The sequence below is a fragment of the Lissotriton helveticus genome, chromosome 12 (assembly GCF_964261635.1).
Source record: "Lissotriton helveticus chromosome 12, aLisHel1.1, whole genome shotgun sequence".
Classification (NCBI taxonomy): domain Eukaryota; kingdom Metazoa; phylum Chordata; class Amphibia; order Caudata; family Salamandridae; genus Lissotriton; species Lissotriton helveticus.
This window is the reverse complement of record NC_136073.1, coordinates 765,206,204-765,350,382: the sequence shown is the minus strand read 5'-3', so window position 1 is coordinate 765,350,382 and position 144,179 is coordinate 765,206,204. Positions and strand designations below refer to the sequence as shown.

The 144,179-nt window shown below is 44.3% G+C and overlaps 1 protein-coding gene and 1 long non-coding RNA gene across 2 annotated transcripts in view; both read right to left on the bottom strand.

Moving 5' to 3' along the window:
- Window positions 1–5,094, bottom strand: part of LOC144797786 (uncharacterized) — a 268,599-nt gene extending 263,505 nt beyond the window's left edge. Inside the window, exon 1 of the long non-coding RNA XR_013603464.1 lies at window positions 5,017–5,094. This is a non-coding gene — a long non-coding RNA (uncharacterized LOC144797786). The remainder of the gene's footprint in view (window positions 1–5,016) is intronic.
- Window positions 5,095–68,706: 63,612 nt separating this feature from the next.
- Window positions 68,707–142,252, bottom strand: PEX19 (peroxisomal biogenesis factor 19). Its single transcript, XM_078670128.1, has 8 exons — window positions 142,049–142,252; window positions 124,157–124,257; window positions 116,912–117,077; window positions 115,409–115,494; window positions 114,859–115,020; window positions 97,803–97,979; window positions 96,853–96,897; window positions 68,707–71,356 (listed from the first exon to the last, which is right to left on the bottom strand). The coding sequence occupies exons 1-8, from the start codon at window positions 142,095–142,097 to the stop codon at window positions 71,273–71,275; spliced, it is 870 nt and encodes a 289-aa protein (XP_078526254.1). The 5' UTR covers window positions 142,098–142,252; the 3' UTR covers window positions 68,707–71,272.
- Between the last annotated feature and the right edge of the window lie 1,927 nt (window positions 142,253–144,179).

Below are 144,179 nucleotides of genomic sequence, written 5' to 3'. Positions count from 1 at the left end.
CTCCCTTGGTACGATGGCGGCATTGCACTCCCGGACATCCGTCGCTATTATTGGGCCTCTCAATTAGGGGCCATCAACCACTGCACATATGCTCATTCACTAAACCCGGCCTTTGCAATGGATAAATGGTTACTACCCGGTGGCAATTACAACAGGGCTTTATACGCGAAGTCAGTCGGCGGATCTCTTACGGGTCCCACTAACACAGCGGTGCAGGTGTGGTATCGGGCTACGGCGGCCACGGGATGGGCTGACAGGCTGACCCGTGCTACTCCACTCTATGCTTCGGAAAAACTTGGCTCTCTTTGGCAGTCGAAGGGATTCGATCGGTGGGACATGATTGGGATCAGCAGGGTCGATGATGTGTGGATCAAGGGTAGGGTCAAGACGTTTGAGGAATTGAAAGTTGAGTATGGGCTGAATGACAAAGAATCCTTTAGATATGCGCAAGTCCGGCACGCAATCTTGTCTGTTTTTCCCCTAGGCTCGGACGTGCCGGAAGCATCCCCGCTTGAAGATCGGATACTGGATGGGCATGTCCCTGATAGCACTATCTCGCTCATCTATAAAAAATTGATTAATACCAGGATTGATCTATTGGATGGCCTTCGAGGGTTGTGGACCAATGATGGTCTGGAACTCGATGATGAAGACTGGCAGGCCGCGATCTCTTCCCCGAAAGAGGTGGCTATCCCGGCACGCCTTCGGTTTGTCCAACTCAAAATTCTGCATAGGGTGTATGTAACTGGTCCGCGTCTTGTGCGAATGGGGTTCTCGGCGGATGGATTGTGCAGGCGTGGCTGCGGTATGGTGGCCACATTTCTCCATATTATTTGGGAATGTCCTGCTGTGCTGCGCTATTGGAATCGAGTGCATGATGTAATGAGTGAGGTCACAGGTGTGCGGCTAATGCCTGAAGCGCGAAGGTGTTTGTTGAATGTCTGGGAGCCGAATGACTACAACCTGGCGCAGCTTCGATGGGCGACCTTGGGTAACATGGTTGCCAAGCGTGACATTGCCCAGCTATGGGGCGCTCAGAGGCCTCCGACAGTCCTGGTGTGGAAACAAAACATGGATTGGTGCATGTTTCGAGAAAAAACAGTTTATGTTTCCCGTGGCAGGCCTGGCAAATGGGGGAAAGTTTGGACTCAGTGGAACACGTACCGTGGAGATATATGTGCTCCCCCCATATCGGACTGTAATACTGATTTATCTTCCTCCCAACCTGATGTTTCCTCCGCAGGAATATAGATGTTTTGTGTACTTCTGGTTTCCTTTCCCCCCCTCCCCCCGATTTATTGTTTGCAATGATATCTGATTTAATTCTGTACACCCCCCCCCTTGGGCCGAATGGTGACACGTTTCTATTGTAATGCCTTGACTTGTTTTGTTTCTTTGTTTCCTTGTGTTTAAATTCAATAAAAAGTTTCAACAAAAAAAAGTTTGTTCTCATCTTCCATGACACTGGGCAAAGGCTCCGACACATCACACAGTACGAGGTCTACTTCCTCCAGCAGAGTGGCCACCTTGGGGGTCTTGGTCGTCACCGTTTCTTGTAGTGGAGTAGGGTCCGGTCCAATTTGTACCAACTCAGACAAGCGCACCATCATCGTCTGAATACGCTCTTTGACGTATACGTCAATAGACTCAATGGCTGCCAACACAGTTCGTAGCGACAGGTCACTCTCGGTCCGCTCCTCTACTCTGCAATCGGCGACAGTCATGATCGCTTCCCCCTTCGAACTCGATCTCTCAGGGAGGGAACGGGCGAGTCGGGAATAGTCGACTGCGGAGGGAGACTTATCAATGGTTCCGATGAAATCCCAGGTCCACAACCGCAGGCGGAGACCCCGACCCAGCGAACACCAGCGGGCCCTTTACCGGGTCACCGGGCGGGACCCCCGTCCACAGCCGCGACCGTTGAGCTGTCACCCCTCCTCCGGCTTTCACCAAAGCAGCCAAACGTCATCCATAGCAATCCCAGAAAGTGAAAGAAATGTTTCCACTCCGGTGGACCGGACCCAAGCACACCACCGCAGCCGATGTTGTTTAACTGAAACCCGGATGGGCCAGTACTCGAGACCCCGGCTTCTGGACAGATCTAGGCCGCAAACTTCCACTCGACGTAACTTCGTCAGCCGAACAGGTAAAAAGTTCGGGATAGCTCAATTAAGCTCACGGCAGGTTCATAAACATGGTGGCTGAGCGCAAGAACAGAATAAATGACAGGATATTGCGGCGGGAGTCAGAGGTCGGCGGAGCCGGGAGCCTACATCTTGGTTGCTAGCGTGGCTCCCGTGACGCACCACGTTTTCAACAGAGCAAGCAGCTCCATCGCACCTCACCTGCTCAACGTCATCAATCTCTCCCTTCAGACTGCGACCTTCCCAGAGATCTGGAAACACACTGAGATCAACGCCCTACTCAAAAAACCTAAGGCAGACCCAAGAAACCTCAAGAACTTCTGGCCCATCTCTCTGCTCCCCTTCCCGGCCAAGGTCATCGAGAAAACCGTCAACAGACAGCTAATACAATACCTCGAAGAAAACAGACTCCTGGACCCTTCCCAGTCAGGGTTCTGCAGCAACCACAGCACCGAGACTGCCCTCATCGCCGCCACCGACGACATCAGGACCCTGCTGAACAACGGCGAGACCGCAGCACTCATCCTCCTAGACCTCTCTGCTGCCTTCAACACCATCTGCCACCGCACACTAGCGCACGCCTCCATGCCGCAGGGATCTGAGACAAGGCTCTGGATTGGACCACCTCCTTCCTCTCCGGCAGAACCCAGAGTGTCCGCCTCCCCCATTCCGTTCCAAAGCCTCCGAGATCATCTGCGGCGTACCCCAGGGATCCTCCCTCCCTCAGCCCGACGCTGTTCAACATTTACATGGCCCAGCTCGCACACGTAGCCCGACAGCACGACCTCAACATAATCCCCTACGCCGACGACACTCAGCTGATCCTCTCGCTCACCAAGGACCCCATCACCGCCAAAGCCAACCTCCACGAAGGAATGAAGGCCGTCGCCGGCTGGATGAAGACCAGCCGTCTGAAGCTGAACTCTGACAAGAAGGAGGTCCTCATCCTCGGCTCCAACTCTTCAGCCTGGGACGACCCCTGGTGGCCGACAGCACTGGGGGCAGCCCCGACACCCACCGACCACGCACGAAACCTGGGAATCATCCTCGACTCAATGCTCTCAATGACCAAGCAAGTCAACGCCATCTCCTCCTCCTGCTTCAACACCCTCCGCATGCTCCGCAAGATCTACAGATGGATCCCAACAGATACAAGAAAGACACTCACCCAGGCCCTCGTCAGCATCAGACTCGACTATGGAAACGACCTCTACGCGGGAGCCCCAACCAAGTTCATCAAAAGACTACAATGCATCCAAAACGCCTCGGCACGACTGATCCTCGACATATCACGCCACGGCCACATCACCCCCCCACCTGAGAAACCTGCACTGGCTCCCCGTCAACAAGAAGATATCCTTCAAGTTCCTCACCCATGCACACAAGGCACTCCACAAGACCGGCCAAGCCTACCTCAACAGACGGCTCTCCTTCTACATCCCCAACCGCCAGCTACGCTCCGCCGACCTCTCACTTGCCACCATCCCACGCATCCTTCTCCCACCTCGCCGCCAAGACATGGAACACCCTCCACTGAGCCTACGACAGACCCAAGACCTGCTGACCTTCAGGAGGATACTCAAGACCTGGCTGTTCGATCAGTAGTGCCCCCCCTCCCCCCAGCGCCTTGAGACCCTCGCGGGTATGTAGTGCGCTTAACAAATGATTGATTGATTGATTGAAACGTTGAAGAGGTTGCCATTTAGACTTGCTTTTCATGAGAGTGGTGTACAATTCTTGTGCCTAGTTTTTCAAATCTTAACAGTGTCAAAACTATGCATAAAGAGCTAAAACAACAATATAATCTACAAACTGAATTCAGTGGTATGTATATAATTTTGTAATTATTTAAAACATGTTCATTAGATACGTAGATGTATATGGGGGTTTGATTAAAAGGAGTATCACAGTGATGCGAAACAAATATATGAGATGAACTGTATCTATTAGAGTGTATGTGTTTAAAAGGGTCAGTGATGAATGTTCTGGGAAGTAAGAGAAAAATGAATTAGTGCCCGTTTATTACATTGTGTATTCTATTGAACAATAAAAGTATAGTTTTGTGGAAAGTTGCAATGAAGAACTGAGAAGGTTTTAAATGTCTAAACACCATGGGCAGAATATATACATATCTGTCATTTGAATTCGGGAGTCGTAGTACTTTAAGTAACATTATTAAACAGGAATAATGTAGTGAGAAATAAAAGATGAGAACATGTATCTGAATTAGAAAGAAGTAATACTTGTTAGGTATGTATTGGGAAGTGTTTGTCACTGTGGTTTTTAACTGATGTGACCACTTTGCATATGCTTTGATGGTGAGATATGGTTTTTGTGTTTACACATAGCTATATATACGGTGAGACTTTGAGTTTGCTTAATGATGCAGAGAGGTATATATTTTGGGAAACATGGCTTGAAGGTGTAGATCTATTAAGAAATCACATATATGCTTACATGGTGATCTATGTTCAGTAAGGCTGATGAAAATGTCATGTATATGGTGTGAGTAGTGTTTTTCTTTAAACATGGTTTGTTTAAAATGGAGAAGGATTAATAGTGCAGAATGCCTTGTGCTAGCTTCATTTCAAGTGTAACTTTTGTTTGAGATATGCCGAGTATATGTTTTAGAAGCAGAACAGGTATAAAGAAGTTCGGCTTTGAAACATTTTAACATGTTTTCCGTTTTAGAAACTTACTGCTCAGTAACAAAGCAATGTATGTTTCTTTAGGGCCATGTATGCAATTATATATCAAGTGCAGTGGTGGCTTTTGTGTGAGGGCGCCCTTTACTTTCACCCAAAGGGTCATGAAGCTATTTCAAAAAGGGAAAACAAACATTTAATTTCATATTTTTTAAATGTAAACAAACCTCTTGCTTGGAGCAGGGCCGGGAGCGTAGTTGCTGTGATCAGGAAGACGAGTCTCTCATGTGACACTGGCAGTGATGCCAGGGCACTCCATTTTCTATGGGCAGGCCCTAAGTCTACAGTATTTGCCGGGCTGACGAGTACAAGGCACTGAGGCCTGTGACGTCATCAGCTCAGCAAATACATAGCCTCGAGAACCAGTCTCCACCCCCTGATGATGTGGGTGTAAAGTTATCCCCGGGCAATTCAAGCTGAAGCCCTCTCACTCCTGGTGCTTCACGTCAGTCTGGGAGTGGAGGGTAGGGGAGGGTCGCCCACCCTTTCTCAATTTGTCACAGGGGGTGGGTCCTGCCCTGTGATGAGTTGCGAAAGGGTGGGATAGAGGCTGCAGGCAGACGGGAAGCTGAAAATGTGAGTCTGCGCAGTTTGTCTTCCGCACTTTTAAAGACACGCTGCGCAGACTCGAAGTGTCTGCTTCCCGCATTTCTGTTAATTGCTGAACCGTGTGAAAGCATTCCTTTGCAGCTCCAGCACCTGTGTTTCACTAGTAGCCAGGAACTTAGGAGCAGACAAGGTGGTACGCATTGAAGGGGCATGTACGCATCACCTACAAGCTTCCCTGCCCTGGCTTGATCCGAAGTTGACATCTGCAAAGAGGAATCCATCATCTGCGTCAGCTCTCCATGGGTCCTCAGAAACTTGACCGGTGTTATCACAGTAGTAACTGTGTACTTGTCTTCATTTAGAGGTACAATGCTGCTGTTACTCCATTCTCTCTTTACCTATTCTATCAAGCTTGGGGAATTTACAAGTAAGAGGGGGCCCTTTGTACGAGGCAGCAGTGATATGTTCCAACCCTGCATGTATCTTTGTTATGATTCGTCTGGCACTCCAAAATTATTCCCTTTTATCATAAGTTCACAAGTTCATTTGTGCTACTCACTCCTTTTAAGTGCTTTGTCTAAGAGCACTATTCTTGAATGAATCAAAATGGAGAAAGTGGAAATACCACTTGCAGGTGGAGTTGTGCACAGTATTATCATGACCATGATGGTCTCATACTCATTCTTTCATCATTTGTGTAAAAAAAACGTATTCACTCTCTGTCGGAAATTTCACATCATTTCTTTTTATTTTCGTCGTTTTCCAAAGTCAATACGACGAAAATAAAAAGAAATGATGTGAAATTTCCGACAGAGAGTGAATAAGTTTTTTTTACACAAATGATGAAAGAATGAGTATGAGACCATCATGGTCATGATAATACTGTGCACAACTCCACCTCCAACCCTGCATGTACTCACATTTGCATACAAATGTTTGTAGGAAACAAATCTATGTAGCGACCTTTTAGTCATGACTGCTGAACGGGAGAAATGTTCACAACTAATGTACCGGGTTAAATGAAAAAAACAACAATTGATGGACAGAATGCAGAACAATGTCATACATTCACCCCAGTACAGAGATCTGGGCCTAAATCCATCGTTTTTTTGCACTCCACACCACCCCAGGTCAGACACGGCCATATGCAAATCAGCCTTGACCCTGTGCCTCATGGGAACAGTCCAGCCCGAACTGCCAAGCCATGTCTTTCCTGGACCGGAATCAAGCATCCAAGGACCAGTTTCTGGCTATCAGCCTTCATCAGCCTGGATAGCTTGACTCCAGTGGTGTGGAGAGCATGGGACTCACGTCTGAGCATACCCGTCCCACTCGGGGTGACAAATGCAAAAAACAACAATTGATGGACAGAATGCAGAACAAGGTCATACATTCACCCCAGTACAGAGATCTGGGCCTAAATCCATCGTTTTTTTGCACTCCACACCACCCCAGGTCAGACATGGCCGGGTTAAATGAAAGCATGGCATAAAGTCCTAAAAAGGGAGCAGCAGTAGGAACCTCAGCATCTAGAATGCTCCTTGATTGACACCTGCTGGGGAAAATTCGTATTTAACTCAGTTCCATGGTGCTTTAAATAAAATAAAAAATACACTTCCACAACATGTAAGGGGATACCAATGTGCGCCTAGATATTATAAAATACTCAAGATGATGGATCGAATGTTGCACAATGGCAAAACATTCACCCCCAGTCACAGATCTGGGTTTAATCCATCATAACCGGTCCTAGGATGCTTGATTCAGGTCCAGGGAAGACATGGCTTGGCAGTTCGGGCTGGACTGTTCCCATGAGGCACATGGTCAAGGCTGGTTTGCATATGGCCATGTCTGAACTGGGGTGGCTTGGGGAGCAAATTAACGATGGATTAAACCCAGATCTGTGACTGGGGGTGAATGTTTTGCCATTGTGCAACATTCCATCCATCATCTTGTGTGTTTCGCATAGATATTATCACAGCAACACACCAAACTCTTTTTTTCTGCATATATTGTAGCTCTGCTGTATAATATTACACTAGTCTTTACCAGGTCGGGCATGCGGCACCTCAGTGAAGTGGAAGCATTTCCCTAACAGGTAAGTTTGTGCCTTCATTGGTAGATAGTTACATAATTAAACAAGCATGTCCCCATCAAACTTTGTGAATGGAAGACCAGTCTGTGAGTCAGCTTGTGGACTGATATGAAAAGCGGAACCATGTGAACAGCAGATGCAGGAACCGGCTCAAAGGGGCCATTTAAAAACATATATGTAAGTGGGAAGGGTGGGCAAAGCAGATGGCCTATGTCTTCTCTGTAGTCAAAGTACTTGAGTGATGAATGTGAGAGGTCTCATGGAATGAGATGGCTGTGCCTCATTACATGAACCCTGAAAGGTTAGCAGAGTGTCCTCAGTATACAAAAAATGGATACAAATTATTTTCGGTGCTGTTTTCCTACTTTGAGCCTACAGCGAGGTGGGCGCAAAAGCACAAGGAGACAAAAAGTGAGTGAAAACCAGCCACAATAAAAGGTGCACAAATAATTTGCGTGCAGGCTCCTGGTGGAGCAGAGACTGCCATGTGTCTTTGCTCAGGGAATAGGTGGCCTTAGATGTCCGATTAGAGAGGATGAGAAACAATATTAGCTAAGACATGCTTTCATGTTTTTCCTCTGCTTTGGATTTAAAGTGAAAGAAATTTAAGAATACAAAAAAGTTGTGACCTGAAACAAAGTGAAATTGAATTGCTCTGCACAATTCTATATTCCATATACTTGCTTCCAGACATCGACGAGCGAGTCTAAACATTTTTTTTTTTTAAACCTTGACATTAACCTCTTTCTATTATTTTTTTTGTCACCATAGGTGAAACAGGACATTTATGGGCCTCCAGTTTAGCTATGGCAACTTTTAAAGACAGGAGGCAATATGGCTAGTGTTGGGGTTTTATAAATTTATCAAACCTCATGATGTCTCAGTGAGATGAGTCAATAGAGGAAGGTTACGTGACAACGGAGCTGTGGTTATGGTTTACGTTCTTATATAGGAACACATTCCCAGGTTATCAAAGTCTAAGAGATAATGAATAAGTAGAGCTTGGGAGTGGTTTGGAAGATTAAAGAGAGTGACTCTGTACATATACTATGCATTATGAGCAGCACATGTATATTATTCTGGACCACATACCCAGTTCAGGCAGGAACTCCTCATTTTTTAAGCGAAATGGGACCAGCATGAAGTGATGAATGAGTTTCCATATTATAAGCAAAATAACATATAGCCACTTGTGCATATTTCAGTTTGAGGGCAATGGAGGTTGCAACTGTGGAGAAGTGTGGCTCAATGGTTAGAGCGGCAGACCCTGATGCAGAGGTCTAGCCCGGGACCAGGGTTCAATTCCCCCGCCTCGGCGGGTCTTGGGCTCAAAAATTCCACGGACCTGATAATTCTCGCCTCGGTGCCTATTCCAATCATGGAGTCCCACTCTGCAACTCTGGGCAATAGCTTGCTTAATCTCCACAACGGCCCCCACAACGCTAAGGATGCAATCAGTCAGGCAAAAAATATGTGGTCATTGAAGTATGCAGGCACTACATATACAGTCATCTAATCACCTAGGTACTATATGTTAAGTTATGCAATTAACAAGGGTGTAACTATGCAATCATTATAACATTTGCAGAGAACCTATGCAACATCTAAACACCAACTTACATCCCATGCAGTCATTGAAATACTGAGGCACACGTGCACTGATGAAACACTCATACTCTACTCATTCACTCATGTAATTACGTAGAGTACCATTGTAGTAAACCTATCGCCCATTCAGTACCTATGCAGTCATTAAATTACTGAGCCAATAGTCTTGCACTAATACATTCACCCCAGCAGTATACGTATTTTCATCCAATCTCTCAAGCTTTAACAATGGAATCATGCATGCAGTCATACACTAGTCATGCACTCAACTAATTAGGTAGGAACTACTGATGAACTTATTCAATTCTACGGGCACTACCATGTAGTTAAGTAAGTATCCAGGCACTACCTGTTCAGTCAATCAAAAAGACATGGGCAGTATCCAATTGCTGAAACACTATTCATCCACTCATTCAATAGGCTAGGTGCTATGCATGGGCTTAAACCAGAGGTCTCTTTTGTAAGTTGAGCCCCCCCAGCTCAATTGTTTTAGCTGTTGGGCCCCCCAACACCTGAAAGGAATTTCTGGAATCTGGTACACAACATAATAAGAGTGTTTAGTTAGGTGCATGTTTGTGAGTGGGTGTGCTGAAATGACAGATTATTATATAGCTCAAACCACAATTTTCCTAGATAAATTGTGCGCAAATTGTTTTTACTAGGATGGTTTGTTTTACACATGACATTGATTGATAACACCACCAACATAAATGTGACGGGTGTGCCTGTTTTTCGCCACTGACGGTCAATCTGTGGATGGATTTTTGCTACTGCCATCCATATCCAGGGGCAGATTTACAAGGAAGTGCCGCGGTGTGGCACTGCAAGCCCTTTGGCTGCGCCACGCTGCAGCACTTCCGAAGCACAGGGATGCAACATATTTACAAGAATATGACGCATCTCTGTGCTTCCCCCTGTGCTGGCGCACAAACTGCAGCCATGCGCTGGCGTAGGCATCCTTGCACCATGGTGCAAGGATGCCTGCGTCATAGAGAGATTGTTTTTTTGTGCAGGAAGGGGCCGAACTTCGGGTGGGGGTTAACACTCCCAGCCAGGGCTGGCCCAAGCACTTGTTGCACACAGTGCAACAGTCTTTTTTTGGTACCCCATCCCACATTTCCTCCTTCTTCATGAATTCCCTCACTACCACTCACCAACGATGCACCTCATCTCTCTTTATTTTGTGATAGCGCTACTCATTGTTTACTCACACTCAGTTCTATGATCTGCATGGTACACATTCTGTGGAGCAGGCACATTAACCCTCTGTGATGTGTGGGTGGCAGGAGTGCTCATGTGAGTGCACAGTGAGCCATGCGACAGTTTGCGAGTAGGGTAAGAGGAGGGACTGCAGGGTGAGCGAGGTGACCATATGAATTTGGGTGCAGCTATAAGTGCAGAGTGGGACGAATGAATGTATGGTTAGAGGTGGGCTTATTTGAGTGAGATTGCAGATTGAGACGTGAGGGGGACAGGTGAGTGAAGTGTCACATGAGTGCAGGGCAAGTAGGCTGCTCCTGTGACTGCAGGGTGAGGTACAGGGTGAACAGTGCAAGTGCATTGTGAGTGCAGAGTTATCACTGTGAGTGCAGGGTAAGTGCTTGACTGGTGTGAATGCATGGGGATCAGTGTGAGTGCAGGGTGAGCATGAAAGTGAAGGGCGAGAATGAGAAGCGAGTTGTTACTTGAAGTAACTCAGAATGTTATTGAGGGCAGCGTAGGGTTTCAAATGTGTTAAACTATTGCTAATATGGCAGTAACCAGGGATCAGGGTGTAGGAAATAAATAATGTGGTGATCCTGCAACAAACTCCCAGTCTTGTGATCAGGATTGCCAGCTCATTATTTTGATGTCCCAGGTGGTACAAAAATAAGCAATCACCTAAAGCTGTTTTGTTAGTACTTGACCATGCATACTTTGAACAGCAAGTATAAGTTGAAATAACTTTTACTTGTGTTCTAGGGCTGCCAGAATAATCTATGGCTGATAATAAAAGGGAACATGCTTCTTTATTTATAGACAAGCAATTTGCAGTCTGTTTAAATGAACACATGGCTGGCTGGCTGGCTGGCTGGCTGGCATTTTGCACGCCTGCCTGTGTAGTTTTTTTCCCACCCAGGAGGGGGTTAATTCATAGAGCTGAAATGCTTCAGCTGCAGTGAGAGGCAGGATGTCTCCACTGCTTAAACTGCAAGCAAACGAACAGACATGCATTTGGCTAGGAGTCTCCTTCAAGGCAGGCTTTAACACTGGTGGCGCCCTGTGCGACAATGTTTGTTGGCGCAACAATCACCACCTCTGCCACAGATTCCCTCACTAGCACCCTTTAACAGTGCCCCTCAAGTTTCCATAACCTTCTCTCAAATTCATATAGCACCACTCATACCAGTGTAAAGTGTCAGAGCACTTTACATCACAAACACATTGCATGAAGACAATCATAGATGTGTAAATCAGTGTATAGGAAATGTTACATCAGACAGGACTACAAGGTGTAGTGTGGGAATGACATGTCCACGATACTGGTAGGCGATATAGTGCGAGTCTTTTTTCTGGAAAAGCCCAATTCAGGATATAAAACATAACACCATTGTCAGAAGTTCTTTCTTCAATAATAATTGTTTTCTACCTAAATGAACCCTTTATGGCGAGATTAGAATAGTGGGCCTCAATTCAGGCTCATCAACAACACTCTCCTTCTGGTAAAGTGTTTGCCTATGTCTTTTTTTTTTTTTTTTAAAGATTTTTATTTGCATCTCATGGGACAAGTACATAATCATTTGATCAGAGAGAACATAATAAATTCACTAATTCCATCAAAGGAGAGAGCAAAGCAATCATAATCAGTTTTTCCGTAAAGTAAAACGTATCTCCGAGAAGAAGGCATAACAATAACAAAAAGGCATAAAAAGAAACAGAGAAAAAGGGAAGTATCATGACATTATCAATCCCCAAATCCTTTCCACTTTCAACTTAGCCTGAATACCCCGTGTAGTAGCTAAAGCAGATTCCATATGATAAATTTCCTTAGCTAGGCTCCACCATTCCATAACTGTCGGCGGGTTGTGTTGTATCCAAGCCCTTGCTATTACTAATCTCGCGCATGCGAGTACGATATTAAGTAAGTCAATGTTAGTTTTATCCCCCCCCGGAATAACCGACAAGCACATCTACAGGTGTCAAATCAATAGAGCAAGCTAATTTCGTAGATATAACTTCAGTCACATCATTCCAATATTCACCTAATTGTGGCCAGGAAAAAAAACATGTGAGTTATGTCCGCTGCACTCGTATTGCACTTTGGGCATTTTGTGCGCTCGTTAAAATGATTATTGTTTGCCCATCTAAGAATCCTATCTGGTGTGTAATATAATTGACATATAGTTTTGAATAATTGTAGTTTTAAATTGGAGGAGTGTATAGATCGGTGGAGGCTGTTTAGAGAAGAAGTAATTAGGTTAGGAGCCACAGCAATTCCCAGTTTCCTAGTATATTTTTCAGCAAGTTTTACAGAGTCATCATTTCTATGGCTAATAAAGATTTTATAGCCTAAACTAATCCATGCAATATCATTTTCTTTATATATACAGTCCCACAAATCCGAATCCTGAATTTTCAATAGTCCTAGTTTCCGTACCAGATAGTCTCTTATTTGAAAATATTTAAAACGGGCTTCCTCCGATATGTTATAGCAAGCTTTCAGCTGTTCAAAAGAGCAAAATCCGTTGTGATCAAACAGATCTCCCAAGCTTTTAATACCCACTTCTGACCATCTAAGGGCCCATAGATCATGGAATATTTCAGGTAAGCCTGGGTTAAACCACAGTGGGGTTTTATGATGAAGGTTAGAAGTCTTGCATTTGACCAAAATGGAACGCCAAATGTTAACCAGATCTCGTATAATCTTAAATTAAATTTAACGCGTTTAAAGTAATTGGGGTCGTTTGTTTTGTAGAGGAACATATTTACATCCTCCCCTAGCACAAATTTGTGGAAATGCATACTTTTATCTGGAATTATTAGACTTTGGAAGCGGGTCAAGAAAGCAGCCAAATAGTAAGCTTTTATATCCGGTAGGCCTAGTCCTCCTTGGATAAATGGAAGTTTAAGGAGTGAGACAGCGCGGCGGGCTTTCTTATACCCCCAGATGAAACTGCTGATAATTCCGTCCAATCTATTAAAATAAGAAATATTTATACGTAAAGGAATTGAGCGAAAAAGATATAGATACTTAGGTAGTATTTTCATTTTTACTAAATTAATTCGGCCTATAGTACTTAATGGTAGTTTATGCCATTTCTTGAATAATATACCTGTTTCCTTTAATAGAGGCTCGTAGTTTAACGCCAATATTAAATTAACATCTGATGAAATCTTTACCCCCAGGTATGTAGCCAGATCACATACCCCTTGTAGTGGATTTGATGATCTATAGTTCATAACAATTTGAGTCTTAGTACTATTTAATCTATATCCAGATACTGAGCCGAAATCCCCCGCTTCTATTATAATACCCTTTAACGCTTCTTCGACATCATTGGAGTATATCGCTATATCCTCCGCGTATACAGTTATCTTGAGTAATTCTGCTCCATTAACAAAAGGGGAAATCTGATCCCTACCTTGTAGTGCGATCAAAAATGGTTCCAATATAAGGGCAAATAGTAAAGGGAATAGAGGACACCCTTGTCTGGTCCCCCGTTCAATCGGAAAGGTAGAAGAGTATTTGCCCATATAACAAACTTTACCAGTGGGTTTATCATACAGTGCCTGAATCCAGTTCAAGAATTGACCCTTTATACCAAAAGCAAGTAATGTGGCCCATAGAAAGTCCCACCCCACTCGGTCAAATGCCTTTTCTGCATCTAATAATATCATACCGAATGGGGTTGACTTAATCTGCGCCACATCGAAAGCCATAATAGCCATATTAATATGAGCCGTTGTGTCCCTTTTAGGGATGAAACCGTGTTGTTGAGGTGATACCATTTGTGCCATTAATGGTGCTAGCCTAGTAGACAGTATTTTTGCGAATATTTTAGCGTCGCTGTTTATGAGGGATATAGGTCTATAGGACCCTCTTTCAACAGCTGGTTTGCCTTTTTTTAGGAAAAAGATAATTTGTGTTAAGTTCCATGACCTGGGTGCTTGCTCCCCTTTCCCAATAGCCTGAATCACTATAAACAGGAGTGGTATTAATTCCTCCGCGCATGTTTTAAATAGCTCTATAGGAATCGAGTCTTCCCCTGTGGCTTTCCCTGATGCAAGAGAGTAGATGGCTGTTCTAATTTCTGTCGGTGTAATGTCCCCATCTAATTGATCAGATTGCTCCGGGTCAATAGGTAAGACTTTATTTAAGTTTAGATAGTTCTTAATTTGTCATTATCCACCTCGTTCTCCGGGGTATATAGCTCCTGGTAGTATTGTGCAAATTGGTTTAAAATAGCCTTTGTGTCTTGAAAGATTTGATTATTGTCCCCCTTAATTTCTTTAACGGCCGTCTGTGCTCGATTCTCGGCCACTCTATATGCTAATATTTTCCCTATCTGTTCCCCACCTTCATATTGGCTTAGTTGGTATTTCTTGATTTTAATTATGCTTTTTTCCCTAAGAACCTTTTTTAAAGCTGATTTTAGATCAACTAGTTTAATGCCTTCTCGTCATCTCCTTTTATAAGCGCTTCAGACAATAAGTTTTCCATATTAAGTATATCCGTTGTCATTTTCTCATCTTGTTTCCTACGTTCCTTATTTTGTTGCCATATATACTGCTGGGAAAACCCAAGGATGCTGGCTTTACATGTATCCCATACTATCCTTGGTGCTGCAGAGTGGATATTGAATTCTACAAACTCCTTTATATGTTCTTTTAATTGGCCTAAAAAGATGGTATCTGAAAACAGATATCTAGGGAAAGAGAACACACGGGGAGCTTGTCTTTCCGTTGTTATCTCAAATGTCAGCATAATAGGGTTATGATCGGAAGTGACTTTAGGGAAGATTGCCATAGTGCCATTTTCAAGGATAAAATCGGAGACCCAAACCATATCTATGCGTGAGCATAGGTTGTGTGCGGCAGAGTAGTACGTGTAGCCTGCTACATTGGGATATAGATATCTCCAAGCATCCTTGATTAGATGAGTTGCTGCTAGATCTAAAATTGCAGCCCTAGTCTACCGCATCCTTTGAAAAGATCCCCTACTGGTTGTATCTAGGTTGTAGTCCATAATGCAGTTAAAGTCTCCGAGCATAATGAGTTCCCCTTCCCACCCAAACAGTTCCAAATTATTTTGATCAATAATCCGGGGTTTGTCCACATTAGAAGCATAAACACCACAAATAGTATATTTAAAGCCTTCAATTATTACTTGTGCCAATGCCCATCTCCCAGCTTTATCAGTCAGTGACCTATTTACCTCTACTCTAAGTTGTTTATGTCATAGAATTGCAACGCCCCGGGTAGAAGCATTAAAGTTCGTAGATACTAGGACCACATAGCCAAGCTGTTCAAGTAGTTTCCTATCTTTGTATGCTATGTGAGTCTCAGTTAGTACTATAATTTGAGGGTTATACATTTTGAGCTCTTCAAACACAAGGTTCCGTTGAATTTTACTATTTAAACCAGACACGTTACACGTTAAACATTTTAATTGAAACATTTAAAATAATAGATTTTACTATCCTTGATTACAAAGTATTCTAGTGTTTTCTCTTTACTACCCCCTTCACTTATCTCACCTGAATTTGTAATATACCAAATGTATCCAAAAATATCATCTTTGCTTATCTTCCAGACGAATACTTTTATCAGTTTACTTGCCCTCGAGATGCTTTTTTTCCCCTGAGCGACAACCCCCCACCACCCCTTACTAACCCCACCCCCTCCCCTTCTGTTTCTTCCTGCAGGCCCCCCCTTTCTCCTTGCTGCCGTTGTAATGGCAGCTTGCGCAGAGTCGCAGCACAGAGGATCCGGTACTATGACCAAGTTAAGTAACCTGTACTATCCCGCAGTCATTAAGGAGAGATAAAAAAGAAAAAAAAAGCATAGGCAATATTAAATCAATGAGCAATCAATAAGCAATATTGAATCAACCTAAGCTGCAAATTAAGTAAGAAGACAAATAGGTGAATTCAAAAAGTTCAGTGATTCAATAATTCATTGCGATATAACCAAAAACTTCAGTGGCAGTGGACTATGCAATTTCAGCTACAGTATCAATATCAATGTTTAGGTCCATGTCCACTTTTCTCCACTTTCCATTTGCCTACAATGTGCTCCACCTCTTTTGCTTCAGAAAAATAATATGTTCGACCATTCTTTAGAACCTTTAATTTAGCCGGTTCTTGCAGAAATGCCTGACCGCCCAATTCTTTTATCGGGTCGATAAATTGTCGTAACTGCCAGCGCCGATCCATAGTTAGCTTACTTAGATCAGATCTAACAAAAAAAGTAATTGAATCCGTGGTCACTGGAGTATTTGGTCTTGCCTTTAATGAGATCGCTTGTCGTAGTAAAAAGTTAACGATGTAGATCAGAATAGGTCGTGGGTATTGATTATTTTTGTTCCTTTGAACCAATGTGAGTCGGTGGGCCCGTTGTATTTGCGAGTCCCAGTCCCAATCTGAGAGTTCAGGAAACGCCTTCTGAAATAAATGCACTATGTAGGCCCTAGCGTCCGCCCCTTCCGCTACCTCTCCTATGCCAAAAACACGGAGGTTCTGCCTCCGCTGTCTATTTTCTAAGTCTTCAAGTTTGATCTGCATATGAGAGAGTTGAGTCTCATGTCTATTCAAGACTGTTTCAGAATGAGCTCCTTTTTCCTCCGTTGATACAAACCTCTGCTGTAGTTCTTCCATATCCTGAGACATAGTCCCAAGTTTGCCAGACATCTCGAGAAGTGAAGATTGAGTTTTGCTGCTATCTTCTCGCATCTGTTGAAAGTGATATTGAGCTTCTTGTTTTTGCTCATTGAGCAACTGCAAATTCATCTGAAAAGATGAAGAGACTTCCCCCGGCAAAGTCCAGTCCGCAAGTGTAGCACTTTGAGTGAGAGTGTTATCGGTATGATCAGGCCTTATATGGTTTGACATATTACCCTTTACTGGTTCAACCATTAGGGATGAGCATGAAAATGAGGATGCAAAAGCAGATATTGCGACTTGCACAGGGGTAGTCAGAGATGGTGTTAATATTGATGTTAATAGGGGGGTTGCCCCTGTTACCCCTGAGCCCCCCATATGTGTGTCAGAGGAGGACCCCCTGCCATTCCTGTCGCTTCTTTAGGTGCATCGGATCCAGTAACAGCATCCTCCAGTGTATCCACTGCCGCTGTCCCTACCGAGATTGCCCCCCTTGGTGTAGTGCCAGTTTCATTCGGGCTGTTCCCGGACAATCTCAAGGCCATTGTTTTAACACCTCCTTTTGCCTGTACCCACTTCCTTATAGGACTGTTTTCAGCAATCATTTTCACCGTTGTTAGATTTGGTTTGCTCGTCATTTTTTTAAGTTTATTTTTCACTTTTCCTTTCCCTTTCCTTATACCGCTGGCGTTTCCTTTGGCTGAGTGCAATGGCGTGGAGTTACCCTGATCTGGACAATCACTATAATTCTCATCCGTGTCCGACCCATCTAATTGCTCAGCCGGTTTAATCTGATCATCTTGCTTTGCCGCCCCTGTTGCCTCCAATCCATTCCCTTGTAGTTGGTCAGCCGCTATTATCGATTTTTCACCTTCAGTTAGGGCACAATCCGATATATCTTCTATGACCTCTATTGGTAGGGAGGTAGAAAGGTTAGATGACGGCGTTTATATCTTTTAAAGTTTTAGTGTTGAGCTGTGACCTGGTGTCATCATCGGTAGCAGACAGGGTGGCTGAGTGAGTCTGTGTATCAGTACCATCAGTAGAGGCAACAGGAGCACTTAGAGCAGTATCGGAATTAGTGTCGGTAACAGTGCCAGTGTCAATAATATTATGCTCCCCCCCTGTTAAGTTAGCTTTGCCTTTCGGTTGAGTTAAAGGGTCAATAGTAGCAAGACTTGGTATGCAATTGTCAAGTGCCACATTAGGGATCAGGTTAGAGTTCACATTCAAATTTTGCGTGCGGGGAAGCGTCTTACCAGCACTCAGGCCAGATTTCTCCTGTTTGCTCCCTTTCTTGCCACCGTCTGGAATTAAATCTGCTGCCGCTACTACTACTGCCACTGTCGCTTCCTCGGGTTCCACAGTGTTTACTCCCGTCTGCTCTGTGGTTCTGGTGCTCCTTACAGGGTTCTTAGGCGCCATCATGGGCAGAGTTGTTGTGACAGTTGCTGTAGGACCAGACCAGTCAAAACCTATCTTCCAATGAACCAGAAAGCCGGGTAAGTACCGTCCACCCCTGTGAGGTCTTCAAGGTCAGCCGCGGGAGATTAATTGTCCGGAAAATCTCTCTGACCCGGTACTCGAGGGATCGCAGTCATAGCATCCGCCACGAGCGTTGCTCCCACACCGCTTGTTCCACAAAGCAATTTCCTCACCAGGCGTCTCGCAGGCAAACCGTCTCCTTGGTCACGCTGAGCCTCCGTCGCTCCGTCGCTCAGTTCCGTGTGTTTGCCGCTGCTCCAGATCCACATCCAATGTGCCGTGAATGCCGTGAATGCGGTCCGTTCCAGCGCTCCGCTCCGGTGCTCAGAGATTGCAGGTTTCACCTCCCTCCGCTTCTACCTTGCTCCGCCTCCACCTCCTCGCTCCGCGGCTCCCTGCTCCCAGCGCGGCTCCAGCACCGGCTCCGTTAAGAAGCTGCTGTGTAGCCAGTACGCTAGCGGGTAAGTCGTTTAATCCTGAGCTCCCGAGCTCCCCAGTGTCTTCTCTGCTCAGTGGCAGTGGACTATGCAATTTCAGCTACAGTATCAATATCAATGTTTAGGTCCATGTCCACTTTTCTCCACTTTCCATTTGCCTACAATGTGCTCCACCTCTTTTGCTTCAGAAAAATAATATGTTCGACCATTCTTTAGAACCTTTAATTTAGCCGGTTCTTGCAGAAATGCCTGACCGCCCAATTCTTTTATCGGGTCGATAAATTGTCGTAACTGCCAGCGCCGATCCATAGTTAGCTTACTTAGATCAGATCTAACAAAAAAAGTAATTGAATCCGTGGTCACTGGAGTATTTGGTCTTGCCTTTAATGAGATCGCTTGTCGTAGTAAAAAGTTAACGATGTAGATCAGAATAGGTCGTGGGTATTGATTTTTTTTGTTCCTTTGAACCAATGGGAGTCGGTGGGCCCGTTGTATTTGCGAGTCCCAGTCCCAATCTGAGAGTTCAGGAAACGCCTTCTGAAATAAATGCACTATGTAGGCCCTAGCGTCCGCCCCTTCCGGTCCCTCTCCTATGCCAAAAACACGGAGGTTCTGCCTCCGCTGTCTATTTTCTAAGTCTTCAAGTTTGATCTGCATATGAGAGAGTTGAGTCGCATGTCTATTCAAGACTGTTTCAGAATGAGCTCCTTTTTCCTCCGTTGATACAACCCTCTGCTGTAGTTCTTCCATATCCTGAGACATAGTCCCAAGTTTGCCAGACATCTCGAGAAGTGAAGATTGAGTTTTGCTGCTATCTTCTCGCATCTGTTGAAAGTGATATTGAGCTTCTTGTTTTTGCTCATTGAGCAACTGCAAATTCATCTGAAAAGATGAAGAGACTTCCGCCGGCAAAGTCCAGTCCGCAAGTGTAGCAATTTGAGTGAGAGTGTTATCGGTATGATCAGGCCTTATATGGTTTGACATATTGCCCTTTACTGGTTCAACCATTAGGGATGAGCATGAAAATGAGGATGCAAAAGCAGATATTGCGACTTGCACAGGGGTAGTCAGAGATGGTGTTAATATTGATGTTAATAGGGGGGTTGCCCCTGTTACCCCTGAGCCCCCCATATGTGTGTCAGAGGAGGACCCCCTGCCATTCCTGTCGCTTCTTTAGGTGCATCGGATCCAGTAACAGCATCCTCCAGTGTATCCACTGCCGCTGTCCCTACCGAGATTGCCCCCCTTGGTGTAGTGCCAGTTTCATTCGGGCTGTTCCCGGACAATCTCAAGGCCATTGTTTTAACACCTCCTTTTGCCTGTATCCACTTCCTTATAGGACTGTTTTCAGCAATCATTTTCACCGTTGTTAGATTTGGTTTGCTTGTCATTTTTTTAAGTTCATTTTTCACTTTTCCTTTCCCTTTCCTTATACCGCTGGCGTTTCCTTTGGCTGAGTGCAATGGCGTGGAGTTACCCTGATCTGGACAATCACTATAATTCTCATCCGTGTCCGACCCATCTAATTGCTCAGCCGGTTTAATCTGATCATCTTGCTTTGCCGCCCCTGTTGCCTCCAATCCATTCCCTTGTAGTTGGTCAGCCGCTATTATCGATTTTTCACCTTCAGTTAGGGCACAATCCAATATATCTTCTATGACCTCTATTGGTAGGGAGGTAGAAAGGTTAGATGACGGCGTTTATATTTTTTAAAGTTTTAGTGTAGAGCTGTGACCTGGTGTCATCATCGGTAGCAGACAGGGTGGCTGAGTGAGTCTGTGTATCAGTACCATCAGTAGAGGCAACAGGAGCACTTAGAGCAGTATCGGAATAAGTGTCGGTAACAGTGCCAGTGTCAATAATATTATGCTCCCCCCCCTGTTAAGTTAGCTTTGCCTTTCGGTTGAGTTAAAGGGTCAATAGTAGCAAGACTTGGTATGCAATTGTCAAGTGCCACATTAGGGATCAGGTTAGAGTTCACATTCAAATTTTGCGGGCGGGGAAGCGTCTTACCAGCACTCAGGCCAGATTTCTCCTGTTTGCTCCCTTTCTTGCCACCGTCTGGAATTAAATCTGCTGCCGCTACTACTACTGCCACTGTCGCTTCCTCGGGTTCCACAGTGTTTACTCCCGTCTGCTTTGTGGTTCTTGTGCTCCTTACAGGGTTCTTAGGCGCCATCATGGGCAGAGTTGTTGTGACAGTTGCTGTAGGACCAGACCAGTCAAAACCTATCTTCCAATGAACCAGAAAGCCGGGTAAGTACCGTCCACCCCTGTGAGGTCTTCAAGGTCAGCCGCGGGAGATTAATTGTCCGGAAAATCTCTCTGACCCGGTACTCGAGGGATCGCAGTCGTAGCATCTGCCACGAGCGTTGCTCCCACACCGCTTGTTCCACAAAGCAATTTCCTCACCAGGCGTCTCGCAGGCAAACCGTCTCCTTGGTCACGCTGAGCCTCCGTCGCTCCGTCGCTCAGTTCCGTGTGTTTGCCGCTGCTCCAGATCCACATCCAATGTGCCGTGAATGCGGTCCGTTCCAGCGCTCCGCTCCGGTGCTCAGAGATTGCAGGTTTCACCTCCCTCCGCTTCTACCTTGCTCCGCCTCCACCTCCTCGCTCGGCGGCTCCCTGCTCCCAGCGCGGCTCCAGCACCGGCTCCGTTAAGAAGCTGCTGTGTAGCCAGTACGCTAGCGGGTAAGTCGTTTAATCCTGAGCTCCCGAGCTCCCCAGTGTCTTCTCTGCTCAGCCCCGGCCTCGACCGCAGGGTACAAAAGTCGAGAAGAGTCAGCTAGTGGCCGTAGCACTGCCGGACCTCCGCAGCTACTCTCTGCTCTGGCGGCATCAGTCCGCCATCTTGCCTATGTAACACCAAAAAGGGGAACTCGGAAAGAAGATACCAGAGTCTCTACGTGATATTTGGTAAGGATCAGCCTATGACAGAATCTGAGTAACCACCGACTCTGCACGGTGATCAATATTATCATTTGGTCAGCCAGTTCAAGGGATGGTGAGTCTCTTGATCATAGAGCGCACCACGCCGATATAAAAAGGCTGGATCTCGCCCAAATTCACTCTAGGAAAGTAAAGTGAGTAATGCTATAGTTACCCACTAGAAAAAACAGGAAGGGAAAGCAGTGCAAGAAATAGTGAGTGGTGAATTAAAATAAGGTGGTGTGCCCCAATATAGAACTTTTATTCAGAATGCGGACAACGACCCCCCTAATTAAAAAACAGAACAGTGCAAGCTGCAGTTTAAACAAATAACTGCCAAAAAAGGGCCAACGTGTTTCAGCCAAGTGGGCCACTAGTCCCCAGGCTTTCTTCAGGGCCTCTGCTCTTTTACAATTGCTAGTGCATTAGTGAAAATAAGCACATCTAAGTTCTAGAATACTTGCTGTGATTAAGTGAAAACCCAAAAAATCAGATCCTCCACATCAAAGGATGCAAATGGCATCTGTAATAAATCAAAATAAACAATTATACGTCTCTAGTTCCTTCTTGGAGTCCCTTTGGTAAATAAACATGCCACATGTAATGATTTGAAATTCGCTCACCCAGCTTGACCGGGGACTGGACCTCACCTCACCTGGACCATGCTCAGAGCGTTAATCACAGCAAAGGCTCCTGGTCACTTGCTTAGGGCAAATGGAGAAGTAGATAAGAACAAAGGTTGCACTGCCAGGGGCACTCGAGCGACTGGGTGCAGGGTGCTTTTTGAGCCGTCGGGCGCTCAATGTTATTCAATGGAGATCTTGAAATGGAACAAAGGCTGCAGGCTCGGGGATGGAGGATCTTCTGGTGCGACCAACACTTCGAGGGGTAAGTTGGGATCTTGGAGGATAGGCAGGCACCCAGGAGTTGGGCACAGGGTGCCATGGGGCGCCGGGGTGTCTTTTGAGGTCGAGAAATCTTACCCCCTGATGGTTGCGGTTGGAGGGGTCCCTTGTCCTGAGGCTGCAGGCGCCGTCAGGGTCGTCGAGGAGAGTCCTTGGGCACTGGATTCCAAGTCAGAATTGCCGGGGGGAAGTCCTCAGGGTCTTGATTCACTCCAGCACAGGCCAGGCTTGGCGGGTGCAGAGTTCACGGTTCCAGGCTGATGCCAGGGCTTGTTACTTGCTTTGAGCAGTACCACTGCTCGTGGGAGACTGAGGTAGTCAGAGTCACAAGGCAGTCAGGTCCTCCGGGGTTTCTGAGGTTGCTGACCACTGGAGACACCAGGGTTTAGCAGGAGCAAGTTTGTGGGTCGACAGGCCGGTAGGTCTTCTTGTTCCTTGTTCTTCTTTCTTGTTTCGTAATCTGGATCTAAGGAAGAAGGTTTAGGGTTCCCCTAAATATTAAATTTTGGGGCGTTACAGGTAGGGCAAGGGGTCCAATGGGTCCCTGTCCTGGGGTGGGTACACCCCCTAGCCTGCTCCTCTCCTGTGGGAGGAGGGCAGGAGAATAGCTGTGATTGAGCAGGGCTCCCCATCTTCAAGATGGCCGGAGCACGGGGTCGTGCATCACCTTGCCTCTCCCACCTGAAGGGTGGAGTTGGCACAGGCTGGCACACCCCAGTTTCTGACGTAGGGTTTCCCGCCAGGGTGGGGGTCAGAACTGGTGGGGGCCAGTTGCTGAGTACAGCAAGTAGTCTGGAGAAGCTTACAAAGGCGGAATGCCTTTGAAGCTTCCCCTGCCCATCCTGGGGGATGAGGCTTGGCACATCGTCCTAGGATGTGCATTGTTGCAGGCCCAGGAGAGCGGGGGCTCTCCACCCAGGGGTTCAGCAACATGTCTGCTGAGTGGCAGCCTAGGCAGCCTCTCAGACAAGATGTGGATTGTAGGTTAGGTTTCAGGGGGCATCTCTAAGATACCCTCTGTAGTGCACTTCACATTAAATCCCACACTGGCATCAGTGTAGGTTTAATGTGTTGAGAAGTTAGATATCAAACTTGTCAGCCTTCAGTGTAGCCATTATGGTGCTGTGGAGTTCGTAATGACAACCTCCCAGCACCATACACTCTTAATGGCATCACTGCACTTACAGTGCCCAGGAATGGGGCTGCCATGAGGGCTTGCCCCTCTGGGCCCTGGATTGCCCCCTTGATGCCTTAAGGACTTTTTGGAACACTTTTACTATTCTGGCTTTCTATTCCAGCACCCTACCAAGACTTTGTCCGCACTTTTGCGCCCTGGGATCGCTGTGCTTTGTTTCTTTGATTTTCCCCAGGAGAGGGAGAGCCTGGGGGCTGCACAGTCCTGAGCTGCAGCCCCCCTTTGGGAGGGAACCCCCACCATGGGGATTCCCTCGTGATGGCTGCAGCGGCGGGTGCCCACCCCACATTTATTGTTGTTTCGCGGGTGCCTGCTTTTGTGCCGCTGATGCTTTCACTTTGATGCGGGTGCCCACCCCGCTTATTTTTATATTTTCCTCATGGGTGCCCATCCCACATGGTCGCTTGTTATTTTAAATACGGGTGCCCACCCCGCTGATGTTTGATATTTGGATAGGGTGCCCACCCCACATGGCGCCTTATGCTTATCTTTGATACGGGTGCCCACCCCGCGTTCTACTGCCGAGAAATGGTCACTGTCGCAGGCCCGATCGACACCGGAAGTCAGGCACGTTGCCTAGGACATGGGCAGAGCAAGGAGAGGAAGTCCCTGCCCCGCCGCCAGAGATCCATCCGGAGCCTCGCAGACTCCGCGAGGAAGTCAAACACCAAGCTACCAAGGGGGTGAGCAGGGGTTATCTTTTGCGTGTAACTCCCTTGCCCTGACTAGAGTGGTGGTCTCTGCTTGGCTTTGGCGCAAACCTTAGCCAACCAGAGATCCCGTTTCTAATACCACTCAACAATGCAAACTTTAGGGAGGAGGCTGTATTATGTGAAAACTCCTGCTTCATGTTTAGGAGAAATATGTAGAGCACTTTCGATGGTAGTGTGGCAAATGTAGAAAAGGTTTCAAGTTCAAGTTCAAGAATTTCTGTAGCGCACTACTCACCCAGAGGGTCTCAAGGCGCTTGGGGAGAGGGTTGATTATTTATCGAATAGCCAGGTTTTAAGTTCTTTTCTGAAGGATATATGGTTCTGTGTAAGGCGGAGGTGAGTGGGAAGTGAGTTCCAGGTCTTGGTCGCCAAGTAGGAGAAGGATCTCCCTCCCATGGTGGATCTTTGGATACGCGGCACTGCGGCGAGGGCTTGATTGGAGGATCTTAGTAGGCGGGAGGGTGTGTAGGAGGACAGTCGAGTGTTGAAGCATTCGAGTCCTAGTTTGTAGAGGGCCTTGTGTGCGTTGGTGAGGAGACGGAATGTTATTCTCTTGTTGACGGGGAGCCAGTGGAGGTCTTTCAGGTGGCCGGTAATGTGGTCTTGGCGAGGGATGTCCAAGATGAGTCTTGCTGATGCGTTTTGGATGCGTTGGAGTTTTTTCTGTAATTTGGCTGTGATTCCGGCGTAGAGGGTGTTTCCGTAGTCTAGTCGACTCGTGACCAGTGCGTGGGTGACAGTCTTTCTTGTTTCGGAGGGGATCCAGCGGAATGTTTTTTTGAGCATACGAAGTACGTTGAAGCAGGAGGATGAGACGGCGTTGACTTGTCTGGTCATCGAGAGTGAGGAGTCCAGGATGAAGCCAAGGTTACGTGCGTGGTCTGTGGGTATGGGTGCTGTGCCCAGAGCCGAAGGCCACCATGAGTCGTCCCAGGCAGAGGGGGATGATCCTAGGATGAGCACCTCCGTTTTGTCTGAGTTAAGTTTTAGGCGGCTGTTTTTCATCCATTCGGCTACTTCTTTCATGCCTTCGTGAAGATTGGTTTTGGCGGTGTTAGGGTCTTTGGTGAGGGAAAGGATCAGCTGGGTGTCGTCAGCGTATGAGATGATGTTAAGGTTGTGTTGACGCGCGATGGATGCGAGTGGACTCATGTAAACGTTGAAGAGGGTGGGACTGAGTGATGATCCTTGTGGTACACCACAGATGACTTCGGTGGCCTCTGATTTGAATGGGGGAAGTCGGACTCTCTGAGTTCTCCCAGTTAGGAACGAGATGATCCAGTCCAAGGCTTTCCCTTGTATGCCGATGTTGCTGAGGCGTTGTATGAGGGTGCTATGACAGACTGTGTCGAAGGCGGCAGAGAGGTCGAGTAGGATGAGGGCCACTGTTTCTCCGTTGTCCAGTAGTGTTCGGATATCGTCTGTAGCTGCGATGACGGCTGTTTCGGTGCTGTGTTTGGCTCGAAAGCCGGATTGAGAGGGATCGAGGGAGTTGTTGGATTCAAGGAAGGCAGCGAGCTGGCTATTGACGGCCTTCTCAATGACTTTGGCAGGGAAAGGGAGGAGGGATATGGGGCGGTAGTTTTTAAGTTCAGAAGGGTCTGCTGTGGGTTTTTTCAGGAGGGCGCTGACTTCGGCGTGTTTCCAGCTTTCTGGGAAGGTGGCAGAGTTGAAGGAGCAGTTGATGACATCACGGAGATGGGGTGCGATGATGGGGTCTGCTTTGTTGAAGATGTGGTGGGGACAGGGGTCGGTTGGCGAGCCAGAGTGGATGGAGTTCATTAGGCGGATGGTGTCTTCAGTGGTGATTGGGTTCCAGGCGTTGAGGTTGTTGGAGGGCGGTTTAGGTTCTGAGGGGGGTGGAGAGGATTGTTCGTTGGGACTGTTTCCGAAGCTGTTATGAATGTCGGCAATTTTGTTGTAGAAGAAGGAGGATAACGAATTGCAGAGGTCTTGGGAGGGAGTGATGTCGTTTGAGGCTGCGGTGGGGTTGGTGAATTCTTTGACGATGTTGAATAGTTCCTTGCTGTTGTGGGCGTTGTTGTCGAGTAGATTCTTGAATGCTGATTTCTTGGTGGATCGAATCTGCTGGTGGTGTTTGCGGGTGGCTGCCTTGAAGGTGGTCATATTGTCGGTGGTTGGGTTTTTTCTCCATGTTTTCTCGAGAGTGCGGCATAGCTTCTTGGATTTCTTAAGGTCATCGTTGAACCAAGGGGCCTTTTTGCTGCCTTGTGTGGTGTGATGGTTTTTCAAGGGTGCTAATTCGTCAGCGCTGTGCGTGATCCATTGTTTGAATTTGATGGCCGCTTCGTTTGGGTCCGATGAGGGGGCGGGTGGGTTAAGGTTGAGCGATGTGAGGAGTTGTTCAGTGGTTATTTTGTTCCATTTTCTTCCGGGAATAGGTTGTGGGGGGTTGTGGTGGAGGTGGTTTTGTAGCTGAAGTGAACGCAACTGTGGTCTGTCCAGTGGAGAGCTGTGGTGTGATCGAAGGAGATGTGCTTACTGGAGGTGAAGATAGGGTCGAGCGTGTGTCCGGCTATATGGGTGGGGGTGTCAACAAGTTGTTTGAGACCAAGATTGGCTAGGTTGTCCAGAAGGGTGGTGGTGTTGCAGTCGTTTTTCTTTTCCAGGTGGAAGTTGAGGTCTCCTAGTAGAATATAGTTTTCGGAGGTGAGGGCATGTGGGCTGATGAAGTCGGTGATGTCTTCGTTAAATTGTGTGCGGGTTCCTGGTGGTCTGTAGATGAGGGTGCCTCTAAGTGTGGTCTTAGGGTCGGTGTGGATCTGGAAATGGAGGTGTTCGGCGGTTGTGAGGTGAACGTCGGAGCTGGTCGTGATTTTGATGGTGTTCTTATGGACGATGGCGATGCCTCCTCCTGTTTGGATGGTGCGGTCTTTTCGGATAACCTTGTAGTTGTCCGGGATGGCTATGGCGATGTCGGGTGATGATGATGCGTTCATCCATGTTTCAGTGAGGAAGGCGACGTCCGGTGATGTAGTGTCGAGTAGATCCCAGATTTCGGTGGCGTTCTCTGTGGACTGAGCGGGCGTTCAGCAGGATGCACTTCAGGTGGTTAGGGTCGGAGCTGTGTTTGGGGTTAGTGGATGTGGTATGGGTCTTGATGCTGGTAAATTTGCAGGAGTGGCAGGCGAAGGGACCATGGGTGTGACCTGGGGCAGCTACGCAGCATTGAGGTGTGCATCCGGGGTTAAGGGCTAGGAGGGTGGCGGCGTCATACGTTATGCTGGAGGGGTGCGCTTTGCGGGAACCAGGGGGTCTGGCACTGGGCGCGGTCCAGGCGCGGACGGGCGTAGACGGGCTTACCTTTGGCGCACCTTCGGCGCGACCGCTGCGCGTGACCGCTGCGCGCATGGGCATCAGTCATATGTGGATAGTGGAAGGGGAGGGGCGAGGGAGGGTCAGCTGGGAGGCGGGAGCGGGGCAGAGCTACGGGCCTGAAGGCACAGTCAACAAAATGTCCGCAAAAACAAACGTGGGAGCGGGGCGAGTCTGTCTGTGTAAGCAGGAAAGGATATTCACAGCATACAAAGCGTACTTTTGCTCAAGCGCTATAGTGATATGTCAGCAAAGCAACAACAATGATACAGGCACGAATTCTAATGTGCGCTACATATGCAACAGGCGCTGCGTTAAAAAGAGGCACAGAGCGCTGATAGAGGGAAATGCGCTTAAAATGCAACAGGCGCTACGTTTACAATGAGGCACAGAGCGCTGATAGATGAAGATGGCAGATGGAAGCAAAGCAGCTAAGCGCTACGATACCAGATGGCCAGGGGAGCCTGTAGTGTGGCAAATGTAGAAAAGGTTTGTGGTGGTGTGCAGTTTAGTTTCTTTGGTCCTGAGCAGGATTCTAGGGAAAATGAAGAGTTGTTAAGAGGAGGAGTTGCAGACTAAGACACATACATTACAGTTGATAGTTTTAAAAAGAGATTTCAAAATTTAACACAGTATTCTGAAGAAAAAAAAACAGACTGTGTGTATGTGTAGTTAATGCACTTACTAGAAGATTTAAACACAGACTGCAGGGATATGGAATTCCTATAGCCCGAAGCCCGGGACATATTGTTTGGGGTCAAGGGCAACAAGTTTTCACGTGTATTTTGTCCTTGGGACAAGTAGGACCAACCCCCTACAGCACACAGCCTTTGACTGCCAGTTTACAGTAACACATTATGGATGAGGGAAAGGCATTGCCTGCAATTAAGGTAATATTTGTGCCCATGTGTCAATGCTGTTCAAACTTGCATTTATGGTTCATTAATGCAAATTCATTATTATTAGGGTGAGCGCTCTAAATAAATGTTGTAAGCTCAGACTGCACTACTGACAGTGGTTCCAGTATAAAAATGCAAATATTTGCAGAAGCTAGAAAGCAAGATTGATGATTCTTTGCTTTTAAAATAAAATGTTCACAAAAAATGCAAAAACATTTCGGAAAACTACTGTAAAATCCTAGGTACTATTTCTTTGCATCATCATTTAGTAAAATGTGTTGATGGAGCAAGGATTCGCACGTAAAGCGACTTGCTTGTAATCATGAACCTCGTGGAGAGAGAGCAAGATGGCGTGAGGGAGAGCAAGATGGCGTCTGGCTAGGCGGCTAGGGAAGAACGCTCCGATGCCGACCTATTGGGAATAAAGAATACGGAGGAAATTTGGTGACAAAAATACACTCCGATATCCCAAAAGCTCTACTCAGCATATGGCTATACTCCAACGGTACCTGAATGAGAATTGAAGGGATCTTAGGGCTGATCTCCACGGCGGTGGCGGCAGCTGAGGTGCAGCGGTGTCTGCAATCCAGCAGAGCAGGCGAAGTTTGCGGAGGGGGCTGGGCGGAGTGCAGAGCTCACGGATTCCACAGCACCCAACGGCGCAGGAGATACGGCGGAGGTCAGAGGAGCAGATTATCGGCGGGAACGCCGCAACGGCAGCTGAAGCAAGGACAACGGAGGTTGTGGAAGCAGTGGGGCACGTCGCTGCGGTGCGATCTTTACGGAGAGGATCTGGGAGGACCCCTGACCACAGCGCATAAGAACTGCAAAATCAACCATGGCATCAGGGGTAAAGCAGAGGCAGCACGCTGGGTCGGAGGCGCAGTGAGGGAGATTCTGGCATTGACAATTTTGACTGGTAGGGCTTTGGAAGTAGCATGCTTCATAAGTAACTGTATACAACACCAGAGTCGGGGTCTGCCTAGCTTAGAACGGTTGAGAGACTCCCAGCAAAACCGTAATTTGGTAAAAGTGGCAGAGTCGACCGGAAGGGTCGAAATGGCACCAAAATTTGCTCGAGGGGGGAGAGTGAAAGCGCCCGAGGGGGGAGAGTGAAAGCGCCCGAGGAGGGCGAGAACTCTGGGAAACAACCTCCTGGGCAGAAGGAGATTAATAAAAACAAAGGTGCAGATAAGGACCTGCATGCCCCGAACGCTTTGAACGAAGAAGGCGCAGCGGCTTGGAGCAAAACAAGAGCTAGAAAGCAGGCTGCAATGAACGCTGCACAGCTAACTGGGCAATCAAAAAACATCACTGGATATTTTGCCCCCTCCAACACAGCCAACACGGCTAAAATAGATGCCGCTGCTAGTACATCTGAGCCGCCCAGTACTCCCTCAACAGAGACTCAGTGGAGTGATATTATGGACATCAACAACATAGTGGATACCGCAGAGGAAGATATACGCCCCGCTGAATTTATAGTAACGGCGTCAAATATGGATATAATCGCAGGCGGAACCCCTGAGATAGCAATCACTACAGTGCAACAAACTGGACTACTGGTGCAGAAAATAGTAGCAAATAGTGGACCGAGTGAGCTGGAGGATAATGCAGATCCATTAGATAATTTCTACTCAGTAACAGACGGGTCAGATGCATCCAAGGACACACATTCTGACGTGGAGGAGAATGGTGGGACACACACAGATTCAAGTCTGGCCATAAACTCTGAAGGCGAAAGCGGATCTACATCAAAGGGAAAAGGTCCAGAGCCAAGGAAAAAAAGATGGTCCAGGCGACAGAGAAGTACGCAGTCACAAGAGAAAGCCGAAAAGCAGCCGCAGGCGAATCAGCGTAGCAAGCACCGAAACCGAAGCTGGCTTAAACTGGGATTACTCAGCTACACAGCTTACCTATAACGAGAACGAGGATTCGATGGCTGGGGGGGCACAGGGATCGACACCATCAACAGAACCCACGCTTCAGCTAATTCTAAACTCAATTAAGCAATTGCAGGATGCGACAAAAGCGGAGGGGAAAAAAAAACGCCTAGCAACCAAGCATCTACAAGGCGCTATAAAGAAGGTGGCTAAGATTTGCACAGCCACAAACATGAGGATGACTCACCTGGAAGATCGAACGGTGATGATGGAAGACCAACAAGCTAAAGACTCGGCTAGGCTGATAGGATATGAAAAGCAGATGGTGGATGCCCAGTGGAAGCTAGAGGACTTAGAGAACCGCCAGAGATGAAACAACCTTAGAATCCTGGGCATAGAGGAAGGGGCAGAAGGTGGGGATATTAGGGCGTATGCCCTGAAAATGTTTAAAGGAGCTTTCCCGGAACTGAGCCATTGGGATTGGGACAGGGAAATACAAAGAGTGCATAGATTCCCAATGACCATAAAAAAGAAAGGGCAATGGAAAGGACACGGGTGAATTGGGTGAAGGGGATATCAAAGTGAAAGTAACTTAATCAGGCAATTTAATGTAAGTATAAAGGTCGGCAGAGGGGAGTCGATAGCCAGACTCCATCACAGAGGCCAGCGGCCTGCTTGCTCGAACACATGGGGGGGGGGGGGAGGGGGAAGGAGGGAAAAAATAAGAAAATCATCACATCAAGATAAGACAAGACAAGGGGAAGATCAGAAACACCAAAATTTGAAAGATGAGAGAGTTGAAGAAAGGCAGAATGAGGATTTGAGGATAAAACAAGAATATCAATGCGGATAGGTACATTGAATATTTGTGGATTGAATGATGGGAGGATACGAAGGGAGTATTTAAAGACAATTCATGTTGACTTGCTATGTTTGCAGGAACCCATATAGAGGTTGCTCAAAAGGGATTATTGGGGCAGCTAGGCTATCAACTATTTGTTTGTACGACACAAGGGACGAGTACGCGAGGGGTGGCTGTATTAGCGCGGCAGGGCTGGGTGGTTGTTAAAAGACAAAAAGCAGATGCACATGGGCGTTGGGTGCTGATGGAATGCCAGGCGCAGGGATTTAGCTTTACTCTATGCTCATTATATGCACCGACAGTTGATGACCCTGAAGTTATTAATGCTATGAATGTACAACTAACTAATTGGCCCCAGCCCTTGGTGGTATGTGGGGATCTGAATATCAATGGCTTGAATGGTTTATGGAAGAATGATCCTAAAAAATTTGTGGGGAGAAAAAAGAGAAGCCATATGGCTTTGATAAGGCTAATGGAAGACAATGGCTTAGTAGATATATGGGAGCAGCAACATAATGTTGGTGGGGGCAGCACATATTTTTCTGCACCCCACAAAGCTTTAGCAAGGCTGGATTATTTTTTGGTTTCCCCTACAATAGCAGCTATAGGTAAAGTGAGCCGGCTCCCACGGGTCATGTCGGATCATAACCCGCTGATCTTAGATATTACAATTCCTGCGCAACACAAACAGACCTCAAACTGGACTTTTGAGAGAGCCCTGCTACAAGATGCTAAGTACATTGATCATATTAAAGAATGGATGAAAGGGTTTTTTGAGATAAATAAAGGTACAGCTTCCCCCGCCATAGTCTGGGATACAATGAAAGCAGGCATGAGGGGAGAGACAATTAGCTTCTCAGCTAGACGAAACAAGGCCGAAAGGGAGGAGGTGGCAGGGAGAATAGGGATGGTGGCTAATATTGAAGAAGAAATTGGTGTCGCTATTAGGTCCAAACAAGATATTACTGTAATATTGCAGAGACTAACACTCGCAAAAGCAGCAGTGGGGGAGATATTTGCATCTAAGGCAGCAGGGAAATACCTGGCATGGAGGAAAGAACAATATGAACACAGTGAGCAGATTGGCCGCATACTAGCTATTCGAACACGGCAGGCGGCCACAAGGGGGGATATTGCGGAGATCATGCTTCATGATGGTGGCATAGTCACAGCACCTAGGGACATATGCGCAAGGTTTCAGGAGTTTTATCAACTACTATACAGCCCTGATCAAGGGGTTGAGATAAGGGATATTGAGGAGTTTCTTGAAGGAGCAAATCTGGAAAAATTGGAAGCGGAGGATAAGGGGGCTCTGGAAACAACGTTCAATCGGGGGGAAATGCATAGAGCAATCCTGGATCTTCCAGCAGGGAAAGCGGTAGGCCCGGATTCTATCCCATTAGAATTCTATAAAACCTTTATGCCTGAAATAGAGGAGCATTTTTTTAGTTTAATAACTAATATTCAAAATGGCGCACCCCCCCAGAGTCTTGGTGTGAGGCAGTTATGATTGTGTTTATTAAAAAAAAAAAACTCCAACTAATCCTGGGTCATACAGACCTATTGGCTTAATGAACAGTGATGTAAAAATATACTCGAAAATCCTGGCAAATAGACTAGGGAGTATAATAGGAAAGATCGTATCCCCCAGACAACATGGGTTCATCTCTGGGAGAGGCACCGCAGAGCATGTCAGGAGAGTATTAACCCTGTTTGATGGAACAGCAGCCTCACGAGATCCTATGTCATTAATACTACTAGATGCAGAAAAAGCATTCGATAGGGTCTCGTGGGGATTCCTCTGGGCAGTGTTAGAGAAGGTAAACCTTGGGAACATGTTCTTAAAGGCTGTAAGAGCATTATATCTTAACCCAAGAATTAGACTCAGAATCATGGGAGAAATGCATGATATAATAACGATTGGGCGGGGAACCAGACAGGGGTGTCCTTGCTCCCCGCTCCTCTTTGCCTTGTATATAGATGCATTCATACGAAGAATAGAGCAGAATAGAGATATCCGGCCAATAGTTTTGAATGGATGCGAAACAAAAATTCTGGGATACGCGGATGATTTGGCGGTCACATCAAGCGATCCTGAATCGGCATTACGGGAGATAGAAGAAGAGGCAGCGATATACGGAAAGTCATCAGGATATAAGCTAAATGCAGACAAAACGCAGATTGTAATAAATCAAAAAATAACGATGGTAGATCAAATAATTACTGGAACAGCGGTATATTTAGGGGTTTTAATTACCTCAGACATTTCGACAGTTGTGGCAAAAAACATAGACCCGATAATAAGAAAGGCCAAGCTTGATTTTAATAGAATGAGCAATCTACATTTGACTACAATCGGCCAGTGTAATTTGATAAAAATGTCATTCTTACCTAAGGTGCTTTATCTTTTTAGGACTATCCCCCTTTTATTTGATAATAAGTGGTTTAGGGAGCTGGAAGGGGTAACAAATAGATTCATTTGGGCTGGAGGAAAAACACGCCGTAGTAAAAAACTTTTGTCGCTACCCCGAGAACGTGGCAGGCTGATGCTTCCCGACTTCAAAGCCTATTATTGGGCTACAGTTTTGCAGTATATAAGAGGGATGTTGGGGGGGGGATATAACGGATAAATGGAGAGGGAGGAATGGGATTCCAGACGTGTATGAACTCTTGGTTAAAGACTCGGACAGATGGCTTCTTAAATATGATGAGAGAAGCTACTATAAGAAGGTACGATTTAAGACCCTGTGGGCCACAATAACAGTATGGTCCATCATTAAGAAGAAGATAAAATTGGGGAGAATGAATTACTAAAAAAAGAAGAAAAAAAAAGTAATCAGGAACCTTGAATAACCTTAATGAACTAAATCAACCTGTTTGTCTTATTAATTTCCCCTTTATTCTTACATTTTGGTGTCCCAGAGACGCTTGCCTATGTGTTTACTAAACCTAATACGCTTGCTATTAAAATGGCTGCTGCTACGCGGGAATTTCTTCTGCGCATGCGTTGGTCATACCCATGTGACCTGACGTACTCGCAGTTCTGGTGGGAAACCTTTGCACTTGCGCAGTAGCAATAAGATGGCTGCTTTGTGTTCTCACATGCCCGAAGCTTGCCCTGCAGCTTTTGCTATGCTGTTCGTTTTGCAGTAATCCTAATGCTATAGTTACTATAAAGTAATGGGAATTATATAGGGATTCCTGGTATACAGTGAAATCATAATCTTTTGGGCCTGGGAGGTGCTTACTACTCCATCTTAGAAGTACCTTCTGCGCAAGTCACCATGGCAGAGGGAAGAAAACCTTGTAGCAGTGGAACCCAGCCAGCCAGCTGGCAGCCACAGCCAAGATGCTCCTGGGAACCGACCTGTGACCCAGCAAGATGAAGCTGAACTGTACTGCATTTGTAACAATTGTATATGAATATTGTATTCTTCATTGTTATGTGTAAAGCACATGTCATGGGAACCCCAAATTCAATGGGCGGTCCCAGAGGATGTAAATTAGGGGCTTGAGAAAGTCAAATCCTAGTTGGTGTGATGACCTGTCCTTTCTTTTGACCAATCGAAATTGGGGATTCGTACACTTGCAACATTTGGGGGGTGGTACACTGACCCGAAAACAGTATAACTAGCCTAGGTTTAGCTAGAGAATTTGTCCGACTTGTCCGAATAGGTGACCTGTCACTGACCCAACGCACTCAATAGCTGATCGAGAAACAGAGGTGCTGCGGAGTACTCTGTCAGACAGACTCACAGACCCATTCGGGGTTTTGGGAACCTTAAGTGCTGGCGAAGCACTTTGCTGCGGAATTCGAGAACCCAATCGGGGTTTTGACTGATAGCTGCAGAGAAGGTGTAGCGCAGGCGTTGCAACTGAACTGCGGGTGCTGGTCTCAACTTTGGTGGTCCTGTCCTGATTCTAATCTGGTTTTCCTGTCCTGGGTTTCCATTCTGCACCTGCTGGCCTGCTGGCCTACTGGCGACTGCATTCCTTGGGGTTCCTTCTGTCCTTAACTGACCCGTGGCCAGGGTTGGTCTCCATACCGTGCTAGGTAAATATAAATCTGTGAGGGAAACACATTTGCGTCCTTTCTCCTTTATCCTTTCTGAAATCTTGCTAAATCGTAATTGCATATGTTCCTTTTCTTACCCTTCCCTTTCTGACAATTTCTGAAATCGTGAAAGTGCCTTTTAATTAGCATGTTCCATTTTTCCCCTACCTTATAGGTTGAATATTAAAGTACTGTCTCTGAAATAATAGATGTTCTTTCTCTTAGATGGGTGACCTGCGCGCTCTATCAGTAATTTTCTGGTAGCAGAGCTATGGTTAGGGACTAGTTAAAGGAAGGTAGGACTAGTTAAGATAGGTAGATAGGTAAACTGCTGCTAACTGTGAAAATGTTGCTGCTAAAAGTATTGATCGATCAAATGTAAAATTGTTGTTTTAAATTACTTTGAAATGTTAAAAAAATTTCTCTGATATGCTGCTCTATTGATTTAAATGTTCTAACAAAACTCGTTAGTGATTGTTATATGTTTGTCTGGAATCCCCGGGGGCAGAATAGCGGGTGGTGAGGAGAATCCACCTCGCAGTGAGATCAGTTGCGCGAGGAAAATTGGTGCAGGTTAGGCAGAACTGGAAGCACTAATTAGGGTTTTTCTGTATAAATGTATGAATAAATGATAGCAAAGAGTTCGCTGGCAAAACTTCTATTGTGATATCACCTAGTAAGGGTCACACAGAAGGAGTAGCAGGTTCGTCTAAGCTTGATTGATAGCAAAGGGGTTCGCTGGTGAAACTTTTGGCTTAGTATATATCCCAGAGTGGATGAGTCGAAGGAGTAGCAGGTTCTCTAATGCTTGTGTGAAGGATAGGCAGAAGGGTTCTATCCGCAGTATTTGAAAAGTAAACGGAAGAGATTTACTTGCAATGAAACAAATCTTTTCTTTCCAGACACTCGAGTACAGTGGCGAATGTGTTTGCGTTGTGAATTAAACAGAGCACTTGCACTTTAAAGGGTAGAAGTCGAAGTTTTCCTTACCTTGTGAAGGAGGGAGTCAGTTGCGGAGCTGCGCTGATATCACTCTGTGCCATGCTGGTATTGGTCGAGACAACGGGCGTGTAGCTGAGACAGCATTGTAAGGGAGGGGTGAGCACAGGAGCGTGGGACCTCGTTTACGAGAAACGCCGCGCACCCATTGGTTGAAACTATTTGAAATCGCGCATTTGATTGGTTGCCGAGAAATAGAAGACGAATTGGTATTGGAAGTGATTTTGTAAACAAATTAAATTGCGGAAAAGTATATGTGGCATTCGACTAACCCAGAGACTAGACCTGATCCAAGATATCTAGGGTTTGGGAAGGATCAGTGGAAAAGCCGTAGATATAACATTATGTACGAAAACAAGAGAAAAATGACATTAGTAGACAAAGTAAAGAATTATTTCAAGAAAGACAAGCCTATCAAAACTAGAGAAGGAGTCATCATTCCACCACCTAATACTCCCGCATCATTTATGATGTTCGACAGAGGCTCCCATGCTTGTGTATGGTTGGAAAATTGGGTGGAATATACTAAAGATGGCGGAATTTTGGCATTTCCGTTAGAAGGTACATTTAATAGCAGGATTCTGTTCAATTTGACCTAGAATGGACAAAGGGTTAACTAAATTTTATCCGAAGGTACAGAAAGAAACCCGAGAAAAAAGAATGGAGACAGACTATGATGGTAGAAGGACTGTACCCTGTAATAACAGTGGAGGAGCCCATGGGAGGGAAAAGGACAGAGAAGACAAAGCATTTAATGACCAGTGGGGATTCAGACGAAGATTATCTGGAGGAGTTGTTAATGAAGAATCCGCCACCCTATAATGAAGGTCCAAGATCCTTAAGTGCGAGAGACACATGTTTAAGGCCTCCTTATCAGGAGGAGTCGAGACCCTTAAGTACGGGAAATCCCTTCCAAAACCTAATTATGGTGAGGGACCGAGTATGACACACCCAACTGCCCCGAGTTTTAGTCCTCCATTAGTTCCGCAGATAGTACATGAAACCACCATGGAAAAAGTACTGCAGGATAGAGAACGAGAGGCTTTAGTTAAACAAAGAACAGAATTAATTCAGAAAATCTCCCAACTGAATACCAGTCCTGAAGCTCTGACAATTCCAGTAACTATTGGACCAGTTGTTCCTTTGTACGGGGATAAGCAGGGGAGTCCAAAGGCTCCAATCATAAATCCATCTGTAGTACAGCCGAGAAAAGAGCCCTTAATAGTAGATGATCAGGCAAGTGAATGTGAATCTGTGATTTCCTTGCTGGATTTACCGATAAGGGAGCCAGAAGGGAGCTCACAGAGAAAGAACACTCCTTTTAGTTCAAGAGAGGTTCAAATTGAGTCATCGTCAGGTACTAGAAGTGCCACGGTAGTGCCTCCTGAAGAAATTGAAAGGTGGTCCAGAGAATTAGAGAAACCGAATCCTCAGCCAAAACCATTAGATATATACAAACTAAGAATAGAATTGGAGGAACTAATGCCTGGGAATGTGGGTTTGGACAGACTGAACACCCTTAGTGAAGAGGAATTGTTATTCATTTGCAAAAGTATCACCCGTAATACCCGAGTGTTCCATGAGAAATTAATGGACACTGCGGCTAGTATGGGAATAGATATTGGTAAATCTAAAGTGTTGCAAAAACCCTACAGAGCAGAGTTCTCAGACAAAGATTTGGAAAACATGAATGTGTCAGGGAAAAAGGTACAGATCAGAGAATTGTTAAACCTGTTACAAAAATGGGGAGAATTAGAAAAATGGAAAGCCAGGTGGGCAAAGAAAAAAGAGGAAATTAGATCCAAACAGATGGCTTCTGAGTATGTCTTAAAAGAAGCAGACAAGGCAGAAAATGTATATCCTATGCGAGAAGTGCCAGGTGGAGGATATGTACATGTTCCATGGCCCGACAGGATATTGTGTCCTTTACAAATGACTTCCCAAAATTACGAGAAAAACCTGTAGACTGGTACAGGCAGGTCGAGAGATTTGTGAAAGTGCAAAAATGTCTCCTGAAAGATCTAGATGGTTTCTTTGACATTGTAGTTCCTGTAGATTTGTGGACAGAATGTAAAATTGCTGTTGATTGGCCTAGTGAGGAATTCCCGAGGGGCCCGAAGACAGGGGCTCCTTCAGGGGATGTCATGAAAAAGTACAACCAGGTAATGTTGTATCTGAAAGGAAAAGTGCCTGCAAAAGAAACTGATTGGACCAGAATAGATAGAACTACCCAGAATCGAGATGAAACTGTGCACTCTTACTATGAACGACTGTTACAGGTGTTCAAGACGTACAGTGGACTGGATAACATTGAGATGAAAGACATGACCCACTTAATTTACAGATTTGTGCTAGGGTTAAGGCCTGAGATTTCACAGTGGATCAAAGACAATAAAATCTGCTGGCAGTCAAAGCCAATTGATGAAGTCCTAAAGTATGCTAATGTGACGGGGCGGGACACCCCCCTGCCGGCCCCAGGGATGAACATGATGGCAGTGACTGGTGGTCCGCTGTTCCCTTGACCCCCCTTTCTCTCTCTGACAAACAGCCCTGGCCTGGGGAATGGACCCGTGCAGACTCGGAGGTATGGTGGAGAGACGACGGCGATAATGATCACGGCCCCTTTAACGACACCGCCGTGAGAGATGAGACTCCGCCCTCTTGGGACGTCATTGAGCCAAAAGGAGGTGGATCCCGGAAGACGATGGACGGCGTTTCCCTAGGAGCAGAAAGCGTGAGAGAGAGAGGGAGAGCGGAATCGGAGTGCGGCGAAGAGGAGTCTTGGAGGAGCCCAGCGGAGGACGACAAGCCAGGAGGCCAACGGTCGGGTGCTTCGCACCGCCACGCTCCCGCGGGAGGAGCGTGGCTTACAAAGGTACGGGGCAAGGTGGCGGGCTGGGTGGCTCGTAGTCAGCTACCGAACGAGTGATCATCTAGTGTAAAATAGTGTACAGTCTCTTTCTCCCTTTCCTTCACGAGCACTACAGGCACTGGCTCGACGGTTAGACCGCACTATATTCACTTGGTGTCCCTCACTTACCCGGTCCCTAAAAACGTTCTACGAGGAACGTCAGAGTGACTCCTTGCTTTCTCTCTGTTCTTTTTACATGCCCGACCGGAGTTGAGGACCTCGGCCCCGACGACCACCCCTGAACCACCGGTCTGGAGGGATACCATCCACGGCGTGGAAGAAACACCCTGGAACTCCCCATCTTCCCTAAGGGCGTAAGGACGGAGCCCGACGAGTTTGCTCGCATAAGACTGTCCAGTAGAAGAAGAAAAGCATACCTAAAAATAAAACCCTCATTGAAATCACTACTCTCAGTGTCCGAGTCGCTCCCTCCCACCTCTCCTGTGACCGAGTCCTTACAGCTAAATATTGCGAAGATGAGCTGGCAGATAAACGGAAAGAGCTAAAGGAAAAAGGTCATGTGGGCACAGGTAAAACTAGCAGAGCACCAAGAACAACAGTTAAATAAAATGACTAGTAATCAGAGTCAGGGCCCTGGGGGTGGAGGAAAGCCCAGAGTAAAAATGAGCCGAGAAGAGGCACGAAAAAAGTTCCCCTGTCACAGGTGCGGAAAGATAGGTCATTGGAGAGACGAGTGTAAGGCTGTGCAGAATGGTAATGTGCAAATTAATGATTTAAATTCACAGACGCAGAATGAAACACCTCGGAAGACCCAGCAGCAGGTAAAACAGAATCAATTGCCTCGTGCACCTAGAACAAATTATAGGAGCAAAGCACAACAGAGTGAAAACACTGATGGTTGGGAAGGAAGGGAGGATAGAAATGCAGCAACTTCACAATTTCTGTTAAATGATACATTTCTCTGTGACGACACTTACTGACGGTGCCTGAGGGGGGAGGACGAGGAGTGCGTGCTTGGCGCCTCCTTGCCGGTGGACCAGTCAGGGCCATACATTGAAGGAAAGGTTGAAGGAAATGACGTCACCTTACTGTTGGACACTAGTGCTACCCGTTCTACTGTGAGAACAGCAGACGTTCCAAACCTACCTCTCTCGGGAGAAGCAATCCAAGTAGTGGGCGTTTCTAATCAGCTAATTAGTACCCCGGTTACAGAACCTATAGAGATTAAAATTGGGAATTTTAAAGAAATGTATAGATTTGTTGTGTGTGATTCCAGTCCTGTAAACCTTCTAGGACGAGATTTGTTGTGTAAGAAGATACAGTCTACCCAAATACTAAACAGTACAAAATGAGTGCAGAAGTGAAATCAGGAGTTGCTATTGAAATCAAACGATTATTAGAAGCAGGCATATTGCAAGAGGTATTGAGCAGTCCTTGCAACTCACCGATAATTGGCATAAAGAAACCTAGTGGTAAGTACAGGGTCGTACAGGACCTGCGCAAGGTTAATAACATTGTTGTTCCTTGCTGTCCTGTTGTGCCAAACCCTGCAGTGATTCTATACCAAATACCGTGGAATGCTGGATGGTTTACAGTCATTGATCTATGTCATGCATTCTTTTCAATTCCATTACATCCAGACAGCAAATTTATTTTCTCATTTGAATTCGACAGTCATGTCTACGTCTGGAATCGTGTTCCTCAGGGGTACACGGAAAGCCCTTCAAATTTTAATCAGATTCTGAAAAAGTGCCTTGAAACACTGGTATTGCCCGGAAAATCAGTCTTGGTGCAATACATAGACGACCTCTTGGTGGCGTCTAAAAGTCGAAAAGACTGTGTGACTGACACAATTGCCTTGCTGAACCATTTAGGTGAGGGAGGACATAAAGTATAACCAGAAAAACTGCAATTCTGTACCACATCAGTAAAATATCTGGGGCACCAGATAGAGAGAGGTATCAGGAAAGTCACCACAGAAAGAATTGGAATAATTCGTAACATGGAATTACCCAATACCCAGAAAGAAATCAGAATGTTCCTTGGAGTTGTAGGATACTGTAGGCAGTGGATTGTGGGATTTGCAGTCCTAGCAAGACCATTGATAAAGATGACAAAGAAAGGAGCAAAAGATCCAGTGGAATGGGATGACGAAAGCATGACTACTTTTGTAAAACTGCGAGAGTGTCTGTGTACAGCTCCTGCATTAGGAATGCATGACTATTCAAAAGATTTTCCACTTTTCTGTGACACACGAGATAATTGTGCACTTTAAGTCCTGACCCAAATTCATGGTTTGACTCGACGTCCAGTGGCATATTTTTCTTCCACATTGGACCCAGTCGCAGCTGGATTACCTGGATGTTTGAAAGCTGTAGCTGCAACTTGCACGAGTCTTGAACAGAGTGAGTCCATTGTTATGGGACATCCAGTAACTGTATATTTTCCACATTCTGTTGTAATTTTGCTGACGAGAACCAAAACTCAGTAACTCACACCTAGTCGGCTGACAAAGTATGAGAGGATCCTTGTAGGTGAAGGAAACGTGACCATTGCTAGATGCAATATTCTGAATCCAGCTACCTTACTGCCTAGCTCATTCGCAGCAGAAGTGAGGGAGGAAATTGAACATGACTGCATTGATTTGACTGAGTTTAGCACAAAACCACGCCCCAACATAAAAGAAAACCCTCTGATTAATGAAGATTATGAGCTGTTTGTAGATGGTTCCTGCATGAGACATGAGGAAGGAGGCCTAAGCGCCGCCTACTCAGTGTGTACATTAGGAGGTCCAGTGGAAGCATCCTATTTACATGGAGTCAAGTCTGCACACATAGCTGAATTGGTTGCATTGACAAAATCCTGTAAATTTGGGAAGAACTCAAAAATAACCATATATACTGATAGCCGATATGGGGTTGTGCATGACTTTGGCCAACTATGGATGCAAAGGGAGTTCCTGACTTCTTCAGGCACCCCTATCAGAAATGGAAAATACGTACAGGATTTACTGGAATCAATCCACTTACCAAAAGAATTGGCTGTGGTCAAGTGTGCTGCTCACAAATCTGGCGATGACAAAGTGACAGCAGGTAATCGGTATGCTGACCAGTTAGCCCAACATTGTGCAAGATACCGAATAGCAATCAATATAAAGGTTGGGAGAAACGGAAACAGCTGCCAACTTATGATACTAGAAGGAGTGAATACATGGGAGGAAGTGAGACACTTACAGGACACAGCAGAGCCACAAGAAAAACAAAGGTGGAGAAACTTTGGTTGTCAGAGAAGGACAGAAGATGGTGTCATTGTTTACTTAGATGGTATGCCTGTGTTGCCAGACCGTCTGCTTGCTCCTATGGCTAGGCTGATACATGGAGACACACATTTAGGCAGGGACGCCATGATTCGTATGTTTCGCCAGACCTGGTTCAATTCGAAATTCAGAAACGTAGCAGAAGCACTTTGCCAGAAGTGCTTGGTTTGTCAGCAATTTAACCCAGGAAAGAAAACTGTAGTGTTGCCAGGAAAGATTGGAAAGGCAGAAGGCCCTTTTATTAGACTACAACTTGACTTTATTCAGTTGCCCCCTTGTCGAGGAATGAAATACCTACTTGACATTGTCTGCCTATTTTCAAAATGGGTGGAAGCTTACCCTGCACGTAGAAATGACAGCATTACGGTAGCAAAATTATTGCTTAGGGAACTAATACCTAGGTACGAATTCCCAGTCACGATTGAATCAGACAGAGGAGGGCATTTTCAGAGTGAAATAATAAAACAAATCTGCGAAGCATTCAAAATCACGCAAAAACTGCACTGTGCATATCGACCAGAGGCTTCTGGAGTGGTAGAACAGATAAATGGCACAATCAAATCAAGATTGGGAAATTTGTGTGAATAAACTCAATTGGAATGGCCTGATGCGTTGCCACTTGTGTTGATGGGACTCAGAAGTATTCCAGACCGGAACACGGGCTTGAGTCCCACGAAATACTGATGGGAAGAGCAATGCGGCATGCATGGGTACCAGGATACAAACTGATAAGCATATTTGATGATTTGGTACTAGAGTACTGTAAAGAACTGGCTGACCAAGTGCGTTCTATCTCTCACCAGGTTGGGGGAGACGCTGTCGCCAGGCCAACGACTCCAGCACATGACCTGAATCCAGGTGACTGGGTCGTAATAAAGAAATATACTCTGAAAAGTTGCCTTGCACCAAGGTGGGGAAAGCCACGACAGGTGATCCTGGTTACCACCACATCTGTAAAGTGTGCAGGAGTACCACGTTGGATCCATGCCAGCCATACGAAGAAAGTGACTGAACCTGAAGAAACTGAAGCAGAAGGTTGTGCAGCTGAGGGGTCCCAATATATCGGTCCTGAAGTAGCTGAAGAAGAACAACCGAGCTCCAGTCAGGAGGATTGGGTCCCAATAATCGACCTGACTATCGACCCTATACGAACCAGAAGACAAATCTATTTAGATAGACAGTGGGATAGTTAGGACGAGACAGGTGAAGAAGAAGGTACTCAGATAATCGAAATCCAAGTCAAATCTGATTCTGAGGAGGACCAGATAGGTAGAGAACAGGTAATTGACACTCCACCAAGAACTCCTGAGCCAGAAGAGGGACAGATAGAAATTAGGGTGGAGGTTCAAGCAGAAGAAAATCAAGGGTTTGAAGTGCTTGAACAGGATCAGATAGAACTAGACAATTGTGTTCAGGAAGAAGAATTAGAAACAGATCAAAGCCAAAATCAGCATATACCTGAACAAGGCCAGTTTAGTAACCAGCGGTACAAAAGGGGTGGTAATGGACGGAGCATATGAACCAATCAAACACTCACACCCAGTCAAAAGATCTGGGTTTAATCCATCACCGTTCTTTAGCCCACTCTGCCACCCCAGTTCAGACATGGCTATATGCAAATCAGTCTGACCCTGTGCCTCATGGGAACAGTCCAGCCCGAACTGCCAAGCCATGCCTTCCCTGGACCGGAAACAAGCTTCCGAGGACCGGTTTCTGGCATTACAGCCGTCTTCAGCCCGGCTTGCTTGAATCCAGTGGCAAAGTAAGCAAGGGACTCACGTCTGAGCATACCCTGCCACACTTATGGCGGCCAAAAGCGGTACAAAAGGGGGTGGTAATGGACGGAGCATCTGAACCAATCAAACATTCACACCCAGTCAAAAGATCTGGGTTTAATCCATCACCGTTCTTTAGCCCACTCTGCCACCCCAGTTCAGACATGGCTATATGCAAATCAGTCTGACCCTGTGCCTCATGGGAACAGTCCAGCCCGAACTGCCAAGCCATGCATTCCCTGGACCGGAAACACTGGATTCAAGCAAGCCGGGCTGAAGACGGCTGGAATGCCAGAAACCGGTCCTCGGAAGCTTGTTTCCAGTCCAGGGAAGGCATGGCTTGGCAGTTCGGGCTGGACTGTTCCCATGAGGCACAGGGTCAGACTGATTTGCATATAGCCATGTCTGAACTGGGGTGGCAGAGTGGGCTAAAGAACGGTGATGGATCAAACCCAGATCTTTTGACAGGGTGGGAGTGTTTGATTGGTTCAGATGCTCCGTCCATCACCACCCCCTTTTGTACCGCTTTGGCCGCCATAAGTGTGGCAGGGTATGCTCAGACGTGAGTCCCTTGCTCACTTTGCCACTGGATTCAAGCAAGCCGGGCTGAAGACGGCTGGAATGCCAGAAACCGGTTCTCGGAAGCTTGTTTCTGGTCCAGGGAAGGCATGCCTTGGCAGTTCGGGCTGGACTGTTCCCATGAGGCACAGGGTCAGACTGATTTGCATATAGCCATGTCTGAACTGGGGTGGCAGAGTGGGCTAAAGAACGGTGATGGATCAAACCCAGATCTTTTGACTGGGTGTGAGTGTTTGATTGGTTCAGATGCTCCGTCCATCACCACCCCCTTTTTGTATCACTTTAGTAACCAGGCAGAAGAAACTGATGAAAGACCTGGACCTAGTCAGTTAGGGAGAAATACAGAAGACAAACTTGATCCAAATGTGCCACAACTGAACGAAAATAAAAGAGTGTTTGAAGAAAATCAAGATACAGTGCCAGTTAAAAGACTCAGAAAAGGTGACTCAGTACCTAGATTTGTGAAAAGACTGAGATTGCGACTAAAGACAATAAACGAAGAATCTGAACAGGTGAATGAGGTCTCAAGCCAAACTGACCCAGTGGTGACAAAGCCAAAGAGAAGAAGTGCTTGTATCAAGAAACTAAACAACAAATACCCGAGTCCTGAGTGGACTTACTTTGTGTTGGAAGAATTTGAGAATTTGGAAATAAGCGACGAAAGTGATGAAGAATTGATTTCTGATCAGACCAGTGAAGAAGCGAAACCAACCTGAAAGTTACCTTGAGTAAGCAAGCTGTGCAAAGTTACAAAGAGGGGTTGAAGCTTCTTTTGTGTCAAAATGTCTGATTCTTCTGTGAATGGAAGACCGAGACGAGGTTGTTTTAAAACATGCTGCCAAGTATGTTTACGTAGTGTAGCAATAGTACTGATACTTTGGATAGGACTAACAATAGCTATTCCTTCTATGATGAGTAAAAATACAAGTCTGTACCCAAATAATAACCTAACAGACAATACTGTAGAATCACACACTAGAAATACACCACAAAGAGTAGAAACACTAGACAGACCACTTAGCCTTAAGCAAACAAAGTTAGATTTAGAAGCACCAGATGAGGAAGGATTACATTTCAATAAAATCAAGAACAAAACTCATTTAAATGTTTTCACAAACCTGTTAGTACATTATGTAGAAACTATGGAAATAGATGATTGTTATGTCTGCATGAAGCTGCCCACTTCAGTAGCTGATGGTGTGACTTACCACCACTTGCCCTTAACCTATGGAATTTCCATTAGTATTTTAACTAGTTTATTTTTATAGAAGAGGACCTTTACAGTATTACTATTCAAACTGTGATGTGACGTTTTCTGAACTTCCTGTCCGAAGAAACCTGAACCCTGTACATACAACTAGAGATGTAGCAAAATACATGAGTGATTATTTTCTAACTGTAGGTAAAATAAATATAGATGACGCTCACAAAAATAACTTGACCTGTTCATTACACGAAAAAGAAAAGGAGTTTCTAAATATGGTAGAGAAAAGAAGAGAAAGTTTCCAAAAGAAAGCAAAAGACAAAAATCTGAAACCCCCTCAATGGGCTGAAAGCATAGGGAGCACCTCAAAGGGTGGAGCTAACGCTGCCATGTTGCTGGATTTCGAAAAGAAAGAGAAACTTTGTCTTCATAGAGAAATGACCAGTTATTATAATAACATATCCATTGGTTCCAGTGAATGGGAACATAATTACAAGGTAATTGGGGGTTGGGGTTTCAAAGATGGGTCAACGCCTGTGTTTCCTGGAATATATTTTATATGTGGGAACACGGCTTATTTCAAATTGCCCGACCATTGGTACGGAAGCTGTATTGTCTTCCCAAAGATATACCATGTGGGGAAAATCACTGGAAGCACTGAAAGAACTAATGAATTAGTACGCAGTAAACGAGAAAGTGTTGGTGAAATAGTAGGTGATACATTTAGTGCATTGATACCTGCAGTGGGAGTGACTCTGAATACACACAGAATTTGCAAATTGTCAACAGTAGTGGGTCGGTTATCTACTGACACTGCTGGAGGTTTCCTGATGGTCAATACCGAAGTGGTTGCGATCAGATCTATGGTTTTACAAATTCGACTTGCTCTGGACACCCTATTGGCAAAAGAGGGCGGAGTCTGCCGAATGTTGAATGTGCAACATTGTTACACTTACATACCTGACAAAAGTGTGGAGATCAAAGGGTATGTGAGAAACATTACAAATTTGGAAAAGGAGCTCAAACCACTAATGGTTTACAGTGCTTGGAAGAGACTTACTGATGGTCTCTCTGCTGTAGGCCATTGGTTTTCTAACTTGGGTAAAAGTCTTTTGAGTAAAGTACTGATGCCAATTGCGGGAATAGGTTTAGCAGTATTTATCATAATAATCTGCTGCAAATGTCGAAAACACCAAAAGAAATACACTGTGAACAAGAGAGGAGTGAAACGAAATGTGGATGAACTTGAATTCGAAGAACTAAATAATCAGATTCATAAAAGGGTGAAACATTCTCACCCTAATAAAGAGACTGAGAAAAAGCTGAATAGAATGTTTGAAGAGATTGAATTGGGGAAAATGTGAAAAGTTGGCATCTGGTTCCTTTAATTGTGATGATATAAAATATCATCAAAGAGGGGATTGATGGAGCAAGGATTCGCACGTAAAGCGACTTGCTTGTAATCATGAACCTCGAATAACCTTAATGAACTAAATCAACCTGTTTGTCTTAATAATTTCCCCTTTATTCTTACATTTGGGTGTCCCAGAGACGCTTGCCTATGTGTTTACTAAACCTAATACGCTTGCTATTAAAATGGCTGCTGCTTAGCGGGAATTTCTTCTGCGCATGCGTTGGTCATACCCATGTGACCTGACGTACTCGCAGTTCTGGTGGGAAACCTTTGCACTTGCGCAGTAGCAATAAGATGGCTGCTTTGTGTTCTCACATGCCCGAAGCTTGCCCTGCAGCTTTTGCTATGCTGTTCGTTTTGCAGTTATCCTAATGCTATAGTTACTATAAAGTAAAGGGAGTTATATAGGGATTCCTGGTACACAGTGAAATCATTTATTTCTGTGTTCTAAATTGTTTTCCTTTACTTTTCATGTATCAAATCTTTTGGGCCTGGGAGGTGCTTACTACTCCATCTTAGAAGTCCCTACTGCGCAAGTCACCATGGCAGAGGGAAGAAAACCTTGTAGCAGTGGAAGCTGTGGAGAAGTGTGGCTCACTGGTTAGAGCAGGCAGACCCTGGAGCAGAGGTCAGACCCGGGACCAGGGTTCAATTCCCGACGCGGCAGGGTCTTGAGCTCAAATGTCCACAGACTCGATAATTCTCGCTCCGGTGCCTGCCCTAATCATGGGTTCTCACTCTGCAACTCTGGGCATTAAGCTTGCTTAATCTCCACAACGGCCCCCCCGCGGCGGGATGCCTGGCTTTCACCTTGGGGATGCCCTGTAGGGGCTATCTCACAGGGAAAAGCCAGGACGGTTTCCCAAGGCAAGCACCGAGATGCCTCCCCGGTGATTCGAGCGCTATATAAGAACATACAAAAAAAAAAAAAAAACCAGCCTGCTGGCAGCCACAGCCAAGATGCTCCTGGGAACGGACCTGTGACCCAGCAAGACGAAGCTGAACTGTACTGCATTTGTAACAATTGTATATGAATATTGTATTCTTCATTGTTATGTGTAACGCACATGTCATGGGAACCCCAAATTCAATGGGCGGTCCCAGAGGATGTAAATTAGGGGCTTGAGAAAGTCAAATCCTAGTTGGTGTGATGACCTGTCCTTTCTTTTGACCAATCGAAATTGGGGATTCGTACACTTGCAACATTTGGGGGTGGTACACTGACCCGAAAACAGTATAACTAGCCTAAGTTTAGCTAGAGAATTTGTCCGACTTGTCCGAATAGCTGAACTGTCACTGACCCAACGCACTCAATAGCTGATCGAGAAACAGAGGTGCTGCGGAGCACTCTGTCAGACAGACTCACAGACCCATTTGGGGTTTTGAGAACCTTAAGTGCTGGCGAAGCACTTTGCTGGGGAATTTGAGAACCCAATCAGGGTTTTGACTGATAGCTGCAGAGAAGGTGTAGCGCAGGCGTTGCAACTGAACTGCGGGTGCTGGTCTCAACTTTGCTGGTCCTGTCCTGATCCTAATCTGGTTTTCCTGTCCTGGGTTTCCATTCTGCACCTGCTGGCCTACTGGCGACTGCATTCCTTGGGGTTCCTTCTGTCCTTAACTGACCCGTGGCCAGGGTTGGTCTCCACACCGTGCTAGGTAAATATAAATCTGTGAGGGAAACACATTTGCGTCCTTTTTCCTTTCTGAAATCTTGCTAAATCGTAATTGCATATGTTCCTTTTCTTACCCTTCCCTTTCTGACAATTTCTGAAATCGTGAAAGTGCCTTTTAATTAGCATGTTACATTTTTCCCCTACCTTATACTTTGAATATTAAAGTACTGTCTCTGAAATAATAGATGTTCTTTCTCTTTACCTTCCCTTTCCTGACCCCGAAAAGTCATTCCAGAATTATTAGCGTGTTCCTTTTTCTTACCCATCCTGTAGGAAACAATAAACTGTGACAATTTAGTATGCTCCTTATGTTCCCGTCCTTTAGAACCACTTCCTAAATAAAGATTCTATGAGTTTATTATAGAGTGTTCCCTGTTCTTACCTTTCCTTTAGGCTTTTAAATGGTTGGCCGTATTTTATTCCTGCATGGCTACACGATTTTCATGATCTTGGTTATTGATAGTTTAATTGCTGTAAATCTTTTACTTTCACATATTGAAGAGAACTAGATAAAGGTTTTCAAAACTTCCTGAGTCTGTGGTTATTATAAAGAGTGCAAATATTAAATGTTATAGTATTTTGGTGAACTACTTATCTTTTACAGCTAGCTCCCTGATCTATTTCTGATCATAGGTACCCGTGACGCGGATTGGTAAGTCGGGTACATTGGAAATAAATAGGAATGAGCTGGGTTACTGGTAGTAGAGTGTAGGTTACCCGATTAATAAGGAATATGCTACTTACCAGTATGCATCTGTTCTTGGCATGTAGGGCTGCTGACATTCACATCTTGTGCATAGATCGCCGCCTAGTGTGAGTCTTCGAAGTATCACGAGATAGGTGGCTCCTCCCCCGGACTACAGTGCGCATGGGCATCCTCTCCATCCTCAGATTGTTTTTCGCCATTGTGGCAGGGATGGAGTATGATACAGTAAGTGATGTCCATGCTAGAGATTAAGTCTGAGTGCTACAGCTGCGACAGGCACCGGGCGAGGGAGGGCGATGTGAATGTCAGCAGCCCTACATGCCAAGAACAGATGCATACTGGTAAGTAGCATATTCCGTTCGAGGCATGTGGGCTGCTGAATTCACATCTTGTGCATAGAATGTATAGCAGTCTCCTACTAGTGGCGGTTGGCTGTGCTAGCTGCAGCAGTCTGAAAAGGAGTTTTGAGTACAGCTTGCCCTACAGCTGCTTGCTGTTTTGAGTGTACAGCTACGCAGTAGTGTTTGGTAAATGTATGTATGGTAGTCCATGTGGCTGCCTTACATATGTCTTCTAGAGGAATGTTTCCTAGGAAAGCCATGGATGCCCCTAACTTGCGTGTTAAATGCACTCTTGGGGGAACTGTTAATGTGCGTTTAGCTTTTTGATAACAGATTTGTATGCACTTAAAAATCTATCTGGCTATACCTGATTTGGAAATGGGGTTGCCTTTGTGCTGTGGTGAAAAGGCAACAAATAGTTGCTTAGTCTTCCTGAAAAGTTTTGTTCTGTCTATATAGTACAGGAGAGCTCTTTTAACGTCTAGGGTATGTAGAGCTCTTTCTGCCATGGAATCTGGATTAGTGACGAATACTGGCAGTTCTATAGCTTGATTGATGTGAAACTGGGACACCACCTTTGGCATAAACTTAGGGTTAGTTCGCAGCACTACCCTATTTGCGTGAATTTGTATGAATGGCTCCTGAATAGTTAGGGCTTGCAGCTCACTAACTCTTCTGAGTGATGTAATGGCCACTAGAAAAGCCACTTTCCACGTTAGGAATTGTATCTCACAGTAGTGTAGAGGTTCAAAAGGTGGTCCCATTAGTCTGGTTAGAACCACGTTGAGGTTCCAGACAGGTGAAGGTGGGTGTCTTGGAGGAATGAGTCGTTTGAGTCCCTCTAGGAAATTTTTAATAGCAGGTACCCTGAAGAGTGAAAGGTGCAGCCTGTTCTGAAGATAAGCTGCCACCGCAGCTAAATGTATACGTATGGAACTGTAAGCCAGATTGCATCTGTGTAAATATAAGAGGTAACATATGATGTTTTGAGTAGATGCATCTAGCGGATTTATGTCATTATTGTTACAATAGATGACAAATAGCTTCCACTTCGCCGCATAGCATGCTCTAGTTGTAGGTCTCCTTGCCTCCTTGATAATATTCATACAGTCGGGAGGCAAGTTTAAGTAACCAAACTATGACCTCAGGAGCCAGATGGCAAGGTTCAACTGTTGCGGATCTGGGTGCTGAATGTCGCCATGGCTCTGCGTTAGACTGGGTGTTAATCACAGCCTTTGATGAGGAACCACGGAAAGTTCTAGGAATGTGGTGTACCATGGTTGCCGCGCCCATGTTGGAGCAACTAGGATCAGTGTCAGTGAGTGTTGTCGCAGTTTGCGTGCCACTAGTGGTATGAGTGGGGCTGGGGAAAAGCGTACGCAAACTTGCCTGACCAGTTCATCCATATCTCATTGCCCTGAGACTGCGGATGTGGAAACCTGGCGGCGAAGCTTTGGCATTTTGCGTTTTCCCTTGTGGCGAACAGGTCTATTTCTGGGTGACCCCACCTCTGGAAGTACAGTTGCAGCACTGAGGGATGTATCTCCCACTCGTGCATCTGGTGGCTGTGTCTGCTGAGCAGGTCCGCCATCTGGTTGTCCCTGCCTGGGAGGTGTTCGCCATGAGGAAGATGTTTCTCTGAATGGCCCACTTCCACATGCTTTGCGTTAGATGGGACAACTGTGGAGAGTGTGTCCCCCCCTGCTTCTGTATGTAGTACATAGCGTCATGTTGTCCGTCCGGATTAACACGACTTTGTTGCACAAGTGTACCTTGAAAGCTTTCAGTGCCATAAAGATTGCCATCAGTTCCAGCAGGTTGATGTGCATCCTCTTTTGCTGTGTTGTCCATAGTCCCTGCACTGTGTAATGGAGGACATGAGCTCCCCATCCTAGGAGAGGTGCGTCCGTCGTCAGCACTATTTGTGGTACAGGTTCTTGGAACGGTCGTCCCTTGCAAAGGTTTTGTGGGTTCCACCAATGCAGAGAGCTGTATGCACGACCGGTCACCAACACTAGGTCTTTCAATTGTCCCTGAGCCTGGTTCCACTGATGTGCTAAGCACTCCTGAGCGTGAGGGACTATGAAGATGCAGGAGGCCATCATGCCTATCAACTGCATAAACACCCTTGCTGTGAGCGAGTGTTGGGGTCTGAATTTCTGAATGAGTAACAGAATGCTGATGATTCTAGCTGAGTTAGGCTGCGCCTTTGCCGCCAGAGTGTCTATTGTGGCTCCCAGGTACTGCTGTACGTGGGCGGGCTGAAGATGAGACTTTGGGTAGTTTAATGAGAATCCGAGGCTGTGTAGGAGGTGAATAGTGCGGGCCACGTGATTGGCACATTGCTGGGCTGACTTTGCTTGGATGAGCCAGTCGTCCAGATAGAGGTAGACGTGAATATGGTTTCTCCGTAGGTGTGCAGCCACTGTCGCTAGGCACTTGGTAAACACCCTGGGGGCTGTAGTCACCCCGAAAGGCAGTACCTTGAACTGGTAGTGCTGATTTTGGATGGTAAACCGGAGATACTTCCTGTGTGCTGGATGTATTGGTATGTGGAAATTCGCATCCTTTAGGTCTAGTGTTGCGAGGAAGTCTCCCTGACTGAGTAATGGTAGAACTTGCTGTAAAGTGAGCATGTGAAAGTGTTCTGACAAGATGTATTGGTTTAGGGGCCTGAGGTCCAGTATTGGCCTGAGAGACCCGTCCTTTTTGGGGATTAAGAAGTACAGAGTATACCCCTGTACCCTGTTCCTGTATAGGGACGAGTTCTATGGCCCCTTTTTGCAGCATGCTGATAACTTCCTGCTGCAATAAGTCTATGTGCTCTGTGGACATAGGACGGTGTCTTGGGGGTATGTTGGGTGGAGTGGGTTAGCTCTAGACAATAGCCGTACTGAATAAGTTGTCTCACCCACCTGTCTGTGGTAATGCTTTCCCAGACTGGCAGGAACTGTTGTAATCTGCCCCCGACCGGTGTTATATGGTCCGGAGGCAGTGACAAGGCATCACTGTTTAGTATTGGCGGAGGATCTGGTGTTGTTATTTCCTCGTCCTCTGCCTTTACTGCTGTTGCCACGGTATCCACCTCTGCTTGTTTCATTATAGGTGGTTTGAGTGTTCCCTTTATTGTATTGAGTCTGCTGGGACGCCTGGCCTCTTGTAGCTCCTCTGTTATTGGAGCGACAAAAGGAACCTCCTCTGAATTGTTGGGACTGCAAGGCCCCCATAGATTTGGCTGTCTCTCTGTCTTTTTTAATCTTTTCTAAGATTGTGTCCACATCAGGGCCAAATAAAAAATCAGGGTTTACAGGCTGATTTAATAATGTTGTTTGAATCTCTGGTTTGAACCCTGAGATGCGCAACCAAGCATGCCTTCTGAGCATGACACTAGTGTTGATGGCTCTGGCTGCAGTGTCTGCTACGTCCAGCGCACATTTAATGGATGCGTTGGATATCAGTTTCCCTTCTTGTATGAGTGTTTCTGCTCCTTCCTTGTAGGCATCAGGCAAATGTTGTAGCAGTTGCTCTAATGTGTCATAATGTGCCCTATCGTATCTGGCTAATAGGGCCTGTGTGTTGGAAATTCTCCAGATGTTAGCTGCTTGAGCAGCCACCCTTTTCCCAGGGGCTTCTAATACTTCAGACTCCTTGTCTGGAGGAGAAGCATCGCCAGTAGTTTGCGAGTTGGCACGTTTACGAGCATTGGAGACCACCAAAGAGTCCAACGGCAGCCGTCCCTTAATGTATTTAGGGTCCACAGGTGCCGGTCTGTATTTTCTTTCAATTCTGGGGTTAACAACCCTTGCTCTTGTGGTTTCTTTGAAAATGGCTCCTGCGTGTTTCAGGACACCCTTTAACATTGGCAATGTTTTAACCGATTTCTCTGAAGTGGAGAAAGTGTCAAACAAGAAATCCTCCTCAATTGGGTCAGCATGCATGTCTACATCATGATTATGTGCTGCCCTCTCTATTAATGCGTTAAACGCTGCTGTATCCTCTGTTGGCGACGTGTTTACAGGGTAAGAAGGAGTATCAGGAATAGTTTGTGACTCCCCCTGGTCAATAGGGTCTGTCCAGGCTTGAGTCTGGTCATTTTGATCATTGTCCGCGGGGTAATTATATTGTTCATCATAGTCATACCCCATATCCTCATTAGAGCGTGTGGGTGAGTAAGCAGCAGTGTCCTGGCCATGGTACCTTACAGTTTCAAAATGGACAGGCGATGTTGAAGAATCTTTTTTCTTTTTTAGTGGAATTTGATATGATTCCAGTGGATTTTCCGACCTGATCTTTCTTTGATAAATAGTAAGTCTGCCGGTTTCGGCGTCGATATGGAGTTTCGACTGATCATCATAGGAGGGCTCCTGGTACATAACGTCCTCTTCTAGAGGATGACTCCTTTTTCCAACTGACACAGTTTTGGGTGGTTCGACCCCCGTTTTCGGATCGATCGCCTTAGGCCGAGCTGTCGGGGGCAGTCCGAATTTTATAGGCGGCTTTGCTGCCGTCGTCGATATCGGACCGACTGACTTCGCCTTGCCGTCGTGCGTCTGGCCTTGCGTTGACTTCGGTGCTTGTTGCGTCGGAGGCGCGCTCCTCTTCCTCGATTCGACTTGCTCCTTCGGGGCGCTTTTGGGTTTCGGCTCGAGGGCTTTGACGAGCTGCGTTTTTTCGACTCGGTGCCTCGGTTCGAGAGCCTTCCGAGACTCAAGTTCCTTGTTTGTGTCGCTGACCGTCGACGCCAACCTCGCCGGTTCGACGTACTTGGCTTTAGCGATAGACTTCAGCGCACCAATCTGCGGCTCGACACCTTTTGTGGTTGACCGCGCAGGGGCGTCGACACTTTTTTCGACGTCGAATCCGATGTGTTCGAAGACTTCGATCTGAGGACTGTCTTCAGCAGTTTCGGTTTCGTTTTTGACTCGATAGTTTTCGGTTTCGCTTTCTGTAGTGCGACCGAAGGCTCGTGTGATATATTCTTAGATGGGCCGAGACGCGGGGCTATAGAAATTTTGTCATGGTCTTGGCTAAGGCCTTTTGGCGATGCCTCGACCTGAGCCTTTGAAGGTTTTTGAGTGTCTTTTTTGGGCCCAGTACCCACTGCTGGGCCTGGTTCATCACTCGAGTCGTCATCGACGGCTCCGATGGGGGACACGTCGTCCCTTACCTCATCGACGTTTTCATCTTCATCGACGTGTTCATCGTCGTCTTCATAGTAGTTGGAGTCGTGCTCCGAACCTGGATCCGACAGCTGTTCTGGATCCTCAGTCTCGACGACTTCATCGTCGTCTTCATCGAAGATATTCACCGGGTCAGGCGCTGGCTTCGTCATTGTTTGTCTCGCTGCACGTCGGAGCCTAAGCGTCTTCTTAGACCGGAACCGAGCACAAGCTAGACAGTTGTCCTCGTTGTGGTCTGGTGATAAGCACTTGTTGCACACCGGGTGTACATCGATGTGCGGGTATTTAGAGTTACAAAGGGGGCATCGTTTGAACGGGCTCCGATCCATCGACGATCGGGCCTCCGGTGTCAAAAAAGCCACGCGGCTTTCTTCGACGTCCTGTTTCGAAATGAACTGGAACAAGAACTCTTCAGAAAAGGGGGTGGTGATGAACAGAGTGTCTGAATTAAGCAGACCACTCTTACCCAGTCCAAAGATCAGGACTTGATCCATCACCGTTATTTAGCTCACTGCCCCATCCCAGCTCAGAACCTGGCTATATGCAAATTAGTCTGTCCCTGGCCCAGTGCATCATGGGAACAGGGCAGACCAAACTACCAAGCCAATTCTTCACCAGAAAGGAGACAAGCTTCAATGGAACAAGAACTCGGCACCGATTGAGAGAACAATACCGACGACCCCGAAGGCCTTTTGGCCTTGTAGAAGTTTCCGAACTTGAGTAAAGAAAAAGTACATCCGAACCCAATGGCGGAAAAAAACAATCTGAGGATGGAGGATGCCCATGCGCACTGTAGTCCGGGGGAGGAGCCACCTATCTCGTGATACTTCGAAGACTCGCACTAGGCGGCTATCTATGCACAAGATGTGAATTCAGCAGCCCACATGCCTCGAACATATGGTGAATTGAATTTATGGGCCCAAATGTGTACTTGGTAAAATTATTATAGTCGGGTGACCTGCGCGCTCTATCACTAGCATTTCCCAAAAATATTCCCAATGGAAAATCAGCGTAACCAGAGAGGGAGGGAGGGAGGTAGGGAGGGAAGGAGGGAGGGAGAGAGAGAGAGAGAGAGGGGGGGAGGGAGGGAGGGAGGGAGGAAGGGAGAGAGGGAGGAAGGGAGAGAGGGAGCAAGGGAGAGAGGGAGCAAGGGAGAGAGGGAGCAAGGGAGAGAGGGAGCAAGGGAGAGGGAGAGGGATATATAATAAACACATATGGTCATAGTGAACGCCAGAACTAACTAGGGGCCCGATTATTAAATAAATTCTCAAAAGTGCACCCATGTCCTCACATTGAGTGCGGATAGACGACTTTTGTGAATTTACAAGACTTTACGGAAGTAGGCCAAGAAATAGTACTCCTAGAAAATAAATATTTGTGAACTGCATTTTAGCATGAGCAAATGTGCAGGTGTGGATTTGCTCATGAAAAAATCTGAGTGTTTGCAAGTTCACTTTCCCTCCAACCACTTCTTTCCCAACTCTGGAAGATGTTTTATGTCTGCCATCGTCAGGAGTAAATTTCCAACCTTTCTCAGTATGAAAAAAGATTAGAGATGAGTTGGTGAAAACCCTTAAAACATGCACGTTAGTAGGTTTGCACAGACTCAATAGGGTATTCCAACCATGGAACTGTTGCTTACCATTACCTTCAGCCCTAGTATGTAGATCTGTGGAAACGTGGCAACATAAGGCAATTGCTAGTTTTCAAACCCTACTATGGAAAGAGCCCTGGCATAATCAGAGAGACTATTTTAAAGTTCTTATATATATATGTAGATTGCCGCCATAATTTGTCGCCACATTACATGGCACAAAAGGGACATGTGGATTTTGTTACAGGACAAGTAGATATTTGATTAAATTCCACAACGCTGAGACTGTTGACTTGTATTTAAAAAGTGAAAAAGTTAATTGTGATAACTGGCAAAAGTTAAATTTTTATTTATTTGTAGAGGGATGGTTTGACGTGTCTATGCGGTAAGTTATGTGCAAGTAGGGTTACAATAAATTGGAAGATGATACAACGAACAGCACATAGGTATTAGATTATATATATTAACAACCATTTTGTAAGATAATAAAATGCCTGCTAATGCAGATAAATCATGAAGGTAAAAAAAATATATAGTATTCTTTTCAGCATTTCAAAGGGCCGTTCTGGACTGCTCTCCAGCACCACTACAACTCCACAATCTATGCAGCATGACGCCATCGGGGAAAACTGTGTAACGAAATCTTGCAGTTGAGCTTGGACTTTTGAATGGACTCTCTGCTTTGGTGTTGGGTGCTGCTATTGAAGATGAGGGTCCTTCAACTTAGCGTTGCCTTCTTACTGCTCACTATGACCCATTATAAAATGTGCAAAAAATATAAAAGGGGGGCAAAAATACCATGTATGATTTTTGCCAGCATCATGTATAGCTATAACACACTGCTCACCAGATGTTATAACAATACTACAGTCCATGCAATAAGTGGCCATTGTTGAGAACTGTGTAGCCATATCGTTGTAGAAGTCTGTAACTCTGAAGGGACTTTCTGGCCGGATATTGTTGCTGCAGGAACTGATGTAGATGGTCATCCAGCTTACCTCTTGTATATCACCAGTTGGAGATGTTTTCTATCATAGGTTTTTAAGATAATATGAGATGGGCGTCGTCCCACATGAATATTTTTGTTTGTCCCTCTAGAGAGGGTCTTGTCACACATTGTGCACTGCACTCGTTTTGTAGCAGTTTTGATTCCCCATATGTTTGGGTGACAATGGATAGTTTGATGTTTGTTTGGAAGTTATGTCGTGTTCGTGTTCAGATGTTGAAAGTTGTTTTTTGAAACAGTTTTATTTACCAGTATGTTGTTAAAATAAAGTTAAACCAATATGTTACTGAACAGCTAGACTCAAAGTTTGTGTAAAATATGTTTGTATATCTGTTTTACACTTTTTTTATTTGTATTCGTGACTACTGATATCATTGCAACCCTCAATGTTGGTGTGAAGGAAAATGCATTTTTGATGTAATCATTTCAACAAATGAACACAAAGGGGAAAGTTATATTATCTTACTAAATAGCAACACAAACTGTATGTCAAATATGTCAATTTATGTGTTTTACACTTTGTCAAAAACACCCAGTATTTGCAGTCTGTCCTTGGCAATGGTACTCATAGTATCATACAGACACTACCTGTGCAATCATCAAGGATGTTCTTTTTGCATCACTCTGCAAACATGACTTTTGCCATAGTACTAATTGGGTAATGAAGTCCCCTTGGCTATTGAGGGTATTTTCGGGCCAAGTATCCTTCTTGTTGCCTCCAGCAAGTTCCACAGTCAGTTTGGAGAGGTGTTCTATGGCTACACCCCCTTTCTGCACCACTCTGCAAACACATTTCCTGGCACACTACTGGTTGTGGAATAAAGTTGTCTTGGATGCTAAAACACCTTGGTGACCAAGAAGCCCTACTGGTGCGTTCTAGAAGTCCTACTCAGCTGGGTTTCTGAGAGCTGGTTAGAGGCCTGCCCACTTCCCACACCATTCTGCAAAGACCACTGCTACTTAAAACAAGCATTTGCAATGCAATAGGTCTCGCATTTATGGGAGTTTGAGCTATTGGCACTGTAAATGACAATGCCAATAGCTTAAACTCTCGCAAATGGGAGACCTATTGCATTGCAAATGCAATTTTTGGAAAGCGCCCCATGCCGTGCTTTCACGTTAGTTTCGGCCACGCCCCTTTCTTTAAACAAGCCGCGTCTAAAGAAAGGGCTGCAGACGCCATTAAAGTGAAAGCGCTGCATGGGGCTCTTTTACAAAACAAAGCATCTGTTTGTCAAGTTGGCCTGTGGTGTAATTTCGAAGAGACTCATTGTAGGGCTTTCATAATCTCATCATTTCTGACCCAAAGCATTTGAAATATTATACATATGCTACTTTTTTATCTTACGCAACTAACAACCATTGACAAAGCCAATAGTCCTGGCCTGTTGTTGGTGTAATGTTACTAGTATCATGTATATGGATGCAATGACATAAGAAGCACAATACCAGTAAGGCGGCACACTATCTAAGCATAGATTGATAGCTTGCGTGTTTTAAGCCACGCCCTTAATTACATTTGCCTCGCCCCTTTGGAGCGACCCCTCCCCCCTGTTTTTTCATCCCACGTAAAGCCCTGCATATGCTCCCGATTCAATGAGAAACGTTCTAAAACTGCACATTCCGGGACCAGGTGGTTAGCAAGAAGTACGTCTCAATATGTGAAGATAGTTTCAGATATACGATGTTGGAAGGAATCCGAACACTATATGTCACATATGACGCAGAGCCAGCACCCGCTGTGCTGTCTGTGGCCCGCATTGTAACCAACAGAGCTCCCAGATACCTTACTTATTGGGCCGTGGCTACGCTACCGGATTGAAATAACATAGCATCAGCTTCCACTGTGCTATTTGTGGCCTGCATCGTTATAGACATGTCTCCCAGCCACATAGTTTATAATACCCTGGTAACCAACGCCGCAGATCACACGGTTGAAGAAAACCTGCTGTGTACTTAGGTCAGTACCGGGCAATGACACAGCTAGAGAGACGGTGACAAGGGGATACCAAATATTACACAACGCCGGGGCAGCTGAACATTTACCCTGTATAAATCCACAACAAGCAGCTTATGGGGAGAAGTCTAAATAGCGGGGATACGGGGTGCGTGCATGATTCATGTAGAGAATGTCCGTCTGTAGTGTAAAGAAGGGACTCCCTGGCCATTTGAAATACAACTGGTAAAGAAAAGCGCTTTGTTACCGTCAGTCGAGCTTGTTTACCTTCGGTCGAGTTCATACTAAACAAACACATGCACTACAACAGAAAAAAAAGCCTTCACAGAAGCGTCTCGGATATGTGGTGTCGCTAGATAATTAGTTCCAAGGCGGAGTAAGAATGTAGCAAGCAACGAACTGCTGGAGCTGCACTGGAGACATTTGCCCATCGCCAGGCTCCTGACAGAGCCTTAGGAAGTTTGAGGAAGCAGATGGAAAGACTTACAGACAACAAGTGTGCCAACGCGGGACCAGCACCTGGCTCCTTCCCCCTCCTCCCAGCAAAACCAGCTCCGACAGCGAAACCGAAACCTTCCATGGGGCGGGACTTCCGTCTTCGGAAGCCCGCGCACGCGCCCACGGAGAGAAGCAGTGCTGGTGACGCGGGGCTCCCATGCCCGAGGGAGAGCCCCGCGGAGGCTGCAAGAGTTTAGAATGGCGGTAAGTGGGGCTTGGGGGGGCGCTTGTATGTATGCGGTGGTGGCGGCGGCCGGGGGGGTGCGCTTGTATGTATGCGGTTGCGGTGGCGGCGGCGGCGGGGGGGTGGGGGGGGTCTCTGTGTGTGTGCGTGCGTGTGTGTAGGTGTGATCCTGTGTGTGTGCGGCGGGGGGGGTGCTGGTGAGTGGGGGGAAGTAGGGGGGGTGCGCGCGTGTGTGTGTGTGTGTGTGCCTTCCTGCCTGTGTGTGCATGTGTGTGTTCAGGGAATCTGTGGCAGGGGACGTGCACGGCGCCGGGCTGGGCATGCGCGCCCACGAGGTCAAATCTCTGCCAGAAAAAGCACGTGGCAGTCTGCTGTCCACATTCCCCCAAAAGTGACAACATAAGTTGTCTCGCACTAGACAGACAGCAAAAGCTTTGCTTTTGCTTTCGTCTATGCGAGACCTAAAAACATGGACATTCAATGAAAAAACCAAGGGTTAAATGTAAGTTACAGTTAGGAATTAGCATTTAAAAAACCTTAGAAAAAAACAAAGGTTACAGGGCTGTTATAGTTAGGAAATATATATATATATATATTTTAAACTTACAAATTCACTGAAAAAAACAAAGGTTACAGGAAAGTTATAGTTATGCTCAAGTTTCACTCGTACAAAACCAGAGAAATTTAGCAGTTATAGTTAGCTGAGCTAACTATAACTTGTGCCCCTGCAATGCACTGCTTATGACCTCACATAGTACATCACTCATGACATCTCAAATGACATCACTGATGGCATCATCTTGTGACTGAGTGTTTCTAAAACGTTTGACTGTTAAATATATCTATATATTTCTATATCTATATATATTAAACACACCAGATTTAGCGTGCTTAAGCCACTCGTTGCGGCGGGCTCCCGGCGGGATCGCCACCCCCTCAAAATGTACCGCTCCTGGTATCACACAATGCTCGTTCCATAAGAACCAGAACCGGGGCCCAAATGGTGCTCTATGCGGTATTTATTAGGCACACGAAAAACAAACCCTACGCGTTTCGAAGTACAAACTTCTTGCTCACGGGTGAATTTACTTTGGCGGCCATTCTATTTAAAGTGCTAGATTTTCAAAACAACGTGCATGTGATCAAACGACATAGAGAAGTTACCATGTTTGCATTGTTAGTCCGATTTTCAAATAAAGTTCCACTTGATAAATGTGAACATAAGTTTTTGTAAGCATGAAGATAACAAATTACAATTTCTTCGAGGTGATGTAGACCACGTTTTGATAAATAGAAATTGTCAGAAAGCAACTTTGTATTGCCCAAGTGGGCTTATTCATAATAATGAACAGTGTTAGATACATTATGTTCAGCTATTAGAAAGTACAAAATAATCAAAACATTTGATCACAAATAAAGTCACATGGGCTAAGTCATATAAACATATTTAAATCAACTTTGCCAATATTCATGCTTCACGGTGTGTCGCCCAAGTGGGCTATTATGATCCAACTGCGGAACACATCTTCAAAATAATCTGTAAATTAAGGGGACAATATGCACAATTTTTACTATTACAAGTCAATAGATCACAGTGATATTAAAAACATTAAAACTCACAGAATGGAATTAATTAGAAAGACAGCTTATGACTTATTTTTAAATTTGTAAATGGACTGCTAACTCTTCCCCCACATTGTGACCTGCGGGGTATGTAGTATTGTAACGTATGATGTACCGGGATTCTAATTTACGCAGTTCCAACAACCTGTTACCACCTGTTGTTGGAACTGCGTAAATTATCCATTGGATACAAAGAGACACGAAGGATTTCCTTGATTCTCCGGACCTAACGCCAGGATCAGAGCGAGTCGGAGGACCGCGACGCTTTGGAACGTGGGTGAGGATAGAACGGGAACGTGTTTAAAGAACTGAGTTTTGCAGAATTGTTTTCTTGTACTAAGCGGCGTCAAGTTCAGTGCATTCAACGAAGCGCGAGTGCGCACGTTGACAAGTATTTTGATGGCTAGAAATAGTAGGAGGAAGGAGGCAGCTCCTAAACTGTTTATGGATAATAGAACTGAGAATGGCGATAATACTCTGCCTTCTGACTCGAAGGTCGATGATGTGAAAAAAATGTGGGACGCATTATGGAAAGTTCTTAAAAGAAAACAGTCAAAGTGGTGGGAGGCGGCTGCCCTCACCAAATATGTAGAATGCAGTCGGATTCCACGGGGCCTCCGAATTTTCATTATTCCAACTTTTCAAAAACCTGAGCCCCGAACTAATCAATGAATGGATGACGAATAACCATGCTTGTTCGATGAACATGCTGCATATCCTCATTAAGTATGCGGAGAATGAATGTGTTAAATTGAATGCAGAGAGTGAAGCTCTCATAGCAAAACAAAGAAAAATACAGTGAAATTATTTTTCCGTGGAGATGAGTAAGATGGAAAAGAGCTTGGAGAAAATTGAAGAGGAAATAAAAGCTAAAAAACAAAGAAAATTTTACAGAGATGAGGTGGATTATAAAAAAGGCCAGATCCTTACTTTTGCGAAAAAGTTCGAAGCATTACGTGATTCTACTAGGACACCCAAGAAACCCAAAACAACCAGTAATAAAACGGTCGTACAAGACGAGACCGGGATTGAGGGCGTAATTCCCTTGGTGCAATCAGATGAAGAAAGCTCTGAAAGTGACGTATCTGAATTATTAGAACCACAAAACGCAAAAGATCGAATTTTAAACGAAGTTGTCCTGTTGGCCCGAGGTCGTCAAACCAGCACCCCACCAAGAGGTCGTGGAAGAGGCGGCAAAGGAGCAAAAGGAGGATCAATAACTACAACCGGTTCAGCAAGCCCAGTGGGAGTTTTGACAAGGGGCAAGAAAGCGCAAAAATGAATGGAAAAGACAACAAAACTGTGGTAAATCTTTCTAATCATATTTTATCATCTGAACAACTTGATGTATTGTCACGTGGTCTGTCCTTTTGTCCGACAGCCAAATTTAATTTTACAAATGCACGAATTGACTTATTTCGTTTTACAAGAAAACTAAAATTGAGGAAATGGTTTGCCACTAAACCACGCCTAAAGAAAGACTTTGATAAAGTTAAGGCAAGCACCCTATCCATTAATGATGCTGAGACATTACAGGTGGTGCATGAATTAGCGGGCTGTGAGGATGTTTTGGATGATCCTCTCCTCAATCTCTTGAACACTGATATTGATATTGGGGCAAGTAGTGCCAGCAGGTTCAGGCCAAAATCTATTTTTGTGCCACAGATTAACAAGAGCAATATTGAAAGTTTTGAGTCAGGCATGATTAATGAAATGAAGAAAATCGAGAAGCGTAAACCTAAGCTGAATTTAAACCTAAATAAAAAACAGTATTTGGCTTTACAGGAAATTCAGGAATGGACAGATGTTGTAATCAAGAACTCCGACAAAGGAGGAAATGTTGTAATATGGCCATTGGATATGTATTTAAAAGAGGGCCTAATGCAACTAAGTAATTGTGACAATTACAGAATTTCGAACATGCAGGAATACAATGAGTCTAAACATATGTATTTTGGGAAATCGATGGATTGGAGAGATAAAGGGGTCATTGAAGATGACGAGTACAATTATCTCCTTTGTAGACATCCACAGATTCCAGCGCTTTATTTACTTCCCAAAGTGCATAAAAATCTGGAGGTGCCTCCTGGCAGACCAATTGTTTCATCTAATGGTAGTCTGTTGGAAAATACCTCGATATATATTGCTCATTTCTTGCAACCTCTAGTTCAAGCACTTCCATCTGATATCAGAGATACATCTGATTTTTTGAGGATTATTAATGAATTGGCATGGAAAACAGGGTATTGGCTCATCAGCTTTGATGTAACCAGTCTGTACACAAGTATACCGCAGGACTTGGGCATTGACGCATGCAAGCATTTCTTGAGAGAGAGATCCATTTCCCATTTACTCCACACACACATGTTATTGGACATGATTGGTATTTGTTTGAAGAATAATTTCTTCATTTTTAACAAACAAAAGTACCAGCAGACCCAGGAAACTTCAATGGGCAGTTGCTTTGCCCCCAGTTTCGCGGGTTTATACCTGGGCTGGTGGGAGGAGCAAGTGGTGAATAACATCTCCCACTTCACTGACCACGTAGTTCTCTGGGTCCGTTACATTGACGACATCTTTTGTGTGTGGAAAGGTACATTTGAAGAAGCAAAAGAGTTTGAGGTTATTCTCAATGACAATTCGTTGAATTTACAGTTCACCAGTCACATGAACATGCAACAATTGGAATTTCTGGATGTTAATCTGGAAGTAATTGTTAAGGTGTGGACTAGTTCTCTTTTTCGTGAGCCTACTGTGGGCAATTGCATACTACATGCAGGGAGCTGCCATCCACCCAATTTGATACGTAGTATCCCTTCAGGGGAACTGATTAGGGCTAAACGTAATTGTAGCTCACAGGCAGGCTATGAAGCAGAGAGAAATATCATGTGCAAAAGGTTCAGTGAGAGGGGATACAGTGGCATGGTAATTAAACAAGCTGAAACTAAAGTAGAACAAATGCATAGGAAGGATCTTCTCGTTCCTAAAACACGTGTGAATTCTGAGCAAATCAGTTTCATCACTAATTGTGACAGTCAATCTTGGGAATTGAGAAGGAGCCTGAGTAAATATTGGGGTATTCTCAAACTTGACAATGACCTGAATGAGGCAATAAGTGAGAATCCTTCGGTAAATTTTAGAAAGGCTAAATCTCTGAAGGACACGTTGAGCAATGCCTTAATACAAGAACGATCTAAAATCCATCAAATTGATGGATTTTTTCCATGTAGAAAATGCAAGGCTTGCAAAAACAGCCACAAATGCAAGAGTTTAAAAATCTCCAAAGATCAAGCGGAGCATAGAATCACTAAACAACTTAGATGTAATACCGAGTATGCAGTGTATGCATTACAATGCTCATGTGATAAATTCTACATTGGCATGACCACGAAAAAAGGCAAGTTAAGAGTATTGGAGCACTTGAGGGCCATCAAGAATGTCAACCCACAATACCCAGTGGCGAGGCATTTTGCTGCAGCACACGACCAGAATCCCAACTTATTTAAATTCTTTGTGATTGATTGTGTTGGCAATAAAGAGAGGGGTGGTAACAGGTTGTTGGAACTGCGTAAATTAGAATCCCGGTACATCATACGTTACAATACTACATACCCCGCAGGTCACAATGTGGGGGAAGAGTTAGCAGTCCATTAACAAATTTAAAAATAAGTCATAAGCTGTCTTTCTAATTAATTCCATTCTGTGAGTTTTAATGTTTTTAATATCACTGTGATCTATTGACTTGTAATAGTAAAAATTGTGCATATTGTCCCCTTAATTTACAGATTATTTTGAAGATGTGTTCCGCAGTTGGATCATAATAGCCCACTTGGGCGACACACCGTGAAGCATGAATATTGGCAAAGTAGATTTAAATATGTTTATATGATTTAGCCCACGTGACTTTATTTGTGATCAAATGTTTTGATTATTTTGTACTTTCTAATAGCTGAACATAATGTATCTAACACTGTTCATTATTATGAATAAGCCAACTGCAATACAAAGTTGCTTTCTGACAATTTCTATTTATCAAAACATGGTCTACATCACCTCGAAGAAATTGTAATTTGTTATCTTCATGCTTACAAAAACTTGTGTTCACATTTTTCAAGTGGAACTTTATTTGAAAATCGGACTCACAATGCAACATAGTAACTTGCCTATGTCGTTTGATCACGTGCACGTTGTTTTGAAAATCTAGCACTTTAAATAGAATGGCCGCCAAAGTAAATTCACCCGAGAGCAAGAAGTTTGTACTTCGAAACGCGTAGGGTTTGTTTTTCGTGTGCCTAATAAATACCGCATTGAGCACCATTTTGGCCCCGGTTCTGGTTCTTATGGAACGAGCATTGTGTGATACCAGGAGCGATATATAGACACACACACACACACACACTCACACTCACACACCAAGGTGTATTGATGAAACAGTGGGTCAATGAGTGCCTGTATGGATAATTCAGTAGGGTGTGTGACTGATTGTACAAGTGAGGGATTAGGTATCTCAGTGAATGTATAGGTCACTGACTAGGTTGTCTGAATGTCTGTATAAGTGTCAGTTGGTGTCAAAGTGGCTGTATGGGTAGTTGAGTGTGTACGTGTGTACATGTGTCAGAGTATGGGTGATTGGGCGGTTGTCTGAGTACCTGTATGGGTGTCTGTGTTTTGTTGAGAGGGTTTGTGACTGCCTGCATGGATGAGTGACTGTGTGAGTCAGTGGGTGTATGGGATAGTGAGTGCAAGAGAAGGGTTGTATAAATTCTGTGTGTGTCTATGGCTGTGTTGGTGAGTGAATTGATATGTCAGTGGTATATTGGCGAGTAAGTGGATATGTGAAAGGCAGTATACGTGAAGTGTTGGGAGTATATCAGTGAATGTGTGAGTGAGGGATTGTGATAGCTGTACAGGTGCGTGCATGTGTGAGAGTCTGCATAGGTCAGTGATTATGTTACCATCTGTATGAATAAGTGAGGGGGTGTGTTTATAACTTTATAGGTATGTAAATGTCTGTCTGACTATAGGTAAGTGAGTAGGTGTGGGAGTATCTCTATGAGTGACTGACAGTGTGTGAGTGGCTGTATAAAGGGGTGTGGGTGAGCATGTGTGTGTCAATGGTTTTGAGAATGGTAGTGTGGAATTTGGAGTAGGTGTTTGAATGGTTAAATGGGGGTGTGAGTGGCTATGTCAGATTCTGTGGTTGGTGTCATCAGTGATGTCACTGACCATGTCACGAGTGATGTAATATGTGAGGTCATAAGCAGTGCATTGCGGGGGCGCAAGTTATAGTTAGCTCAGCTAAATACAACTGCTGAACTTCTCTGGTTTTGTACGAGTGAAACTTGAGCCTAACTATAACATTCCAGTAACGTACGTGCGTGCGTGCGTGCGTGTGTGCGTGCGTGCGTGTGTGTGTGTGTATATATATATATATATATATATATATATATATATATATATACACTTCTGCTGTTGCGAAGTGCATAATTAATTATTTATATATAAATATAAATAATTATGCACTTCGCAACAGCACCAGCCTATTTGATTGCGCTCACCTCAATGTCTGCTTTTCCAGCTGAACATTTAAGCGAAGGATAAGGTCAGTACCATTCACGCCAAGCTAGAACAGTGACGCCTTTTGCCAAAATGTAACCTGTTTGTATATTCTAATCTGTGCTTTTTATTCTTACAGAGTTGTAATCCCCAAACTATTCTTCTTGTGGATTAGCACCAATTCACACTTCCACCTTTATTGAGGATAGTCTTCAACAGTAATTTTCCATTTTGATCCATTTTCCTGTGTCCCTTTAGAACTGTAAAACAGTCATACCGTTATGATCCTCATCCCTACCTCCAATGTCTAGTATATCTAGAACAGTGAGCATTAGCACACACATTTTAGCCTAACATTGATAAATAATGGATCAGATTGGACGGAATAGGGAATATAAGCACAGCCCGCTGGCAATATACGATGAACACAGCAGATGTTTTCACCTTATTGGCTAAAGAACAGTCTCTTGAGTTGCATAACAAAATTACAAATTTGTTTCACTTGATCTAGCACAAACCTGTAGAAATTGTTGTTTCCGAAGAAAGAAAGAAAAAGACTATTGGAGACAAGCAACCGGAGCACAGTTTTATGATCATCTAAATGAATGCCGTTAATAGGGTTACAGATAGCAGATTGACAACTTATTCACATAAAAACTGAAACACCTTTGAAACAACCTTAAAAGAACTAGTATGTCACCAAAACCCCACTGTTGGCTCTAAACTATCTGTGGTGCGCAATTGTGGTCATCAACAATGCTGAAGCACTAAATGTGAGCCCACAAGGGCATATGTATTAAAAACATATTGTCCTCAAATACATTTAAGCTTCCAACCATATTAACGACCAATAATAAGCACCAGCTTCACTATGTTTTAGCCAGATGTTCATGTTCAAAATGGTGACTGATGCAACAAAGTTGTGCTGTAAAAGATTGTACTGGTATGGATGCTACCATTCAATTCGGTCAAATATCAAAATACAACCTCTACCTGCCATTGCTGGCGCCAACACCTTCAACAAGGCAAACAGCACAAGCTCTATCAAGACCATATATGAACAGACTTAAGTTTACCCTACAAACGGTCTAACTTCATGGACTATTATAACTTGTGTTTCACAGTAAAGGTTCACATCATGGCAGTGTCAACAATGATATCTTGTACAGCAGTTGATAGCTCTGAAGTTTACATTCAGATTTCCAAAAATTGCACTCCACTTCCAACTAACAGCACCCAGCAGAAGATTTTTATTTTTTATTTAGCTTGTCTGGCATTAGGAGGTCATTTTGAGTAGGAAATGCTGATTTGCGAGCATGCCCAAAACTGTAGGATGTTAAGGCACTTCCATAAAATAAAGTTCCTAATGGGTGAATATACACTTCAGGATCCAGAAGTAAACTGTAGTCTACTTAATGCTATCCCTCAGGAAGGAAGACCAGAAGAGGCACAAATATGGACAAAAAAGGAACAATGTTTCAATAATGCCATTTCCATATCCTATACTACTGGCAAACCACGACTATGCACAACTATCATTGTTAATATAGCTCCACTTCAAACTTTGTAGTTTCTCTCGACAAAAAAAGCCACCAACCCCTACTTTAATGTTTGGATTAAGTACCTGTACTTTTACAATGTATACAAGTCTGCAAACTAGGTGGAGCATGTCTTTACAATGGAAAGAGTGGGTCTTGTATAGTGACTAAGGAAGTATTACAACATGAGAGGGCTGATTTATGTAATATTGACATTACAATCATCTAGTCATGCATTTTTTTCAGGATCATCTTTCTTCATCCCTATAAATGTTGTTGGTAAAACAGAAAGGAAGGCCATAAGTATGAACAAACCTACTGCTTATACATAACCTCAAGCTTGAATACACCGGATGTTAAAGCTGGCAGGCCTACTCATTTTTATTTTTATTACGTGAAACTATTGCAAGCTACACAACCAAGCAATTTTCCCCTCAGTGTTCATAATGACTATATCTGAACAGTGGGCAACACTGAGGGCATGTATTTGTGGTATGCAAGATATGGGATAGTTTATTAGAAAGAGAAAAAAATAAGTGATTTGCCTTGTTCAGAGCAACATCTTGACAACATTTCCTTCAGTGCCACAGTCAGACCAAATGATACAACTCATCAATTGGTCACACTGTGCTACTGAAGGAAATTTCCATACCCAGTCAGGGTGAACGCAAGATAAAGTGCATTTTAATAAAGGTTTTATGTGGATGGCTGCCCATGGCTCTAAAACTGAATCATCAGCACTTCAAAAAACCCCGGCAACGTCCCAACCAACAGGGTCAACACTGGTCTCTATAATGTTCTTTTTCTTCAATTCTCATGACCTAGCGTTGGCAATCACTGTTGAAGTGATCAGAATTGCTGAGCATTAGGACACAAACGGGCAAGTAGCGGAAGTCACGCAACGCACATAAGCTCCTCTCTTGGAGTTTGCCTATTTTCTCCCCACTTACTGTGGAACCTTTGATACACTTTCCTAGGAAATAGGTCACTCTGCACCTCATTGTTAGATATGTTTTTCCGATATCACTTGTGTTTTCAGGGAGGATATGTTACTAGTGTATGCCTTTGCCAGTACCACAGGGTCCTAAAGAAAATATGAAGTCATTGTAAAACATGTTAGCATTTCAAAAATGCAGGCAAAGACATATCAAGGAAAGTAAAACCATCAAAGGGCAGCAAATGGAGAGAACACGGTAAATGGAGAGAACACGGTCAAGGATTTGGTGGGTGAAAACAGTGGACATGCACAGATTGTAAATCAAATGTCTATCAAGTCCTCCAAAACTTACAAACACAGTCAAGCCCATCACACTTTGCTGGTAGAAGTTATTGCAGGATATAAATGAGGGAACAAAACCCCAAATGGAGGATTAACAGCTGTATCAATAAAGGTGATGGCGCTATTCAGCAGTCCATTTTTCTAAGTATCCCAGTGTCACAGTTTGAAATGGAAAATCCTCCATACACTTGTATGGCCTTGAAGGACTGAACTGTGCATGCAGTAAAACATCCATCGCTCCTCCGCGCAGCCTGCATTTTGCTGGGCGAGACCTCAACACCTCAGGAAGAACCGTCATTTTCAGGATCTTCAGCAGGTGAGTCACATGACCAGACACTGTTCACTAGCAGCACTTGGTGATTCCGACAGGTTTAATCCATCAAGGTCAAAGTTCAGACCCGGTGGCTAGAAGGGGAAAAGAAAAGTGCACAAGATGTATCATCTGCCGCAAAATGAGGAAATCGCGATAAAATATTGCTGCAAAAGAGAATCAATGACCGCAGATGTCCCTGAAGGCTTTCATGTTTGCCAGAGCAATTTTAAGCAAACCAGTTTTTAATTGGTATGAAATACGTACAGCTTACTACCATTATCCACCCCCATCACCCAAAAAAGGTAAATAAAAAAAGCATTAACAAAGCCAATAAGTCTCACCTATGCTAGAGCTATTGGCTTTGGCAGTGTGTGTTTAAGACATGTTGTACACCAGTGTGGCTGCTGTTTGGCATGGCTAAACGTTAGTGGCATGAGGCAGAGTGGAATGGGGTACACTGGAGTAGCATGTAGTGGGGAAGACTGTGGTAGCGTGGGGTAGTTTGGTTTAGATTAGCGTGGAGTGGGGTAGATTGGTTTAGAAAGGAGTGAGGCAGATTGTATTGGACTGGGGTAGATTGGAGTGGGATAGGGTGGGGTAGATTGGAGTGGAGAAGGGTGGGGTGGGGTAGATCGGAGTCGGGTAAATTCGGGTGGATTGCAGTAGACAGGGAGTGGAGTGAGGGGTAGAGTGAACATGGGTAGGTTGGAGTGGAAATGGGTAGGTTGGAGTGGAGATGGGTAGGTTGGAATGGAGATGGGTAGGATGGAATGGAGTGGGGTAGGATGGAATGGAGTGGGGTAGGATGGAATGGAGTGGGGTAGGATGGAATGGAGTGGGGTAGGATGGAATGGAGTGGGGTAGGATGGAATGGAGTGGGGTAGGATGGAATGGAGTGGGATAAGTTCGAATGGAGTGGGATAAGTTCGAATGGAGTGGGATAAGTTCGAATGGAGTGGGATAAGTTCGAATGGAGTGGGATAAGTTCGAATGGAGTGGGATAAGTTCGAATGGAGTGGGATAAGTTCGAATGGAGTGGGATAAGTTCGAATGGAGTGGGATAGGTTCGAATGGAGTGGGATAGGTTCGAATGGAGTGGGATAGGTTCGAATGGAGTGGGATAGGTTGGAGCGGAGCGAGTGAGTGGAGTGAGGTAGACTGGAGGGATTAGAGTAGGGCAGATTGGAATGAAGTGGGGTAGCTTGGAATGGGGTAGTTTGAAGTGAGTGTAGTAGGGTATGTTGGAGTGGGATGGATAACAGTGGAGTGCAGTAGACTCAAGTGAAGTAGATTGTAGTGGAGTAGATAGGGATGGGGTGGGCTGGATGGGGTGGGCTGGATGGGGTGGGCAGGATGGGGTGGGCTAGATTGGGGTGGAGTGGACTAGATTGGAGTGGAGTATGGTAGATTAGAGTTGGATATTGAAGTGGGGTGGAGTGGGGTAGATTAGAGTGGAGTAAAGAGGGGTAGATTGGAGTCGGTTAGAGTGAAGTAGAGTGGGGTATATTGGAGTGGTGTGTGGTACAATGGAGTGGAATAGATTGGGTGGATTAGAGTATGGTTGATTGGAATGGTAGATTGTAGTGGAGTGCATTATATACTGGAGTGAGGTTTACCGGAGTGGGGTAGAGTGGGGTAGAGTAGAGTGGGGTGGGGTAGGGTAGGGGAGGGTAGGGTAGGGTAGGGTGGGGTGGGGTGTAGTGGGGTGGGGTGGGGTGGGAGGGGCATAGAGTGGAGGAGCATGGAGTGGTGGGGCGTGGAGTGAAGAGGAGTGGGTGGAGGGGAGTGGGGGGGTGGAGGGGGGTGGAGTGGAGGGGGTGGAGTGGAGGGGTGTAGAGTGGAGTGGAGGGGTGGGGAGTGGAGTGGAGGGGTGGGGAGTGGAGTGGAGTGACGTGAAGTGGAGGGGCGTGGGGTGGGGAGTGCAGTGGAGGGGAGAGGAGTGGAGGGGAGAGTCTTATAGTGGAATGTTGTGGCGTGGAGTGACAGGGCATACAGTGCAGCAAAGTGTTGTAGAATGAAGTGTTGTAGAATGAAGTGTTGTAGAATGAAGTGTTGTAGAATGAAGCAGTGGAGTATGCATGCTGTGATAGCACAATGCCATTACAGAAAACACATTTCCCATCAAAAATGGCCATTACATTTGCACAGACGTACAGTTTTAGTGCACACAAATGATATTGTGTAGAAATGTCACCACCAAGTATATTGATTTGTTTTGATCATATTACCACACTTTTGAATTACAAAAGAAAATGTGCTTGCTTTCTACTGTTCTCATTTGAAATATCTGCACAGTTTATTTTTGTTGTATGCTAGAAAAGATCATATAATATTCTACAACCGGTCCTCTCACATGGGTACTCAGCAGGATGGGATTGTCGCATAAATTTGTTCTCTTTGAAGTCAGAAAAATAAACGTAAACACCAAGTACCCTGGGAATACAAAGGCTCACATCTGACCTCTGTCTTTGAATGCACAGCAAATGAGAAGATTTTGAAATGTTGTTCTTATATTTTTAGAGATCACGGGAGAGACGAAGACAAACTGGACAGCCTAAAACAACATGCAAATGACAAAGCCAGCTAGGAAAGATGCACTCTGTAAAGCAGCTCAACAAAAAAGAAAAATAATAGGTTCCAAAAATGCGAGCAGTACAAGGACACAACTACTTGGGCACTGTTCAATGGGAGGGTCACATGCAAGAAGAGAGAAGTGCTGACCACAGAACTGACCAGCAAGAAGCAAGCAATTGAGAGTGGCTTTGAAGCCCACCAATGGTAAGTAATGGGAGGGCTCCAAGCCCACGAACAGTAAACAAAATTTCTCTAATAGACAGCTCATAAACTGTCTGTGTGACCTACAATCAACACTTGCTGAGTCTTTTAAATCTGGTTGTACCGCTAAAATGGATGCCCAGTTTAGCATTAGCACCACCTTCGGAAACGAGAAGAAATTGCACCCCCTTGCTCCTACCACCAGTTTTCAATGGGAATACATGCAAGCATAAAAAGTAGAGCAAATGTGGAAATAACATTCGAAAAATGAACGCAAATAACATATGTACAAGTTATTACTCATTTTCCCCATTCCAGCAAAACATTAAACAACTCAAACCAGTTCAGGTTACATCTTACAGACTAAATGTTGCTGACCATCTCCCTCCCACTATTTTTAGTGTTTCTGTCCAAATGTGCCTCTTTCAGAGTTATTGCAGCTAGACTGAATATCCCTTTAGTTACAGGTGCTGTACCAAATGTTGATGGATCCTTAATTTATGGTTTCTGTTTTAATGTACCTGCTACACTCTGGATATAATATTTCTTTTGGAACAACTTATTTCCTTGGTTGTCTGTAAAGCGCCCTGATGCTCGTGTGGCTAGGTTTGAGCTCTAGCAGTACCAAAAGGAAGAATACATTTTCTGAGCACACGTAAAAATAAGGAGCCTGAAAGTCAAAACACCCAAAACTAATGCAAATTGCGTACCTACAAATAGCGTTTATACAAAGATTTAAATCGCAATGTCACAATGGGTATCAAAAAAGTCACGGTGCCACACCAAGACCTACTCGTACCATTAACTATCCTGAATACTTACTATAATAATAATGCCAAACCCACAACACTTCTAAATTATTTTATTTAGACAGTATGTTGAAAACCTCTGTGGCAGTTCCAACAACTATTTAGTTGGAAGGGTATTACAACTAAATAGTGAATATAGGGCGGGTAGAAATGGATAAAAAATTTAAATGTTAGAGGTCAAAGGAAAGAGCCTGTACACGATCATTTGTGTTGTTTACCAGAGCAGTGGGAGCTAAATATGCAAGGGAACTAATACAACACTAACAACTCTTCAATAACATCTATGCACAATGAACCCCCATAGATTCGCACTTACATTTTAAGCATACTGTAAATGCCCTCAGCAACACATAACGACAATTTTCATTTCTATTTATTAATTGTAGAGCACATAGTGACTCAAAGGCATCCCAGCACTGAAACAAGAGGTAGCACCACCCTGAAGCACAAAGAACGCTTAAAAAGTCAGGTTTTAATCACTTTTTGGAAATGTAGCTAATTTTCTATAGTTTGAATGGTCAGGGGATGAGAGTTCCAGAACTTTGCAACATTAAAGCTGAAGGACCGACCACCCCTTCTAGCTCTTGTGGAAGCCAGGTGGAAATTCGACGACCGAAGTGATCTATTGGAGTTGTAAGGGATGACCAGCAGACATAAAATGGACGTTCCCCTGCCTTGTAAAGCACAGTGGACAATGCACAACGATTTATATCCACTTTTTGCGCAATTGGGAGCCAGTGGAGTTTTCCATGTCCCTGTCTGACTGTGATCTGGGAGTTCCAAGCAATTAACGTGCAGCCGCATTTTGCGCAACCTTAAATTTCCAGGTAACTCCTTTGGGAGACCCCAAATACAAAGACTTACCATAGTCCAGACAAGAGAGGACAAGTGCCTGAACCACCACTCGTCGAGAGGTCTGGAGAAGCGAGGGCAGAATCTTGCGCAGAATTCTCAGTATTCCAAAACAACTGGCAGTGGTTTTTGTGGCCTGGACGTCCATAGTTAGGGTATCCTCCAGCCACATTCCCAAGCTTTTAATACTGGACTCAGGGATCGGGAGGGGAGCTGTGCTATTCAGAAAATAACTGTACCCACAGAAACCCTGTAGTACATCTATGCACTGCATAGCAAAGACAGCTGCAGGGCAAGAGGACTTTTGCAAAGGATGCAGTTACCACCTTAAATCCGGTTATTCCCGCTTTGCAGTCCTCAGTTCACCGTGGTTAATGTGACTGTCCAGCCGGCTACCACCACAAACCATCTCAATTAAAGAAGAGTTTTAGGTCTTACAGTCCAGATTTAGGAAATGGTCAACACACCCAAATGGGAGGCATGTGAAAAACGCTAGTAGGAGAGAAAGAAGTCTTAAGCAAGAAGAGGTAGCCAAAATAAGAGCAGGTAATGCCCCTATGTACATGTGTGAGATGCTGTATAAATGGAAGGGGTGTTGGGAACACAGATTATAGTAGTTACTTTTTATGTCTATAGACATGAGGCTTATTGTAACTAAGTTTGGTTTTGTTGAACAAGGGATGCTTCTTCTGGAGTCCCTCAGACGTCTACTGCATCAGTTCAGACATTTTCAGGAGTTCAATCATTCAAACCTATTTCAAAGAAGATGCAGCTCTCTTGCAACGAGTAGCAGGACATCATAGCATTAAAAAAAAGCATTATTTGCCATCTGTCAAACACTGGATGAAATATTTTTGATAAAGTGCCTTTCACATCAAACTCCTGTTGTATTGGTACCATCACGTATCTCCATCTCTCAGTTATTTGTGACGGGTCTGGAAAGGTGTCTGGGGTTAGTTCGCATCTTCAGTTTCACCCTGCTCCCAACTAGCTCTGGCACACAGTCTTTAAAACATTGGCATGGGATTAGAGAGGGGCCAGCAACATTTTGCTAATGTTGTGCTAGGCCATTTTAGACAGAAGCCTAACGTTAGACCTCCTATAAGCTCTGCCAGATGGGTTTCCAGATCCTCTGCTTCACAATCCAATCAGAACTCCCATTAACTAGAGCAGGCTGTTAACTAGCCTAGAGCAGCAGCTCTACCAAAATCTATACTGGGCATAGGTCAAAAGTCAGCAAGTCACATTCAAAGGCAATGTGAAGTGTTTTCATGCCACTAAATACTTTTGTTCCAGTAAAGATTATTCAGTAAAAAACATAACCATCAACCATGACAGCAGAAGTTAAAGTGACCTAAAGTACAAATCAACATTCAAAAGGATTATCTAGTAATTGTAGAATAAGAAAAGCTGGTCTACAGCTAGTGAAGCCATGTGATCCCAACAATGGAAAGGACTAACTCATACACATCGATTTGTAAAATCTACAAAACAAATATAAAGTGCATTGGTGTTTAAAAAAGATAAATGATCACTGGCAAAGATTGTAATCATCAAATTGTATCCATCCTATACGGATTGACAAAAGAATATGTAAAGAGCCCAACTTTATCTAGTTAATAACCATCAATCATGGGAGCAGAAACAAAAGACAAGTAAGTCTCCAAACCAGGTCTAATTTATAACAACAGATGTGACCTAACAGAAGATTTAATGCATTTATCGCAAAACAAAATGTGGCCAGGTCTTTACGGATGTGTAAACATTTTGAGTCTTCCCAGATCAAAGCAAAGTTTTCTTACATATTTATAAAATAGTATTTTGGAAAAACCATCAAGCGTTAAACAGTTCTTAACAATGTTATGGTTTAATTCAGTTTCCGGCTTACATCAGAGTGAAATCCAGAGTAGTAAAGGAGTTCACTGTGAATTATCTTCCAAATATGTAATACCCAACTCTCAATGTGACAAACAAAAGTTGTAGTATTCTGTGCATGCCCCAATAACTTGTATCAGAAGTTGTTTTCAAGTTGGCTGATACTTAAGATGCACTTCCTAACATGGATGTGGCTATTGATGGTTTGGTGAGTACAGCTCCTCCATGCATGGCTCTCCCTCCTCAAACAGCCACTGGCGTTGAACTGCCATTGGCCAGTGTGGTCTTCCCAAACCCTTTGATACAACTGAAGACGCTGAAACTTCTATCCTGGAATGTGGCGGGTCTTTCGCACAATTTAAACTGCGTAGAGTGGGGATCCTTGGCGGACCAACATGATGTTTGCCTTTTTCAAGAGACCTGGGCCAGGGATGAACACTCTAGAGCGGGATTCGCCACATTCCATGTACCTGCTAGGTGGGGAGGGAAAGGTCGACCGTCAGGCGGCCTTGCTGCCTGGGTAGCTACTCATTTGGGTTGCACGGCAGAGACTATGGCCACTCACTCTGAAGACATCCAGTGTATACTCCTGAAGTGGCCAAACTCCTTTAACCTAGCCATAGCGAACGTTTATACACACCCTGTAAGTCCGGCATCCGAATCGGTCACTATTGATGACCTATCCCTTTTTTTGAGCATACTGCTGAATGATGTTTTTCTTTTGGGAGCAGGAGATGTAAATTGTCACTTTGAGCCCCTTTTAGGAACGAGTGAGGGTGCTCTTATGGGCGAGGATGACTATTGAGCCATTCCACCATGCCAATCCCCATGCCCAAAGTCCTGGTCCCCCCAGGCGATTCAGATCATGGCCCTTATTTTAAATAATTCCTTGAGGGCCTGCAATGGGCGCACACCCTCTGACACTCCATCGATGTGCACCTATAACAAGAGGGGCCATGAATCTCGCCTTGACTACATCATGGTGGAAACAAGGATGTGGTCTAGGGTTATTGACTTTAGAGTAATCCCCAGGGTCGATAGTGACCACAATGCCCTCTGCCTGGAGATGGTTTTCCCAGGACTGAAGGAAATTTCGAACTCAGGAATGGCTGACCCAGGTGAAGGGCTGATACTTTCATATAACAGACGCAGGGTAAAGTGGGGTAAAATAGCAGATTCCCAGGATGAACTAGCTAAACTGTACAATTTGGTTCTCCATCGACTCCTGCAGGTAGATAACTTAATTACCCAGCCAATATCCCCAGATTTTAATATGGATCTGCGGCACGTCCACTTGGATTTAGTTTCCTGCCTACAAGAGGTTTTTAATCCCCAGGGTCCAACCAGGAAAAAGAGAACACTAGTTTCATCCTGGTACAACCCAGCCTGCAGAAAGCTCAAGTCCGAGCTGATTGAGGCAGTCAAGTCTGGGACAAATGAAACTAGAATTCGTGAACTCAGACTGCATTATAAAAAAGTAATGGCTCATGCAAGGAGCGAGTGGGATTTGGATAGGTGGTCTAACTTAACCACTGCTCTGGAAACTAGGGGCGCCCGCAGATTCTGGTCACTAGTAAATATAGGCTCGGGGGAACCAAAATCAGCAATAGAGCCCAACATTGATGCCTCAGTCTGGAAATCTCATTTTAAACCTTATACTCAATTGAACCTGCAGAGGATAATACAGCAGCACCTCTACTTTTAAATATTGAGCATGAGGTTTTAGAGTTCACATTGGGGGAGTTGTCCCACGCAATAGGAAAACTTGCAGTGGGTAAGGCCCCGGGACTTGATAAACTCCCTGGGGACCTATTTAGGCACCAACCAGGGATCTGGACCCCCTATCTGCTTATCGTTTTTAATGCAATCTTGAGGGGTATGGAGGTTCCTTCCACTTGGCTGGGAGCAGAGATAGTGCCAATTTATAAGAAGGGTTCACCTCTGCTCTCAGCCAACTACAGGCCTATTAGTCTTATCGACGTCCCCCCCCCCAAAAATGTGTGCGGCTTGTCCTCGACCATCTACTGGCATGGATGGAGGACCATGAAGTACTAAGTCCGCTTCAGGCAGGGTTCCGGAGGAACACATCCACCGTGGATCAGATCTTTCGCCTGATTCTCCTGTATTGGAAAACGGAAAAGATTGAGGGTGGCAGCCTCTACATGGTGTTTGTGGACCTCCGGTCCGCTTTCGATCTAGTGCCACGGGGAAAATTGTGGGGGGTCCTCCAGGATTTGGGCGTTCCGCCCGGAATTCTGGATGTACTGATGAGATTGCATGAGGGTAACTTTGCCCAGGTCAGATGCGGGAGGAATGGGGCATTGTCATCAAGGTTTCCGGTCGAGAGAGGGGTGAGTCAGGGCTGTGTTTTGGCCCCGACCCTGTTTTGCCTCTATGTAAATGGGGTAATCTCCCATCTGGATAATGTCCCCAACAACGACGCACCAAGGTTGGCTGGCAGGAGGGTTCCGGCGATTATGTTCGCCGATGATACCCTCCTGCTTTCCAAATCCCCAATGGGGATCCAACGAATTTTGAACGGTTTTGGGGACTTCTGTGGAAGCCGCGGTCTTGAGATAAATGCCGATAAAACAAAATTCATGATATTTAATCCTTCAGCATCTACACATTCTAATCCGACTCTGGGCAGTGTGAGGTTGGAAAGGGTCACTATATTTCAATATCTTGGGGTCACACTCCATGAAAATCTTTCCTGGGGACCTCAACAAGTAAAATCCCAACTTAAACTATCACAGTTGGTGGGTGTCATCTCCAAAATTTCAAACACATCAACTCTTAAGCCAGTGAGCCCTGCCCTAGAGATCTACAAGACCCAAGCAAGGGCTGCATCTCTCAATGGCGGAGAGCTGTGGGGACACTCTCACGGGGCAGAGATTGCCAAGATTGAATCAAAATTTATTAGACGTTTGCTGACTCTCCCCCAAAGTACCCCGCTTCTTCCCCTCAGGCTAGACTTGGGACTGACTTCTATTGAAGATGAGTTAGCTCTGAAACCGCTAAGGTTTTGGCGCCGGATATGGGTAACAACAGATCTGCTCCATTACAGGCAAGAGCTGAAGCAGATCCTAACTCTCAATGGTGCAGCCAAAATTCCCTGGCTGGCGTTTATAAAGCGGGAATTTTTAAGCTTAGGCCTGCCTGAAATGTGGGATAATCCGGAAAGGGGCTGTCTTGAGGTATCTACAAGGAAAAGAAACTGAACTTTTATCTCTGCACCCCTAATGTTGGCTCTCTGACCGATTCTTTTTTAGCTTTCAAAAATTCTTATTTGTTCGAGGATTTTATGGATGTCGTTTTTCCAATTTTAGAGAGGAAACTTTTTATTCAATGGCGATATGGCACCTTACCAATCAAAGCTTTCACAAGCAAATGGTCCAATGCTACCAACAAGTCTTGTCCGGGTTGCAGTAGTGATGTAGAGGACGAACTCCATGGCCTCCTCTTCTGCCCCGCTTATACTAAGTCCAGGAAGTATTGGCTTGTACCACTTTGCAGAAAATTAGGTGTTAGAATTTGTTCACATGCTTTTAGAATTCTAAAGACAGATACTTAAAGTCTTATCGTATTTGCACTTTCCAAGTATTTATTAGCTATGTGGATAAAGAGGCGTCAACTAGAAGATATTGAATGTTAAGCATAAAACACCTTGATCCTTTTTATACTGTAAAAACGTTTTCTATGCATGTAATGAATTCTATGGTGTCTATGCAATGAATTTTATAATTATTTCCTCTGTATTATGTATTTATTACTGCTCTTTTATGGCCTCAAATGGCCGAAATAAAGAATTTTTGAATTGAAGATATCAATTAGACAATTCAACAGTTTATCATCCGTTTTTGAAGCAAAATTATTGATTGCAGCTTGGGTCTGCAAAAACTGAAGTTTTCTCATTTGCAACAACTAAATTGTTAAAGGTAAGCTCAAGATAGCTAAACGCCGTAATCTTGCCTATTGTATGATTTTGAGCAATACAAGCCTCTGGATTTTAAAGATCTTCTGGAGCGCAGCCTAAGGAGATGGGTCTTAGCAGAATTAGTTTATAGATGTAAATAAACGGGACGCTGCCCATCAAATGTTTCTGAGGACCAACTGATGTCCTTGACACAAGTACATCATCATCTGCTTAGAACAGCAACTGGATATCTTGGTTACTAATTTTTGGGGCATACGGATTTAAACTGGTCGGATGCTGCTCCAGGCCACTGGTATGGAGTAAGAAGAGGAGTGAGGCAGGAAACAACCTTGTTGAACCCCTCTGGCTCATTTAAAACAGCCAGAGTATTCCCCATTGATTTCATATCATACTCCAGCAGAAAAATCCAGGTAGAGATGCTGTAAAAAAAAAAATCTATGTCGTCTTTATCAATATCCATTAACACCAAGATGAACCAAAGCTTAGCACCTGGACACAGTCAATGGCCAAGCTTAGGTTCATGACGGCTAAATGTGAAAATCTTTTTAGTGACGGATTTATTTAGATATATAATTTTTTAATAACCAAATGTTATTGTTTTTCAGAGATGTCTACGAGGTAAACACATCAGATGAGGTATACCCGGATCATCCATCCAACCCATGATGTTCCCACCACATGGCCCAGATCTTGTCATGCTTCTGTGCGCATTCTTGTGGGGGAGGGAGGGGGTTGGGAGGGCACCTGAGACTTCCAGTTACGTGCAATGTCTCATTTGACCACCAACAGGGTCACTCCAATAAAGGACCATTCCATCCTCCTTCTCCCAACCTCCTACAGTACACCCAGCAATGCAATTAAGATATATAATTTAAGACACTGCTCAGTTATTCTAAGCCCTTCGCTAAAACCATACTGGGGCTAAAATGTTTTTCTTCTTCACCCAAGTGACTAGTCTGTCCATGAGGACGCTGTTGGATAAATTATACAATAGTGCCAATCAAGGAAAGCGGGAGGTTGCATTTGGGTGCTTCTCGACCCCTTTTTAAACCTCAGGACAATTATTGACTCAGGACAGGTTTTAGGCCAAAGAATTAATTAACAGCTGCATTCAGTACATTGGTGATAGTAGGGCCAGAAAGTGCAGTATTGTTCTTAAAGAGATCCGCAGGAAACCTCTTGGGGTCCAGCACCTTGCTGCTAAGGCTCCCATCTATGGCTTTTATAATCTGGACACCAAATAACATTCTCTCCCCCACCCCTTTCAATGATTATTAGCACTTTTGGTACTAAGTTGGAACAATAGAGCTCACTGAAATGGTCAACCCAACTACTGACAGTAATGAGAAAGTTAAGTCTAGTGGCACAAACAGGATCAAAAAAGGGGCACTGATCACTTTCCAGAAATATTAATCATTACACATACTTGCAGTACATACATCACTCCAAGATATCCCCCCAAATTTCTCCCATTATCACTTTATTGCCATTGTTTAACAACTTCCACATCATGCAACTTCCTCTGTGCTACAAGAAGTGAGTTTTAAAGCTGAATGCAAGTCAGAGGTGTCTAGAACAGGTGCCATCAAACCACGTGTGTGTTTTCCCAGGAATTGGACTCCTGCTCTTCACTCTTAAATCATTAACAACATCCACAAATCATAAGAAAAGCTTCCAAGAAGCAATTATGTTTACTTTCTTCCAGTATGCAGGTTTTCCACATCATTGTGTTGGAGCCTAAATAAATCACTTATAAGGTCTTCAGGGTTGATTAAATCCCGTTTCAATCTTTTTCCATTTTCAATAGCAATACCCTGGGCATTATGATGTCCTATTAAGCCATTAATCTGAGCCAAAAAAAGGGGATTATAATCACTTAAAAGTGAGTAACCAGTACCGAACAATGTATATAATAAATTCATTCATATTGGCGATGACAAAGGTATAATCAATAACACTTTCGACATCACAGATTTAAAAGCTGGAATACAATTTGAGATTAAACAAATTATTGCACTTATTAAACTTGGCCAAAAGCTCAAGTAAGGCTTCCCTTTGTGTAGATATTGAGTAATTTGTGACTTCAAAAGTTCTTCTCACCTAGGAACGAGAGTAGAAGTAATATGTCCCAATTTAATATTAAAGTTCCCCACCAAAATACCAGACGGCCCCTGATCAGAACAAGGCATTTTAATAGACAGACTACTTGTGATAGCTTTCAAGAGCTCAGAAATACTGTGGCAATTTGAGTGGTTAGAATTATCAATATAAAAATTAGAGTAAAACATCGAACCATGATTAACAAAAATAACAACAGCTTTAACGTTAGACAATCCAGCAGCTTACAACCTCACAATTCAGGAATGACGATGACCACATTGAAATTCAGACCAGTGGCCTTGCCCAAAGAGGATGAAAGGTTTAGAATGGCACAGGTGGAATAGCCATCAATATATGGGAAATTGGGAGCTCAAGTTTCTTTAACTAGAACATGAAAAGCTGTAATAAACGTTAAGCCATTCTCTGTTTTTCATTTTAGCTTAATACCAGCCACTTTTCAAGAAAATAATCTTGCATGGTTATCAAATGTGGCTTATACATGATCCATTTGGGAATTGAGTAGAGGATATAAAACTACATTTGGATGACTCCTAAGTAACTTTGTCATATCATTGATCAAACTTATAAACAAAGTTAGATGAGCGTTAGTCATTACTGTCCACAGCAGTTAAAGGCAGAAATCTATTGAAGGATGAAATGGAGTTTTCAATCCATTATTATTTTTAAGAGTTGCAACATGTCAATTGGAACATATGTGGTTTATAGAAAGGAACGCAACTGCTTGATCCTAATGACCCAACCAAAGCATACTAGAGAACAGCCTGCATAAGAGTTTGATTTTTAAAATTAATAATGATGCAATCACCTTCACACTTTTTTGGTGATTAACCAATCCAAGACCCATCTAGTCAAAACAATATCATCAAACATAACAAGAGGGACCCGAAATAGGGTTTTTTCGTAGAAACAGGGGCAGAACTAACATAAAGAATGATATTATTCTCACTGTGAACAAATGCCTCCAACACAAAGACGTCCTTGGGTAGGTTGATGACAATAGGGTTATTAATAGTTGTACATAAGCGACGTCCGCAATAACAATATCTTCATTAATGGCCCCGAATGTCTTTAGTCAATAAGGCATCCAATAGCAAGGAATCTTTTTTCCTTAATACATCCCAGCACTGAAGAGAGCACAGGAGCCTTTCTTTTCACAGTACCTAAAAGAATGCAGAATAAACCAGATGAAAAACAGGAGGGCCAGCTTCTTTCGGTCATGGACAGGCTGCCCTGGGCATGGATGCAGCCCGCAGATGTCCTGCGCTTAAGGGGAAGTTGAAACTATTAATAATGCTATGTTCATTGAAGTGGCCTACTTCCTATTCCGCTGATAAGGGACTTTGGTCAGTGAAGTGCCAAACACGCATGAGTAAGTCTCCAAACAAGCACACATTCTGCGCTGCGGGAAAGGTAGGCAATATTGATGGCACTCTGTTCAGATGGAGTGGCCTCCTCCCTCCACAACCACCGCCAAGTGACTCCAGTAAGTGAAGTTCCAAACACAAATGAGTAATTCCACAATCAATCAAGTGTCACAAATGTTACAATCCCAGGTTACATCCCACCTAGAGTGCGGACATATTAAGTTTCAAACAGGAAGTGCCTGTAGTTAATAGCAAAAAGGTCCAAGCTCAAATAAAGAGGGAAAATATCACCTTTACCAATGTTCCCAAAACAAGATTATGAAACCATACAGACCTGACAACAAGCCTATCGTGGCTTAAAGTAAAAGCAGAACCAGGAATAATTTTGTTTGCCCATTTGAAATGATTGAGGGGAATACAGAACAGAGGTTCTGAAACAAAATTGTGGTATTATTGGCTTAATAGAAGACATTTTGAAATAAGCTATCAGGCATAGTACGGAACTGGGACATAAATGTTTAAGTAAAGAAACTGTTTTCTGAACCCTACTTTCCTTAACCCCACTAAATAGTCACTAGACTCAAACTTCTCTTCCATAAATCATTTCATAACTTTGCCAACTGTGTATTCTTCAACAATCACTTTTAAAGGTGTTGCAGCCAGCTTTCCCCATTTACAAGTATCCATTTTATTTTAGTATTCTTACTGTTCATTGCCCACGTTAGTTTCTCGTCATTTCTGGAAGTCTCCTCTCTAAACATCAAAAAAATATTATCCTCGATTTAACATCATTTCACACAGTTTCGTGGATTGTCCATGATTTCATCGTTTGTAAATTCTCTATTTTGAAAGTAGTCATATGAGCCAACAGCTCAAAAACCTGTCTTACAATGGCTATTTTGTTCCAAGACCACTGAAATCTTTGGTGCCATTCAATGTGGCTGTTTAAACTGCACATTACATTTATTTGCTACAGATAGGAAAATGCTAAGGGGTGTCAGCTGATAGTGGGGTACTCAAAAAAATAAGAAATAAAGCAAGCAAGAGGAAACAAGTCATAATGATAGGCCTACCTAACTGGTAATTCTCGTAATAGAGGGTCATACTCTTCCTCAAAACACTCCTGGATTCCTTCTCAAGTTTAGCCCGTTGCAAATATCGCAGAACAAAGAGTGCGGCTAAAATGGGTGCAAGTGTGTTATATGTGTAGGTTAAGCATGGGCGGATTTTGCGAATTGGCAATCCGCGAACTTGCGTATTTACGGATTCGCAATCCGCAAAATTCGCGAATTCTCGCGGATTTTTTATTTTTTTTGTGTTCGCAAGGATTTCTGCCAGTTCGCGAGGGTTCTGTACCAGTTCGCAATTGCGAACTTACTTGTCGGCTCGCAACGGCCGCGACTATGTTGTTTCTACATCTGGTTCATCATCACAGGTTCACAGCACCCTCTGTTTCATCACTGCCACCCTCTGGTTGGTTTATCACTGTAGATTATGGGGGTGAAAAAAAGCAAGCACACCTGCCCTGCTTCAACTGACATGAATTAATTTGGGGTTGATTAATGTGTCACTGAATTTAAACTTCCAGTCTGGCTGGCACCTGCTTCCTTATCTGTAATTTGCTTTCTGTTGCAGTGCAATTTTTTTTTCACAGGACCTTTGTGGCCTATAGTTGCAAGTAGGCAACTGAACTCTGAAGGGGCCCCTCAGGAAGCACTACAGGGAATGGTTACTAATGATAAGATTGAACTTTTGCACCTGCTGAGTGCTTTCAGTTTTGCAAAAATCCAAATATCCAGCAGCATCCACAAAAAGTAATCCTTCCAGGTCAAGATCCAAATCAAAGTGACCAGCACATGAAGAATGCACTGGGAGGAGCCTGGTGGACAGGAACAGGAAGTTGGAGACTGCGGGGTACTTCCTTCCTCCCACCCCCACCCCCCAAAATGGACTCCTTGCAAAGAAAAAGTGCAGGCAAATGTCAACCTGAGGAGTTATTCTGATAAAAATCATAATTTTCAAGGTTTATGCTGCCTGCTGGTGGATTTCTTGTGCGAAATTGCAAATTTTGCAATCTCGCAATTGCGAGATTGTCGCTGCCCGCCGCATCTACGTGTTCGCAAGTGTTTACTCCCGCGAAATTGTATAGTATTCTAGTTGGCAAGTGCGACCAAGCAAAAAATCCGCTTCGCACGGATTTTACTAATTTTCGGCAAGTTCGCGAGAGTTCGCGGATTGCGAATTTACCGAAAATCCGCAAAATCCGCGAGCGGAACGGATTTTACGCCCATGCTTAGTGTAGGTCTACTGTAGGTGCCAGTTTCCCAGATATGGATGGACCCATAAAAGGAAGGACTCTAACAATCAAGAGGTGGAGAGTTTGTAACATTATTACGAGAATTGAAAGTAAAGACTATTTTCCAGCAAGCGAACCAAGACTTGTATTTGTTTAACAGTACATTGTACAGCAGATTTTGGCACGTTTTCCTTTACATTTAAGGAACGGCCAACACAGTTGCATGACATTTAGGACATGTCAGAGGCTTTAAAAACAGCACTGGCATAGACTGTAAAATCTTGATGAAGAGATCTATTGATGCACTCATTAGTTTATGCTGGATGAACCTGTGTGGTGGCTTCTGAATGGGAAGCTTACCTTACCAGCATTTAAAAATATTGGCCAAGCCATATTCCTGGCTACAAGGGTAGAAATGGATAGCTTCTATGGTTACTAAAGCGGTTCAAGAGCCAAGTTCTTTACAAGTTTTCTAAAGCAGTAAAACTATTATCCTTATAAGGTCCCATTTACTCACACGTTGGTGCCTTCTCCCCCTCCTACATATGCATTTTAATTAAAATCACAATCTTTCATGTTTGATCAACATTTCCCTTTGAGCACGGTTTGGGATTGTAGGGGCTAGTGGTGGACAGAGAATGAGACCAGAGTACTGTTTAGACACAAAAAAGGTTTGTTTATTGTTATTGGTTCGTAAGTGGGGCTTTGACCACACAGTCCTTCCTGAAACAAGGGGGGGTTGTTGCTGGTTGCTGGGTATGTCAGGGTTGGTCCGTCTTCCCGGTTCTTGTGGCCTCAGGGAGAAAGAAAAAGAAACGGGTTTCACTGATCTGTTCTCAGTTTTAGACTGTAGTGCTACCGTCACCGTTTACCAAAAGGAGGGGGGGTGAGTGCAAGGGTCACCACAGGGCCTCCCGCCTCCCCAAACCTGCTACCTCCCGCCTCCCCAAACACCCCACCAGAATGCCCCTTTTAGCAACACTTGCCTTGGGCTGTGGCCCGACTCCCTGACCACAGCAGCTGGACCCGTGGCGTCTTCTCCCCTCAGCCCACCGGGTATGGTAGCAGTTTCGGGAACGTTGCTCAGCAGCACGCGCTGGGTCCGCTCTGCCTTTCGGGTCTCCTCCGCCACCGCTCTCTCGCTCTCCTCTCTTCTACTCTCCGCCTCCGCTCTCTCGCTCTCCGCTCTTCCTCTCTCCTCCGCCTCCGCTCTCTCGCTCTCCGCTCTTCCTTTCTCCTCCGCCTCCGCTCTCTCGCTCTCCGCTCTTCCTCTCTCCTCCGCCTCCGCTCTCTCGCTCTCCGCTCTTCCTCTCTCCTCCGCCTCCGAGTGCTCCGCTGCCTCCTCTCCGACCTCGCACACCGTCCGTTCTAGTCCTCTCCTTCTTATCCTTCCGGGTTCCGGCGGCTGACCAGGCTCCTCCTCCTTCCGCAGTGCAACAACTAGACCGCGGCCGTTGACTTCCTGGTTCTGTGTTTTCGGCAACCAGGAAGTGGTGTTTTCCTCGTCTGGGTCAGTCTCTGTGTGCTCCGACCGCTCCTCATCCCCACAGGGATTCAAAAGCCCTATTTAATTATTTATTATTGTGGGGAAATAATTATACAGTGCAGAACTTGGGGCAGCAGAGAGCAGTATATAGCAACAAGGAATATAATGCAGGGTGGGGGGGGGGGGGGAGGCATTTTCTTTATACGCTTGCAATGAGGCTGCGGGCCAATAGCCCTTCTCTCTTTATAACATATGGGAGGGATACGGTGGGGGACAGTAAGTAGGTTGCGCAGAGGTGAATTTTGAGACTTTTTCTGAAACAGTACAGGGAAGGAGCATGTCTGAGGAGCAAAGGGAGATCACACCACTGTTTTGTTCTATATGTATTTTTTGGGAGTCATTTCGATTTCTAGCCAGCCAAGCGAATCCTAGTTGTGACCATATAAACCAGTGAAAGTAGTTTAGAGTTAGGTTTTCTCAAGTAGAGTGCTTTATAGATCATATAACAGCCTTTGAAGTGGAGTCTTCCAGGGGAGGGAATCCATGCAATTCTTTGAAGGTACAAAAGATACGTTCAAACTTTCTTTAGCTGAGGTGCTGTATAAAGAACTGCTTTGATTAGTGTCAAAGAAAGCTCTGGGAGCCAGGGAGGAGAACATTGTCTTGGTCGATATGTGACAACTTTTACAATAGTTTTTTTTTTTTTGTTCAGGCAAATCGAGACAGTAAAAAGTATACACAACTTGTAGCTCACTTCGATGACAAGTGGTTCCACGCTGATAAAAAACCCCAGTAAGCATATGACTACTCGAGGAAGCGATGCTTGGGTGGCGTGGCTTGGTAACTCAATTTCACGGTATGCAAATGAATCTCGCTATTACAGAAATTCTGACAGCAGCCATCTTAGAGTAGCTAGATTGCGGGGTCAGTCAATATTAGCTGACAACTAAAATGAAGATCTCTGAAAACCACCAGCACTTTGCCACCACCGTGTATGTCAAGAAATGGTACTACATATTGAAGACCAGAGAGTTGTATATTTAGTGACCTTAATGCATACAGGTTCGTCTTGAATCTGAAATGGCTTATGGGCAGAAGTGCCTCATTGGGGGTCAGTGGACAGAAGTTATGCAGCTGAAAGCTGAAACCCAGAGGGAAATAAGTGATGTGGTTTAAATTTCAAATATGTCCCACTGCACACAACCTAGCTATCTATAGTTGACAGAAACACACCCTACATATTGGTGGGCCGAACTCGCACCTTTGCTGAATTTCTGGGGCTAACAGTTTGATAAATTTCTTTAGCAGTTATTCTCTAAACTATACTAGTATTATACAGTGTGGTAGACTATTTAATTCTGATTGATCGGCGTTTGCATCCAAAGTATAACAATTGTATTAATATTTCAAAAGCATACATAATAGGAGTTAAGAATGGAAAGTGAAGAAGCTGTTAATATTCTCAGTATAAGGACAAAGTTAAATATGGGAAATTTAAAATCGGGCTTGAAGAAAACAAAAAGGGGCATGCAAAAGTGATACACTGACAATAATAATTTGTTCATTAGTCATCGCCCTACCAAATACTTCTGCTACAGTAAGCAGAGCTATTTACTTCCTTTTAAACTGTATGTTCTAAGTAGCAGACCTCACCACAGAGGGCAGCGGAATGCTTTACAAGCAATTAAATAACACAATGACAATATAACCTCGAGATCACATGCAGGTTTTATTTTGTGGGTTACAGGTGGAATCAGAGGAAGATGTTCGGAAGGCTTGGAGATTTGGTGAGGTTCTTCTGGTAGTTTTACTAGGCCCTGGCACTGAGTCTTAAGAATAGAGAGTCATGCAATAGAGATTCTTAGATTCTTTAGATTATTGTAATTGAAGTCTTTCTTCTTGTATTACCTAATCCGCTAGCCATGGATTGTTCATCTTTGGGTAAGTTAACAACCAAGGTATAGAATGTGTTAGGTTGTGGAGCACACAGTAAAGGTAATCCTTGCATTTAAGGCTGATTAGTGAAGATTGAAGAGTAAAGATTAAATGATGTGATTTCCTTGAGATAGTTACAAGAATTCTAATATGTTCCTGAAGAGTTGGAAAAGCTCTCCAGATATCTTAAAATCAGTTAGCTTAGGAGGTTGACACATCATCTGCCAAAATCTGTGTGCTGCCTTTAAAAGGCTGATAAATGGACTATTACTGAATTAATAAACAGTAAAAATGAAAATACACAGTTTTGCATAGCTATGTCCAGGTCCAGAGAAAAACGATCATAATCACAGCATAAAGAAGAAGTCTTAATTTTGTTACAGGACAATCAAGAAACGAAGTGCTTTTGATATTTAGAATGGTTAGATCAGTGGGGCCTTAGGCAGGTGAACAAAAGCCACAATTTGCAGCACACTTTTAGGATACAATGATTATGGTAATTATGATCACTAAGACTTAAAGTAGGATATTTTTCAAATTAACTTTGTTTCTGTGATTGTTAAACGTGTGGGGTATTTCGCAAATAAACAACTCTGACTGGTCTTTAACCTCTTCCTCTGTCACATTTTCAGCCTGGACCTCCTTGAACACCGAATGATTGAGGACAATAGAATGGGAAGATTTTCTAAAGTGATAATCCAAATATTAGCTGCATGCATATTTTTAATGGATGCTTCTAACCGCAGATTCCTTACCTTTAGCAGTTTTGGAACAGGAACAAAGTTCATCCGAACCCTTAATTCCATTTAATGAAGCCCTGAATGAGACCCTTATGGGCACCTGGTCTAATTCCTGTTCCTGTCCTCCAGGGAACGGAAAGGGTGGTCAGGCCGGTGACAGGGAGCCCTGATTTCTTTGATGCAGCACCCTACACCAGTGAGTTTGGTGGTTCAAGCTTTCACCAGTAGGGTGAACCCCCACAACTCTTCCTGTCAGAAAACGCAGACAATCCCAAAGCGGATGTTTCCTTGGCCAACCTAGCCTTGCGGTCAGTCAGAGCTTGCTTCTTGTGAGGACATATATCCATGCTTTATAGGTCATAACTGGCGAGATTTTGCTGGCAGTTCCCAAGGAATTTTAAGGCAATTTTGTTCAATCTATCTAGGGTTGTCAGGACGCTGCAAAGTAAACCATCTGCTTTTAACTGGACACTACTGACTGCTTGGGCTGGGTAAAGCAGCTGACACTAGCATGGAGATTCGGCAGCCTGCTTCAATGAGATCCGCGGGTATCTCAGAGGATGTGTAATCCTCTTTATTGGACATACTGTTTGATGGGTCTCGCCTATTTGGTGAGATGGTAGATTCGGCATTGGAACTCTTTAACGTAAGCTGGGCCACTGTGGGCTCGCTAGGCCTTTCTAACTCTGTGAGATAATATAGTTAACAGTTTCATCCCTTTTGAGGTTGCCCAGAAAGTTGGTGAACCACCCACACAAAGGTCAACTGGCCATGCAAGAGGTACTCCAGTCCTTTCGGAGTCTGAGGCAGGGGCTGGATAAAGCAGACAAACCCAAGTCCTCCGATCCTCTGCCATTCGCCATCAAGCAGCTTAAGTTTGCCATAGTGGTACACAACCACCCGGAAGGAGGCAGGATCAGACATTTCTTCCAAGGCTGGCAAAATATTAACTCCAACAAGTGGGTCCTCCAGATTGTCCAATGAGGCTGTGCCCCACCTTTCATTTTTGACCCGTCACACCTTCCACACATCAGAAAATCTCTGAGGAGCACTTGTCCACCTTGCTTCAAGAGGTGCAGCCTCTTTGGTCCAATGAAACTATAGAGAGGATCTTGGCCCAGGAAATAGGGGACTGACTGTGACTCCCTATTTCCTCATGCTGAAAGTGGTGCGCCTTCGTCCTATTCCAGATCTTTACCCTCTGAATACCTTTTAGTGGAAGGACAAATTTAGGATGCTCTCACTGACTCAGGGTATTTCGCCTGGGCCAAGGCGACAGATGGTGGTTTTGTACCCGCAGGAAGCTTACTTTCATGTCCCTGTTTTGCAGTTCCACAGATGCTACTTGAAGTTCATGGTTCTCAGTTCTCCTGCCCCACCATGCTCCTTTTCAGCCTCACGGTGTCCCTTGGGTATTCACAAAAGCGATGGTGGTGGTAGCCGGAAACATTCAGGGCTGGGAAACCCAGTTTTCCACAACCAGGCTGTTGAAGGTGGGGTTGCCAGAGTTAGTTGTAGACCACTTTCAGATGACGGTGAATCTCCTTACATTGCTGCAGGTCTTGATCAACAACCGAAAACCACACCGATTCCTTTGCGGAGACCCTTTCATTGGAGCCATTAGGGATACAGTGGGGTTTCTGGCCTCCCCACCCCACCACAGCGAGTTTGCAACAGTTGACAATGATCCTGATGTTTCTGCCTCAGTCCTGGATATTGGTGAGAGTGACTCTGAAGCTTCTGGGCCTCTTAACGACCTGATCGTCGACTATGCCAGGTGACATATGCAACGTCTGCAGTGCAATCTGAAGTCTCAATGGGCCCACTACAAGGGGAACCTATCAGTTTCGATCCAGTTTCATGACGAGACTGTAAAAGGTGGAAGACCCTTCTTTCAACCCTACCCAGAGTGGACGGTGGTGACAGATGTGTCACAACTAGGATGAGGAGGTCATCTGGAAGAAGTGGAGATCAGAGGAGAGGACTTTGTTCCCTGGCAGAGACCAGTGTCCACATCAACCTGCTGAAGTTGTGGGCTATCTGCCAGGCATTGAAGGCCTTCCTATCATCCATCAATGGGAGGCTGGTTCAGGTGCTCAAGGACAACACAACTGCCATATGGTACTGCAAACACAGGGTGGTTGGGGTGCTTTGTCTCTGGAGCTGGTTGGAGGGACAGGTAATTTCCCTGCTTGTGAACAACCTGGGGAATCTTTGAGCACCAGGGCAGACAAGCTCAGCTGCTGGTGCCTGGAGGATCATTAATGGCCATTACACTCAGAGGCATATTCCAGCAATGGGGAGAACCTTGGCTTGACCTTTTCATCACCACTGAGAATGGACAATGCCAATATGTTTGTGCGCTGGAGTTTTCAAGACGGCTCTCTCTCAGATACTCATTCTGGATAGAGAGAAGATGGGACTCTTGTACACCTTTCTGTTACGGTCTCTACTGCCTAGAATTCTAAAGCAGACCACTAATGACCGGGCCCAAGTTATCCTTGGGCAAGGAGAATGGGGTGCCTGAACTCATTTGTTTCCTCCCAACCCCTTTGTGATGACTCAGTGGGACCTTAATTTGGTCCTCCCTTTCCTCATGTGCGCGCCATTTGCATGCATCCAGAGTTGATCACTACGTCTCCTGACTTGAAGACTGACACTGGTCACAGTGATTTTGGCTCATCAGTGAGTAAACTCGATGTTCTATTGGTGCAGTAAACTTATGCCACCTACTTCCAAGACAGAGTGATACTTTGGACCACAACAGCCTTTTTACCTAAAGTAGTTATTTATTTTCACAAGGGACAATCCATCACTCATCCAAAGCTTTTTGCTACACCCCCCCCCCCCTCAAAAGAGGAGGATATAATCCATCAGTTAGGCTTCACATCAATCTCAACAAGGACTATTTGGTGGACTATCAGCTCTTTGTGGGGTGCTCTAGGGCAAAGAAAGGCAAGGCAGAAAAAGACTGTCAAAATGAATAATCCTTTGTATCAAGATCTGCCACACACTAGCCAAGCGGCAGCCGCTGGAGGGGTTGAGGTCCCATTCCACCAGAGCGAAGGCTGCTACCACTGCACTGGCAAATGAATGCCTGTACTCGACATCCGTCAGGCTGCAATGTGGGAGTCAGCACACACATTCACAACGCAGTGCTGCCTGGACAGTCGGCTCCGACTAGAAAGGCATTTCAATTGTTTGGTCCTAGAGGACTTTTTGATCTGAGCCATTCCAAAGATCCACTGTTTTTGAAGGTACTGCTTTGGTATCTATTCTAAAGGTAAGGAAGCTGCAGGTAGTAGTATTCATCCGAAAAACAGGTTAGTTTCCGTTGGTAATGTTCTTGCTGGTGGATACTGTATCGGATGCATCACTGCACACCCTATTCTGTGGAATGGTCTTGCTTTCAATCTGAAAAGGTCCGAATCTAGGAATCTGCACACTGGAATGGCGGATTATTGGTGGGTTCTGTTCCAAGAAAGAAACGGACGTCAAAATGCAGGGGTGGCACTTATACACGGGTCCATTAGTCACTTCCAGGGCAGAACAAACACATCACAGAGCTGCATAATGCCACTTTTATAACATACATGGCATTAAACAAATACTCCTAAATATCTTTGTCAGAAACTGATCACCTCTAGGGATTCTTGCATAGGTAGAAACAAATGTAACTTTTGTCCACGGATCCTACAATTTTAGAAATAAAGTTCCATTGTCTGATCCACCGTAGGCTATATACCTCAACCATCGAGATCCCCCTTTTCACCACTTTGAAATTCTTGTGTCACTTTCAGGACCATTTACCCTTAAAACTATAAAACTCTTTAATTTGAAGGCCACAAATGCTCTGATTGGTACTTTGATCTATTGCTGGTTGACTGATATGCACACATTGTTTAAATGAGCTGTAAATGTTATATAATGTGTTGTGAAATTTACTGTAAGGCCCTTGTACACTCAGAGGCCTCGTTCAAGCCAATAAAAACTTAAAAAATGTTGTTTCATAAAACTGTTGTTTAAAAATGTTTGACGCCACTCCCTCTCTCAAATTAAAATAGGTTACTCTAAATTTTAGGATTTTATTATAGTACCGCTTGCAATACCAATGGAGAAAGATGTGACAGACAAACACATTATCGACTATCATCTTCTCTGTCACAATCCATCACATTTTTATTTGATTGCAGCAAATAGATGAAGACAGACTGAACATTGGTCGTCTATTTGAATGTGATAGGTAGAAAAGCTAAAGAGTTGAAATTTATCGATTGAAAAAAACAATAGCTTAAAAAAAGCAGGCCAGTTAGAAAAAAAACTTTAAAAATGCTATGGGTTTCAGAAGTGGGATAGTGAAGGTTAGGGTAAACTGAAGCAATCAGCAATCCACAAGATACCACCTAATGTCCCTTACAGAAAACCCTCCTTTTCGGGCATTGCAAGTATTCATTTTAGGGGTGGTGTTGCAATTCTGTCTCAGGAATATGGTTTAGCCATAATTTCTGCACGTCATTTCAACCAGCTTCTTGGAAATGTGTGATATAAATACACAATTAACCAGCAGAAAGAATTGCCCAAGTCTCATTGTAGAGCTGTGAATACAGAAATGCAATGCATCCCAGTCAATATTACATTTGTCCAGGTTTATGGATAGCGTAAGGGAGAGGGTGAGGTTCTGGGTTAAGGTAAGAGAGCATGGGTTTGGGTATATAACAGCATAGAGAATTTGTTCGGGTTTAGGCACAGTGTGGGGTTAACATTTAACCAAAATTTACGATGTGACAAATTGAAAATATTTCTAACATTTGGCATAAAGCATAACTGCCAAGTCAATTTGTACCTTAATTTTGCTGTTGGTTTTTAACTTTTGCCTTTTCTAACACTAAATTTCAATTTGTGTTCCTCCAGAACTACAAAATCTGGTAAAATATGGTGGTCTCAGAAAGTTGTTCTGCCATTCAGAGACTTCTTTAACCATAGAGAGAAACTCAAGGGGAGAGTGGTGCAAAATGACATCCCAAGTGTTATCACCCAAACTGTCCGCAGTATGCTTGAAAAGCAACACATCTTCACTAAACGCAAGATACAATCCCTAAGGATCAAATAAGAAATGAAAGGGGCCCACCTCAGGCAGACCAAAAGTAACACAAAGGCAGACACCTAGGGCATGGCAAGAAAGACATCTAGAGGTTCTTTATGGGGAACAGTGTTGACTGTGGACTTTAAAAAAACAGAAAATCTCACCTGTAGGACATCAAAAAATGAAGAACACTTGGATTTCTGGGCAAGTGTTTTTCCTCCAATAGCAATTCCTTTTTAGCGGATAAAGCCATTTGGTTCAACAGTAAAGTGCTCTGAGCCCTACCATAATAGCATCAAAGGGAAGCAGACTTACCGTTTCACCAGCTAACTCCTTTGGAGGATGCCCCAAGTCTTGAAGCTGAAAGCAGACAGATCATTATGGGAGGGTATATTTCAATAAGCAAAACAAAACTAAATGTAATACACCTCTGTGTGCAGATTACACTAGTACACAACATAGAGCAGACATTCACTCAAGGAAACTGCTTAAGTGGCTGTTAACCGTGACTTTAGGTACCGTCACAGGGCTTGAGGTAAAGGGAAACTGGAACAGGCAGTTGCATCAAATGGATTCTCATTCTGAATTAAAGGCTGGTCAGATTCAAGACTGCTAAAGATAGGCACAAAAGAGATACAATGTCCCATTTATCAGATAAAAATGCTATTAAAAAACAACAGTGCCTCAATCAGGTTCATTGTTTATTCTTACATTGCACCTGCCTTTTACTGTCATCTTCGGCCAACAACTATGTGAATCGTTTGGTTTTAATCTTCCATTATTCCGGCTCTGAGGCCAAACCATATGAATGGTACAAGGGCTAATCCAATTTACAGCAGAATGTTCCGCCTCTTGTCAAAGGGCCAAGAAATGCTGCTCTGGCTAGCTTTGCAACCTTCTACTTAGTCATTCATCTTTTCATTGCCTCAAGTACTTGCATATCCCCACCCCCTTTCAGAACCTTTACAAAGACTAGTGAGGATTCATTTTGAATATCTGTTCATGTAATAACGTTTTCAGTTAACAATTATATATGCTACATATGTGATGCCTTCCCAGGTGGGAGAATGAAACAATCTCTCAACAAGAACTGGAGTGGGCGCATCTGTATCCTAGTAGTTATGACAAATCCTTTAAAGGTTTGGCGACAAACACTTAGTCCTAGAGTTTCCTTCGCTCATTTCTTTAGAAGGTTTTAACATGGCAGATCGAAGGTCCATACGGAGACGTGCTCCATCACTCACGTAGAGTGCCACAATATTTACCTTTTGCATTAGATCCAGCACCAGCTCAAACCGAGCCTTTTGGGCAACTTCGCTGTCACTGGGCTGCTCCGATTCAAACTGTTCGCAGATTTTGCCCATGATGCTGTGCTGCTCCTGGTATTTAGTGAATTGCTCCTCGGGCAGGGATTCTCGGTGGGTTTGAAGCCACTCTGGATACTAAGACATGAGAGGTTATTAATGCAAAGTTGGAGCCTCAATTTGGAAGACACTCAAACTTGTGAAAATCATAACAATGCCTTAAACAAGGAGAAAACCATTTTGGAGGTTAGCTATTCCTCTAACAAAAGCTCCGCCATAAATACAAATCACAGATTCATTATCAAGAAGGTAGCAGGTCTTCCTGGTATGGGTCCCCAGGATCTGTAACAACAAAACATTCACAGAGATGTAGACAATCGTCATCAATTTTGGATGGGTTGTCAAAACTGGATAACATACTCATTAACAAGACACCACTTCATTTTGGGCTAGCAAATACTCTCATTCATTTTATTGAGGTCTACAGGTCTGGACTAATGAAGAAGTAGGACAAGCACCACCTTGACCAACACTGGCATCAACCGACCTCACGATATAGCGATGCACTAACTAAATGAAAAGTAAAATTGTCAAAATAATGGTGAACTGTAACTGCCAGACGGCACTAGAGCCACACAACTACACCACAAAAGGACAGTCATACATTTCGGAGTCAAAGTTAGACAAACTAACATCTCGGTTCTTTACATGCCTCAAAATAGCTTGGGTTTTATGCCATGGACAAAGCTACAAATATAAAGGCAGTGAGTCCTACCAGGATAAAGAGTTTTTGTTTGTGGGTGTCTGCAAATGTGTCTGTGGTGTGTGATGTTTCATATGGTGTTGGGTGGGTCAGCTGTGCAGTATCTGAATTTGTGGATGGAAGTCCATGGATTTATGGAGTGTGTGTGTGTTTGTGGGGCTGAATGTGTGTGCGGTGTGCCTCAGTGGGTATATGTGGTCTATGCCTGTGGCAGTGTGAAGTGGTGTGTGTATGAGTATATATATATATATATATATATATATATATATATATATATATATATATTACCTACTGGTGGTCGCCAGTAGGTAGTTATAGTTACAACCTTGTTTCCATAGGAAAAGCATTTTTTGATTTGCTTATAACTTTGGCGTCGTTTAACGAATCTTTATGAAATTTTCCAAAAAGTTGCACTAATATATATACACGTGTGCGTGGTAGTGTGTGTGTGGTAGCATATCTGCTGCCTATAACGGTGAAGTGCATCCAGGGTTCCTCCTGCACAATTCATCTCACATCAATAAATGGGTTTCTTGCAGCACCTCAATATCAGCCCCAATATTATGCAACTGTGAAAGCATTGTTGGTCTTCGGTTGGGTAAACTGAAGCTTAGATTTTAATTCAACTACCACCTTAACCCAAGAGTTGCTGTATATACAGATCTTTCCGAGCTAACCCGTCATCACCCCCTCCCTTGTAACAGTACAATCAGACATGCCAGAGAGGCCTGTCTAATTACTCACTAACTTTTGAACAATTTTATTAGGCGGACACCTCATAAATCCCTTTGTAACTGAAAAATTATGAGGTCTGCAGAACTTTGTAATGTCTTGGGATGAGGCAGGGTCAATTACTTGATTGCTGATTTAAGTAAATACATTGCTAATACCAATACTTCAAACCACAATTCCAAAACCCCTTATTCATTATTAAAATACTCGAATACGGTTTACACTCTTTCATTTACCCCTCATTTAGATCTGCTAGCCTTTGTTGTTCCAATCCCAGGCAGGAGTAATGTTAAAGCCATGCATGAGAGTAGTGGAGGGGGGGGGGGAGCGTGGCCAAGATGGTGACCGGAACGGACGTGGAGTAAGGGTGCTCCGTGTCACAAGCACCATCCTGATGGCGCCCGCCCTGCACCGTGGGCAACCACAGATCACCAAGGACCCACCTGGACTGGCTCCACCTGTAGCAATGTCGGACTGTGCGTTTTTCCGGAACCTCCTCGCTGAGCAAGGAGGAGGACATATCACAACTGCATGCAAGCTCGTTTCAGACAGGCAACTAACACACTGCTCATTATTGCAAAGAACCCCCACCCGATTTTAAATGGAACAAACTATGACCAATTCAATCAATCAGGATTTATAGAGCGTGGCTGCTTTACCCATGAGGGTCTTGAGGCGCTGTGGGGTACTGCCGCGGGATTCCGCTGCCCGTTCCTATTGGTTGAACATCCAGGTCTTGAGGTCCTTCCTGAACTGTTGGAGCAACGGTGTTGCTCTGAGGTGTAGGGGGAGGTGTTTCATGTCTCAGCTGTCAGGTCGGAGATGGAGCGCCCTCCACTCTTCGCCTGACACATGTGAGGGTAGATGCTAGAGAGAGGGATCTGGAACGGAGTTCTCTGGTAGGTTGGTGGAAGTTCACTAATTTCTTTAGGTACACCGGTCCTTCATTGTGCAGTGCCTTGAAAGCGTGGGTGAGCAGCTTGAAGTGGCATCTCTTCGCGACTGGTAGCCAATAGACTTTCATGAGGTGAGGGGTGATGTGCGTCTCTCTGGGGAGGTGGAGGATGGGTCTGGCTGCTGTGTTCCAGATGGTCTGGAGTTTCCTCAAGAGTTGCTTGGTGATTCCCATGTAGAAGAAGTTGCTGTAGTCGAGTCTGCTAGTGAAGAGGGTTTGTGTGACAGTTGGCCTGGTGTTGGGAGGGAGCCAACTGAAGACCTTACGGAGCGTTCGTAGGTTGAGGAAGCAGGCAGGCAGAGGAGACCGTGCTGACCTCCTTCTTAATGTTATATAGTGTATGGTTGCAGAATAATTACTGTCCCAACCAGGGATAGGGAATATCAGTTTTGAGTTTGCACACCAAGGAGCGACAGCATCATAACAATGAAACAATATGAGGGGGGCGGGATCTCTGACGACTATGGGATTTGGGTAGTGGGGAGAATGTGGGTTGGAACACAGACATAACATGACAGCATGCCTAACTGAATGAGTACCCACATACAATATCTCCTGGAATATCCATGGAATGGCCACCCCTAGGCGTCGCCATATGATAAATTCGTACCTGAGACATAGGTGGACATATCTCCTTCTTACAAGAAACACATGACCACCATGGTACCTTTTAAACTACAACAGAGATGGAGAGGTCAGATCAGTGGCACCTCCTACTCCGCATACTCCCAAGGGGGCCTTCATTTAGGTGGCTCCAACGGTCCCTATGACAAAAAGTGATTGATACAGACAGTGGTGGTGGGTGTGAGCGGTGGTGGGGATGGTAGATGTGGGACCAATTGCCCTACTGGTGCTTTTTGCACTTAACAGTAACCAGCAACAGCTCTTAACACAACAGCCTACCACGATGATACAGAACCTGAAAGCACCATGAATATGGTGAGGGAACTTCAATAATATACACAACATATCCCTAGACAAGTTGTCCCCCCCCCCCCCTGCAGGGGCCAACGGTGATTAGACTGCCTGTGCCTTCAGGATATGGCACACACAAAGACAACTACATGACATTTGGAAGTCCATGCACCCCATCAACAGAAAATATATTTTTTTCTCCCCAGTATTCCAATTACATACTAGAACAGATGTACTATTGGGTAACTCCCCCACTGCATCTCGGGTTCTATCTACCGAATACCTGGGCCGCACACTGCCCGACCACAACCCCCTTAAATTGATGGTGCAATGGGCTGAAAGCGAGCTGGAACCTGTACACACCAACACTACAAGACAGAGTATTACGCTACACCATAGGCACACGTTATTAATTATTTCAAGGAAAATGAGGGAACGGCCTCAAGCACGTGGGCGATGGATAAAAACCTCCTGTGGGGTAAGACAAGCTGCAGATTCAACTCCTTGACCTAGAGTGTGCCATACTGGCAGCGGAGGACGGGTGGAGACAAAAGCGGGAAACAAAGAGGAGGTCCCTCCCTTCAGGAGGGTAAACAGTGAGGTAGAGGCCAGACTTGGGGAAAACTAAATTACGCTTAGAAAACATATGGTGGGGGATTGGGAGGGGCCAGTATTTGTATGGCTCCTAAAGACTGCAGTCCCTAGGTCCCACATAAATGCTATTAGATCCCCAACTGGGTACGTTTCGAACACGCAGTCTGACAACAAATCAGGACTTTTTAAAAAAAAATTAAAAGTAATACACCTCCTTCCATTGTCGACATCAATGTCCAGAAAACCTTCCTGTCCTTTCAGGAACTTGCTGAACAGTATGACCTGGAAGAGGAACAGTTTCTGATATATAACGCATGGACAGCCGTGTAAGGCTTGCTGTGAGGTTGGGAGCGACTGGAGTCCGACCCCGCCCCACCTTGCAAACCCTGCCCATGCATGGTAGTAACAAGTGAGCGATTGCATCACTTTACAGAGAGCTGTTAGAGACCTGTGTAACACACTTCCCTACTAACACAAGGGCAAGTAGGCTACCTCAATGGGTCTAGAGCCTAAAGATAGACAGTGGGCTACTGTACTCGAGCAATTGTAGAGTATCCATGAACCCCCACCTAAAATGCACCAAATGTAGTTATTTGCATCAGACATGTCTTACCCTTGTGCATATTCATCAAATGTTCCCGACAGTTACGCCCCCTCCCCTCCCCCCAGGTTCCCCGGATGCCCCTGCCAGGAGGATTTCCATCAAATGGTATGGGCCTGCCCAACTATTGGGCGATTCTGGGAAGAGGTGTCACCAAAACGAATACACATTACTGGCCAGGCACTACTGTTCGACTCCCTATGGTTCCTCCTGGGAATCACAACGTGCACACACAAGAACAAATATGCCATAAAATTAATTGACTTAGCATATGTACTTGTAAAAAGGCATATAGCCATGGCATGGAAATCCCCAGAAGGCCCCTGAAGGCGGCTTTGGCTACAAGACCTGCTCAAATGGGCAATGTAGAGTTCACCACCTAGCACACACTGATAACGCACTGGAGGAATGCACCACAACATGATGCTTGTGATACAGATCTAGAAAACCTAGCAGCTAAATCCCCCTGCTGCAAGCTAATACTACCATGCCCTACCTTCAGAGAGAAGGGGACTTTGAGCCTGGTATGCAAGGAGGAACAAAAAAAAATGCTAATCCAATAGTTATCGCTTTTGAAACATATTGGCTTTGCCAGTGTCCTCTGGCGATGCTCCACAACATTGAACTTTTTCGGCAGGCTATGAGGCACTGTATGGAGGTCGTATCATTCCACTGCTTTGTGCATTTGTATGCCTGCCAACCTATCAACACAGGACTGTTTGTTTTTTATTTTCTGTTCCAGAATGGCGGAAACCACTAGGATTAATTTAAATAAATTAAGATTCATTTAGCGTGAAAGCACAAAGAAGGTCTCTGGGTTGGGGAGTTTTCAGAGAAGTGAATGGGGGTGAGCGGATGGGGTATGGACGGGAAAAAGACTGTACCAAGGAGAAAGGCAGGCATGGGGAGAACCACACATGCAGGCAAAACCAAAGATCTCAGTGGAGAGGCAAAAATAGCATTAGGGAGAATCATGTGAAAGTGACAGCAATACAGGGAGACGCACACAAAGGCAAGAACAATGAGCATAAGGGGTTGGGAGGAGAAGTACATGCAAGAGATATACAAATCGCGGCTGTAGGTATTTGGATGAAGCACACAAGGAAGAGAAAGAGAGGGCTGGAAAAAGCATGCATCTTCATGGAGTGCCTAACAAAAAAGAAGAAACATTTCCCTAAAAGTGAGCAGAGGAAGCACAAAAGCCAGCCAATCAGAAAGACAGTAAAGAGACTTTGCTCCAGGGAGAGATAAATATAAGAGGGACACACCGAGACAAGAAAAGCCCCTGAATATGAAGTAAACAAATGAGTATTAGAAAAAAAAAATTTAGTGGTAAGCAGTGGGAAACCCCTGTTAATTTCTTGGTAAACCCACAAATAGTTATTTTGCTCCAGACACCTTGCGCTGCCTGGTAGGGAAATCCGAAAAAGGAGTAAGGTTGAAACAACAAGCTATGCTGTCCTTTAATTTCTTAGCACCATTAAAGCAAAGACAGGATCTTGTGCTATCCATTCCACAAACCTGTATTGTCAAAAAAAGGAAGAAAAGAGCACACAATCACAAATGTACACTGGAGATAACTGCTAATAATTGAGGCGTATCTGAAAATATTTAGAAACAAGCTCAAGCTGCTTAATTGGGGATAGGGGACCGTTGCAGGAAACTGGGCTTTTGTTGCAGTTATCCCCCCACTTTTTGCCCACCATTTTAGCTACTAGATGCCGATTTTCGACTAACAGTGCACTGAGACCTGCTAAGCACACCTCAGTCCCAGTGCTCCTTCCCCAAAACGAGGTGTTGTCAAATTGTGCTACAATTGGCTAAGAACTTTAGAACCCCTGTAAGTCCCTAGTAAATGGTACCCCTGGAACCTACGGCATGAGTGCTAAAGAGGGCCCCAAAGGGCTGCAGCATATATTATGCCACCCTTAGGGACCCACACACAGCTTTCACACAGACTGCTATTGCACGGTGCGTGACATGGTGCATACAATGATTGAAAACAGGACATTGCACGCTCCTCTGTGTCATGCCAAACACACTGAATCTAATATAAGTAAGTCACCCCTATAGCAAGCCTTTGAACCCTAAAGCAGAGTGCATTATGTTTTATGTGAGGACATATCTGCATGAAAAGATATGCCCCTGTGAAGTCTAGTTCTATTACTGGATATTAGATCAAACACCTCGTATTAATAAACCCATACTGATTCCAGTGATAGATTCATTACATGCACCCAGCGGGTACCATAGCGGTACCCCCTAAAACCTACCACCCCACCGCACTGACCAGTGCACTGACTGGTCTAATCCAACCTGCCACCACAGATGATTTTCTGACACAGTGGACCCACCGACGCCACCTCCAGTCTCTCTTGTGCAGGCCCGCTCTACCACTTCTTCGGTGACGAGAACCTGATGCCTCAGAACACCTTGCACCCAGCCACCCTGGCTTAGAAAGGGAAAAAGGTGTCCCCATGGGCCCGAGCATCATGAGACCGGAGACCCCTTTTTGGTTCAGCCTGATTAGTCTCCCAGTCCCAGCTTGCAGCCTGTTTGCAACCGGACCGTGCTCCATCAAAGTGAACGGGACAACCGATTTTTATAAATTGGCGTTGGATTTGTTTACGGAGTGTTGGCCTCACTCACTGTCTTTGTGTGAGCAATAATTGCTCAGCACTACCCTCTGAAATGCCTAACTACTCACCTACATTACCACAAAAGAGAGAATTTGGGGTGTCATTTGTGCCTTTGTAATTCCTTTGGAGTTTGCCTGGACTCTTTACTCAGTGTACCTCTTTTTGGTCCTTTATATAAAGAGCCAGCATCCTACAAACTCCCAACCCCCTCCTCTTTTCATTTTTTTTATTTTTTAATATGGGAAACCATCTGGGCAGGCCGAAACGTTATGCTGGCGGCGAAAAAACTAAATAAATAATTTTTCACCTTCAAGCTTGAGTCGGCTCTCCTTTCCTTCTCTGGTGGAGTCCTGTTACATGGAGGATTATTAGAGTTATTGGTTCGAGTTGTTTTTGCATTTGTAAGGCCGGTGTTGCTTCTCCGGCTTTGGAGCTGACCCCTCCTTCCTTGTGGGCTGCGCGGCAGGAAGCTAATCCTTTCGGTTACCCGGAAGATCAAAGAAGCACTCCGGTGTGGAGTAGCTGCGCGAGCCCCGGACTGCATCATTTGCTTCACCACGGCTGAAAACGAGTCCGGTGCTGAGTGACGAACGTCCAGGTGCCATTTGTGGTGCTCGCTGCCGCAGTGGTGTCAGTCTACGTGGATTGTCCGGTGGATGAGTTTACTTTGGACGACGAACGGGACCATTGAGTAAGCTGTTCGTCTTTCCGGGTGAGAGAGCACTTTTGGCAATTTATTGTACGCCATGTTGGCAGACGCGTTAAAGGGCAGAGAGGAGGCTGCACTTGACCTCTTTGACGACTCCCCGGCTGGTGAGTCGATTAGAGTTGTTGGCACTGAATCTGTACAGGAGGGAGGCACAAGCCTCCGTGATAACTATAAAAAAAACTGGAGAAGCTCATGAAGAGAGCAGGCCAAATGGTGGGAGCATCACTCAGCAGATACCTTGAGGTGGGGCGAATCCCTCGGGGATTGCGAATTATGTTAGCACCTAGCTACGAGCAACCAGATCCTAATATGCTCAATGAATGGGCAGAATGCAACCTAGATTCTTCCCGCAAATTGGTTACAATTTTGGTGAAATATGCGGAGAGTGACCGCATATTGTTACAGCAGCAGATTGATAAATTGAATGTAGAAATCGGCTCTATGGAAAAAGGATTTGAAGCCGATTCCACTTAATTTAGGGGTGACATGATGGCCAGGTTACGCAAAGAAGAAGATATTATTAAGAAGCGCAAAGCGTTTAGATTTCAACGCGATGAGGTTGATTATCAACAAGGACGCATCTTTACATTCGCCAAGAAGTTTGACGCTATTAAGGCTTCTAAAAGCAACAGTAGTTCTTCTGCGACATCGGCCAACTTGGGTAATTTGCCAGTTTCAGGTCTGCTGTCTTCTGCATCTGATATAAGTTCAGTGCCTGATAGTGGGTCAGACACTGAAGCAGTTAGACTACACCCGCGGTTGGGGTTTATAAAGCTCTTGTTCGCGCAGGAAGTCGATTGCCTGCGACAAGATCGTCGAGAGACTCTACGACCCAGGAAACCCAGTCAGACCGCAACAAAAGGCACAACAGAAAACGGCAACAACGAAGGAAGGCAGACCATCCCAGAAAAACCCAAAAGGAAGTTTTACCCCAAAAAGAAATGGAATCAAAAGAACTGAAACCAGCATATGATAACAGCTTTGCAGTGGCAGGTGATTCATCTGTCATCAATCGGACTACTGCTGCTCTCACCAAACATGATGTCAACGTTTTGTCACTTGGACTCATATATAGCCCAGCGAGCAACTTCAATTATGCCAAGACCAGAATAGATGTGTACAAATACACACGCAAATTGAAGTTAAAGAAATATTTTTTGAGCAATAAACACCAGTCGAGAACACAGGAAGCCCCCTTAGACCAAACAACATCGGGGTTGGTTGCCAGAGACTTGGGTCTATTTCAAGATTTGGTAGCATTACGCAATGAAGTTGCACCTACAGGATAATCGGAGGAACAATTGGTTTTGGATTTACCAGGGTATACAAACTTTAAACCCAAATCAACTATTACACCGCTCATGTTATATGACAACATTGACATTTTTCACGAATTAACAACGGCAGGGATCAAAAAACTCCATATTACAACACTAAAGGAGAAACAGAGATATGGGGCTCACAATAACCATTATAACAACTTGGTTAGGAAATTGCAGGCAGACAATACGATCATCGTTCGCCAGGCCGACAAAGGAGGAAATGTCATGCTCTGGCCACGCTCTTTATATTTGGAGGAAGCTTACCTCCAATTAAATGATGTATTGTGCTACAAACGCTGTGATGTGGTTACCGTCAGACGAGTTCAGATTGAGTTCCACACATTGCTGACGGGCTGGAAGAGTGCAGGTTTGTTAAGCCTAGACTAATTCAAATTTCTTAAAAAGGATTTTCCTGTGATGCCTGTTTTTTACTTGATCCCTAAGATTCATAAGAACTCTGTAAATCCCCCCCGGCAGACCAATTATATCGGCCAGGGGTGGACAGTTGGAAAATGTTACCATGTACATTGACTTCTTTCTTCAGGATTTTGTGAAAATTTTACCATCGTATGTACAAGATTCTGGTGATTTTTTAAGAAAGTTGGAAAGTGTACATTGGGATGCTGATTGTTGTTTGTTTACACTAGATGTTTCAACTCTATATACCAGCATTCAACACATGGACGGATTGAGAGCTATACAGTTTTATTTGGGTAACAGACCAATCCAATTGTCTGAACATAACAAAATGTTAAAGATGATTTCCTTTTGCCTCCACAATTTTTTTTTTATGTTCAACAACCAATATTTCCAGCAGATCAGGGGTGTGGCCATGGGGGCCTGCTTCTCTCCCAGTTATACCTGTTTGCATATGGGCTACTGGGAGGAGCAGGTCCTCTTTGGCACATTCCATGAGGTGGTAGTGGAGCATGTGGTACATTGGTACCGCTATATTGATGACATTTTTCTTATATGGCAGGGTATCAAGCAGGAGGCTGTTGATTTCATTGACAAGCTAAATCAGAATACTTTTAATCTTGCTTTCACCTATAACATGAGCTAGGAAAGAATTTGCTTTTTGGATGTAGAGGTTTTGGTGAACAATAACAAATTGGAGACTGTGCTGTACAGAAAGCCTACAGCTGGCAACACAGTGCTGCTCGCCAAGAGTCACCATCCGGCGCATCTGATCCGTAGTATCCCCTATGGGGAGATGCTGCGGATCAGACGCATTTGCAGCACTGAGGCTCAATGTAGGTTAGCACAGGAGGAGAGCAAAGCACAGTTTTTGGCCAGAGGCTATCTAGGACTGCAATGGACATGGCTATTCGGAAGGTCAATTCTATTCCGCGGAAAGAGGCTCTCCTACATAAAAAATCCAGCAAGCAGAACCCATTAGTGCCAAACAACCGGTCAGACGCGTACTGACGTACAACCGACAGCACCAAGCTCTACGCAATATAGTTACCAAAAATTGGAACTTGGTCTGTAACGATTCAGTGATTGGCAATCTAATGTCATCTAAACCTGAAATTTCCTTCAGAAAAGCACGCTCAATGAGTGATGCGTTGGTCAAGTCCAGCCCGGAGGTGTTAATTAACACCTCTTGGCTTCAGGCCAGTAAGGGTTTCAGAAAATGCTCTACGTGCAAGGCTTGCAAACACGGGGTGAGTAGAACAGAATAGATTACACCTTTCTCTGATGTCCCACGTGTGATCCAAAAACAGCTTACATGCAAGACTGAGTTCGCGGTGTATGTGATGGAGTGTCCATATGGCTTGCAGTATGTGGGTAGCACCAAGCTACAGGCTCACAAACGGATACTCCACCACATTAGGGCCATCAACACCGGTGACACTGCTTACCCAGTCGCACGTCATTTCAAAGACTATCATGGAAACCAAAGTCAGCTGTTAAGGTACTTTGTCATTGATGCAGTTCCAACCCTTAGGAGGGGAGGGAACCGAGAGGCGATTTTAAGAGCCCTTGAGACTAGGTACATTGTAGATCTCTATTGCAAGTCTCCCTCAGGCCTTAATGTCAGTGAAGACTTTTATACCGGTCTATAGCCTCCTCTGTATTGACCCACTGAATTTCCTCCTTTGTTCAACCCCCAGGTTCCATCATTGATCTCCTCATTGTTGTAAGAAATGTGTGAAAAACTTTTCAATGAGGGGACAAATAGAGGTGCCTGCGCCTCTCTCTATGTACAGTTCAGTAGTTCTTCCAATCATTTCATTTGTTTTTAACATTTTTGATATAAGAGAATCTGATGTTTTATATGCAGTGTTTGCAGAGATTTTTGCACATTCTTCTTCATTAATGTTACATTGCATTTTGCACTTTATTTCCAGCATGGCTATGAATATGTACGTTATATGAATTCTAAGTATGACATTGACATAACCCACTTGGGTCATAATATCCTAGGGCTTTTGCTTTGATCAAATAACTAAATATATAATAATGGTTGATTAAAAGTAAAGCATCAGGTTTCAAATAATTTTTTGATCAATTTGTACATATGTTTTTAACAATACTGTGTTTTATAAAGCTTGCTTCGTTTTGCGGCTTTTTTTTTATAGAAACATATGTTAAATCTGGCAAATTGAATCATTGAATATGGAAAGAAAGGTTTGTTGATTAATGCAACCTGAAACCTATATCAAGTATTTTTTCCATATCCAGCCATGCTGTCTTGTGTGACAACCAATCATGCAACAGAATGACGCGCACTTGCACTTTTAAAAATGAACTGCTCCTTTTTAGCGTTATGTGATCAAGGCCTCTGGGCAGGCCGAAGTGTTATGCTGGCGGCGAAAAAACGAAATAAATAATTTTTCACCTTCAAGCTTGGGTCGGCTCTCGTTTCCTTCTCTGATGGAGTCCTATTACATGGAAGATTACTGGAGTTATTGGTCAGAGTTGTTTTTGTATATATATACATATGTGATCAAGGGCCCACGAGCCCGAAACGAGTCTTGCTGCTGCTGTTTTACCTGTGCCATTAAAGAACAACTGAGGCCAGATCCTGTGGTCCGTCTCCTTTCTATGCCTCGCCGATCGTAGGGATTGGAGGTTGCTTGGGGAGTATCTGTGAATGTGTGTATATATATATATATTACTATTATAAAGTGAGAACTGGGAACCTTTGAGGCGGGTAAACTCAGGAACCACAGCGCCAATCCAAACACCCAATACATCATTGGAATTGTCAGGGTAAGCAGATGGACATAGGCCATATATGTCCAAAAAATATATGGTATAAGGGCAAAGTAACTTTTTTGGAAAAGTAGTCCCTTTGAAGTAGCGCCAGCTAACGACGTGCGTGCTGACATCACGGGTCGGCGGCCAGGAGCGCGGAAGCCTGAAGCAACACCCTGCGAGGGCCGGAGCGATCACGCCATGCTCAGCGGGGCCCGTCGAGAGTTGGTAGAAATGTACAAAAAAAGTAAGAATCTCTTCACATGGAAAAGAATGTTGCGCACATAGCAATGCAGCCCCATAGAGGAACAGGAAGCGCGCTGCCTTTCCTTCTTCTGTCTTGGTGGGTGTCTGTTGATTGGCCTCTGTTATTCCCTATCGCCATGCGTGTCTGTGGGCGCGGAATGACTCTTCCAATAACTGCACAGTGAGGCCTGCCATGATGCGATCGATGTTGCCCCGAGGCGAGCTGGAGGCGGTGTTCCAGCGTGCCCACAACACATGGGCAAAGGAGGTGAAAGCAGGAAGTGAGCCGGCCACTGACTTCTTTAAATAGAAGGGAAAACCGCACCGCCATGCCCAGGGGAGCGCGATGCTGGTGAGCACCTTTCGCCGAGCAAAGCCTACCCGGACAACGTCGGGACGGGATATAGATATAGATATAGATATGCTTCTCACCCCCCGCACAGCGGCCGCTGTGCGAATGCACTTCCACTCCAACCTTTTCACAAGAATCAACGAAGAAAGCGCGTGTACTTAAATTCAGCTTTTATTCATTTCTCTTCCAGCATGTTTGTCAAACGGAAATCATGGAGCAACAACCCAACGCGTTTCGGCGACCAACACTCGCCTTGCTCACGGGTAACTCATGTATCGGAAATGAAGTATTAAATAAAGTTATCCCCATTCAAAGTGCACATGTGATTTCAGTGAAAAAACATAAACAAAGGACACGGAACCTGTTGACATTGGCAGCCATCTTATAACGGTGTTGTTCACAGGCTAAATCAATTCTAATTCCATCTATCTTTTGCTCACCGATGACTCGTTGTGTATTATTAATTTATAGTTTGATCTATTTTTACCTTTCCAAGTGGAAAAACCACCCCATCGTGCAATATTTACTTTACGGAATGTCTATTTTCTCAATATATATATATATATATATATATATATATATATATATATATATATATATATATATATATACACACACACACACACACACACACACACACACACACAAAAATATCGAAATTACTTCTTTACATAACAAAAACATTAAATAATAATACAAGATTTAACAGTGCTAGAAAAAAGAACTTCAAGTTAAGGTTAATTTTGAAACAAACCTCCACAGTTTGATTTATTTCCAACATATTTTGAAACATCCTTGGGAGAAAAGTAAATAGTGCAAAGGAACATTCCAAGTCGATAAATCTTGTATTGCAACACCCTCTTTGATTTCATTAAATTGAATTCCTCTGATGACGCATGTAATCGCATTTAACGAAATTCTAGATTTAACTGGAAATATTATATTCTGTACACTATCTACAATCTCCAAACCCATAATCTATACAAAGCAGAGTACTTCTGTGAATTACGTATTAGTCTACAATACCCTGCAGTGTAGCCAACTCGAAATTGCAGTGTCTAACTCTCCACTTCTTTTTAACAGTCACATGCTGCTTTTAGCTCTAGCTAATGTTGACTCTTAACTCTACGAAAAGCGTCCTGTTTACCCCTGGAGCTAAGTCTATGCTATATAAATATTGAAAATAAAATTAAAGTTGGGGGAGGGAGTGCTTTGCCTGAATTGAAGGGACACATGTTCTTTTAACCATAAACATGAATGTGAGACCTAGTGGTGTACAAGATCCCCCTTAGATCACAGAGTTTAGAGCTGCAGCAAAGTAATCAACCTGAGCTTGGAAAGACGAATGGAGGTGTAAAGAAAAGATTTATTAGGGTATGGGGAGAAGATATAAGTCACCTGGGCAAGCATTTACTGCAAACCAGAAGAACACTCAAATTTGTGCTTAAGAATTTGGGCTGGATGAGGAAGATCAGGGCACCCAGGGCCATATTGTCCTTAGATGCAGAAAAATAGTTTGACTTCAAGACTGGCGCTACCTTGATCTTAACCTGAAGCGGTTTGGCTTCGGGACCAAATTCCACAAATGGCTGGCACTGCTGTATAAGGACCCATGGCGGCAGTGAAAGTGAACGGCATGATATATGCAACCTTTATATTGGGAAGGGGCACAAGACAGGGCTGTTGCCTATTACCCCTGTTGGTTGCCCTTAAGCCTAGAGCCACTGGCATGCTGGGTATGGAGAAGAACAGATGTAGTTAGGGCCTGGCGTCAACGAGAGAGCCGAAAAAGATTTCACTGTACAGCAGGGGTCTCCAACCTTTTCCGTAGTGAGAGCTACTTCTGATCAGTGAAAATCATTGTGACCTACCAAAGGCAGAGCAACTCGCGAATTGTTCCCAAAGTTCCCCCACGCCCAGCTTAATTGACTAAAGGGCCTCTACAGATTAAGAGCTACCCATTTAGTGTATGCAATGCACAACATGAAACCACTGTACAGTGTACAGGGACGAAGTGCTAATATAGCTATCAAGCTCAAAGAACTCGATCCCAGCAGAACTGTCTTTTGCAACTTTGAAGCATACTCTGGATATGGCATAAATTGGGACAAGTCCACAGTCTACCAGATGGGAGATTGTTAAGACCTACATTTACAGTTGGAAGCCATTAAAAACGCAGACTGGCTTCAAATATTTAGGAACACAGATAACAGGTCAAGAATGTATCCTGGGACGGAACCTAGATGGAGTAATGGTCAAACCCAGAAGACGCCACCCACGCACCAAACAGATCGTGGAGGTGCGTGGGTGGCACCTTCTTCCAGCCCAGTGCCTTTGTTGCATCGTACCATGCTTTTAGGGTCGTTCAGGCCGGGGTGGGCAGGTGTGCCCGGGAGAAACAAAGGGCACACCTTCCCACCCCGGCCTGAACGACCCTAAAAGCATGGTACGATGCAACAAAGGCACTGGGCTGGAAGAAGAGATCAACCCTAGCCACTGGCCACACCGTTGTGGAAAGGAACGACAATTAAAGAAATAGGCTAGCTGACAATCTTCCGACAGTGGAAGAGGATTTGGATAGAAATGCTTGGAGACGTAATGGATTGAGAAAAGATAAAATCAATTTAGGACATGCAGAGAGAAAATGATCTTGAACCTTCTCAAAAGTTCAAATATCTTCAGTTGGCCCACGAATTCAGGGGTGAGGGTTTTATGGACATGGAGAATCCACTTGAACTTGGGGTGCCGGGAGGAAAGATAACTAACACATCGATATCCGAGCTACAGTGGCTTGTAATTAACAATACCTCCGACGGGTTGAGAGGTCTCCAAGACAGATGGGAGGCACACTTAGGGGTCATGGAAGACATTGACTGGGAGCCAGCATTGATGAACCTTAGGGAGGTGGCCATCCAGATTAGATTGAGACTGATCCGTTCAACATCCTGCATCGGACATACTATCATAGGATAGAGTTGTTCAAAATGGGGAGAGCACATAACAAAAAATACCTCAGATATTTCACAGAGAGGGGTGGTTTACAAGGAGGGGGCTTATAGTGCTGCACACATTCTGAACCTCCCCCAGAGTACAGGCAAGATAGAATAGGAGAACTGGAAGCAGTGATGGGAGTGGATAGCCCTAGGATCCCCCATATGGTCATTCTGGGTATCACAAACAATATAGACGTCCCCAGGAAACAAATGTTATTTTGTATGTTGGGATTTATGTTATCAAAAAGAGAGGTGACAAGGAGGTGGGGTCCAGCGCCACCCCACAACTAACCATATGTGGGAAGAGCGTATGAGGAGATGCATGGAAGCGGAAAGGGTGATGTATGGGGGCCAAAGCTACCCACAAGAAATTTGAAATGGCGGCCCATTACGGATTCAATGAAGACATGGAAGAGTCAGCAGGTGAGGCCACACCAGAGAGTACACAGGATGTGCCCCCTCAGGGGGAAGCCTGAGCCACCTCATCTCAGTGCATGGGTAAGGAAGTGACAGGGACAGGGGTTAGGCAGTTTTACAGGATATCACATTCATACGCCTGTGAAAATGCTGTGTGCTTTGTTTGATGCCAAAAAAAGCACTTAAAAGAGGGGTTTTAAAAAATGGGTCTGGTACTGCACAGGAGACTACATACAGTCGGTTAAAACAGCATTAACAGCAGGAAAGATGTCTCAAAAACTCTTAAGTCTTAAGAGCAGAAGTATAAGCATACGGTAACACAGACGCCATAGTGCTTTAATCAAGTGAGTGGCAATTACATTTTCCAGTTCAGTCACACATTACTTTTAAATATGTACTTTTTCACAACTAGGCACGACTTGTACACCACTGTTCCACATCGCTGAATCGGTTCATGGAGTAGACTTCCTACCATGCTACACTTTAGCACGAAATAGCTTGGAGACAAATAATTTTACTCAGGAAACATGCCATTTCTCACTTGCTATTTAACAATAATGTAAAATTGCTCTTACTTTTTCAGTGATCTCTTTGAGGGATGGGTAGAGTACGTCTTTGGAGAGAAGGTTCTGCATAATGTTTTGCATAATGGGAAGGATGTTGCCCTCACCTTCTCCTTCATCCAACCCGAGGCCTTCCATCGCCTTTGCTACTTCTTCCTCAGACAAGCTTGAGTTCTTTACAGATCAGGGAGTAAAGAAAGACAACACATGCATGACATTTCAAAGACAATTCCATACAGTGGAAAACAGTGTCATCTGAGCATCATCAAAGTTAATGTCCACTCAAGTGATTACAACAAATAATCTTTTTCATCTAAGCTTTCAGCTCCTAAAGTGTGCTTTGTACATGGTAAGTAAAATGTGATTTAGTCTTCAATGTGGATGGTCAGACTTACCAAGTGTCTGAGACTGGACAACAACAATTATTAAAGCAAAGATGCCTGGAGTTTAAATCAATGTTCAATCAACCATTAGAAACCAGCAGCACAGCGGGCTCAATAAACGTCTGCTGTAAGAAAAGGCGATTTCTGCAATTAATAAACATTTGAAGGCAGAGGCTTACCTGCAAATCGGTGGCATTTTTGGCCAATCCTGTGAGTGTGTCTTTCAAGCAGGAGGAAAACTCCTGCTGCGACGATGGATCCCCACCTGTTGGGTAAAAGGTGGATATGGTCAAGGGAAATAACTGCACATAGCAACATTCAAAGGCTTAAATAGTCCATCAACCACAAAAATGCAACATTCATTAATTTGAACAAAGGTTGAAAAGTTCTGGGAGGCAATTATTTTAACAAAGCATTAGGTGGCAAGACAGTCCATGAAGGTGCTCTATATTGATAGGCCTCTTCTATCTTCCTAGTACAGAGAATGTGAACAGCAACTAGACTGATGCCTGACAATCTCCTAGTGAGAGACCTGAAATGCTGTAAGCCGTTTTAGCCTTTTTTCACCTCATATTGCTACAGTAATAGAAAACAGAGAAGAGGAGTTTAGGTTTCTAATTACAAAGTCAGTGATATCTGAACCTCCATGAACACAATGTGATTCCCTCCTTCAACTCCTCTTTGTTTGATAAACATGTAAGAGGTCGGTTAGTGCAAGTATATGGAACACTTAGAAAAGTGGGGATACAATCACTGCTCCCACACCTGCTAACCACAGTCGACAGACAATTCAAGCTGTAGTGGAGTCAACTTCATAAGTTATGACAGTGGACTCTGAACTGATTTAATTGGGCTGCAAGCCTTACTGGATTAGAGGAGGTTACTCTGCCATCTTAGAAAATTAACCCTTAGAGGCTCAGAAACCTGTCTGTGTGAGGAATGTTCAGCCATTGGTAGGCTATTATGATGACATAATTGTGGTTGAATACCACAACAGTTTCAGGGTTCATTGATTGTGATGTCATCTGTCAGTTTTTTTTAAATAATTTGCAGGCGTAGGTACATAGGAAACTTCAGTTATTTCATCTATGCATCTACAGTTGGTAAAAATGTTCCACTTTCCCCAAAGCCTTTTTAGGTACGAATCATTTCTGTAGGCGTTTGGAGCACACTTTGACTGTGGAACTTATACTGGTCTTGGGTCTCCTCTTAAAATCAGCTACCCCCTTAAATTACTACAGCCTATTCCGTTTCATTCACGCAGAGTGAGCAGCTTTACGGTGTGGGAAAAGTGTTCATCTTGGCATCTTTTTGCAGTCTTTAACGTCTCAGTCTTGTCAAAAATGCATCCAGTCTACAGTTTTCCCTATTCACATGTTGCGGGATACTAACATGTCCAATAGGTCCCTTTAAAAGTCGCTTTCCTGAACTGATGTTCCTCAAATGCCATCACCTGTGCGCCATCCTGTTTATAAGTGTTTGCAACTTTGGGCGACATCATCAGAAAACTTGACCCTTGTATTAGAATAAATCACTAGCAGGACAAGCTTGAATAACCTCTGTTTGTGCCACGCTGTAGCCTACAGCAAATACATATAGGTCCTCCATTTTAATGCTTTCATTTGAGCATGTCTATCACATAGAAACAATGCATAAAATAAAACCGTTGTGTGTCCACTCACCAACTTTGCTTGCAGCCTCCGATAGCTTTTGGAACTGCTCCACCAGATGTGGTTCCTCTTGCGCCAGTTCTTTCATCGCTTTCTCAAACTCCACTTTGGCTTGAGCGGCCATCTCGCTATCAAACAACTCATGAAAGAATTTTTCCTGGGATGCAAATATGGCACCCTGACAAAGAATCAGCATTCAAAAGGGAAAGAGTGCCTCATGATTATGGAAAATACACATACAGAACATAAACCAGCTTAGTTGTAGTCACAAGAATTTTCTGAACATCTAATGGCGAAACAATTGATGCCAACGTTTCTTGCATATTTCTGCAGTATGATTCAGAAAGTCACAATGCATCAATATAATACTCCATTCTACAGAATTTAGGAGGTATTAGCATTTTTAGAAGTTGAGGGTTTATGGGCAGGACCAGATTTTAAAAAAACATTCCTCAGTTAGCTACTCTCTGGGATGTCTATAGAGGAGACTGGCCATTTGAAACTAATAGAGCAGGAAGCATAATGATGCATTGCAGGATTTTTATTAGCACATTATTACACGACAGCCAGAATGTGATTGGTAGTTACTGAAAACAGAGGTTTAAAACATATACAGGCACATGCATCAAAGGAAATACCGGTCGCAAACTGGCAGATTCTCAGAATCTGCCCCTTTGCGACCGGTATTTTTGCATTTGGGATGCATCATCCCAAATGCAAAAATCACAATTTAAGGAATCTCTAAATTGCGATTCCTTAAATTGCCATTACATTTAAGGAATCACAAATTGAGATTCCTTAAATGCAATGCATGAAAGTTAAAAAATTAGCGATTTCGCTATTAGGAGTAGCAAATTACCATGAAGTTGAACTTCATGGTAATTTGCAAAAACTTTGAAAAATGCACTTTTGTGCATTTTTCAAAGTTTCATGTTGCGCACACGCATGGCATGCCCTTAGGTCATGTGTGTGTGCAACATATGTGCACAGATCAATTTCAGGGGTGCAACAGGGTGTCATTTTGACACCCTTGAAATTGCATGAGCAATTTGCGAGTACCTACTGGTACTCGCAAATTGCTCATGCAATCTCCAATTCATTCCTATGGGCCTGGAGGCTTATAGGAATGAATGGGACAGCATTCCTTAATTGCGACTAGCAATTTGTGAGTAACAATCAAGGAATGTTTAGGAATCGCTATTTTTATAGTGATTCCCACATGCATAGGCTTTTGCGATTCCTAAATAGCGATTCCTTAAAAATCGCTATTTAGGAATCGCAAAAGCCTACGTTGATGCATGTGCCAGAAGGTTAAGTACTTGAAAGAAAGGACCAAATAAAGGCTCTTGAAAGTATTATTGCAATATGACATTGCCTATTGAATATGCACCTCGGATACCTAGGTCCTGGTGCCATGGTATTATATTTAAGATATATTCATTCTGGCACAGGGTTTGAAAGTGCACCAGTAAGATACTAGATCTAGCTATGCTTCATGGATGGAGGAATACATTACTGTGGCCCTGGGTAACTGCTGATATTTCTCACTACAGCAAGCTGAAAATGTATGTAAGTATTCTGTTTATTGCTTGTGCTCTACAAGACGTTCCAACATATTAGTGTACAGCCTCGAAGTTACCAATGTCTGCACGGTGGAAGACATCTAACACCAGTACACTGGATAAAGGTACTCCTCAAGTGTCGGGCCTATATATGTAAAATATTTAGAAATCGGTTTACATAATAGAATGAGAAAACTGGTAGTCCTACAGATGTATCGGATGAGACTGTCCATCTGAAGTATTTTTTTGCCACAGGGTTGTGAAATGTACCATTAGATACTTGTAAATAATATTTAAGTTAAATAATAGTATTATGCCTTAAATTCCAATACCAATTAATCAATCAGGGTTGGTAAAGCGCAACTACTCACTCATGAGGGTCTCAAAGCGCTGGTGGAGGGGGGGCGGCTCTGTTGAGTGCTGGGGTCATCAGAAGAACCAGGTCTTGAGGTCCTTCCTGAACCGGGCCAACGTGAGAACTTGCCGGAGGTGGAGGTCGTTCCAGGCACTGGCTGCAAGGTAGGAGAAGAACTTTCCTCCCATTCCGGTCTTGTAGATCCATGGGATGGTGGCCAGAGAGAGATCAGCTGATCGGAGGTGTCTTTTGGGTGCGTGAAAGGAGAAGTGGCTGTTCAGATATGTGGGTCTGGTGTTGTGGAGGGCCATGTATGCATGGGTGAGGAGTATGAAGGGTATTCTTCTTTCGACTGGGAGCCAGTGGAGATCGCAGAGGTGTTGGGTGATGTGACTTCGACTGGGGATGGGGAGGATCAGTCTAGCTGCGGCATTCTGGAAGGTCTGGAGTTTGCAAAGGAGTTTCTTGTTGATTACGGCATAGAGCGTTGCCGTAGTCCAGTCTGCTGCAGATGAGAGCGTGAATAACAGTTTTCCTGTATTCGGATTTCATGCATCGGAAAGTCTTTTGAAGCATGCAGAGGGTGTTGAAGCAGGTTGAGGAAGTGGAGTTGATCTGGCGGTTCATTGTGAGCGAACAGTCTAGTATAATGCTGAGGTTTCGTGCTTGGTCCGTTGGGGTGGGGGGGGGGGTGGATTTCCAAGGGCAGGGGCACCAGGAGTCATCCAATGCAGAGGGGTGGAGCCAAGGACTTCTGTTTTCTCAGAGTGGAGTTTTAGGCAGCTGTTCTTCCAGGTGGCGACGACTTTCATCCCTTCTTGGAAGTTGTGTTTGGTGAGGTTGGGTTATTTGGTGAGGGAGAGGATACGCTGGGTGTCGCTGGCGTAGGAGACTATGCTGAGCCTGTGGTTCCTGACAATAGTTGCGAGGTGGGGGGCATGTAGACATTGAATAGGGTGAGGCTGAGGGGAAAGCCCTGGGGCACCCCACAGTAGGTTTCTGTTGGTTCCGAGAGGTAGGGAGGGAGTGTGACCCGCTGAGTTTTGCCGCTGACGAAGGAGCTTATCTAGTTGAGGGCCTTGCCGCAGATGTCGTGGAGTTTGGTGGCTAGAGTGTGGTGGGAGACAGTGTTGAAGGCAGCCGAGAGGTCCAGGAGGATGAGGGCAGCCGATTCACCCTGGTCGAGAAGGGAGCGGATGTAGTCTGTGGCCTCGAGTACGGTGATCTTGTTGCGGTGGTTGCTGCAGAATCCGGATGTGGAGATGTCCAGGACGTTGTTAACTTTGATCAAGTTTGCTAGCTGGGTGTGGATGGCCTTTTTGATTACCTCAGCTGCGAATGGAAGCAGGGCGATGGGCCTGACGTTCTTGAGGTCGGTCGGTTCTGTGGAGGGGTTCTTCAGGAGGGGGTGGAGTTCAGCATGTTTCCAGTCGTCGAAAAGGTGGCGGTCTCGAAGGAGCAGTTGATTGTCCGACGTAGTGTGGTCATCCAACTATGCAGGACACTTAGGCGGGAGTGTGGGATGAAAAGGATTTATTGAATATATAAAAGGAGAGTATGCCTGGGAGTGCCAAAACAATATTGAAACAAGAAGTGGGAAACAACATAACAAAAAAAAGGACAGGAGGCTTCCTTATAATTCAGTCCATTCACTGTCCGAAGAGTACTGGTCGTCTATTAGGGCCTGGGCGTTAATATGGTGGTCTCAGCAAAGTCCACTGGAGGAAGAGAATTGTAGTTGTAGGCCCTCGGAAAAAAAAAAAAAAATAGTCAGTTCTTCTGACTAAGGAGGGGTGTATACCGTCACCTGTCCCTAGGGGTGGTAGGGCAGGGTTAAACAGTGGGATTTCTAGTGCATTATGTGAGTAGTGTGGCTACACACCCAGTTTCTACCACCTCGCAGTGAAGAAAGAAAGAAAAGGCACTTGCCTAGGGCCACGGCCCTCCGGAGTCGTGGCAGAGGGAGTCTCACCGCCCTCCCCTCCTCCGGGTCGGGTGGACTTAACTGCGGTGCCTCTGGGCGGTTCCGGCAGGTGCTCCTGGTCTTATCCTCTCTCCTGGGTTTTTTCGATCTTCCTGGGGGTTTGTCGAGGCGCTTCAGTCTCGGGTTCCTCCTTCGGGACAACGAGAGAGTTTTCTCCCTCCTCGGTGTCCTTTTCAGCCTCTTCCTGCTCCTCCCAACGAGCGTGTGGCGTCGCACCATCTAGAACGCTCACCTCACATTGCCGGGTGCTCTCAGCGGGCGCCATCTTGGAATCCCCGCTAGTGGATAGCGCGGGATGACACGTAGTTCGGGTGCGATGGCAGAGGCAACTCTGTGGAAGATGTGGTGTGGGCAGGAGTCTGAGGGTGCTCCGGAATGGAGGCTTTTCATGGTCTTCAAGGTGTCTTGTATTGTGAGTTGGGTCCATTTAAGCAGGGTCTGTTGGGTGGCGTCGCATGGAGGGGGAGTTGGAGTGGTAAGGAGGTCTTGATTGCCGAAGTTGTCGTAGATCATCTTAATCTTAAGGCGGAAGAAGGTGCTGAGTCTGTTGCAGAGGTCTTGGGAAGGTAGGACGTCTGTTTCGCTGCAGGGTTTGGCGAATTCCTTGATGATGGAAAAGAGTTATTTGGTGTTGTGTTCGTTGGTGAAGATTCTGCCATGGAGGGATCTCTTCCTTGTAGATTTGATGAGATGGTGGTGTGCGGTGGTGGCTGCTTTGTAGGCGGCGCGTGTTTCCGGGGTTTTGTTGTTCCTCCATGTCTTTTACAGGTTCCATGTGTCTCTTAAAAGAGAGAAATGCTTTCTGCTATGTGATGGTGATGATGAATTGATTACAAGATGCACATTATATTTTCAACTGCCTTGCCTCTTTTCTCCTTTTATTTTACTGTATTACTTATTTTTATATTATATGACTAGTGGATAACATGTATTAATGAAATGTGGATGCTACTGTAGTCTTGTGTTTTTGTTCAATGCACATTATTTTGACTACCCAGATATTTAAAACATTTCTCAGATATATAACTAACATTTACTCTAGATAGAAGAACAATCAAGCAAAACTCCCAAGTGATTGGTGTTTTCAAACTTAGTGTAATAACTAGAACATTTAAATAACGCTTATTGTATTTTTTTAATTCATACAACTTCCCTAGGACTTTGTAGATCAGCTGTAATTAACAGCTGCATACTAATACAGTGTACACAGGGGCCTCTGCAAAAGGCATACCTAGCATTCTATTTTTTTCTATACATCTTGCTGCAGACAGTATATGCAACAAGACTGCTCTCAGGACGCTGCCATCTGTCACAATATCAGGTAGTCCTACCCAGTTTAATAGCTCAAAGACATGACCTGTGAGCATGTCCAGAATTCTCCATGTGGAAGGTGGACTGTAATCAAAGGAACTGTGTTTACATCTTAACTGGGCGAACCAGCAAGCTCCATAAATAAATGAGCATTGTCTAAGTCAATTGGTCTTGCTTTGCAAAGAAGTTTGCTGATTTTTGGCTTTCCAAATTCTTGTTGCTGATGCGCAACAAAAAGCCAAAATGCCCTCTGCAGCATGATGACTTATGAACTTGTCACTGTACCTTTTTTAACCGCATGCGTGCGGCGGCTTTTTTCGCGCTGTGCGGCGTTTTAAAAAAAAAAGCGTTACATGACGAGCTGAGCTCGTCATGAGCATGCGAGCGGCGCAACTCATGACGAGCTCAGCTCGTCATGAGCATGGAAGGGGTTTATTTACAGTTAAAAGATGGCGGGTGTTTATCTTGGACTGCTAAACTAACAACATAAATATAGGAGAACAAAACGACTTTGTAAAGAAAGAACAGTCCAGAGGCAAACTATAGGTTCCTCCGAAAATGAGAACAAACTAAGTTTAAAATGGTTCAGGAAGGTACTGGAGTAGCAAAAGGTGGGGTGAAGTAAGGGGAAGAGCAATGTGGAGTACCTGGCAGCAGGAACAAACAAAAAGTAGGGAGGGACGGAGTGCTTTTGGGAGGGTAAAAATGCTGAGTGGGACAAGGAGAGAGGAAGAAACCGTCCAGCAACACAAAGTGTGTAGTGGCAATGTGTGGAGAATCAGCACAGTTGAGAGAGCAAGAAAACAAAAAGCACTCCCATGGAATGCTGAAAGAAAAAGAATAAAGTATTTCTCCCTACTGTAATCCGTGGTAGGATACGAATCATTCAATCAAAAGGGTGGTAAAAAAAATATGCTCCAGGGAAAAGACAACTAGAAGAGTAAAGAAAGCCATCAAATAAAAAGCAACCAAATGAAACAGATAAAGCCAACTGATCACAAGGAATGGGCTGACCCAAAGCCCACTCCTAGTATGATACTGTAGGTAATATGTGCTTTGACAACAGACAGCTCTTGGTAGGAGAGCCGTAAATATTCGATTTGGACTACATTGCTTCTTACTGAAGATGCAGTCTGTTGGCCACAAAGCAAACACACTCCTTTCAGACGACTTCACAATCCACTAAATAGTATTTCCTTCTCTTGCCATGGAGTCTGACTGCCACCTCTGCAGTTTCCAGTCTTCGCTTACTTTTTTAGGTAAGAATTTATTTAACATTGCTCAATTCTCTGAGAGAAAAAGTGGTTTCAAGTTATAATAAATTGTATCATGATATAAAATAAATTATCTATTTGTAAAGTTCTAATATCACACTAGCATCCTGGTGCTGCACATATCCTAAATGATCTATAAAGTAGTCTGTTTAGGCAGAGATATGACCTGCACTTCAATGAAGAAATTTAAATCCCGCCCTTCTAAGATCAGCAACCGAGCTATGTCTCACACTGCACACCAAGGAAGAAAGGATTGTGAGACACAAACCAGTTCCCCTTAGGCACCAACATTGTTTATGTATTTTGGTAGACAACTAGGCTACAAATGGAAACGGTTTCACAGGCCAAACATCACAAGTGTGCAAATAGTAATATTGGATATTAATACAGATCAATAATCTGAAGGCAAGACCCCCAGATAGCCATCATCCAATGAAAATCTGGGCCTCTTGTCTGATCACATGCTAGTAGTTCAGAGCATACAGTTGTGAAAATGCAAGAGTCAAAGATTGACATCACTGTGAATTAGTAACGTCCACACCTCTAGATGTAAATCATTTATTACTTGTAAATTCCTTAAACTAAACACAGTTTACTCCACACCACAACCGAGTTGTTTGGGTCCCAGCATATAACATGCACCCTTGTTATACCACTATCAAGTGTCCTCTCAATCTACTCTTAAAGCTCTTCAACTGTTATTTTAAAAATCTGCTTTAACCACAATACATTCCAGAACTTTAGGTCGTTTATGATATTATGATCTCTTACTTTAGCTGCATCCCCAGCAGAATTCTGTGGGCCATCATCAATCGAGGTTCCAGCTTCAGGCTGTGGAGCAGGCTTGGTCTTCTCAAAGTCATCAAGTGCACCTTTGAAAAGATAATGAACAAGTGAACAACTACACAACATGGTGGTCATATTAGAATGACAAACATTTGTGAAACAGTAGGACGGGTTGTTCTATCACAATGCCCATTTTTTAATATCAACCTACCAGAAAATTGACTAACACTATATTATTAATGCAAGTACATATAGGGAAGTGTGGATATACTATTCTTAATTCCCCATCTCATTACCTTGATGTTATATACATATATTCTGCATCTATTTACAGATATATCATCAAGTAAAGTGATAAGAAATTAAGAATAGTGTATCTATGTAAGAAGCTGGCTCTTTATATGATATTCAAAATGATATATATCGTGCAAAGAATCCAGGGGTTTCCCTTATGAGTGGACGGGTGCTTTCCCTAGCAATCCGATGGTGCTCTTCTAGGGGGGTAGTGTGGTCGAGCAGTCTTAGGCTTATCAGAGAGGAGTTTTAGACATCAGCAAATACACACAATAGTCCATAAGTGATGCACACAACTCAATAAGGAGAGCCACACCAACGTATAAAAATAACACATATTTACATATGTTTAGGCACCAGAATCAATACATTCAGTTAAGTAGATTTTTATTAGAAATACTTTTGCATTTAAAAAGTCGACACGTAGGATAATATGGCAGATTTTGAAAAATGCCTAAGGGAGGAAGAACAAGTACAGCATTCAGGTAAAGCACAGCTTACCTGAATCTCCTGGACTTAAAGGTGAGTGGAGGGCAAAGTCCAAGGCAACAACAGCCAGACTCTGCCAGCATTACTAGGGCGGCCTGGTGCAGGGGTGCAAAATAGCCTTGGTGCCCTATGGAAGTCAATGGGGATCGGTCTGTATAAAAAAAAGGCTTCAGGCTTTGACTGGGAAGCCAGTTGGGATGAACCAAAATGGGGGGCTCAGGCCTCAGAACTGGGATGCTTGGGGATGTAGGGACACCTTTTGTCCTCTTCTCCACAGGCCAGAGGCAATGGGTGCAGGTGTCCTTGGGCGTCAAGTTTTCCTTACCCGGAGCAGTTGTGGTGGAGGGGGGGCCTGTGAACAGAGGCTGCAGACGTCGTCAATTAGACCACAGTGGGAAATTCCAAGGTGGGCTTTGAGGGTCTAGGGACCACATTGGACCACTTCAGCTCAGGCTTGGCTGCTCGGGTGCAGTGGTGCATCCCCGCACCGGGTTTCTGCGGCCTTAGGGGCCTCACAGCTCAGTCTTTGGTGGTTGCAGGATGCAGGGGGGCAGGTTCAATATCCCTCTGGAGTTGGTGGTTCCAGGGTGAAGTACTGATGGGCCTCCCAGGCTTTGGAGACTCAGAAGCTGCAGGACAGATTGGCTTTTGATACAAATGTCGAATTCACCAGGCAGGCTGGTAGGGTTGGCGCCAAGTCAGTAGCTGGATTTTCTGTTCTTGCTCTTTGCAACTCTTCACATCCGTCTTCTTCTTTCAAGTCTTCAGGGTCCGTATCTCAGAGGCCAGGGGCTCCCCTAAATACTGAATATAGGGGTGTTAGAGGAGTGTAGGGAAGTAACCAATGGGTACCTACGCTTGGGGTCGCTACGCCCCCTATATGATAACTTCCTATGGGAACGGGAATAACCCTGTCCCAGAATTCCTACATTTGCCATCTTCAAGATGGCTAACTCAGAAAAGTCGTGTCCACTTCAGGTAGTCCCACCTTAAGGGTGGTACTAGCCCGAGGGTGGGCTCGTATTCCTGACTAAATTTCTCACCTGTCCAGGAGCCAAAGGGAGTACGCTTCTTTTCCTGTGAGGGGAGCCAGATTCGCATTTTAAAGGTGGTGGATTCTTTGAAGCTCCCCTGCCTTGGAATGCTAATCAGCAGGTCATACTGTGGTAGGGGGTATGAATACCCTCTTTCCGAGCGAGCAGGCTCTGTTTCTGCTCTCCAGAGAGCAAATGTCCTAACCCTTGGTGGTCAGAAACTAGTTTCTGGCAGCAGGCTGGAAAGAACCAGTCAGTCAACTCACCAGAGGGTGGTAGGTTTTCAGGGGCCCCCTTTAATGGCACCCTCTGTGTGCATGTATTAATAAATCAAACACTGGCATCAGTGTGGGTTCATTGATACGAGATGTTTGATACCAAATATCTCTATTTTTAGTGAAGCCATTGTGTCGCTGGGGAGCTCTTTTCACAAGTGTCCAGCACATGTACTCAAAATGTCTTCCCTGTTCACTTGTACTGACTGCAGTAGCGCTGACCAGCACTGTGGCATATCTGCTCATGCAGTTATGCCCTGACATGTAGTATAGTGCACCCAGCCTTAGGGCTGTAAGGCCTGCAGTAGGGGTGATTTACCTATACTCCATGCAGTGTCTGTGGGCCTGGCACTCAGGACTGTGCACCATGTCATGTTTTCACTTTTGTCTGAACCAAAACACGCAACCTATGGTGGAGTCTGTAGGTGTTTAGTGAGGGGTCCTTTAGGGTGGCACAATTCCTGCTGCAGCACTTAAGGACCCTCTTTAGCCTCCTTGTCCAAGTTATCATAGGTACCACTTACTAGGGACTATAGGAAGTGCCAAAGATATTGCCAATTGGTGTACAATTGCACAGTTTTGTGGAAATATCTCTCACTGGGGACCTGGTTAGCAGGGACCCAGTGCCCTTCCATCACATACCAGGCAAAATGTGAGGGTGACCATGTCAAAAGGAGCACTTTCCTACAATCCAGTTATCAATATATACATACCTTGATGATACAGTGGGTAGTTGATATTCTGCAGTTGAAATTATTGTAAATTGGTATTTTCGGCTTGGATAGTCTGATCTACAACCATATGACAGTACTGTATATCACTCTCCTAAAGCGAAACCTCATTAGTAACACTGAACTTGGGTCTCAAGATCCTGTTACCCAGAACAAACTCTAATGAACTGAATCGAAAATGTGTGCAGGTTCAAGTGCACTACCGTTTTACGGGAGCTATGCCCATTTGTATCTGTTCCCAAAAGTCGCTAGATGCAACTAAAATCTGCTGTGCAGCAATCCTTGCCAGCCTCAAAATTTGGAAATATTGTGCAAGCCACACCCAAACAATAGAGCACTGTATAAGGTTTAGAAGCACAATTTCATATGATGAAATTGGCTGAGAATAAATGCATATTGATGTCTTTATTTGGCCTGGATGTCGACTAGTCAACCCACCAGGTCACAATGTATCTCAGCACTAATACCATATCCATTCCCTTCATCAACAAAATGCCAATTATGTCCGTTGTCAAACACCCGGTGGCAAAGGATCTTGCTATGAGTTCCAGAGTGTTTAAATGTGGGTTCAGCTATCCGATAACAATAGAGCTTCTGTAATACTTATTTGGTGCTCTGGCCCAATTTGTAAGCTAAAGGTATACTGTACAATCTTTGTACATATACAATTAAAATATAAAACGTTTGTGTGTCCCTTTTATGCACTTTTCCCCTCAAACATTTAAATTAGGGACAGTTTCAATTAGGTATCAAATTTACAAAGAACACAGTTTAGCATGTACCAAATACTTTAGGTTGAATGTCCATAGTTCGTTATAGCAGCCTGAATGTAATATTGTACATTTTGATGTTACACAAGCCTTATCTAATATGTGCACAAGCTGGACAAGACTGGAAATGTGTGGAGCTAGCCAACACTGAACTGGGCCCAAAAGCCAATGGTCTCCTCTTTGGACACAAATTTGTGTGAAACATCTGTAAATTTGTATACTTTACTGCTTTAGACAAAGCGCGGTCTTCACTGCAGAAAGTGTTCCGTACCAAACACCTTTCCGGGAAGGTCGGGCGATACAGAGGGCGATCACCAGCCGTTCATACTCTTCAGGCCCTTCCAGAGCTCACCAAGGCGAGAAAAGCTTCTAAAGCGTTGAGGCACGCTCCTCCTTTTATACCACCAGAGAAGCTTCAGGTAAGCCTAATGTCACCCTCATCTGTTCAACTGGGGGGCCAGACACTGAGCTTCCTTCTCAACTGGCAATCCATCACTCGTGGGTTCTGGAAACCATCTTCAGGTTCAAAATAGAGTTGTTCAGGACACCTAACCAATCCTTCTTCCAGTGAACTCTCCTTTTTCCCCCTTCAAGATCAGTTGTTTATTCGAAACAAATTAGTCCAATTACTTCAGAAAGGGGTAATTAGTCACTGTCACCTGATCCCTCTGGGTTTTGAAGCAACATCTTCATGGTCCCCAAAGAAGGGAAAGGCTCTCCTCTGGTCATCTATTTGAAGGATTTTGTTTCCTGGACTCTTTAACGTCACTTCAAAATGAAGGGCATTCTCTTCAGAGATCTCCTTGAGGACTGGGACTGGATGGTCTGCCTTGACCTGAAGGACGCATTCTCTATTCCCATTTTTTCCCCGGACCACAAATTCCTCCAATCCAGGTGGGATGGCCAATGGTTCCACTTTAAAGTCCTTCCTTTCAATCTGTGCTTCACCAAGGTGATGCACCCAGTGATACCGCAACTTAGCGGCTGAGCAGTGCGGCTTATCATATATCTAGACCACAGCTTTCCAAACTTTTCATGTTGGTGACACACTTCTAGACATGCATCATTTTGCGACACGGTAAAGAAGTGTAGCGAGCGAGCAAATGGTGCATTTTCAAGCAAATTTTATCCGATGCCAGACAGGGCGCAGCGTGTCATGACCATGCCCCTCTTCCTCATGTTAGACTGTTGGCACATATTCGTGCCATCTTTCCGTTGGCATGCAGGGGCACATATACATGCCCTCTAACTGATGCTAGGCGGTGAACACTTTCACTTGCCTCTCTGTTCGCAGCCAGTGGGTCCTTCACAGGCCACACTTCCTAGTGCTAAACTGTGAGTCATATAGGTGCCATCTTCTATTCACAGAAAGTGGTACATACGCATGCCCCTTTTTCTTTTTGGATGCAGTGGGCACATATACATGCCATTTTCTGCTCCCCAGCGATGCCACATACACAGCGTGTTTTGCTCTGCTCACTGACGGAAGCACATACATGCCTCTCTATCTCTGTGCGGTCTGTGTCACAGTCACCCGCCCCTCTTTCTGCTGCTGGACAGTGCCACATACACATGGGAGTTGGTCAGACCATGCACACGTGCACAAACCCCCTTCAGTTTGTACGGCCTATCCTCGGGGGTCTCCACAAGCCTTCCTGCCTGTGTGACGTCACGGGACTGGGCTCTGATCGCATCTCATGACTGCTGCACTTGACGCACGAGCCGCGGTGACCGGAGCGCTCCTAGCACGGGGCCTTACTGCTGCTGGGGGGGGGGGCCGGGAGGTGCCGTGGCCGGGGGACTAACTGAGAGAAACACTGTCACAGCTGGTAGGGGTAGGGGCAGGGGCAGCAGGAAGGACTGGGTGTGCTGCAGCCTGTGTGCGCAGAGAACAGCCACCAAACAGGGAACGAATTCAATATTATTCCCTCCGTTTTAAGCTTGATCTGAGCTTTTCTAGGCGCTGCAAAATAATACATTTTACTTCTTACAAACAAGGGGACCCGATGGATACACTAGGACCATGGGTAGTCACGTACTATAAAGAACATAGGTCCTAGTAGTGAGAGAAATTAGCTTAACACGATGGTTTTATAGACTAGAATCCGTACTATAAGTTTAATCCATATACCCAGCCGGGCATAGGATATTTATTATACATTTGGTATGGCAATCAGAACCACAGTGTATATACAAACAAGTGATAGGGCACAATCCTGTACCCATCTTCCAAAAGGAAAACAGAAAAGATAGGGAAGGTAGTGAGAGTTGAGAAAGGAATAACAGGCAAAAGCAAGCCAATTTTGTTGCTTGCACGCAGTTATATATCCTAGCAAGCTCACAATTACAGTTACTACAATTGGATGAACACAATGGTTACTTATGTAGAACTTATTTTAAAGTCGACGTTTCGATCCCCTGGCTCCTAATAAACCCGGGATCATCATCAGGACTAATCGTATTAATTGCCTGGTTTTTGGTTCCAACCTGTTGAATCAAGTGGAAAAAAAAGAGAACAGAGAAACAATCATGAGGACATTTTCCTGGAGCAAAACAATTACGGTAGGCAGCACGTATATATGGCGAGTGCACCCATCCATGTGCAGACAGTCATGCTTATTTCAGATTGGCGAAGATTTCCGGTGTCGTGTACAACCGAGCAAGGGCATCGGTTGAGGAAGATCGCCAAGTGAGGAAACTAAAACAGTGTGGAAATGTGGTCATCAATGCGGCGTAGTGAAGAGACTGGTCTATAGTTTGTGACTGTATATTAAAAGGGGGAAACCTAAGTAGGGAGTCAATTGCCGATACAGTGCGTGATATTCGAAGGTAGCTTGCGATTTCACGGTGAAATCAAGGGTGGTTAAAACTGTACATTGCGTCGGCGTCATGACGATGTGAAGTGAAGCGCTATCCAGGCACGTGAGAGTGAGGAACATTGCGTCCGGTGATGGCGACATACATACAATTATCGGCTCGTAATTACTGACCCGAATAGGGGGGGGGACTGCTGGCGGAGGTTGCCACGTGGTATGGTGGTCGTTGGGTGGTGGGATTACCACTGCGAAGAAGGGGTTGCGTCGGGTCAAGTGAAATTACCTATCGGGAAAAACATCTTGGTGATTAAGCCTGAGGCAAAAGGTTTGGTGGGCATGTCGGAGCGGGCAATATTGGTGGGCATACCTGAGGGCTTGAAATTCAAGAACAGTCGTACTTGTTCATTTCTAGCATCAGAAGATACGAAAATTAAAAAGGTCCGCGATGGGGTTCCTGTGTTAAAAGGAGCCACGATCGGTGTCAGTTTTCGTGCTCATGTACCACATGGGCATGCGTCCCTCAATGGGGAAGAGCCCTGGGGAGGAAAGGGTTGAAAATTAAGACAAGAGTTATGGCCACCAAATAAGTAGGGTGTCAGAGTAGAGTCCGTGAAAGGATCACGGGTGAGGCTCACCTGATAGTGTAGTACCGCGATGCAGGGGAAGGCGACGACGCAATGGTCTCTCCTTCGGTATCCAACGCCTGATAGCGAATGGATAGGATAAGGCATGCGCATGTAAATAGGTTTCATAGAAACCGAGGGGCGGACTTCGGGTACTGAGCAAAATGGCGGCCATTTCGGCCATAGGGAAAAAGTCCCGCCATCTTAGAGTGGTGAGGAGAGGTTAAGTAAAACATAGCCGTGACGGTCATGCTCGTGAACAGTGAATCATGTGTCCCCTAATGTGCCACCAATGTGTCTTTGATCTCCACATTCGCACAATTTTAAATTAATTGCATTTGTACATTCTGGCATTTCAATTTCCATCACAATTACATTATGTTCAACTACAGTTGTGCACCCAACAATGGAGCTAGCAGAGGGTGCTTCTTATACCGTGGTCATGTATATCTGATACTCAGAGTATTCATTGTCAATTGGACAGTGGTTCTGTCTAGAACCCAGAGCTTGGTAACATCTTGTAAGGAAATAAGTCTTTGTATTTGCATCTTTGAAGAGGGAAGTAATCAATGGAAGGTTCGTTGTTGCGCCTGGTTTAGAGCAGTGTAGTCCAATCCTCCGCTCTGTTGAGGCCATTATGCATTGAGTCAAACAAAATAATGCACTGGAGTTCCTTCCTAAGGATTCTGTCCCCACGACCAGCTGTTATGTTAGAGATTCAATGGCGATGATCAACCTAATAGAGCATCATCCTTTTGACCCTGCTGCCGACACCCTGTGTACAATGGACGTGGAGTCCTTATACACAAATATCCCCTAGACATCAGCCTTACTAGTGATACAAAAAACCTTAGAATCCCGGCCACGTCCCCATGCTGTACCCAGCACTTTCATCTTACAGCTCCTTGAGATCTGCTTGACCCGTAACTTTTTTACATTTAATAACCTCTTTTATCAGCAGATAAAGGGGACCTCTATGGGCGCAATTTTTGCCCCAAATCTGGCCATACTCTTCATGGACGAAATTGAAACGAATGTGATTCAGACACCTTCCAACCCATTCTTCCCAGGGATACAATTTTGGCGCAGATACATTTATGACGTCTTCATTATATGGAGACTTGACGTCAATGTACTGCGCCAATTTCTCCACTGGATGAATAACAATTGTTCCGGCCTGAGCTTTACAATCAGTTTTGATAAAGCCTCAATTGATTTCCTGGACCTGACCATATTCTACCAGGACGGGGAGCTCCTCACACGCCTTTTCAGAAAGCCAACTGAGAGGAACACGCTCCTGGCATATACTAGCAATCACCCAAGGGCCCTTCGTGACTCCCTCCCATACTCTCAATTCCTTAGAATTAGGAGAAATTGTTCTTGTAAGGAAGACTACTTTAGGGAAGGCTCCATTCTGTCATCTAAGCTGAAAGACCGTGGCTACCCTCGAAGAATCGTGAAGAATGCATTAAAACGGGCATGGTACTGCCCGCGAGAAACACTGCTAGTCCCAAAAATGAAAAAAGAACTAGAGAGGATACCATGTGTAACTACATTCTCTCCTCTCTAAAACAACTTGCGAAAAATGATACTGCACCATTGGCCCATCATTAATGCCGGTGTCCTTAACATTGACAAGCCATTATTTGCTTTCAAAAAAAGCAAAAACCTTAAGGACCACTTGGTAAGAGCAGCCTTGCCCAACGTGAACCAATTTGTTACTCTTGAATCTGTGTGGGGTCTGTCCCCCATTGTTGGGCACTTCAAATGTGGTGGCAGCATTGTATGTGAGTTTACAATTGAGGGTAAATCTGTGACATTTAATAACACCTCATTTAATTGCAATACTTTTTCCAATTGTAACACGTGCAACGTTATTTATTTAATTCATTGTCCATGCAATAAAGTCTACATCGGGCAAACAACACAGAAAGTCAAAACTCGCATCAGTCAACACAGAAGCCGCATCAGATGCAGAACTCCTAATGCCCCGTTGGTTGACCACTTCACCGATGCCAATCATAATGAGGATGACATTAGATGGACAGTGTTGAAAGCATTGAAATTGTCGCAAAGGGGTGGCAACATGTCAACCTTGTTGAACAGGGAGGAACTCAAGTGCATTATTTTGTTTGACTCAAGGAATAATGGCCTCAACAGAGCGGAGGATTGGACTACACTGCTCTAAACCAGGCGCAAAACGAACCTTCCATTGATTACTTCCCTCTTCAAAGATGCAAATACAAAGACTTATTTCCTTACAAGATGTTACCACGCTCTGGGTTCTAGACAGAACCACTGTCCAATTGACAATGAATACTCGGAGTATCAGATATACATGACCACGGTATAAGAAGCACCAACTGCTAGCTCCATTGTTGGGTGCACAACTGTAGTTGAACATAATGTAATTGCGATTAAAATTGAAATGCCAGAATGTACAAATGCAATTAATTTAAAATTGTGCGAATGTGGAGATCAAAGACACATTGGTGGAACATTAGGGGGACACATGATTCACTGTTCACGAGCACGACCGTCACGGCTATGTTTTACTTAACCTCTCCTCACCCCTCTAAGATGGCGGGACTTTTTCCCTATGGCCGAAATGGCCACCATTTTGCTCAGTACCCTTAGTCCGCCCCTCAGTTTCTATGAAACCTATTTACATGCTCATGCCTTATCCTATCCATTCGCTATCAGGCGTTGGATACCGAAGGAGAGACCATTGCGTCGTCGCCTTCCCCTGCACCGCGGTACTACACTATCAGGTGAGCCTCACCCGTGATCCTTTCACGGACTCTACTCTGACACCCTACTTATTTGGTGGCCATAACTCTTGACTTAATTTTCAACCCTTTCCTCCCCAGGGCTCTTCCCCACTGAGGGACGCATACCCATTTGGTACATGAGCACGAAAACTGACACCGATCGTGGCTCCTTTTAACACAGGAACCCCATCGCGGACCTTTTTAATTTTCGGATCTTCCGATGCTAGAAATGAACAAGTACGACTGTTCTTGCATTTCAAGCCCTCAGGTATGCCCACCAATATTATCCGCTCCGACATGCCCACCAAACCTTTTGCGGCAGGCTTAATCACAGAGATCTTTTTCCCAATAGGTCATTTCACTTGACCCGACGCAACCCCTTCTTCGCAGTGGTAATCCCACCACCCAACGACCACCATACCGCGTGGCAACCTCCGCCAGCAGTCCCCCCCTATTCGGGTCAGTAATTACAAGCCGATAATTGTATGTATGTCGCCATCACCGGACGCAATGTTCCGCACTCTCACGTGCCTGGATAGCGCTTCACTTCAGTCGTCATGACGCCGACGCAATGTACAGTTTTAACCACCCTTGATTTCAGCATGAAATCACAAGCTACCTTCGAATATCACGCACTGTATCGGCAATTGACTCCCTACTTAGGTTTCCCCCTTTTAATATACAATCACAAACTATAGACCAGTCTCTTCACTATGCCGCATTGATGACCACATTCCACACTGTTTTAGTTTCCTCACTTGGCGATCTTCCTCAACCGATGCCCTTGCTCGGTTGTACACGACACCGGAAATGTTCGCCAATCTGAAATAAGCATGACTGTCTGCACATGTATGGGTGCACTCGCCATATATACGTGCTGCCTACCTTAATTTTTTTGCTCCAGGAAAATGTCCTCATGATTGTTTCTCTGTTCCCTTTTTTTCCACTTGATTCAACAGGTTGGAACCAAAAACCAGGAAATTAATACGATTAGTCCTGATGATGATCCCGGGTTTATTAGGAGCCAGGGGATCGAAACGTCGACTTTAAAATACAGTTCTACATAAGTAACCATTGTGTTCATCCAATTGTAGTAACTGTAATTGTGAGCTTGCTAGGATATATAACTGCGTGTAAGCAACAAAATTGGCTCCTTTGCTTTTGCCTGTTATTCCTTTCTCAACTCTCACTACCTTCCCTACCTTTTCTGTTTTCCTTTTGGATGATAGGTACAGGAGTGTGCCCTATCACTTGTTTGTATGTACACTGTGGTTCTGATTGCCCTACCAAATGTATAATAAATATCCTATGCCCGGCTGGGTATAAGGATTAAACTTATAGTACTGACTCTAGTCTATAAAACCATCGTGTTAAGCTAATTTCTCTCACTACTAGGACCTATGTTCTTTATAGTGCAAAATAATACAGCCAGCTGAGTGCCAACAGTGCAATCTCAGTGTGTAACCGACGGACAGCGCACACTCAGTTTCTCCCGAGATCCATAAGAAATTGCATGTGTATAAAGCATTTTTTAAAGGCTCGTTGTACCAAAGAGGTAATCTTGGTTTAGGGTTAACTTGGCTGAACCTCATTTCAACAACAAATAAAATAGTCATAGCATTCGAAAAATGATATGCATAATAAAGTTCAAAGCAACAAAAACTCTGCTCGTTAGTTCAGCAATGAAGGTAACATTGATTGATGACATCTTATCTAGACTTTTGGAAAGTTACTTTTTTGTAGACCTAAAACGAGGGAAGAACTGAAAAAAATTGCATGATGCAAAAAGAAAGTTAATCAGACTTAAATCTAGCTAACTGAAACCTCGCAGCTTAAAGAAAATCCTTAGGCGGCTGCGCTGTTAGCAATTTTGGAATTTGCCTTTGAATTCTTTTTCCTATATGATAATCATTCATTTAGGCTTAAACGAGCATTAAAGAGTAAATATTATACCATTATACAGATCAGTCATTTTAATTTTGACAAAATACAATCATGTTGATTTTTTTTATAAGTATTCGATGCTCAAACGAAAAACCATAAGACAATTTTGGGGAAAATTGTGAACTCTCAATTTTGATGACTTAAATAAATGGTGGAAAATGTGAAGGATCCACTGGAGGGGAAAGGAATTAAATCGGAAGTTATGCAAAGGCATACGTCGCAGCAGTGGGTACCCAGCACTTTACCAACTCCCATGTCCCCACCACAAGGTTACTAACATTCTTAAATGGACACCCATTGAACTCTCAAGTTAGAATTTGGTCAAATAAGGCTGAAATCATGCCATATGATTAGAGGACTACTTAAAGAAATCACCCCACACATGGGAAAAGCCATTCTAAATGAATCTTATAGTAGGATGCACAATGTTTAGAAAAACCTATAACTTGGAACAGTGTCTAGACCATGGGATAGTAGGATGTAAAGATTCAAACTACCGCTCTGAAGTCCCACTCTCTCAACTTCACAATAATTTGGTTACTTCACTGGGATCTTGCCCATGTAGGAGAAAAAAACTACAATGCAGATGGAGGGTGAAATTGCCAGAATAGCTTGAACGCCATGACATACAGGAGAGAGAACCAAAACATGCATAGACACAAGGTACTACTAGAATGAGAACTTGCAGATTCAAAGAAATTCCGTACAAATTGCCGGCCGCTAAGAAAGCTGGAAGGGAATCCTGGATTTATTAGGGGTAATGTATGCTCAGCATATCCACATTCAAAGTCATTGGAGCAAAGAACATTGCTGCTGTAGCTAGATCCAAAGAACCAGGAAGGCAAAGGGTGTCATGTTGCCCAGGACCCTGAGCTACAGCCAAACAGATGGTCTACATTAAGTTGAGAAGAAACCGTAAGCATGGTCCAACTAAACTACACAGAGGACCCAAGCCTCTGAAATTACTCTTTCTCCAGTACCTGACTAAGTGCTGCACACCACCTTCAACTTGTTAATGAAAGCAGACAATCATAACTGACTGACCGAAAGTATTTATAGAGCGCACTACTGCCGAGGCGTCTTGGCGCTATTCTGAGTCATGAGTCTTTGGAGGGAATAGGAGCCATTGTTTCTGAGACACGATACCACCTGCAGCTCTCTTCCACCATTTATGAGAATATTGAAGCGCCCTAGAGGCTACCTAAAGGAAAACTTTGGATTGGCTAATGTGGAAGGTTGGTTTTGTTTTCAGAATGTTGATGTTTGTTTTCCAATCCCTTGTAGGGTAACTTCAACAAGTAAAACCTCATAAGACGGGAAGTCTTTTGTGCCACTCTCTGTGATGCAAGTTTCTATGGGCAGTAGTGGAGACCCCTGGCATGTACTACTTTACCCGAAGTTCCAGTCGCTACACAATTGAAGTTTATCAACTCCCTCCGCCGCAGTGCAGAAGAATTTGTTGTTTGAAGTCTGGAAGGTTGGACATGCTCATGTTGACACCATAGCTAACAAGTCCAAGGGTTTCGGTCGAAATACACCATTCTGAGAGGAAAATCTACATTCCTATTGGTATTATAATAATGCATTATTTAATCATAAACATTTTTAAAAAAATCATTAAGTAACACAACAATATAGCTACAAGCATATTAATGTATTCATTTCAAAAATTATAAAATCAGGAAGGCATGGCCACGGATATCTGCTACGTAACATTTCCATGCCTTTACAGTAAAACATGAAATAAACAAGGATTTCTATATTTGAACCACAATAACAACATTGTTTCTTAGCCCAACACTTCTTTACCTATCTACACTTAACCTATAACAGAAGAAAAAGATAAAATCTCATCTGTATTAATATGTGATCGCCCATTGGATGTTGAAAATTATCACAGGTTGTGAGTAAATGGACATATCTATGGAAAGAGAAATACACCTTGTATGATTTTTAGAAGATAAGTAGTTCATATTGGTTTCTCAAAATTAAACTTTAATTTGTCTTTGAATACATGTATTTAACAAGAATCTTGTCAACGCTCCATCGCCAAAGGAGTTCCTTATTCCTAAGGTATCCAACCACTGCTCATAAAAATGAGTATGTATTGGTTATATATTGGCTAATTCGTATTTTAACTAGAATGAATAAGCGTTATGAGAAAAAAACTTCACTGGGTGTGGGTAAACTTATAGTATTCAAAAGGTTTACTGATTAAGACTCCTAGACAGGACAGGTGTTCCACCAGTATTCACGTTGCTAAATTAGTTCTGTATTACGTATGTATTGCGTGTTACATCTCTCAAAGTCTCAACACTTCTGCATACACTGATGCAATGCTTCACCTTACGAGAGAGAGAGGCTAACTACAAAGGAACACTTAACCAAATGCCAGTACAAGCACACTGCAGGTTCAAAGTATTGAGTGCAAAGTCCACGGAGTTGATTATGTGTCACTGGAGCTTCCGAACTCTCCAATGGTACTTTTTTTTTTTTAAACACACCACTTCAGTTATCCGATATAGACACGACTAAGCACACATCAAAAACGGGAAACAAGGGATTCATTTTACAACACAATGAAAAAACTCACAACAGTTTACCGAGCTGCAAAAGAATATTTCTAGATCTTGCTGGTCTTCTTGTCTCTTTCAAAACCACCACGTCAAGAGCAGGAGCGTTGTTGCCCCCACTTGCAATCTGTGATATAGATTTGACAGGAGTCAAGAGGTGACCATGAAGTTTAAAAATTGTAACCCTTGATTCTGGTCTTTAAATTGCACTACAATAGCGACTAGCAACGCTATCAGATCACATAATGCAGTACTATTCAATATTTGATCCAGGTTGTACATCTCGGTACTAGCCTCTTTTACTCTAATGCAAGAAAATATCCCCCAGTGTTAAGTTCTACCAAGCCGATTTCAGGAGGGGCAATATTGAAAACTTTGTGGTGTTCCAATTCTAAGTGGGAGTCAAGATTCTGTGAGTGCTATAAGTTGAGGTGGGAGTATTGTCTATCCAGATTAGCGTGTTAATGTGACAAAGGCAAATGGATATCATCCAGCAGGGGGTACAAGGTGGGTAATACATTGTGGAGGGTGCCAAACAGGGCGTGTTATACTGTAGACTGCATAAAGAGTGAAGGGATGAAAGTGATGGGTGTCCATTAAGGACACAATGTAAGATGGCCAAAGAAGGGCTTTCTATAAGATACCCAAAGGGAGACAACATGTGTGGGATGCTTCATTGTGTATGTGGACCCCCTTTTATTCAGCGGTCTCAGGTACCCAATTTTGTGACCATTCGAGGCGTCCGACTGGTGGATATTCTACAGAGTACTAAAACTAAAACAAGGACACAGATATCCAATAGCTCAACATCAGGGAACAGGAGCACGGCATCAGAGCTAGCAGATACAGCCATCTACAGGGGACCGTCAATCTCTTGTGTGCCACATGAAGGACCACAGCCTCCTTCTAAAGTCATAGGCAAAAGATCTGCACCTATGACCACGTCAGCTATGACCTATTAAGCTCACTGACGAAGAAGGGTAAGACAATCTACTCACCCTTTCTATTTCTTAGGTGCTCTGGAAATAAGACCACCTACACACACTCTGGTCCTGATGATGGCCACCTGGCGTGTATGAGCAGTTATTGGTCGAAACATGTCGACCTTCCAGAAGGTGCTGTGGACCAGTAACTAATCCACATAAGCACCACCAGTTCTTTATAATCAGGGCTCCCGGTTTTATGGTATTTATTTTTTGAACATCGTATTGGTATTTATCCATATTTATTTTGTGTGTTGTAAACAGATGAGGTGATCACTCGTATATTTTTGCATTTATTTAACGGATAAACGTGGACTCATACTTTGATGCCCGTCTGGTTTTTTAGCACATTACCCAGCCTAAATATAATAAAATAATAAACCCACATTAAAATAAATGTATCATAACACATATACATGTTGAGATATGCAGCAATTTAAGTGCATTGCATTGAGCTTTATAGCTCCCCATGCAGTAATTATGTACAGCTACCAGCCTGAAAGTCATTAATCTCAGCATGGTGAATCACTCAAAAGAACCAAAATGATCTGTCTGCATTTATTTTTAAAAGTGGAAAAATACAGGAGAGACGGTGTTTTCCGTCTGTATCTGTAAAAATTAAAAAACGGTAGCCCTATTTATAATCATATCTCTCTCCTGATTAATAGAAGGCGATTACAGGAAAGGAGATATTTTTAACCCCTTTTCATGACTGCCATCACCCAGACAGTCTCCCTACTGGTGGAGGATGGTTAATCACTTAGAGAATGGAACCCACAAGGGATTATGACCCCATGAGGACACTACCCACCTTACAACTAGAGCAGAAAAGACATACACTGCGTACTGTTTGAAGTGTGTTTGAGGGTATCCTGTACAATTTCTTTGAGACTCTGGTCTGTTGACTCAAGTGATTCATTCCTCATTAATAAGATTAATAATCTGGAAGCTGAATGAATCTCTGCTTCTCTCTGCCTGTTATTTTTATCATGGGCATCTAATAGAGTGTCAATTCAAGGCTTTCTTAGCATTATCCATTGGTGAAGTGCCATCCTATAATGGTGCCATGCAGTGCTTTAAAAGTGGTTAGGGGAGTGAGGGAGGTTATCTAGAAACGATGGCCAAAGAAGCATAACTAAATTTCCTGCGAAGAGGGAGGCTCAATTTAATTAAGGCTGTGTCTTAAAATGTATGAACCAGAATCCTATGCTACGCATGGCGCGTTTCCTTATCAGTATTTGAGTGCCTATTGGGGAGCCTGCATCAGTATTGCATACTGAAACATCACACAAGGAACAAACACCAAAAACAAGCCAGAACTGCTTGACTTATTTCCAGCTCTTGTTAGCCGTATCAGATAAATGCGTAACAGCAAAGGTTTGGTTTAGAAATGTTTCAATAAAAAAAAAAAAATCTGAGTGGGTAAACCAAGCATTAAAATCTATTTGGAGGTAGTGTCTGCAGCACTCCTGTTTTCTCCTTCCTGCACTTTCCTCTTAGACACTTACACCCATTTTTCCTCCATGTACCTTTCTAAAATCTTCCATCTGCATAACTCAAACGTCATTGCCTTTCTCTTCACCGCTATCTTTTCACTCTGTCCTATGTACTTCCTTGCCACATTTCCCTTTCACCATGCCCTCTTTCTCTTTTCCCACACCTTTAAACATAGAATTAATTTTTCTTTGGTGTCGTCACCATTTCAAAAGACACACAATTGATGGACGGAATGCAGAACAAATCAAAACATTTACCCCAGTCAAGGGATCTGGGTTAAATCCATCATTCTTTTGCTCACCACACCACCCCCAATTTAGACCTGGCCATATGCAAATCAGTTTTGACCTTGTGCCTCATGGGAACAGTCCAGACCGAACTGCCAAGCCAGGTCTTCCCTGGAACGGAAACAAGAATCCTAGGACCGGTTTCGGGGTTTCACCCCTCATCAGCCAGGATATAGCTTGAATCCAGTGGCACAGTGAGCCCGGGACCCACTCTGTCTTTACCCGCTTCACAAACTTTACAATTAAATGGTAATTACAACTGGTACACCTGTTAGCTTAACTTTGTGTCCCATGATCACCCCCACATCCTCAACTCACTCAGCCATCCAGAGGCGACTCAGTTCGCAGGAATCAATAGAAACACTAGAAATATATTGTACTAAGAAACATCTCGAAAAATAAATCAAATACTCCTAGGGAATGGAAGACGAAGTAAACCTGAAATGTAAAATAGGACTACATCGCTGACATTGTTCTAGAGTTTGTTGAAGATTCAATCAGTGGTTTTTTTGCCAATAAAGTTTAGCAGGTGAATATCTGTCCAGGGAGTAAGCAGTTTCTTAGTCAGTTGTATATTACAGACAGGTCTGAAAATTCGCGGGACCAGCCCCAGTAAAGTCCTGGTGTAGTAATACTTTTGACATTCCCGATTGGCAGACTATATCAGCACTCACAAGGGATGACTTTGCAGGTTGGAAAGGCTAAAACTAAATAATTTCTAACAGGGGCCTGAGTGCTACTGCTCAGCTGCCAACCCCACATTCACCCCCATACCATTTCGAGATCTTACTGTCAAGCAAGTCTTCCAGCTCCTTGTCCTCTGCCCCTGCACCCGCCATCTTTGCTACCCGTGGAAAGCCGGTGAGGCGCTGGGACGGAGCTGCTTCTACAGTGCCATGACGAGCCCAGGCTGACAGCCAATGGCACAAAATACAACCCTTCAGCCAAATACAAAAAAAAAAACTCGGCGTGACGTGCCTTAACTCCGCCTCACATTGTGACATTTCCTAAGAGGCGATGTCATAGACATAAAAAGCAGACTACAGCAACAAGAAATGAAAAAAATCCTGGTCCATGGGAAAGAAGATGCTACGGTCACCCTTGTGATCCGGAACTCAGAAACAAAGTCAATAGCCTGCAGGTGTAATAATCATAATATTGAAATTTGTTTTGAACGTGGTTTATTTTAAAGGCTCGTCACAAGTGGCTTAAGAAATTATATCTTTTTTTTCTTAATCTAAGAGCAGTATGAGTCAATAGCCTGCAGGTGTAATAATGATAATATTTTAAAGTTGTTTTGTCGGGAGTTTATTTTATTGGGGGCCTCATGTCACGAGTGACTCAGAAACGATATAATTTTTTCTTCATCTAAGAGCACTATTGCATGCTGGCAATTTTGAGCCCATATTTGCAAAGTGAAAAACAGGTACCAAAATGCAACAGCTGTTGACTAAAATCAGTGCTTCAACTGGAAAAAATTAGTGCACCTACTCACCAAAAGGATCGGTGGACTGGGGATGGAATGTGCGCGTTCTCAAGGGCAAGGCTAAAGGCAAGGCAAGTGCTGGGGCAAGGCAAGGGCTAGGTCTTGGACCTTTCCGAGCTTTGTATGCAAGAAACTACATGCATCCTAAGAAAGTCACGAGCATCTGTCCAATAGTTGTGACACTAATAACTATTTACACAGCATTTACTAATAAGTCTTTATTACTACCCAAAGTAACCCTCTTTAATAACAACCTTAAAAGGTGCCAATGTTATGCTTTCTCCTCTGCATGCAGCTCCTTCCTTGATGCGTGGTCATAACTCACTAAGCATTATGACAAGGATTGTAACTTGTGACCTGCAGGTAATACAAGGCTCTCTGAAACAAAAACTGTAACATGCCGTGCTTTCCAAAAAGCACTTACACCCTCAAGGCAATTTTTGAGTGACTTGAGCCTTTGATTAAAATGGACTCAGATCTTTCCAGCAAGTGAATTAACCACCTCTGGTTCAATATTTCCACTTCAGGCATTAACTGGGCCTCTAGCATGGAGGATGCAGCCTCTGCCAATATGGATCTTATCCTTTATCTAAACAGGTGTCAGGAGCTAGTCACTGCCTGCCTACCTGGAAGAATGAATATAGCTTACACCAGAAGCAGTGCCCTGAAAAGATTCCTTATTCACTATAAAAAAGCCAACACTATTGTTATTTGTTTATATAAGATAATGTGTGTACACAAATATATGGGCAGGGACTTGGTAGTGCCCAAGTGACACCATTTTATGTGACATTTATGTTCAACAGGCACAGCCCAAACAGCTAAGAACGGTGAGACGGGGCAGGGAGAGAAGACGACGTACGAAGGGATAGGGACAATAAATAAATACATTAAACCACTTACCATGTGCTCGCCGCCTGTGCGAGTTGGAGATGCGTCGAGCGCAAGGTAAGTGATTTTAATTATTTTATTTTCCCCTTCACGTTGTATGTCAACTTCCCCCCACACCACCCTCACCACTCTTACCTGTACCAGCCACGCCTGATGTTCGCCAGCCTGATTTTTGCCATCAAAGCTTTGCATGCTGGAAATGTAAAAAACCCTTACTTATAATGAGGAAAGGAAGCTACAACTTCCAGACTGCAAAAGCATTGCCAACTAAAATCCAGAACTGCCTGAAAGTGTAATGCCTTCCATGGAGCCTCCTGTCACTTTTGGTTTATATCTGGTTTCCCGTACAAAACAAGAAGTTGTGGATTTTAAATGCACCAAACCACTCTGTAAAAAGTTCAAAAAAGAAAAATGTTCTTTAAGGTTAACCATGAAATGGGGGGAGCAGGCAGGGATTACATTCAAGTAAAAATATTTCATTTAAATTGCTGATGAGCAATGATTTTCAGTCATTTAAAACAAACGGCATGCTAAAAACCTGTAC

What these genes read in the sequence shown, in the direction of transcription:
- PEX19 (XM_078670128.1), bottom strand. Translation starts at nt 142,097, where the DNA reads ATGGCGGGTGCAGGGGCAGAGGACAAGGAGCTGGAAGACTTGCTTGAC. An exon ending in GGAGGCTGCAAGCAAAGTTG is followed by an intron (nt 115,495 to 116,911) that starts GTGAGTGGACAC and finishes TTTACCCAACAG; the next exon opens with GTGGGGATCCATCGTCGCAG. An exon ending in AAAATGCCACCGATTTGCAG is followed by an intron (nt 115,021 to 115,408) that starts GTAAGCCTCTGC and finishes TGATCTGTAAAG; the next exon opens with AACTCAAGCTTGTCTGAGGA.